The sequence below is a fragment of the Apteryx mantelli genome, chromosome 4, assembly GCF_036417845.1.
Source record: "Apteryx mantelli isolate bAptMan1 chromosome 4, bAptMan1.hap1, whole genome shotgun sequence".
NCBI classification, from domain to species: Eukaryota; Metazoa; Chordata; class Aves; order Apterygiformes; family Apterygidae; genus Apteryx; species Apteryx mantelli.
The window spans coordinates 85841928-85960393 of record NC_089981.1 but is presented as its reverse complement, the minus strand read 5'-3'; the positions used below and the strand labels follow the sequence as shown (position 1 = coordinate 85960393).

General features: G+C 45.3%; 5 protein-coding genes across 8 annotated transcripts in view; 3 read left to right on the top strand and 2 right to left on the bottom strand.

The window, feature by feature from the left end:
- MAPK1IP1L (mitogen-activated protein kinase 1 interacting protein 1 like) overlaps nt 1-11257 on the top strand; it is an 11396-nt gene extending 139 nt beyond the window's left edge. Inside the window, exons 2-4 of the mRNA XM_067295142.1 lie at nt 6804-6831; nt 7381-8094; nt 8565-11257. Coding sequence (XP_067151243.1) covers nt 6808-6831; nt 7381-8094; nt 8565-8576 — 750 coding nt within the window. The 5' untranslated portion in view covers nt 6804-6807 and the 3' untranslated portion in view covers nt 8577-11257. The remainder of the gene's footprint in view (nt 1-6803; nt 6832-7380; nt 8095-8564) is intronic.
- An 11144-nt stretch (nt 11258-22401) lies between these two features.
- Nucleotides 22402-26030, top strand: LGALS3 (galectin 3). The gene is made up of 6 exons (XM_067295660.1): nt 22402-22441; nt 23233-23254; nt 23788-24105; nt 24347-24435; nt 24546-24714; nt 25758-26030. Exons 2-6 carry the CDS (start codon nt 23237-23239, stop codon nt 25911-25913), a joined length of 750 nt encoding a protein of 249 aa, XP_067151761.1. The 5' UTR covers nt 22402-22441; nt 23233-23236; the 3' UTR covers nt 25914-26030.
- Nucleotides 26031-27200: 1170 nt separating this feature from the next.
- Nucleotides 27201-50922, bottom strand: DLGAP5 (DLG associated protein 5). Of its 2 annotated transcripts, none has more exons than XM_013953763.2 (19): nt 50861-50922; nt 48260-48510; nt 46745-46953; nt 46084-46179; nt 45516-45600; nt 42887-42988; nt 41601-41671; nt 38969-39279; nt 38436-38557; nt 38221-38350; nt 37738-37823; nt 36984-37144; nt 35267-35359; nt 33827-34052; nt 32478-32712; nt 32081-32138; nt 29949-30120; nt 29508-29557; nt 27201-28519 (listed from the first exon to the last, which is right to left on the bottom strand). In XM_013953763.2, exons 2-19 carry the CDS (start codon nt 48498-48500, stop codon nt 28397-28399), a joined length of 2571 nt encoding a protein of 856 aa, XP_013809217.2. In that variant the 5' UTR covers nt 48501-48510; nt 50861-50922; the 3' UTR covers nt 27201-28396. The 2 variants fall into 2 exon arrangements, with proteins under 2 accessions (XP_013809217.2, XP_067151760.1); XM_067295659.1 differs by lacking the exon at nt 50861-50922 and adding an exon at nt 50804-50826.
- A 5027-nt stretch (nt 50923-55949) lies between these two features.
- On the top strand, nt 55950-93889 carry FBXO34 (F-box protein 34). Of its 3 annotated transcripts, XM_067295138.1 has the most exons (4): nt 55950-56030; nt 68565-68643; nt 82091-82286; nt 91147-93889. In XM_067295138.1, exons 3-4 carry the CDS (start codon nt 82210-82212, stop codon nt 93329-93331), a joined length of 2262 nt encoding a protein of 753 aa, XP_067151239.1. In that variant the 5' UTR covers nt 55950-56030; nt 68565-68643; nt 82091-82209; the 3' UTR covers nt 93332-93889. The 3 variants fall into 3 exon arrangements, with proteins under 3 accessions (XP_067151239.1, XP_067151240.1, XP_067151241.1); XM_067295139.1 differs by lacking the exons at nt 55950-56030; nt 68565-68643; nt 82091-82286 and adding an exon at nt 82561-82705; XM_067295140.1 differs by lacking the exons at nt 55950-56030; nt 68565-68643; nt 82091-82286 and adding an exon at nt 88521-88566.
- A 4242-nt stretch (nt 93890-98131) lies between these two features.
- Nucleotides 98132-118139, bottom strand: ATG14 (autophagy related 14). The gene is made up of 10 exons (XM_067295141.1): nt 117901-118139; nt 112073-112135; nt 111904-111946; nt 111423-111504; nt 106641-106878; nt 106016-106245; nt 105442-105559; nt 104211-104301; nt 104020-104105; nt 98132-100881 (listed from the first exon to the last, which is right to left on the bottom strand). The coding sequence occupies exons 1-10, from the start codon at nt 118137-118139 to the stop codon at nt 100575-100577; spliced, it is 1497 nt and encodes a 498-aa protein (XP_067151242.1). The 3' UTR covers nt 98132-100574.
- Nucleotides 118140-118466: the final 327 nt, after the last annotated feature.

The following is a 118466-nucleotide window of genomic DNA, read 5'->3' as shown; positions in this document are numbered from 1 at the left end:
GGGGGGCTCCATCCCGGCAGCGGCGCGGGGGGCGGCTCCCGCCCCGCCGCATCCCCGGGGAGGGCGGGCGGGCGGTGCCGCCCCGCCGCGGCCCTCGGGCCCTGCCCGGCGGCGCGGGGAGGGGGCGGCCGGGGGGAAGGGGCTGCGCGGCAGCGGCGCTCGCCGGGCTCTCCTCGCCCGCGGGGTTTCGTGGCGCGGCGGGGGGCAGCTGGCTCCTGGTGGCCGCCGGGGCTTTGCGGCTGTGCGGGGCTGGGAGAACAAATGCGCCTAAAGCAGTTTCCGATTTACTCTGTGTAATGGTGGTGTTGACTGTGTCGTCACTGGGTAAAATATGGTGCTAATTTTTGTTTCTGATATATCTATAAACGGCTATCTGAACGTACGTGCATGATGTCAGTGACTGTTTAACTCAAAGATTCTTTCTGCTGGAGAAAATCTTGGGCAAGTCTGTTTCTACCGTTCATGACACACATTTATTTTATGAAATGAAGTATGTGTAAGCTTTTAAGGTAGCTGACTTGCTGAAAAAGGTAGTGCTGTGCAGTACCAAAGAACATGTTGCAGGGCGGGAGAACTGTTTAACTGACAGGTTTCATCTGTGAGAGGGAACTCATTGTTTCTAGTGGATCTCTGTGGAAAACAGTGTTGATCTGATGCTATTCAACCTTATTGTCAGTGGATATAAGAACAAAGGTTGTTGCAACTTAAAAAAAAATCTAAAAAGCTGCAATCCCAAGAACTGCGGATGATGCCAAGATGCGTGGTAAATATCAGGCCAATCCTGGAAAGCATTAAGTTCATTCAAACAAAGTGCATCTTAACAGTGCCAAATCAAGATGGAAAAGGTACAGCCTCACTCCATAGATGTGGCTGGTATCCTGAAAACCAGTTATCCTGGCAAATGAAGCTCTGTAAAGGAGTGGAAAGGTGCCTATTCTTGTTTGGCGCTGTTGAGGCCAGCACTGGAATCTGGCGTGCAATTTTGGTGCTGTTATGTTTTTAAAAGGCACGACTGGAGAGGGTGTGAAATAGTTGCCCTCAGGGTCAGTCTACCTAGTTTGTCCAAAAAAAAAATTAAACTTTTAATTGTTTAGTATGTAGCTTCTGTTGGAGGACAACATAGGTATTCTTTAAATAGCTCTTGCAGCTAGTTCAGGAAGGCTTCTGAAGATTTGATAATTGGAAGCTAAAGCTAAAAATTAGAAATAAGGCATACTTTTAAAAATGAGGATAACATGAAAATGGATTCTCTGGCTTTTGAAAGGAAGTTTAGATGCAATTATATGGAAGACGTCTTAATTATTGTGGGCTGCTATTGTGAGCTACGTGTCTTTTGCAAGACTCACAGCGTGGGAGTGGTGTGGACAGGAGAAGTCTTTGCTAGTGGAAACTCACTGCTCTCCGTTGGTTTTGTACCACAGCTGGTGGACAAGCAAGCAACCTCAGAAGTGATACATATTTCACAGTTTTGGGTCACCACACCAAACAGATGGCCCATCTCAAGTGATTAGGTCCAGTATCAGTGGGGAAGTAGCTGTGAAACTGAGTGGCCCATCATACATTGAAAACTGAAACAGATTATAATTCCTTCTGGCTTTAAATTTTGCAGCTCTTAACCATTTAAGATCTCTGTTTTGAAGAGTTATTTTTCTTGTAGTTGATAATCTAGCAAAAGCACTGACATACATCACTCTTTGTTGTCATTCTTAATTAAGTCCGTCTTGAAAATAATCTGAAAACTAAATCCTACTCCTGCCCTTCTTTCAATCAAAGCAGGCACACGAAGGGGCAAAAAGATCATCACATCTAAAATAGCTACTAATGATCTAATGACTGCTTTTTATTTCCTGTCTGTGTATCAGTTGCGTTTATCCTCCAGAGGAATAACTATGCAGGTCAGGCTAGATGATCATGTAGTGCACAAGCGCATAAACCTGGCTTCCAAGGAGGCATTAAGGATAGGGAAGGACAGCTAAAAACATATTGGTGCTTAATGACTGAAGATGGAAGCTGCAGAAATTTGCATATTTTGGAAAACACTTAGAAGCTGTCAAAGATTTGGTCTCTCTTCCATTTTATCAGTATAGCTATGTTGGTAGTTATATTTATGTGGGCAGAAATCTTGTTGTAGATGAGGTTATGCTGGTAGGGAATTAGTCATGTTACAGTGACAAAAGAACCTTTTCTCTGATAGAGGCATGCCACCCAGTGGAAATGCAGCTTATATCAGCGGAGCTGTTGCATTTGGAAAGCATTTTTCTGTTTGAAAGATGATCTTATAGACAGGAACTAAATCTGGCACATCAAATGTTCAAAAAATGTCATGCAATTCAAAAATTATGAAAGCAGTTGATACGTAGTTTTGGGTATCTTTAGCAAAAAAAAAAGTTTGAGTTCATTCTAACCTTGTTCGTTAGAGCTTGATAATGGATAAAAGCCAGGGTTGGACATGATCAGAGAAGAGGTTATAGCTTAAAAAGCATTGAACTGCTTTATTTTGGAAACTGAAAGATTTAGCCTGCTGCATGTAGCACCACACTTCCAGAAACAGGGTTTTCACAGACCTCTCTAGAAATCACCATGTATTTCAGTTGGTCTTGAATGCTGTTGGTAGAATCGGTGATTCAGTTCTGCGTAGCAGGGCTTCTCAACCTTTCTGCAGTGTGGATCCCAACAGGCTTACTTGTCTTAGCTACCTGTTATTAATTAATTCTCAGGAGTAGTTCCCAGGTATCCAGGAGTCAATGAACTCTTGTCCAAAAGTTGTACTATATATTGGTTCTGGGTAGGTGCAGTAGAAGTCTGTGCGTTAGCCCCTCTCATCGCTCTTCAGGATAATGGATGAGAAAGATTTTGCTCCTAGATGCTTTTTTTCAAAAACATTGGGCATCTTTCTCTTTCTCTCTCTTGCTTCAGCTTGACTCTTCTGGCCATATGTGTTCTCAGAGGTGGCTGAGAAATGGTGGCCCTGAACAGCTGATCTGGAGCTGGCAGGCTCTGTGCTTCTGGAAAGCAGAGGATGTTTCCAGGGGCGGAGGCCTTCAGAAAACAAAGGAAATCTTATCTTGCAGCAAAGTGGTTGGAAGCAGGACTTCAGTTTTAATGCTGCCAGTTCTGTAATCTTTCAGTTCTCTGCTGAGCTGTTTAAGCACCTGTACCCTTCTTCCACTTGCCCCTCTTCATCACTGCCACCCCTAATCTCCAGGAAAGAATAATTTGAAATAGAATTTGGATGTAGCGATATAAGGTGGCAAAAAATTCAGTTACATGAATTGGCTTTTCTCTGCACATATTAGTGCTTTCATGATGCTCTTCAAGAAGAGTGTACGGAAAGCTTAAAGAGAAAATGAAAATCCATTTATATTAACTCTGCCTTCTCTAAATAAATAAAGTCCACACACCATTGGCTGCATTGTCCTGTGATTTTTTTTTTTTAATTTTTTTTTTGATCCCCTGCATGACTGGGGGGCTTCAAAGTAGAGTTATTTGGGGGTCTTTTATCTGGCAGTATCCCTAGTGAGTCTCTGTGAGCATGTAAATGCCTGGACAATACTCGTGTGTGATATTTTTGTAGGATTTTGGTTAAAATTCTTTATATCAGTGCTTAGCAACTTGAATGGCATATGGATTTTAGATTTAAGTACAAATTAGTTCTTCTGGTGCCTTAATGCATCTAACAGTACATTAAATTTTCTTATGGAACGAAGATGGCAGTACATAGATTAAATGTTAAATGTATGTTAAAAAATGTCCTCGAAGTAGGCCATCCTGTCTGCAAGAGGATCCTTGACATGCTTGGCATTGACTCAGTTATGCCAAATGTTGCTCTAATCTGCTTGCCAAATTAAACAGGAACTAAACCTCATTACAGGCTATGCTTAGCTACACTTTTTTTCCCAATATTGTCATGCAACAGAATTGTTGCCATAATTTTCATGACGAAGAAATGTTTTGAACTTATCTGTTGACAAATATCAGGGATATTTGTCAATGTTTTGTAAGCAGGCCTGTTTAAACCGTATTATCCACCACTTTGACCTGAATTTACTACCCTGTCACTTCTGTGATGGATCATGAGATTTTCTTCCGAGCTCTCCTTTAGGTTTGTCTTTTTCATCTTTCTCTCCCTTGCAGCATATGTTTTAACTTCTTCTATGGGCTTTTTTTCAGTCTCCTGTAGATCTGTTTTTTTCAGTTAGCTTTACCCATGCCTTCTCTTCATCTCCATCTGCATAAAGAAAGGATGATTTGCTTTGCCTGTTTTGGTGTTGCTTTTTGCTAATCATTTTTTTGCATGTGAATAAACCTACATGCACGTTTATATAAAAAGGTGGGGTTTTTTATAATTGTCTCTCTATATTAATGATTCCTATATTTTGTGGTTTATCAAATAGCTTCTGTGTTTGTATAAGTGAATTGAACTACAGTGCCATTAAAAAGCACAGACTCAGCTTCTGATCAATATGGAGCATGGTTCATTTCAGAAACCGATGAACTGTTTTAACATGAGTGGTTATCTGTTGAAGAGAAATTGGGCTTTTTCTTCCTGGTAGATGCATCTCTCAAACAGCAGAGCTGTTAGTGATAGGAGCAGAAAACAGGCTTTCTTGCTCTAGTTTGGTTGCTTTCTCAACTTCAAACAAATGGCCATTGATCTGAACTGAGGAAGTACAAAGGCTCAGATATCTGTGCTTATTTGAAGGAACTACTGCTGTTACAAGCTGCTGAGGGAGCTTTAACAAGCCTTTGGTTTCGTGCATTGAGCTCTGCCGTGGCAGTAATTTTGTTTGACCTTTGGGAGTAGATACGTGTTTCTTAAAAGGCTTATCTAAGTTATAAGTACAGTTTTGGAAATTCAGTGGATTTCTGCAGGGATCAGGGCTATTCAGTGTGGTCATAAATAACTGGGTAGATGAGATAGATGTGCAATGTCTTGCTGATATGAAGCCACTCAGGAAAGTACAGATTAGGTAATAAAATAGCAGATATAATTCAACGTAGATAAATGCGATGTAATTCAGAGTAGATAAATGTAAAGTGATGCATATAAGTTCATATATAAAATGATAGGAAGGAATGAAATATTTCCACAAAAGTCAGTTCAGTAGTGATCAAAAAGCAGATCAAACATTAAGAAGTATTAGAAAGGAAATAGGGGACAAACCAGAACATAATTATGAAACTGTATAAATCAGTGGTTCTTCTGCGTCTTGAATTTTCTGTGTAGCTCTTTCTTGTCCATTCATCTTGAAAGATTTAGTAGAACTGGAAAAGCCTCAAAGAGAGGCATTGAGAATGATCAAAGGTGTGGAACAGTGTCTGCACAAGGGCCAATGAAGTAAGCTAGATCTCAGCCTGGAGAAGACGCAACTAAAAGATAAAATGTTAAAAATCTGCTGAATAATGAGCGGCATGGGCAGGTGGATAAGAATAGGTTGACTGTTTTCCTCAAATTCAAGAATGAAGAAGCATCAAATGAAACTAGTAAGATCTCGGTTTAGAGCAAAAAAGGAGGTGTTTCTTTGGTGTAGCAAATAACAGCCCTATGGAGTTCCTCGCCGAAGGATGTGGGTACAAGAGGAAAACAAGACATGTTCGTGGGAAAGAAATCGATTGAGAGTTATTAAATACACAAAGTGCCTGCAGCTTAGGAAGTCTCTGAGCTTAGAGTAGCTTGAATATTAAGGCAAGTGAATATCAGGTGCCATGTTCTTGTTCTTCTCAATTGGTCGCTGTTGATATAAGTTATCTTCCGCATCTTTAAACTATTGAGAAGGGTGGTTTTTCTGGAGTTCAGCTGGGCAGTATTTGTATTCTTGACTTACATTTTACATTTTTTTCCTCCTCTTATGTTCATATTAATTTCCTGCTGTCTCCTCTAAAATCTTCTGGCTGCATAGGGGCATCTGCACCTATTTCACTTGCTCTTGGTCATCCTTTCAAGAGTTCTTCATCTCTAGTCAGTATTCACTGTCAGTCTGCTCCTTAGTGACACTGACTGTAACTTTGGGTTGGTGACACTGCCCTTTTATGTGGCTAATAATGACTGCCAAGGCCAGTCAGTTTTCATCCTGCTGAAGCTTTGGAAAGCTCCAAGTACCATGGACGTGGTACTCGTCTTCATGAAGAGATAGCACCTGGCTCTTTGGTCCCTGTTTTGAGCATTTAAATGTTGAGTGATTAGAAATTAGGTACTCATTAATAAGATCTTAGCCACATCTACACTCAGAGTTAAGGTCAGCTAGCTGAAGTCAGTGCAAGTCAATAATGTATAAGAGTATCTACCATCTTTCATGTGCGTTAAATCCCTTGGAGAATGAAGCTTCGGCAAACTGTGACTCTTACTTCTGAAAGAGCATCTGCATATGGGGGTTTAACCATGTTTTATCTTAGGTGGATTAGCTTCACCTGCCAGCAGTCCTGAGTCCCAGTTTAGGGAAGACCTTGAATACTTCAGAGGCATCACTGCCAGAGTAGGCTGCCTCCTTGGTATGAGTATTTGAAACTTTTTTTTTGTCTTCACTTTGTGACCCACTTACATTATGTGTTGGTCCTGTCTAAGGTGAGGCAGGTAGAGGCCGAAGTTTTGCCTTTTTGTAAGACCCGTATCAAAGGGGAAGTGTTTGGGTAGTCCATATCTGTATGGGCCTGAGTCATTAAAACAATCATTGCTGAGAGGTGCCACCCGTTAGACATTTGTTATGGTCTGAATGAAACAAATGTAGAATTTGTCTTAGGAGCGCTTGCTTGAAATAATTCAGTTGTTTTCAGTGAATTTCACTTTATTTTACCTTATTTTTCAGCAAAATGTCTGGAACTGATGATTTCTCGGTAAGTAATGATTTTGCTTTCCTGAAGATCAGCTAGTTGGGTTACTTCGTTCTAAAAGTTGACACACTTTTTCAAGAAGCGGAGCTTAAAGCTGAGAGGTTATTCTCTTGCTGTTGCAGCTGTGGTGTTTTGCTTTTGGGTAGATGTAACAATCTGTGGGCTGCGTATATGAAGCTGCTAGGAGCCCTGAGGGTTAGTTTCTGCTCTGATATTAACAGAGCATAGGAGTTGTATTTCAATAGTGTCAGAATAGCTATAATGGAAACTTATAAAAATCTTTTCTCTTTGGATTTGCGCTGAAATTTCTTACAGCTACGTGTGGCAGGTCACCTTTTATCTTTGGCTTGATGACTGCAGCACGTCAGAATCTCTTCTATCCTAATGATAGAAGCGGCACAAAAATGAATGTAATCATCTTTCTGTGTAGTAACAATTAGTTTGTTTTTTTTCTCCCATTTTGGTAACGCTAACATATATGCAATGGATAAATGTGTGCAGCTAGCGAGTCCAGCAGGCAGCTTACATTCTCACTGATACTTTGTCTTCTAGTTGGCAGATGCTTTACCAGATCAGTCACCTGCTAAAACCTCTAAAGTGAGCAGTACAAAACCTGGTCAACAGCCTGGTCAGCCACCACAGGGTTGGCCAGCTTCAAATCCTTGGAACAACCCGAGCGCTCCTCCTACTGGGCCATCCGGATTGCCACCAAACACCTCTGCTTCCAGTGTGCCATTCGGACCTCCGCCAACAGGAATGTATCCTTCAATGCCCCCTGGACCGCCTGCTCCATTTCCTCCTCCTCCTACTGGACCCTCTTGCCCTCCTCCTGGTGGTCCATATCCACCCCCAACTGTGCCAGGTCCTGTCCCACCAGGGCAATATCCTCCACCAAATATGCCCTTTCCAGAGCTTCCAAGACCTTATGGTGGTCCAACAGAGCCAGCTGCACCTCCTGCTCCCGTTGGGCCATGGGGATCCATGCCCTCTGGAGCATGGGGACCAACAATGGGAGGGCAGTATCCTGCACCTAGCATGCCATATCCACCCCCAGGGCCATATTCCACTCCTACCCAGACTCCAGGGGCTGCGCCAACAGTACCATGGGGTACAGTCCCACCTGGAACATGGGGACCTTCACCACCAGGTCCATTTCCTCCACCCACAGGATCATATCCAGCTCCGGGACTATATCCTACACCCCCTAATCCTTTTCAAGTGCCATCTGGTCCTGCTGGTGCTCCATCAATGCCTGGTGGTCCCCATGTGAGTATTTAATTTGTCTCAATTTTTTCTAAAATGTCATGCATTTAAGTGTGGAAATTCAGTAGCGTAAGACCTATTAAAGCAGGTAAGGACTTCCAGCACATCTGTCTTATTTGTGTAGTCAGTGGTAGGATAGGAAATTTTCTACTTAAGTGCTTAAATATACCAGAATGATCAAGTTATATCAAGTCTGAGTGTGTCCAAACATCACACTATAGCAGCCTCCCACTAGTTTGAAAGGCGTCTCTGAAAGGCAAGAAAAAAAGGGGGGTGGAAAGGGCTTCTAGTAATTTCTGAAATAGAAAATAGAAAGTATTCTCGTCTCTGCAGTATAGAGAGTTCCCTTCTAGGGCATAGGGAGGGAATAACACATTGTAAGGATGAATTAGCTTTAATTAAGAATGTTTATAACTGTTAATTAACTGCTTTGTGTAAACCCAGTATTGACTGTGAATTATTGTCTCTTGCAGCCTTACCGTTGAATATATTCTGGGCAACAAAGTACTGTAGCGTTCCACCTTCATCCACTACTTAGAGATTTTTACAATTTTTGTTTCAGTAATGTTTGGGGCTACGAAGAACAACACTTGCCTCTTGTATGTGCATTTGAGGTATGAAGGAGCAATCTGCATAAATTTAACTTGCTCATATGCTGGCATAATTGTTTGGTTTAATAAAGTGAATTATGAAGAGCAGAAATACAACTAAAACCTGTGGTTCTTACTCTGGCAAGTATTCCGCTTGGAAAAATGGGAATTGCCAAGTAAGGATTATTTAAAAAAAAAAAAAAAAAATCAGGCCCAAGGACATACAAATTGTTAATTCTTAAATTTCCATGAATGCTTTAAGTTTTGTTGCCAGACTTGTGCTGGTCACTGAATGGATGGATAGTCATATTTTGTCTATTTTCAGGTTATTCTAAAATGTCAATAAAAAGTGTATTTCAAGATTCTTGTCAAGAAATGTAATTTTTTGAACATGCTACAGTAATTCAAACTAAAGAGAGCATGTGAACTTGAAGGTTTTCTCAGCATTTTGTACATACTCAAAACAATTGCTCAATCTGGGACTACAGCAGAGAAGATGCGCATTGAAATACTTGGTCTGACTTGTCTGCACACTGTTCGCATTCACAAACAGGCATTTATGTACAAATAAAATACCTGGATGTGCAGTTAACTTTGAATCAACAAATGTGAGTTTTATGCATGCAAATGAGGACATAATTTTGCGAGTTCTCATTCTGTGGTGGTTGGAAGTTTGGCTTGGTCTATGTAAAGAGAAACTGATTCCCACTTAAGTAAGGTACTTTCCTATTTCTAACCTGGATTCTAGTCATTGAAAATTTGACTTTGCTGCTGGGTTGTGTAAACTCAGCAAACTTTCAGAGTCCCTGGAAACTGAACTCGATCTTAAAAGATATTTAAAAAAAAATAAAAATTAATCTGTCAGTTCCCTTCCCCGCAGCCTTTGGCATTTGCATTTAGTTCTATCGGCTACAAAGATCCTTTGTATCGTCGTTATTGCCACAGTTGAGAACGAGCCGGTCTCACTGAGACTCCGTTGAATACAGTAACGTGGAGAAGTCCTCTGTTCTCAGCTAAGTGTCTGCATACCTCACTGAGTAAGTTTAATTTGGGAGTAATTGAATGTGTAGAAGCCTGTGCACTGCTATGCAGCTGTCCCTCTTCTGAAGGAGCGCTGCAGTAAGTTTTCATATTCTTGCCATATCTGTGCAAAGAGCATGTCAGGGGTTTATTGCAATGCTAGTTTAGCATTACCAAGACATACACCCATGTGTCAGTGAGGAGTTCTGGAATTCTTTGTGGTACTTCATAGCCTAGACTTTGACCATGGAAAGTTTATTTTATCCTCAGCTGAGGATATCCTAACTTAGCCTCTGTAGGTAGAATTAGAAAAAAATTTCACTTTAACATGGTAGCTCATTAGGGAATCTTTGTATCATGGAACTGTGAAAGCAAGTTAATTCTCTTCCCATATCTTATCATGGCTTCCTGCGTGCATATAACGGACTTCTTAAAACAAGTGGGGTGACCTGGTGGTGATGCTTGTCTCGACCTTTATGGCAAAGTCCTGCAATATTTTTGCAGCAGAAAGCAGTTCAGCTTAGCTGTGGCTGTTTTAATCTATTGTCATGAAAGCTAATAGCAAAGGTACTTTTTTTTTGTATTAGGAAGACAATAGCAGAGCTGAACAAAGAATACTTAACATCTCAGCTTAAATTGTAGCGTCTGTGCCCATAGCAATCAGAACCTGGAAAATGTGTAGAAGTCTTCATTAACCTTAAACAAGCTCCCCTCCTCCCAAACAACAGGCTTGGCTTAGATCTTGGCAAGACTGGTGAAAGTAAACGTGATAGACCACTGACCGCGTCTGCTCAAGTGCTTTTTGATACCTGCAGCCTTAGTTGATAAATCAGTGTAAGGGAAAAACATTTATTTCAAATGAATGGATCGTGTAGTAGCAGCACTCCAGTTTGAAATTGCACTGGTCGTTGTCTTTGCAGGGAATGGGAAGAGGTAGAAAAGGATAGAGTGAACATAGCAAATAAGGAATTTTGGAAAGGGGATTTGTAAAAGTAACTAGACTTCTAGGTTCTTCCTGAAATAGGCAGGATTTATTACTGGAATGGTTAGGCTAAAATTCAGTATATATGGGATGTTTTTTCAATGTATATTCGTATTTCTTGAGGTCATGGAAACTGTTTCATAACCCCTTTGTTTTTGTGAGCAAAGTTCTTTGCATAGCAGTGAAAAGGGTATACCTGTTAATCTATTGTGTAAAAACTCAAGTTGTCACTATATACCGTGTAGTAACTTTATCACATGTTATGTCAAGTGTGAGCAACTTCTGGCCTGAAGCTTTTGCAATGGAATTTGTACATTTCTATGCATCATTTGAGTTAAACTGCTGAGAAGTTTGTTTTGACTTGTGCTTTGAGATTGACATACCGCATTTGTTTACAATATGAAATATAAGCAATCACATCTTTAAAGTATAGATTATCACCTGCTGCTGTATTTTCTTTAGATGAAACAAATATTGCTGTATGATAGTGAGAAGCTATAAATACAGGATTTGATATTTTTTTGAAAATGCTGTCACTTTTGTATAAGATTAGACATTAAACGTATTTTCAAGACTTGTGTTTACTGTTTTTCAATTACTGCTTTTGACATGCTTGTGTAGATTTTTGCCTTGAATGAATAGTAAAAGTAGGACATCCTTGATTTGCAAAGACTGAATATAAAACCAGAATTATTCGACTGCTGTGAGTGTTTTTCCTGTTCCTTTTGTGACTTTTGCAGCCTCTGCATAAGGTGTATTAAGTATGGATGCGACCATTGCTATACCGTAGCACATTAGCCTCAGATACTACCTGTTCACACACTGCCTTGTTTGCGAAGGAAAATAAGATCTGCTCTTACTTGTATTAGAGGAGGAAAGGGGCTTATTTTTAAATGGGAAGGGGGTGGGGGAGTGTTCTGTTTTGTTCCCCCCTTCTCCCTGGGCTCTGGACAATTCCTATGCTAGGCTGATCCATGAGGATATGGTAAGTGGCCTGCAAATCAATGTTTTCATATAGTTATTCCAATTAAAAGCCTGATGGGAAAGGGTGGAAAATAGTTTGTGAGAAACTAGGCTTGACAGTGGTCTGAACTCTGAAGTATGAGCACCACTAATCTGTATATTTACTTTCTGTGTTTATTGTGGCTTGCGGAAAGATGTGCATCGAGCCGGCCAGCACTGCTCACCTCTGTTCATGCCTTCACCCTTTCGGGAAAGTAAAATTACAGTAGTGACCAGTAGAATCGGGAAACAGAAAAATCTTCATCAACTTTAAGACTTGGAAAACAAACATTTTTAGACCATGTACACAAAACACAGTTCTAAAGTCTGTTACTAGAACAGTATAATGCATGGCCAGTACTTTTTCCGGACAGTGTTTAGCTGTGGGATTGTCTGCACCTCTAGACCACCTCAAATGAATGGTCACTTGTCCTCACCAGACAGGCAGCCTTTTTCCTCTTGCAGAGGTGAAGACTTGGATGTGTTGCCCCAAGAATGTTAATGGCTTGCTACCCTGCAGACCTGAAAAGCTTTAACCGCTCTTTTTGCTCTTTTTGCTCTGACAGGTTATATTTATCTACATAATTCTTAAGGAAGTATTCAGTTTTGAAAAAAATAATCCAGAGGACTTACAAAGCCACATGTATCCTTGTGTATTACTTGGATCCATGACGTAGCCGTGTTCTGGTTGACTCTTGTGAAGGCAGAAGGCTACGCTCTCTGCAGGCAAGCTGAGGTCCTTCTCTGCAAGGCTGGGTTCGCTGACCAGCCTGCACAGAAGAGCCTCGTGGCTCTCCAAAGACCGGGGTATTGGTAGGGGTGTTGTCCTTAGTCTCTGCATAGCAAGAGGTCACAGGCATCTAAACAAGGGCAAAACTGCTCCTTTTTCATAATAGTAGCTTTCCCATTTCAGAAATGAAGCCCAAAATGCCAGTCATTACAGTACAGTTCATATTATCCGTAGATGTCAAACTGCCATTTCTTACCCAGGCAAATAATAGTTTAGTATGTGACGTGTGATCTGGCAAATCAAGATATGCTAATTTCAACTTTGAAAGTACACTTCTAATCGTAAGGTACATCCTGCAAGGTTAACTGTGGCAGTAATAAACAAGCGTGGTTAATGCTTAGCCCCCAGACATCTGGAGAAAGAGCACGAGTGGGCTCGGATCCAGAGCTGCCCTGCTGTGGGTGCGTATAGGTACTGGTGAGGCTGAGAGCGGAGCAATGGGCTTGCGTTGTGGACCCAGCCCACAAGCAGCTGATGCCTTGGTCTGTGCTACTCGTGCGTTACTACAGTTCTCGGTCTGAAGAATGGTGGCTAGATAGGAAACGAAATATTTAAACATCCATCTTGAATCCAGCTTTCCAAATTACTTTTCCAAGGTGGGTATAGCAGAGGAATTAACTATAAATCTTCCTCTGCCCTTGCAGTTCAGTTGAACTTGAGTTAACTTAGTCTAAAGATATTTAAACCACCCCCCTCACCCATTGGCACCCTCCACGTTAGGTCGCTAACAGCGGGTTAAGATTTTTCTCTTTAGGTCGCTGCAGCCTTTCTGAATAGCCCAGACACTGAGGGCAACACAAACTTAAAGCCCTGTGCTGCCTGAGGGCAGTGGGTGCTAGAAGCAGGTACTTTGTTTCGGAGGGGTGTGATAGTTCAGTTCGACACACTTGATAACAGTGGAAGCAGAAGCATGGAGACTTTGTATCTCATTGTGCAGCGGCTCATAAATTCTATCTAGATTAAGTGGAAAGGGATAGTCTGTAATAATACAAACAAGGTCAGTTATGTAGTATCACTTCTGAAAAGGCTGCGTTCTAGTTAAATGAGTCATTTAGGAGGTAAAATAGAAATACCTGAGTTTCTGTCCCCTTTCTAATAGGCTCATGGATTTAATTTCAGGTAGTAATTCTGCTGTCTTTGCAGAATCTTACCTGCTCTTGCAAGTGCATCTTTCCGTGGTAGAGATTAGGGGAGTTTCTTGTTTTGTTTTTTTTTAAATAGCAGCTAATCCTTAAATTCTTGCATCAAGCTGTGCTGTTGGCCACTGAATTTGTTTCTTGTATTGGTAATGCTGGCTCAAACAGTGCGTCTCCCTCTCTCTCTCTCTCCCCCCCAGTTATTTTTAAGCCAGATAATTGCTCTGATATAATTCCATGTAGACGGACAAAGGACTCTACTGAAGGAGGCAGAGCAAGCAGCTGCTGCTGGGAGAGATGCAAATCAGACCATGAACTGGGTTAGGAGACTACTCTTGGGTTAGTCCTGGTCAGGGGGAAGCAGCTCATCTAGAAAATGTTCCCCAGAGGAAACTACTACTCCACTGGCTATGCATCAGTCCCAGGGAGGATAAACCACTCAAAACTATTAAATGCTTTTCTGGGGGGGAGGCTGGGTGGAAGTCCAGTATCCTACTGTGCTTTCACCTGTCCCTACCTGTTTTCTAGTGACTCTTGGGTGAGAGCTGGAATTCCCAGTGTGAAATGGTGGGGAATATTTAGGTTTAAAGAGAGACCTCTCTTCCTGTTGGCATTAAGCTGCAGGGATGTCTTAGGGAACATGCTCTGAACCAAGCACCAGCAAAACTGAAAGTAGTTGCTGTAAAGCTGAACAAGGGCATGAACTGAAAAAAAAGAGATTCAGGCTGGATCTGAGGAGAAACTCCTTCACCGTGAGGGCAATCAAGCACTGGAGCGGGTTGCCTGGTGCATTTGTGCAGTCTTCATCCTTGGAGGTTTTCCAGGCCAGCCTGGGCCCTGAATGACCTGGTCTGATCTCAGAGCTGAGCCTGCCTTGAGCAGGAGGTTGGGCTAGAGCTCTCCTGAGCTCCCTTCCCACCTCAGTTATCCTGTGTTTCTAAGAAATATGGTGTCCTACATTTTATTAAAAGACAAACATGGAGTTCATCCTTTCTTAAAACTAAGCCAGAAGGTGGCAAACGACCGCAAATTCCATTTGCGACTTCTTGGGCTTACTCTGGCTAATTAATGCAGTGTTATTCTGTGGTAGGTTTATGGCTTCTGTTGGAGTTGTTAGGAGCACAGCATGTGCTATCAGGAGACTCCACTCTACTAAGCTGTTAACGGATCATGAAAAGCAAAGCTGTATTATTGTGCCTTTTCCCAAGAATGGGCCTAATCTGCATTATGTGCAAAGCTTTATGTAATGCTTTGAACAATAGAAATTGTTCAGCGTGTCTAGTTGTGGCTTTGAGCCGTGTGCTTTCTAATAGGTAATTTCTCTGAATTTTCTTCAGCTGTAGGGCGATACCCTCCGGTACAGAGAAGGTGGCAGAATATCCTATTTTAAGTTTGCTTAGAAGTGGGAAGAATTAATGCTTTAACATCCCAGTGCTTATTCTCATGGGGTGCAATACTGCATAAGGCTTGAGTTCATTGACTGTCCTCAAGGACAGGCTGGCAGAGTGGATCATCTTCGAAAGCTTTTTAAATATAGACGTTCCTGAGTCTTAGCAGCTTCTGCTTTATACTTTTGTGTTTGGATTTCAAACCTGATGCTCTCCGCGTTTTACCGCTTGGAAAGTGGAGCACCATCGCATGAGATATCTAGCATAACTTGGAGCATGGCCACTACTGGATTGGCAGGTTCATCACCGTGGCTGCCTACGTGATGCTCTTCACGATGTCCTCTTAGTGTCTGTACAGGTGATCGGGGTATACGTTTGCTAAAAAGAGCAAAAACTGCTTTCTTCGCACAAGTTTGCTCTAAACGATTCAAATTAAAGCCAAATACTGGATAAATAAGCTGGTGGCTCCTGTGTAAAAGCGAAGCCTCGTCTTCTCTAGTTTCGCTCTTGGTGTTAGGTCTGATCGTAGGCAGAGCGCTGGTTTTCGTGCCCTGTGAGCTGGTAGCTGCACGTCCACAGGCCTGATGTGGACAGCAGAGGGCACTGCTGCTGCTCTGGTAGCTCCTGAATCATCTTTTCTTGACAAATCTTTCCCGATAGAGAAGTCTGTATCCAGTTTTTATTATTTTGATGTTAAAGTTGCGCATTTGATAAATTAGGAAACAAAAATGCATTTTACCGACTTTTTTTTTTTTTTGGTGGTGGTCAGGGAGCGAGCCCGGCTGCTCTCCTGGAGCAGGCAGTGCGAGCCAGGTGTTGGGGCAGATCCTGGATGTGGCCGTGCCGTCGCGTAGTACTCTTCTTTGGTCCGGGGTGTGAGACAGCTCTGTAATTCTGCATCTTTGCTGCCCAGACTTAGACTGCATCTAGTTTGACTTCTGCAGGGTGAAGACACATATGCCACACACTAAACCCGGCTCAGATTTAAGGTTTCATGTGAGAGTTACTTCTCAGCTCCACAGAAAATCTAGTATCCGCAGCAGTGCAGGAAAGGAGCAAAGTCTGCTGACCTGCCAGCAGCTCTTGCAAAACTCTTCCTACCTCTTCTGATTTCCTGAGCTAAGGTAAAAGCCACGAAGCGCTGTAATAAAGTTCTTGTAAGCTCAGCTCTTCAGACTAGTTGGCTGTGCAGGTGCATCAGTCTGAGGTACCCTGGCTTTCTTGGCCTTCCCATCTTCCTCCTGACCCTGTGCCGTGTCGAACGGGGCCTTCGCTCTCGTTAGCAAGCAGCTTTCCCATGGCGACGGTGGCTGTCATTCCCTGCTTTGTACCCGAGCCTCGCGCAGAAAGCAGTGGCTGGCTGGAGGCAAGAAGCCCTCTGGGGCAGGCTAGCTGTGTGATCCAGAGCAAGTCCTTCACCTGCCACCTTCTTCTTGTCTAACTGCACCCAAAGAGTCGTACCCTCTTTTTGGTGCTGCTTTTGTGGTAGGGAGAAATGATTCCTGCAACAGAGCACTATTCCTTCCTGTTTTTTTGGCCGGATTAGTTTCCTGCAAGGCTGAGTTGGTGCACTGCATGTTTGCACAGAGCACGGCCAAGGAAAGCACCAGCAGCTCCTCTTTCTGATGGCAGCAAGCTCGGCCGTAACGGCACCTGCAGTTTGCACGTACGTGGTGTCTCCCCCCAGCAGGCATCTGCACAGGCGTTTGGGGATCACCGTAGGGATTTGTCATCCCATTATTTAGTAATGTTGGGACAAAGAACCTTTACTAAGGGGCCCCGGTGCAGTGTGCTGCACAGAGCTTTCCTGGTGCAGCTCAAGAGGAGCTGGGAAACATTAGGTTCAAAGCAAGGGGGGTTTCTAGGGCTTCTGTAAATCCCCATTTGTCCTGTACACAAGACTCGAATTGCTACAGGCCTCATTCCAGCCAAAGCTTGGAAAGCAACTTTGTGCTCAGATTGACACCACAAGTCCCTGCGGTTGGCATGTCAAGCGCAAATGGTTCTCGTTTGTTCTTCTTTAATCATGGAAAAGCCTCACATCGTAGCGTGCTTTGGCTTGCGCACAGCAGCCGAGTTAGCAGCTGTGCGGAGCTTTCCGGGGTGGGATCGCCGTCGGCCCAGCGCCGTGAGAGCGGGAGGGAGGCGTCTGGTCTGCGCCTCTGCGGCCGTGCTGTTTCCAGGAGGAGGGAGCTACCGATGCGGGAGTCGGGGTTTGCGCTCTGCCGGGAAGGAAAGGAAAGGAAGCTGCCGCGGGGCAAAACGAGCAAGCCAAGACTTGCTAGGACACGCGAAGACGGTGCTCGTCCCGCGAAGGGCCGGGCCCCACAGCCTCCGGGGAGGCAATAGCGTTCCAGCTGGGAAAGCCTAATGGGGTGTCGTCCGCCAGCTGGCCAGTTAATCACGAAATAATTAATCACTCAGGTCTCTTCTGCTTCTGTTGTGGCCTCTGTTTAAGTGCCCAGGGGTTAACTGGAGATGTGTATGATGTTGAGAGCCTGTTCAGCTGGGAGGCGAAAGTCGAGCTCTTTGTGTCGGTCTAGTTTTATTTAAAACGCTGCAGTATAGCTACGGGCAACCGTATAAAAGTTACTGCTTCGGTGCAAATTAAGCCCGAAGTAATTAAGCCCCAGTTTTCGTTGCAAGCTAGCGGTTCGGGTTATTCATCTGCAGGCATTTCTCTGCTACTCCCTGGTGGCGAGGACATCCTTATTCTCCCTCCGAGCCCGCCGTGCCTGCCTTCGCCGCGATGCCCTTCTCTATTGCTGCAGAGAGGTGGGGCCGCGGCAGCGGCGGTGGCGGCTCTGACTCAGCCTCCGGCACGCAGGGCTGCTCCGGAGACCGAAACCGGCCTGGCTTCTCCGGGGAGGTGCAGCAAGGCGCCCGCAATGCCTCCGTCCGGCTCCCGAGGTGGGAGGCGACGTTGCCCCGGTTCCCCTTCGCCGGCGCCGGGGGCCTTCGCAGGAGGGAGAAGAGGCGGCAGCCGAAGCCGGCGGTGGTTTGAGCGCTGCCTTGCTCGCAGAGCCGCGGCTTGCAGATTGCACCCGGTCGTCACTGCCAACCCCGCGCGTGAGTCAGGCCGGAAAAAACAGGCCTGAGAAATCCCCGTGGCTCTGCCGCGTGGTTGCGTGGCCGCACATTCGTTCTGCTCCGGGAGGGGCAGGGACCTCTGGTGCCAGCTGGTTTCCTACCCTCGGGATTCACTCAATTTACCTCCGCGAGCTTCTCTGCTGCTAGAAGGACAATTTTCATTTCTTAAGCAGAAGCCGAACATTTTATGCAGCGACAAGCTAGAGGTTTCAGTAAATGCACTCAGTAGTATAAAAGCCAAGGTTTTGAGTGCTGGGAGCCGGGGGGGGGGGGCATATTTCACTAGCGATACTCGGTTATGAACCTGGGAACCTGTGTCCTGACTCCTGGGTCTCCTGCAGGCGCTGGTAGCTGCAACTCTCCCTCCGGAGACTTGAAAAGAGCAGCGAGCGCAGCAACTACAGTTAGCTAAAAGCCAGACAGGCCTGTGCGTAAGAGATAACTCATAGCTGACAGCTCGTAGATGGGGAAGGCATCGACTCCTGCCGTCACGCAGCGTGGAGAAGAGGGTGCCAGGACCACTAGTGAAGCGCTGGTAACTCTCCCTATCAGAAACATGTGTGTCCCAAAATGCGCCGGCTGCTGCTCTGCACCCAGCCAGCAAGTCTCCTTCCTGTGGAGTCTGAAGGACCCGGTGGCTCCAGGACCTTGCTCCCAGGCTTTAACTTCTAGCCTCAGTGAATTAGTCGTTACCCACTTGTCCTCGCACTGTCGCTCCGCAGCACATCGCGTGCCGCCGGGGTGCCGCCAGGGAGGAACCCGCAGGCGCCGGCTCCTCTCTCGCGCGGCCCTGCCGCCTTCCCGCCCTGCCGTTGCCCCATTCCCAGGGCAATAAAGCCGGTTGCTCAACGCGTGTGTCGTTGCCGTTGTCCCGGCGAGGCGCAGCGCCGCGGGGCCGGGCCGGCAGCCCCACCTGCCGCGGGAACAGCAATGCGGGGACTCAGGCGGAGGGGAGCGTTTTGCCGTGCGGCGTGCGAAGGGCTCGCCGGCGAGCTGCACGGCGACCTGCTCAAAGTCATCGAACCCAAACTCGAGCGCTTTTTGCTTTTTTCTCCCCCCAGTTATCAGTGAAGCTATTTAGTTTAGCTGCCGCCTTTTAAACTGTTGCTTCTCGGACTTTACTGCCATCAACGGCAGACTGCTGACTTCAGCATTAAAACTCGTCCTTTTCTTTTTTATTGCTCTGAACAGCCTGCTCCGTCGCGGTACAGCCCGTTGAGCAAGCAGGAGGTGATTCAGCCTCGGCCTGCAGTAAAATGTGCTTGTAGGAACCGCAGCTTTTGGTGACGGCCCCCTGTTCCCGCTTCGGCGGAGCTCCTCTGCTCCGCGGCGCGAATGCCCGGGGCCGGGCGCGTTTGCTCGGCCGCCTCCGAGAGCAGCAGCAAGCGGATTTGCAGCACGGCGCCGCTATAACTGCACTCGCTTCGGGGCGTCCGGCGCGGCGGCTCCGCGGTCGTGTTCGGAGCAGCTCCGGCAAGGGCAGGAGCAGCAGCTCGTGGCTGCACAGGGAGCTGGGTCTCGCTCGAGGGTGCTGGCGGCAGCAGCAGGTCCCAGCCGGTGAATCCGCTGTCTGTACTCAGCAGTGCTGTTCAGGGATACCCCCGTTTTGGGGACTGTCAGCTTGCCGGGGGCCAAAAGTGGGCGACGTGGGCTCAGGGTGGCCGGGGCGCGTTGCAAGCCCTGCCTGCGCCTGGCGGTGCCTCGGAGCGGGCCGCACTCCCCGGCATGAACGGCCGAGCTTCTGATGGCAGGATGCGTTCAGCGGGCGGAAATACTGAGACCCGGCAGTGAGCCGTGAAGCCTGCAAACTCCTACTTTCTGCCCCGGTGGTTTTGCCTCCGGAGGTGTTGTCACCGTATTTTTAATTACTGGGGGGGAGGAAAGATGAGGCGATGTGCTTGCTCTTCCCCATGCCCATCACCGCCCCGCGGGGCTGCCGGGGGCTCCGAGCCGCCCGCTGCCCCGCTGCCGTCGGAAGCGAGGGCAAAAGGGAGACGGGTTAACGCCAGCGCGGAGCGAAGGGGTGACATCGGGGTGAAACGAAGAGCTAACGTCGGAGCCGAGCTCACCCTGGGCTGCGGACGAAACGCAGAGGGGCTGACGCTGGTCGAGCGAAGGGGCTGGGCACGGTGTTAATGTCGGAGCCGAGTGAAAAGTTGGTGTCAGAGCGAAGCGCTAAGAGCGGAGAGAGGCAAAGGGTTAATGTCAGCACCGAGTGGCACCGCAGCATTGCCGGCCCTAAGAGCTGACAGCTGAGTTAAGAGATGGGTCAATACCAGAGGTAGGTGAAGGTTTAATAGCAGAGTTAAGAGATGGGTCAATACCAGAGGTAGGTGAAGGTTTAATAGCAGAGTTAAGCGATGGGTTAACGTCAGAGTTAAGGGAAGGGTTGCTATCCGACTTGGGTTAGGGGAAGGGTTACTATCAGAGTTAGTTAAGGGAAGGGAGAATATCAGGGTTGGCTTAAGGGATGGGTTAATAGCCGAGTTAAGGGAAGGGTTACTCTCTGAGTTAGGAGATGGGTGAATATCAGAGTTAAAGGGTGAGTTGATAACAGAGTTAAGGGATGAGTGAATATCAGAGTTAAGGGAAGGGTTGATATCCGAGTTGGGTTAAGGAAGGGTGACCACCTGAGTTAAGGAAGGGGTGACCACCCGAGTTAAGGGAGAGGTGACCACCCGAGTTAAGGGAGGGGTGACCACCTGAGTTAAGGGAGAGGTGACCACCCGAGTTAAAGGAGAGGTGACCACCCGAGTTAAGGAGAGGTGACCACCTGAGTTAAGGAAGGGGTGACCACCCGAGTGAAGGGAGAGGTGACCACCCGAGTTAAGGAGAGGTGACCACCCGAGTCAAGGGAGAGGTGACCACTCGAGTTAAGGGAGAGGTGACCACCCAAGTTAAGGAGAGGTGACCACCCGAGTCAAGGGAGAGGTGACCACCCAAGTTAAGGAGAGGTGACCACCCAAGTCAAGGGAGAGGTGACCACTCGAGTTAAGGAGAGGTGACGACCCGAGTTAAGGGAGAGGTGACCACCCGAGTTAAAGGAGAGGTGACCACCCGAGTTAAGGGAGGGGTGACCACCCGAGTTAAGGGAGAGGTGACCACCCGAGTTAAGGGAGAGGTGACCACCCGAGTTAAGGAGAGGTGACCACTCGAGTTAAGGGAGAGGTGACCACCCGAGTTAAGGAGAGGTGACCACCCGAGTTAAGGAGAGGTGACCACCCGAGTTAAGGGAGGGGTGACCACCCAAGTTAAGGAGAGGTGACCACCCGAGTTAAGGGAGGGGTGACCACCTGAGTTAAGGAGAGGTGACCACCCGAGTTAAGGAGAGGTGACCACCCGAGTTAAGGGAGGGGTGACCACCCGAGTTAAAGGAGAGGTGACCACCCGAGTTAAGGGAGAGGCGACCACCCGAGTTAAGGAGAGGTGACCACCCGAGTTAAGGAGAGGTGACCACCCAAGTTAAGGAGAGGTGACCACCCGAGTTAAGGAAGGGGTGACCACCCGAGTTAAGGGAGGGGTGACCACCCGAGTTAAGGAGAGGTGACCACCCGAGTTAAGGGAGAGGTGACCACCCGAGTTAAAGGAGAGGTGACCACCCGAGTTAAGGGAGAGGCGACCACCCGAGTTAAGGAGAGGTGACCACCCAAGTTAAGGAGAGGTGACCACCCGAGTTAAGGAAGGGGTGACCACCCGAGTTAAGGGAGGGGTGACCACCCGAGTTAAGGAGAGGTGACCACCCGAGTTAAGGGAGAGGTGACCACCCGAGTTAAAGGAGAGGTGACCACCCGAGTTAAGGGAGAGGCGACCACCCGAGTTAAGGAGAGGTGACCACCCGAGTTAAGGGAGAGGCGACCACCCGAGTTAAGGAGAGGTGACCACCCGAGTTAAGGGAGGGGTGACCACCCGAGTTAAGGGAGGGGTGACCACCCGAGTTAAGGAGAGGTGACCACCCGAGTTAAGGGAGAGGCGACCACCCGAGTTAAGGAGAGGTGACCACCCGAGTTAAGGGAGGGGTGACCACCCGAGTTAAGGGAGGGGTGACCACCCGAGTTAAGGAGAGGCGACCACCCGAGTCAAGGGAGAGGCGACCACCCGAGTCAAGGGAGGCGTGACCACCCGAGGCGGGCGGTGGGTCGCTCAGAGGCAGGCGAGCGGCCGGTTTCGGAGTCAGGCGCCCGGTCGGGGCCGAGCTCCGCTGCTGCGCCGGGGCTTGGGCCGCGCCGCTCCGGGCGGGGCCACGTGCCGCCGCCGCTGCCGCCGCCGCTGCCGCCGCCCTGCCCCGCCCGCGCCGCGCCGAGCCGAGCGGAGCCGCCGCCGCCGCCGCATCCGCATCCGCAGCCGCAGCGCAGGTAAGTGGCGGCACCGCAGCGAAGCCCCGGGCCGCTCGCGGGCGGCAGCTGCCCTTCGCCGCCGCGGGCCGCTTCGGCGTCTCCGGACGGGGCTCCGCGGTCGCGTCGCTCTTGCGGCCCCGGCTTCGTTCCTAAGGGCGCCAGCGCGAGCAGCTCCAGAGCCCCGTCCGCCTTGGACCGCAGCCCGGAACAGTTTGGGAACGATGCTTGTTCCGCAGGCGCGGGGCGGCTGGCGAAGCGGGCTCATGTCCCGGCGGCCGAGCGGCGACAGGCGTCCGCGTTTGGGAGTCCGGCAGCAGCCAGCAGAAACAGGGCCGAGGGCAGGGGGCTGCTTTTGCAGGCAAATTCTGCTTTCTGTGAACATTGGAAATCCTCGCGGTGCTTTTTAGCCCTCTGGCTGGTCACGACCCCTTTCCTGGGACGTTGCCTACAGCCAATCATCCACGGGGTTGGTGCGAGCTTGGAAAACCGCTGGGAAGCAATCGGCTGACTTCACTTTTGGAGGGGGGGTCTTGCTATTGCACATCTCAACCAAGCCTTCGCAGCGCCTGTGAGCTGACTCGCTCCTGCCATTCGGTCCCGCTGCGGCCGAAGCGCCGGGAAACGCCGCGGGCGAGAGGAATCGGTGCTCGCGCGGGCGTTTGCAGCGTGACGGCCGAGCCGGCAGCTCGCGCCCCCGTTACTGTTCGGCTGTTGCCGGACCGTGGCTAGGAACTGCGTTTTTCGGAGCTGTGTTTTTCGGGTGGCGTACGTTAAAAATGACTGACTGCCCTTTGTCTTTTTATTTTTAGGAAAATGGCAGACGGTTTCTCTGTAAGTACTGATTTAAAAAAGAAACAAAACGCGGGGCCCGTTAGTGTTGTGTTGCATTAAAGTGGGGGAATTATTGCAAAAACGAGAACCGGTCTTTGCGAACCTGCAGAACTCACCCGTCTAGTTCGATCCGCATTAACCTGCCAGCCGCTTCCTGGAAACCTCAGATCAGGCACTCGGAATCATTAACCGCTCGTGCACCTTTCCGTGGCCGCACTGGGCGTGCGATGCAGGCCGCCAAGGATGGGAAGACCCTGCCCCAAAGCCCGTGGATGTTGGGGGACCAGTGGGGACTTTTGGGTCAGAGCATCCCGCCGCCGCTCTGGCATCCTGCTCCGAAATGAATCCGGAGCCACTTGAAACAGCTCTACCCCCCGTTTGTAGCTGCAAGAGCACCCGTATCCCATCCAGCTTTCGCTCCCCCGGGCTCCTCCGTCCATGCTGGTAAAGCCGGCTCCCCTTTCCTGGCCGCGCTCTTGCTCCGTACCATCTCCTTCCTAATGCTGATGCTCCGTTGCCCTCTGTCCGTGCAGCTCTCCGACGCCTTGCCCAGCGGCACCGGCCCGAACCCCAGCGCTCCCCCGGGCCAAGGCTGGCCCCCCGCCGCCGCCGCCTGGGGCAACCAGCCGCCCGGCCCCGGCGCCTTCCCGGGATACCCCGGCCCGCCGGGGACCTACCCGGGGCCGCCAGCAGCACCGGGCGCTTATCCGGGACCGGGACCGTATGCCGGAGTACCTGGAACCTTCCCTGGAGCGCCAGCAGGACTAGGGCCCTATCCTGCCCCGGCGCAGCCGCCGAGCGGCCCCGGATTTGGGCCCTCTCCTCCGCAAGGGGCACCGGCCATGCCGATGGTAACGGCTCCGTCGCGTTTCGTCTGTGCTTGGCCGCGGGAGGGATCCGGGGTCGGGCCGAACGCCTCCGCGGGCTCTCGGGGTGCTGAGGGCGGCCGGCGCGGCACCCCGTCCCTGGTGGGGCGGCTCCGCGGGGACGCGCGAGCGGCGGGCCGAGAGCTCCTGCTGTGCCCCGAGCCCTTGGCTTTTGCCACGCGTTAACGTGCTTCCCTGCTAACGACGACTCCCTGCTCTTTCCCAGAAAGTCCCCTTCGATCTGCCGCTGCAGGCAGGCCTCATGCCGCGGATGCTCATAACCATCACGGGGACGATGAACGCGAAACCGAAGAGGTACCGGGGCGCCAAGCACCCAGCGGGCGCAGCGCTGCTTTTGGCGAGCCCCGCAATCAGGGTCAGGGCTTTCGTAGTGAGAGCGGCTAAACCGTTTATTGCCTTTGCAGATTTTCCCTGGATTTCAAGAGAGGGCACGACATCGCCTTCCACTTTAATCCCCGCTTCGATGACAGTTATGGAAAAGTCATCGTCTGTAATTCAATGTTGCAGAACAACTGGGGAAAGGAGGAGAGAACAGCGCCTCGATTTCCCTTTGAAGCTGGAAAACCCTTCAAGGTAACCAAAAAACCCCCCCAAACTCCTTAACCATGCCGGAAGGGCCAACTTGTTTGGTACACAACACGGAGAGGCAGATACACGCGCACCCTTTAGCTTGTCTGAAAAATGCAGTTCCTCCACCTGCTTGTAAACCCAGCTTATTCCTGAAGCCTTCAGCCGCTCCAGTTCCTCGTTTGACCCAACGCTGTCGCTGCCCAGCATTAGGCTTTGTGTCTGCTCGCCCTGCAGGTGCTGGGCAGAAAGCTGTGTCAGCCCCAACGCTGGGCCACCAGCCTGGGACTTGGACATCTCATGGGTCCGGCAGAGCTGGGCCTCTTAGATGCGTGTCTTCTGAGAGCAGTAACTCCAAAATCCACCTGCAAGTTGTCCTGGTGACACCAACACGGTGTTAACGTGCCAGCAGCACCCGCACCACGTGCTGGCAGGGTTGTTTCATCAGGGCTGTGTAACAGGACGAGGACTAACCCTAAGGACCTTGATGCTTTCCCACATGAATCAGTTTCCACTTAGAAGGAAGATGCCTGAGATGTAATTTCTGTAATTTATGGTCTCACTATTTATTATTAAATTTTCCCCATTTATGCTGCCATGCTCCAGCAGTTGTTAAAGAGGTTTCCATAATGCATTTTTCCTCCTGCTAGGGTAAGCCATCTTCAGGTCAGTTAGGTCTCCAAAGAGCCTGCAGGGAGAGCAGCCAACAACCCTTCCCAAACTGCTTCTCCTGCAGAATGGGTTCATGCATGGTGAGAACGCAGCTCTCGCTGTGTGAAACGTAGGGTACTGCAACCCGAAAACACTGCGGCAGTCACGAGGAGAGGCTTAGCTAAATTGTCATGGAGAAAGAGTAGATGAGGGCTTCTGGGAAGGCAAAGGCCGCCAATGTTTTCGCAAAGGACAGTTGCTGTACCAGCTCATACTCCTACGCGCCACCAGGCTGGACTCGGCTGGCAGCAGCCCTTCACCAGGTGCCAAACCTGCTTGCTTCCGGTCTGATTTCCTACTACAACAAATCTAGGACTAATTTGGTGCTTTTATTTCAGGTCCAGGTCCTTTGTGAGGCGGATCATTTCAAGGTAGCGGTCAATGATGCTCACTTGCTGCAGTACAACCACCGTGAGAAGAGACTGAACGAAGTCACCAAACTCTGCATTGCTGGGGACATCTCCCTCACCAGCGTTATGCCTACCATGATATAGCTAAGGTGGTCTCATTGCTTTCATTGCTTAGTGCTGTAACACTAAGGCGGTAACAGAAGTGCCTTCTTGCATGAATACTTTTACTACATTTAATTAAAATATACTCTGAAAGTAAAATTTGTTTTCTGTAAGATGTCAAAAGACAATCTCCTGCAGCACGTTCAAAGTTCAAATAGGGAAGTCTCTGAATTTTTGCGGTAGAGAATGAGACGCTCGTTGCCAAGGGTAATGAATAAGAGCCGTTTCTGACTTGTAAGGAGAGAAGCACTTGGGAAAGCAGCCTGTGCTATACGGCTAGTGGTCCTATGAGGGGCAGAGCAGGAATCCTGAACCACACCTGGTATCAGACAGTAGTTGATATTTTTAGCCTCAATTCCTCTGCTAGGTAGAGCACTGTTATTCCCTTTCCACTGAAGGAACGGGAGTAGAGAAGGAAAGGACATGAGTTCAGTCCCTAGGGGAGCACGAGGGCAGGAGTTGCGTGCCCAGGCTGTGAAGGGGCTGTGCGTAGTTCAGAGAAGTGTCACCTCCCTGAAGTTGTCCCCTAGGAAATGCTGAAAACAGGTAAAACTATAGCAGCCTCTGATCCTGACCAGGTACTTCAGGATTGGGTTCAAAAATTGAAGAGCAAAAATCCCCTCTCTGGATCATTGCTAGGAAGTTACCGGTCTCCCTGGTTTCAAAGGCACCTTCTGCTGTCAGAGCGGCGTGGGGTGGCCCAGACCGGCATGCCCTGAACGCACTTTCCTCTCAGAATATCTGCTTTGTACAAAGTGTTATGTGCGCCCTTAAACAGGCCACAAGCCTCGTGCTTCCCTTGCCTCATCGCTTCCATGTCAGTCAGGACTGGTTTGAGGGTGGGGAGGAGGTTTACTGGCATGTTCACCTCATGAGTCAGACTGGCAATTAAAGTATGTTCCTTTCGCTGTTGATCTAGTCTCGTCTGCAAAACAAGAGCAGTGCAATAAGCCGCTGCCGAAGTTTCCAAGGATCTTTGACTCGTCTCGCCCTTTTATATAACAGTCACTCCATTTATCCTTGGGGCTGTCGCATTACAAGCAGCACAGTGTTCACGTTCCCAGTAGATGCGAAAGCCTAGACCAGCACACTGCTAACACTGGCATGCGCGTACACGTCAGATGTCAGAAATCCCTCCTTACCACTATTCATTGCACAGTGTTGAAGGCTGAAGAGAAAAAGCAAGTCAGTGAGAGCTAGTTTTTTGCAACTATCCATAAAACTGGATCTACTATTGAAGAAAGTTGATTCCAGCACAGTAACACCAAGTCAGGTCAGCTTCCTCTCTTTTATTTCAGTGTAATACGTACACAACTTTCAGGTTAAATCTTAACTCAGACAAGCTGCCCTAGCTGTAGTGGCAATGCTTTCCACTGTGAAAGGTTACAGCCTGAGGGATTTGCATTCCCTTCGCTTGGTTTACAATACAGGCTAGTGGCAAGAATGTGCATTACGCTAAGATCATCATTGCAAGAAGAAGCCCAGTCAGGTATTTCTTAAAAATATGACAGCTGAAGGTACTCCAATAGCTTATTCTTTATATTTAGTTAGTAACTTGCATGTTCCCTATACATGAATATATTAGTCCAGATAAGAGAATGTGTAAGGAATAAGATGCAAGAAGAGGCTGACAATAACATGTCAAGTGTTCAGAGAAAGAGGTTAAGAGATCTTCACCTGAAAAAAAAGAGGAGAGCAAATGGGGCTTGGTTTGAAGGTACTCAAGGACACAGGTACCTGCTGAAAACCAAAAATAAAAACAAAACAAAACCACACACACTCTATTTAATATACTGCAGGGAAAAGATTATCTGACTTTCAAATCCTTTTCCTGAAATTGTTTCCACTGTCACAGAACAAGCGGTTGTAACCACTGTGTAACAGGAAAGTATTACATGCATCAAACCTTGTCAGATCTGGGGATTAAGCACAGTTCATGCACTGAACACTAGAGCCCAAGGGCGTAACGCTACCCTGGTAACAGTGGTAGGGTACGGAAGGGCACTTTGGGGTAGGTACCAGGGCAGCTCTTACCCCCAGAAGGTGCCCTCCCATCAGAAAGAGGGCACAGGTACAGTTAACCCAGTAGCCATCTCTTAGGAAAATAATTCATGAGGTAGGAAAGGTCAGGAGAGAGAAAAGCCTGAAGATGAATAATTTTACAACTTGAAGTAGATAGGAATTACACGAAACTATAAAAAATGAAAATATTTCAGGTTGGCATCAGAGTATGCAGTCACTGGATACAGCAGTATAACCAGCAAACACACTGCTATTTCTATACAGCAGTAATCAGTGCGTAATGTCTGCACTATAAAACATTACAAAATATTTTAATAAGTTCCACTATAAAATAGTATAGATATTCACTCAGAGCATGGTTCAGGGGTAGCAGACTGTATCCCAGACATCCTTTATGTTTTTTCATTAATAGAATTTACACGTTTTGAATTTCAAGTCACTCTTCATTTTTCCCCAGAGGGAGAAAGGGGAGAAAATACAATCAGGTCACTGAATGTTTCAGCTGCTGCGAACTTCTGGGCTTTGTTCTTGACTGGAGTGAAGGGAAGCTCACCATCCATCACTGGCTGTGGGGGGAATTAAAGTGTGAAGTAAGTGTTCAAGTAACAGTTATCTGCTCTCCAAAACATAGCACTGCAAGAACACAAGATAAGCTAACAGCAAATTCCCCTTTCTCTAATGCTATCTGTATAAACACCACAGCAATAGTAATTACTGCCAGGCCACTGCTTATGCATGTTAGATGCCTTTATATTTGACAGGCCATGTAGAAATCACAGGATAAAAATAGCAGAAAATGCTTTTAACAAAGGAACAGGAGAAGCAAGCAATTCTACTGCATCTTATTCAATAATTTGGACACATCACAGTTTTAGAACAAGCAAGATTAAGGCAAAGCGCCACTTTGTCAGGCAGATCTGAAAATGTTCCTTAAACCTTCAGCAGTTTAGTAGATGAGCTTGCTTGTGTGTGACAATAGCTACCACTGTAACCCTTTTCCAAAGCAAAAGGCACAGTTCAAAGCCATACACCACCATCAGTACCAGGACAAGACTGAGGAAATTGGATACCCAAATTCTTTAAACAGTTTTGAAAGTCTTTGTACACCTGCTTTTCCCTGTTGAATCTACTTCTAGCTCTCAAAGATAAAGCTATAAAATCAAGAGATGCAACACACCTGGAAAACTCCAATAAGAAAGTGGATGTAAAAGATCAGCCAGTTCAAACAACTAGATTATGTTAGTAAATATTTACAAGAAAATCCACAAGGAATATGATTTAAAGGGTCAATCTGATAAGAATCAGACATATTCTGTGTTATAAATGTCTCAATTCATCCTACGCAACATGTGCGATAAGGAAAAACAGTCTGAACCCAGTGCAGGGAGACAGGAATTATGGCCTGTGTTTATTAGAATAAGCTGTATGAACTGGTTTGATAACATCTTCTCAGAGTTTAATTTTCTCCATGTAATGACTAATTCAGTAGGAAAGGTTAACAGTATTACAAACAAATGGATTGTTGTAGTCAAATAAACATAATGGGTAGCTTACCATATCAAAAGGATTTCTACCAGTGCACATCAAATCACTACACAAAGCATCTGAAAAATAAGAATATTTCAATATTTTAAAGAGTTAGTCTGTTGCTGCTAATGCTGGAAAAAGTTGTATAGTTTTCTGCAGTTACTGAAGAAAAACTAAACTGTCTGCATTTACTTCTAATTCAAGTCTTTTATACTAGCTTTCTACTTCACATATAGAAGGGAGACTATATGTGCCTCTGAGGGGCACTGTTTGCTAATATGCACATAATAAGTCACGCTAGCTATTGCTAGGTAGCTTGTGCTACCTACAAACACACCTAGATTAACAAAGCTACACGAATGACAGTGCTTTCAAACATTAATACCTAGAGTACCATAACACTTGAACATAAACATGAGGCCCCAGCAATACCATGTAAACTACACTAAACAGCTTTAAGATATGCACCTGGTTTAGGGTCTGGTATCTGTGGTTCTCCAGACTGAGCCAAGTTAGTCTCTGGGCAGATGTCCTTCTCTGGACTGCGCATGATAATATCTTGTCCTTGTTCTGCAGCAGACGTTTCCATCTCTTCCGTGCCATCCATTACTTTTAATTCACTGTCAGGATTTCCCAGCATCTGAAAAACAAGAATTTTAACTGTTCCTAACTCTTTGTGAGGCTAAAGATGTCAGCAGCAGCTATATTTGTTTCCCAGAGAAGGAAAAGAAAAGCATCAGTGAAATAAGAAGGACATAAGGCAGTACGTAAGACACCAGGAAGCTTTCTTATTTTCTGTTTTGTCTGCAATGAAAGAAAGTTTGTCAGCTATCGATGCAGAAGCACAGAGTTGAAAAGGTAGCCAGAACATTCAAGGGATGTGAGCTTGTAGAAACCAGCACGTCACCAGTTAGGTCAAACCAAGTCCATACATCTCATTTACAGTTTTCATGGACAACTCAGGAGAGATGGCAATTCAACACAGGACACTGTACAAAGGACAGGCAGGACAAAGCTTTGATCTATTCCATATAAACTTTTCCCAAATGCCTTCTTAAGCTTGATAATCTCTTAAAGAGAGCATGAAGGAAGTTCTTCCACCTCAAAGAATATTTTGAGCTTAACTGAAATGCTTAAAAAATACTGAGGATGGTAAGTGTTCTCCTAATGAGACTCTACCTCAAGAAAAATCTATGGGTAATACTGAATGCTAAAGATTTTCACAGTTTTCCCCAGAGAGGGTCATCCAACAAGAAACTTCTCATGTGACGGAAAAAATGAAGTAAAGGGAAAGAGCAAATCTGTTGAGTAAGATGGTTTGTATATTAGATTCTGAATAAAGATGAGCTATCAGTATAGCTGAGTTAGATGACAAAGAAGAGAATGCTATTCAGAGACATTTATGCATATAAGGCTGATACAAACTAATAAGATATCTGCCTGTTTCTAAATAGAGTAGATGAAAAGGAAAACCAATACAATAGATTTGGCAGTCAATAGTAGGAATACGGCAGCTGCTGGGACGCTAGCAGGCCCCACAAAGGCTGCTGCAGTGCCGCACAGGTCCGAGCAATAGCAAATAAAAATTAAGATGCTACATTTCTAACAGAAGGTACTAAAGGATGATTACTGAACTCCAAAACACTGGCCTTCACTGACTAACACAGTATCCTCTGAACTATGGAGGCCAGATGTTGGTTTCTAATGGCTACAAGCCCTCAAAAGTAGGCACGTCATGAAGTCCTGACATTTCAGCACAGGGATTTCTGAACTCTGGTACTTGTATTCGATACTCTTGCTATAATGTTAAACAGTGTAACAGCCCAAAGTCCACCTATGACAATATGAGGACTCAGAGACCTAGGTGCTGCTGCTGCTGCTTTCAGCCATGGTCCCCAATGCCAAAGCTTTTAAAAAAACCTGCATCAAGAAAACAGGTAGTCGACTTAAAGGAGCATTGCTTGCCCAAGCAACAAGCATCAGGCCAACAGGAGCTCCAAAAGATAGCTTCCAAAGGGCTAGAGAAGGGCCAAAAACTGCAGCGCAGGAGCCAGTCCTTATCTACATCCATTCTGCAGAGGCAAAAGCACCAGCCTGAGGAATACAGCAGATATCTTGAGGACCTGATCAGAAGTGCAAGTGTCTGGGTCTAATAAAAAGAACCGTTAAACCAGAAACCTGGATTGGGCACCCTTAACCTGAAGGGATGAGCAAGAGAGTTTGAAGCCTATTTGCTGAGAAGAGTTCAGCTCAGTGCAAGAGAGGAACTCCAGGCTGCTGGTATTTCCATGTTTGCATGTCAAGTAGGAAATTAAATTTATTTTAGAAACTTTGAACAGTACAGCCAATAAGCTCCAAGGGGGGTTTGTCTCAGCAAGTCTTCTCAGGTGTTTAGAACTGCTGCAGTAAGATGTGAAGTATTATGTAAAGACAATAGGAAGTGTTTTTGCAGTGCCGCTTGTGACATGCAGCAGCTCACACTCAAGTTTGCAAAGATAATCAAAATCTAAGACACATACCACTTAAGAGGTGAATATTTATTTTTTGTTAATAGTAGAAAGAGATATTTAAAGCACACACATGAACTACACGTGACTTACGCTAGTTCCCTCTGCTGCGCCAGCTACTGGACAATGTTCTTCTGCAACTAGGGAAATGCTGAAAGAGAAACAGAAGTGTTTTCATCACTCTTAATTAACTGTAGGTTTTGACTTAGGCCAACTGATTTCATAATTTGTTCTGCAGTTATGCTTCCTTGCTTGGCACTAGGCAGCCCTATCAGATTTTTTGGGTGAAAAATAAACTTCTACTCCAGCATTGAAATTACATTTGAGAAGTGAGGTTCTAACATTTCCTTGAAGGAAGGAAAAGAAATGAAGACTTAGCATCTTTATCCCTACCAGATTGGAAGATAACAGGCATTAATAATTCTTTCAATTAAAACTATAAAATTATTTGTAGAAAGAATTTAATTAAAAGCTGCCTTAACATGTCTACCTTTGTTCAAGAAAACCACCCGGGAGAGCTTTTCTAGTGGGAAACTGGTGCATTTTCAAATTTTGTGCTGTGTGGAAGTCTTTGAGTACTGGTGTCATTTGTTTTGCAGTTGCATCCTCAGGGTTACACAGAGCAGAAGGATTGTTCAGAAGCAAAGTTCTGTTGGATGACCTCGGAGTTGCTAGTTTTTCAGAAGTCCGCTGGGAAGATCTACGAGGTGTCTTTGAAAGCAAGCCTGAAAAGAACGTTTAATGTTTCATTATTACAGCAGTTTATAGAAGATGAAATCGGTCATTTGTTAGGGTTCTAGCTAGAAACATTGCCTAGTTTCTTCTACTATACATGTTGTATACAAACAATAACCTGAAGTCTTACCTACACTGCCAGCAAAACTGAATAAAAATGACAAGAGTAGATCAGTATTTTACAAAACTACGTTAACTCAAAATAAGCAATTTAGCAATGACTATTCCTTCAGAAAAAAACTGAAATAGTGAGATTTGCTGTTCTTATTAAGAAGTCCATACAGTGAAAGTTGTCTATTAATTTCAGTCTTTCACACTAAAAAAATGTTAATAGAATAAAAAGATATGGATACATAATTGCTTCTTATAAAAAGTTGTCTAACAGCGCTTAAAGCCAATGTTGCTTGAACCTTTTCAGCAGCTCTTTTGTATGAATGGCAAGTGTATTTAAAAAGTTGCTAGTCTTGTGATACAGAAAAAAAAAAATCTATATAAAAAAATCAAACTGAGAAATTCAAAGTCAGATTAAGAACCAGAAATGGGAGGGAAGAGGAATGACTCTCAAAGGATTACTGAAAATACTGTCTTCACATAGATTGCAATAAGATGCTAAAAATAAAATTATATTTTGAGTGTGTGCTCAAGAAAACTGTGAAACAGCTTTTCTAGCAGACTGAAATGTTACTATCTTGATGAACACAAAGACCAGCATATTTTATTTGCAGCTTTGAAGACAGTACTGCAAGAGATTAAATAAAGGACATTACCTACATTGATCTTGATGAACAGGTTGTCAGCAAAGTCTGGGAATACTCAGATTAAAACTTCATAGCTAACCACATGCTGAACAACCACGTATCAGCTGTTTTCACATTTCTGTCTAAGCTGATACATCATGTTGCCATACTCTAATTAGAACATCCAGGTAGAACAGTTTACTTGGTTCTCTGACATAGATAACCCTGACTCGAAACACTAATTCTATCCAATACTGGAGGGAAACAGTAGCATCCAGTATAAACAGCATAATTCCTTCCCCAATGAGCCTATTCAAATCTCTTCAGTAGTTTCAGGTCACAGAAATCACAAGTAAGCCTCACCCACCTGGAAAGGATTTCACAGGGCTTTCAACTCTAAAAAACCCTCCTTCAAAAACCACTTTTTCTACTTCTGGTGGCTTCTCCTGGTATGTACAATCAGCAGCTCCCTCATGCTTCATTTTATCCCTCATAGCTGCTTTTATAGCAGCAAGCCGGTTTCGGGCAGCAGTTCTTCCAGCCGCTCCCAACTTTGGTTTGGATACCCCATTTGGAACAGTCTTTTTCTGAAACTGTAAGAAAGTCTAGGTCACATCTGGAAGCTTCAGTCAGGGGCAATTACACCCAAACATCCATGCAGCTGCTGGCCATGCACAAGGACAGCAACAGGCAACAGACATGCTGGAGACAAGATCTCTGTTCATCTCCAGAATGTTTTGTACAGCCATTCAGCTATAAAGGCCAGTCTGTGATGACAACGCTAAGGAATCCTCGTGGGAAGTCTGCAGTTCAGAAATACTCAGTGAAGCTGTTTTTCTAACAACTCCAGTTAATATTCTTATTTGACAGCCCTGAGAACAGTGGGATCTAGGGACTCCTAGTGGCAGAGAGAGAAAATAACTGCAGGATGGACAGCAGTCACTCTGTGAAGTTTCTCCTGGAAACCAATTTTTCCAAAAGTGTCGTGTTTTGTACCACGTGCAGGTTCTGATATTTATGGTCAGTTGACACGGACTACATTCCACCCAGTTTCCTCTACCTAGAGTTCCTTATAAACCTTCATATCATTTTTATGATTAGCTGAGCAGTCTCCAGGAACTGGACAGGGTTTAGGTCATGCGAATATGACTGTGTTCAGTCATTAGAAATAATTATATATTCCAAGTCAAAGAGCAGATAAGAATAGCTTACATTATAGCTTATTTTGCAATGAGCAATAGCTTATTTTGGGTAGTGTTAGACCCATGCGTGCTTAGAGAATTCGATGTTTAATGCTACCTGTGGTACTAATGCCCTAATGGGGCATCGATATTAGTTTAGCACTCATTGCTTAAAACTGTCAGTCACTGTCAAATTCTTGTGCAGAGCTGCTTTTTCAGTTAAGTCAGTACCAACACTAGGGGATCATAGGAAGGTTTTTTTTTTTTTTTTTTAATATCTTAAGAGTAAATTTCTATTCTAAATATAACAGACTTGCCTTACTCAGATACTCCCAAAGGGAGTCACTGTAAATTCTTATTCCTAATTTTCCCAGCAGAAAGAGGCAGCTAACATCACAACCATCAACTGATGTAAGTGCAAGGGAGAAGGGTGCACCCTGAAAGGGATTTCACCGATTTTTTAAACATTTTCATTAACGTCTAAAGAATGCCAGATGAGTAGGTCTTTAGAAGAAATTTCTCTTTAAGGGTATCATTACTGCAATAGCTCACTATTTATTTTAGAAATCTCAACAGATTGTTGCATTTTGATGCCATATGAGACACTCTTTAGGAGTTATTTATACCTTGATAATTCCTTTGCTTGGGATATCAAGTGGTTGCCACTCATTATCTTGAAGCTTCTTCAGATTATCAAATTTTTTATTCACATCTTCAATCTATTGGAAAACCCAGAAAAGTCCAGGTTTAACATGTGAGACTTGCACCAGATTCACAATATAATAGCATTTTATAAAATCAGATGACTTAAGTTTAAGCATAAAGTTTAAGCATATTACATCATGATAAAGTTTAAGCATAGTTAAGCATTTAGGTACTTAAGTACAGAAGCAGACCAAACCACCAGCCAACAGGAACTATTAAATGTTCTCATACAGTTGTCATGAAGCTACGCGCAAACATACATAAGCTTCAGGTTAGATGACAAGATCAGACCGGTCTCATTTCTCTAGTTTAGAGGTTAATAGGGAAAGCATAGAATCACTCAACAAAATCTAACTTCTATCATTAAGGAGCTGGTTTACAACCGCCTCTTGTGCTGAACTTAGAGTCAAAAAATTGATAATGGTCATATTTAAGGAATGCAAAAAGAACACATTACATAATAGTTTTTATACCAAACAAGCACAAGTTTTCCATTACATAGGAAACACATCACAAACAACTTGTTTGCTCTTTTAAACTTCTGGCCTGAATAGCTTTTTGATGAACTCTTGGCTTGTTCGTGACATCCTGTGGACAGGGATGCAAGCTCGCTCTGCAGCATTACCTGTTCCCTGGCTGCTACTCAGTGTGACAGCCTTTTTCTCCTTCAGCTTTATAATGAAGACAGTTGTCTCATTTACTAATAAGAGCATACAAGGCTTGCTCACAACAGACCAGTCGCTGAAGTAACAAGCCCTTTACATCTTCCCCAAAACTCAGAAGATGCAAATAAACAATGAGTGCAAAAGCAGGACAAGAGTTAGCAATTCTGTTACTCCGAGTTTATCTAAGGGAAAAGATGGGGATGCTCAGGAGAAACTTTAATTGCCCGCAGCAATATCGTAAGCATAGGTAAGCCACGCTTTTCAAGTTACTGGTTCTAGCAAAGTTCCCCACAAACACCTGATGTTTCAGAAACAGATCAAACCCATCTGCTTTCTTGTAGGAATTCAAGACCTATGAATAGGACCTTAATTAACATTCAATGCATCTCTGCCTTTGTTTTAACCAGTTACAAGTTACTCTGTTGAATGCTTATGCACAAATACTATTAAGGAGAGCCTTTTTGATCATTTAGAGTATTATAATTCATTCTGAAGCCAATGGAAGCATCTACTGAGAAGAGGAGACAAAGGTTTCCCATCACCTGGCTCCTCTTTAAATGATGTTATTGCAGTTTCTGCTTTATTCTCATATGGAAGGCAGGGAACTCCTGCTTTTCAGGTGAGAGTCAGGAATATTTCCTGTCTTTTGGTCCAAGTGGACACTGACCATATCCTCACTCCAAAACAGAATGAGTTCTAGCTGCACACCATTCACTTGCACCTCCATTCCAAAGAAAACCAAGACACACAAACCACGAGAAGGCCCAAGAGATGACCTGGTCCACTAAATAGTATTCGCAGTATACCAGCTAGTACCCTCGTCTACTGGAATGTGTTAAACAAAGACCTAAATTTTTTATATAGAAAATATCAGGATCGGAATATTCAAGTGAAAAACAGTTTCAATCCATTGCATATAAATAAACCTACTTCGGACATTCTTTATTTTGTAGGTTAACATGCAATTACATACCTGAAAATTAACCATATCCCAAAATCCATCCAAGTCCGTGCACGTTGTTTCTTTTTCACCCCGTTTAAATTCGCAGTTATCCACCAGTCCTTCAAACTGTTTAAACCTTTCTGCTATGAGCAGTCTTGTCTGACCAACTGTCGTGCGAATGAGATCTTTAGCTGACAGTAAGAATAGAACAATAAAGAAAGTAAATCTTGGAATAATCCATCAATTCACAACTGATGCAAGTATTTGAAGAGTCTGCAATTTGCTTATTGCTTGAACCAACTTCAAACCTGCAATACAACACATATGGAGCATACCTATTAATTGAACCCTTCTAAACCTGCCTCTTCCAAAACAATTTACTATCTTTGTAAGCCTTTAAGATAAAACAATAATAAGTCCTCCTCATTTTCCCAGACATGAATACTTATTCTATGTTTATTTAAAAATCTTTTAGCTTGGTTAAAACTTGTGCACTTAAATACACTTAGAACTGACAACAGAATAACTAGTTTGATAGGCACTCCATTCATTTCACTGTCAGCTACCATCATGTCAAATACTATATGTAAGTTTTAGTATCAGGAGATGAAGCAAACCTTTTTTGTATTTGGGCAGATACAACTCTACACCTTATCTAACACAGCTTTTACCAAGTGCTCTAGACAATGCCATTTGGCAAACATAATCAGACAGTTGTACTTTCCTCTGTCACCTTCAGCTGCCAGGAAACCCCTTCTAGCGCCTACTGCAAGGTTGCTCTTACCATCCTCTGGAATGTCCAACTCCAATTTTCCATCCCACTGGAGGCAGTGAGACATCAGCCTCTCAGTCTCAGACTGAAGAATGTGTCTAAAAATAAAGGGACAGTGAAAAAATTTTTGGAGAATATTCTAACTGCTGTCACAGCTTGTAACTGTCAGTATTGATTACTGTCCTTTTCCTTTCAGAGAAGGTATGCTGTCTTTGAGTAGATGCCATTAAATTGCTTAAGTTCACAGGCTGGCTGAGGTGCAATTTCCATGTTACAGTTGTAGAGCTTGTTTTCCTTAGGATAAGGTGCTAGTCTCCAGAAATTTATATTCTTTACTTGCACTAACAATTCCAAAGGGAAGACAGGAACGAGTGCCTATCCAGATCACTCCTGACAGATATCAACTATTACAAGCTAATCTTTACATGATGTCTTGTTGGTCACATGAAGGACTTTAAAAAAGAGAGCAAGAAAGTGAAATAAATCAACACAAACCTGAAATAGGGCACATCATGCTCCTGCTCTCTTAAATCATCTGACTTTGTTCCAAGTGCTGATGTATCTGTAGAAACAGGGATTGTTTCCTTTGATCTCTGAATGGAAGTGTTCTCATCTAATTCACATGCTGAAAAATATAATAGAAAGATATTTGTTCAGAATCTGGCAAAAACTAAAGACACAGAAGGATAAACTAAATATGAACTTTATACCTTTTTCTGCTTTGAAACTTGTAGTGATTTGCTCTTCTTGAACGCTTTCACCAGCAAGTACAACTTGACTTTTAAAATTAGGTTCTTGTGCTTTAGTTTCTCTGGATTTTTCAGCTGTGTTACTGGAAACAAGAATATATGTTAAGACACACTGAGAAACTGGTACCAAATATGGCCAACACTACACAAAATTGCACATTTACGAGTTTTGAATTCTCTTATCTTACATTCAACGCTAGACAGTTCAAGCTATTCCTTTTAAGAGGAGTACATCAGTGTGCGCATGAGTGTATTTATATACGGCACAGTCCTTGATATATGCTATCTTGAGCTGCTCTACTTCTATGGCATAGACAGGATTATGGATTACAGCTTTCTTCGCTATTATGTCCACATTTGATTGAGCAAAGATAGCAAGCATCATGTTTCAACATCAGAACGATTTGTTACACATGGAGCCTCCTACAGATGTTTTCTGTAGCATCACAGAAAGGTTTCCTTGCATTTTAGGCCATTAGAAGAAAGAATCTTACACTGAAGTTTCTGAAAAATCCCAGAAGGCACCAGGTGTCAAAAATGCGTTTGCCCTAGAAGGAGTCATGGGTGTGACCTTGTAGGTTGCTAATCCATTTAATGGCTGAAACACAAAGTTCTGAGGTGCAAAAGAGCGTGTTCTTGGTCTCCCTGGAGAAGAATTATTTGTCAGTAAAACATTTTTCTTTTCCACTGAGGTCTGTTCCTGTTGAAGTTCTACTGATGCTGAACGTTTAGAATTGGCTACAGAATCTTCCATCACTGGATCCAGCTGAGCATTTTGATCTACTTCATGCTTAAAAGGAAATACCTAAACAGCACAAAAAAGACAAAGCAAACACTACGTTGTCAAATGACTCTGATGTCTGCTACAGGCACGGGCTGAATTCTAATATGACCGTCGGAAAGCTAGCACAAAGGGAACAATTTCTAGAAAGCAGCCTTCTACAGCAAAATACATGTACAGAAGTCTTGATTTATCAATAGGCCCAACTGGATTTGACACCTGCAAATCATTCTAGCAGCAGGGGTAGCACTTGACTGCGAGGAATGTAACAATCTGCTGTGAAGTAGCAGAACACCTGGCCTACCAAAGCAGTGATTAAAATGAAATAAATACTTTTTGTCAGTGTTGGGAACAAAGTGCTTTGGGTGATAAGCTCAAGAGCAGAGTAGCTGGCACCAAATCCAACCAGGCCTATTGAATAATCACAGTTTACACACATATTGCAAACCAAAGACCGAAGAACAAGCTAAAGCAAGCTGATAGTTGAGGAATGCAGCTCCAGACGAGGAGAGCACAAGTGCAGTTAGGACAACAGAACTTAGTTCAAAGAGGAGAGAAAGTTAACAAGTCGAGTTCACATTCCTGTGAGATGAGTGATTAGACAGTCATACAGAATGCATTTTTAAGATATCGATATTGAGATATTATTAGTTTGAATCAGCCAAAACAGCTTAAACCGTCCTTCAAGAAAATACGCATCTTCAGTGCACTGGAAATCTTGTAATACTTTAGAATATTCTTGCTTGGCATGTGAGCCTTGAATTCAAATTTTAATACACTTATTACTAGGTTATGACTGAGGTTACAACACGTGTTCATCAACTGGCAATACAAAGTAATTGCTGCCTTTGAAGAGGTATTTACCTGAGCCAAGACACAAGTGCCTGCACTTCAGCAGTTAACCTCCTGTCAGTGTTGGTGTGCACCTACACTACGGTTTAGGACAATACTAGAGAATAGTTGCAGTTTTTGAAACAGGAGTGGAAATGGGAGGTGCGGGGGAGACACTAGGTGAGAAGAAACAGTGGAATGTAAGGAACAAGAGACATTGATGCTTATTACACAGGGCTGTCAACACAAATATATACACAAGTTTTCTGGATATTTGTGTTGGAGGACTGCCATGAATTCTCATACTGCAGTCTCTAAGTTAATGTAGAAAAGGGTTGTTCGAGCAGTAACACTGGAAACCGGAATGAGTGCCTTCAATTACTGTAAATCATAGCTACCTTGCAGGATAAAATATTTCTGGCTAGATTTTTTTGGTGGTTCAAAACCTAAAAATGCATTTATTTTTCTGCTTCTAAGGTCCCATACAATTACCTGAGCATAAAAAGGATACAGAGTCTGTCCTCAAAGAGGAATGAATTGCACAAAATTTACAAACACTAGTTAAAAACAGCAAACTGTACATGCCCTTTGCTTACTAGTTTAAACATCAGACTTAAATGAGATATTTCAAGTAAGATTTTCTCTCATTTAAATCAGTCAAAACTTGAGGATCAGTAACCAAGTCATCCCTATAAGCATACCAAATCTGAAAATACATGGGAATATAAATACATACAGCTTCCTCCTAAAAACCTAACTTACTAGTGAATTTCCTATTGCTTGTATGCTTGAGCACAACTGTAGTTGAACTTTTACTCAATAGCAATTTAGTTGTGCTTAAAATTTTACTTAAAACAAGTTCCCCTGAACACAGCATTTTAAAAGCCCTTTAACAGTACAACATTCGACTAACTGATGTCAGTGAAGCTCACTGAGTCTAGCTTAATCAAACAGGTCTGTCATTTTCTGTTCATGAATTGTGTATACAAGAAACCTGATAGGTCCGTGGACGTGTATAACAACCTGCGCCCCTCGCTGCAGCAAAGATTACTCGTGCGCAGAAAGCACATGCACATTTGAACACGTTCTTCAAATCTGTGACCTTCAGCTGTTGTAACCTGTAGATTCTTGTGAACAGCTAACACCAATTTGCAAGCAGAAGCTTTGGAATTTTGTATATTTTCTTCATATAAGAAACACTGTACAACCTTCCTTTTTACCTGAACAAAAACTCAAGAACTTGCTCGTATTAATGAAGCATCTTCTGATCAAGCAGCAATGACTGATTTTAAGTATTGCCTGCATTTGGCTTTTAGAGTTTGACTGGAACCAGAGTTCTTAATCTCTAAGAGATAATAATATTAACGCGAAAACGAAAAAAAAAGCGCAGTCCAACAGCTAAATTACTCTAAACAGCATAATCTACTTTAGACGCAGCATCAACATACTACAGTTTGTTACTCATTCTTAAGTCCGTTTTACCGCTTTTCCATTTCAAACACAAAACTCCCTACCTCCATGATGTCAGGTTTGACTGCCTTCTTCTGCTTTCCTACATTTGCTGTCTTTCGTCGTGGCTGGTTTCCTAGAATGAAAGAAATTCCAGAAGGTCAAAAAGGCATCTAATTAAGGCAAAGACAGGGAGCAACTGTGAGGGTTTTTTTTGAGTGGGAGGTGGCTACAGGGCAGACACCTAATTGAAGAAGTTCATACAAAAGAAAACTTGTCCTGGGATTTAAACAGCACATTAAATGATATATAACCAAGAAAGGAAATCAGATTCACTAAGTCATTAGAAGTTGTCATATAACCACATTATGCCTGTATGAGAAGCTAAACACTTAAATATAGAGAATCATATAGCTCTATTTTAAGGTGTACATCACAGAAATTTTAAGAATAGAAAGCGTCTTACTTCCCTAAAGGCTGAAGAGATACTGTCAAACCAGTTTGAACCCAGATTTTTAAATTTCTGTATGGTGGGAAACTGGTGGATTGAAATCACTATCACAGCTGTACTTTCAAGCCTAGGGTTTTACTTTTGTCATATATAATATAAAGGATGTTGCAAAAAATTCTGGAGAATATCTTGAGGACAAGAACATATACTAAAGATTTCCCTTTCAGTAACCATTAAGTTCCCCTGTTCTGGTAAATAGAAAAACATGCACGAAAAGAAATTCATGACACAAAGAGCACAGGCTCTCATGTCTTCCAGAGACATCTGTTTCTGATCACAGCCCTATTAATCATGTGTCCTCAAACAGTGATACACCAAATTGGCAAATCTTTACTCTGTTCTGTTTCTGTTCTTTCAGGCTATAATTACCATATGGATATTGATGCTCCACACGGAGGGATTTTGTGGGGAACTGTCCAATGTTGGTTTCAACATCTTGATTTAAACATTGCAGTAGAGATTCCAGATGAGATTCTTACTGATAGAGCATCTAGTCCTTTTCTTACATGACAATTTGGCATGATTTACATGCAGTCTTTAACTGTTCCAAGCAGATAACCACACAGCAGGATGCAGTGTGCTAAGACATTTCAGAACAAGCTGACATATATCTCTACATCACAAAAGAGTGCCTGAGACGCAAGTAAAATCCTAAAGATAGAGCTGCCTTAGTATATCATCTGATAAGGAGTCTAACTGCAGCACAAACACACATACGTTGTTTCCAGTGCTTACTTATCTAGTACTAGCCAGGGTATGGTCTTTACAGCACGCTACGCTGAGTAGTTACTTATCAAGACAGAGCTACACAGGCAGAAGTACATTTACTGCCTCACTTACCCGTAGCAGCGGCAGCAGTCGTTTTCAGCATCTGTCTAGCTGCAGAGGCGGCTGCTCTGGTGATTCTTACATTTGCCGCTGTCTGGACTGCAGACTGTAACACTGTAAGCAATATTAATTTCAGAGATTTCAAAGCTTGCAGCATTCAAATAATAGCACTGAAAGTTTAGGTTTGGTAGAAATCAGAAGAGTGCATTAGCATTTATCAGTTGCATTAGTTTGCGGGAATCAATAGTGGGGGTGGCTTTTGTCAGCACAGTGCAAACAGTGCTAAACACGGACAGCCCAGCCCAGCCTTGGCATCAAGGCAGCGCTCAGACGGATCTTGACTGAAGACTGTTTTGGTTGTACAACAGTACCGCCAGGACCCTGACGAGATCACGATGCCACTGTACTAGGTGCCACGTACACAGCATAAGGAACTCTCCTCGCTATTCTCTGCAGTCTTAGGCAAAGTCAGTATTACTCCTATTTTACAGATGAAGCTTTCTAGAGTAGTAAATTGTCAGAGTTATTTGCCCAGCTGGAAATTTAAACAGAACATCTGGGTAACAAAGCGATCCTGTGGTCATAATATGAACACATTCTAAGGTCTGATTTTAATGTAATTTAATAACATATTTTTAAATTTAAGATGAATTATCCCTGACACATTTCACAAAATATGACTCAAGTTCATATGCTGTATTACCTACCTTAATAATTTTCACCTTTGTATTCTACTGCTGTTTCTAATTTTCTTCAAGAATGATGGCATTTATTGCAAAGAAAAGTTTAACAGAAGCTCCTGATTTCATACCCTCCCTTTCTATACGTACATGAAAACTAGTAGCCCCACTTGGTTATTGTTAAATGCTATTTGTGTTTTTATTGTAATTCTAGCCTCCATAGAAATGCATCTTGACAAGTTGGAAAAAAATTACTACATAAATAACTAACATTTGATTTATTCACACATTCACTTCTAACGTTTTCACCTATGATTTAAATGCATATAAACGCATATTCTTGATTCAGCAAAAACATTATCAAGTCTGGCAGATGATAATTTTTTTTGTAAATGACATGTTTTAAGTGTTATAGCAAACACTGATAATGGATCTTTTCAGTATTCACTGAAGGCATGACTGAAATTTATTTAAATAAAGGTTTGCTGCTTGCTGATTTAATTAAGTTAGCAATGTGAAAGTCATTTCACTCTAAACTGCTAAATATCTTATGTTGGCATGAGTATGCCACACAGCTTAGACATGTACATCACTGTGCTATCAGAAAGGAGTTCTGATCAAAGGTATTCTCCTCCTTTAACAAATGTGGCATGGGTTGTTGGTTTAAGAAGTGTATGGAATCATCACACAAAGCCCAGGGGTTACACAGATACAGAAGGGGCTGTTTTTAACGTGAAAACAGATGACTGTATTCATCATTTATCAAAGCAGCCAATCCCAAACGCAGTCGCATTTACCCAGTTGAGTTAGTGTGTATCAGAAATCCGGACTCCTGTCTCCTACATTATACGCTGTTGCGCTCTAGGAGTTGGCTGTTTAACCTGTTCTTTTACAAACTCTTTTCAGTGTTAAGTTACACAAGGAGTTTCATTTAGAGACCAAAAATTAATTCAGACTGAACCTTTAAAGCTTTTCTGTACTTAATTGTCATTATCCAGCAGTTTTCTTTCTGGTTACCCAACGTGCACAATCTTGATTTAAACAGTTCTTCGGCAGAACCTATCACTTTTTCACTTCTAGAATACTCTGAAGATAGATGATTAACACACAGGAATGAACACGGCAGATAAAGTCCTTCTGATTATGACTACCCTGCATAAAAGTTAAATTCTGCTCCAAGACAATGAAAACACCACATAATCTTAGGAAGCCACAACAAAGAGAAGAGCTCTAACAATACCAATTTTCACACGCTATTTTGAGACTATCAGGTTTAAAGTAGTCTCAATGGGAAATATCTCAACAAGTGACCAAGGAAAGAGAAAGATGTCAAAGCAATAATGGTGAGAGATTTGTAGGCTGAGTGCTTCTTGTGAATTAGACAATGGCTAATGCTTGACAACAGCAGCTTTGCCAGAGAGACAGAAGAAAGACTTCACTGAATGCATTTACACTTCATTCAATCAATTGCCTATTTGTCAGGCTACTCACAATGCCAAGGAAAATTCATGTTTTATTTGTATCAGTACTCCTGAAGCTTTCCAGGTAAAGATGCTCTTGTATAATAGCAGCAGCTACTACACGCGATATTCTCCTCAGAGAGAACAGACAGGAGGCTCTGCACAGCTCCAGCTGCTGGGGCAGTTAGCAATCACGCAATCCTGGCTACTGACCTTTTTTCTTTTCCCTCTCCTGGCGTGCATAACCAGTAACCAGCACTGCATAAAGCATCCTGCGAGTTCCATTTCCCAAAGCCTAAAGAGGCAACAAGTATATGCGATAGCTAGAGCCGCACATTTTATAGTCTGTCAGCTGCTGCCCTCAGTAGAAATGGGGTCATGCTAAAAATTCTTGCTTGTTCCCTGCATCCCTCCCCTGATCTGACAGCTATTGGACTCAGAAGAACAAAACATTAGAGCATCCTTTCAGACTCAGGTGTAGGGATCATTCTACATTCATACCTTTCTCTTTTTCAGCTGCTTTGTCTGTACCCATCTGTTTACGTCCTGCTTGTGTAGAGCAAGCACTATGCCCATTGGCACAAACCTACAAGAAAAGTTTGCATTTTAGGAAGTGTCGGATTTCCAAAAATAAATTAGCCTAATTTCTTTCTGATTATTCAACAGGCCTGGTCAGATTTGGTGCCAGCAACTCTGCTCTAGAGCTTCAAGCCAGAAATAATGGCATCTCAAGCAAAATACATAACTTCAGTCTCACCCCTACCTCTACTCTTAGTTGCAATCCTTGCTGACTACAGTACTTTGTATGGAAAAAGCGGTCTGGAAGATCAGTAAACTCTTCTCTACTTGTACTGACCTTATTAAAGTCTTTGTAGCTCAGTTCAGCACAACGCTCAAATCAGCACAATAAGATCTATCAGCTCGCTGAAAGCTTTACTGCCCTTTCTCACCAGAAGAGCCTGCTCAGAGAGAGCACTCAACATGCAAGCATACCACCCCCAGTTGTGGTCTGAAGGATAATTACATCCTTTTCTCCCAGTTTATTCACTGAAGTATATAGGAGACAAACCGTAGAATGCTTAGATGCAGTTGATGATGTCATTGTTTTTTCTGCTTGATTCTTGGCCTTTGATCGAGTAATCCTCCCAGAGGAAGCAGGAGCTGCCTGGAAACATTCCCAAAGAAACAAGAGTTAACATATTCCTTGTGCCCCACCCACTGTTAGAGTGGACAAGATGACTCAGGTATGAAAAGCAACATGGCCCTGCACTGCACTTGAAAGTTAAAACGGATAAAGTAAAGTAAAGAGTAATTTGAAAGACTTTCAAAGTTGGGTAAGCTAAATTGGAACAAGTTACCAGTTCTAAAAATAACTCAACTGTTTCATTTGTGGATAAACCACTATAGTTTTTGAACTGAAAACATGTATAGGACATAGACAAAAATTAACATATCACAATGCCATTTCCTCTTTTGCTCTCTTTTTTTAAATAAACCAAATTACTCCCTTAGTGACATTAAGCTGTCCCATCATTAACCAAGTCTAATGTCTTCACCTTAAATCAGATTAATATAGTATCTTCCTTACTAAACTAATATAAAATTATTTATAAAGCATTTATTGTAGAAATGCTTTAATTAATTTCACATAACACAATTTTATATATAAATAAATATGTTAACATAACATATTTCATATACTCATTTTAGGTATTCATTTAACTTATTACCTTCTCTTTTGGTTTGACTGTCACAGGATCTTGGGGTACAAGTGAAAGAAAACCAGGTGCAGTAGGTCTATATAATCCAACTTTAAATACGCCCTTTTTTGCTTTTTCTCTTTGTTCTTTAAGTTTTCTAAGTTCCTTTTCCTCTTTATAGCGTTGAAGCATTTCCTTGCGTTCAATACTCCTCTTCATGGCTGCATTTGTGAGCTGTTCTGCAGCAGGGGTGAAGATAGACATTTTAAACAATCTTGAAGATATTTTTCAGCAAACAATGATGAACAAGTCAGAAAATTGCAAAGAGCTTTTCCAAGATACAGAAGTAACATACTAAGTAAAAAAGTGTAAGACTCACTGTTTAGAGTCTGTGCTTAAAAATTTCAATTAAAGTCTTTAATACAAATGCACGTGCTCTATCAGCTTGCCAAAAACTTAAAAGCTCTGCATTGTTTTAACCCTTCTCACTGGAAGAAGGGTATTCAAAGACAAAATTCAACTTGCAAATACACCTCCCTACATCTGGATCTCAGGGATACTGTAAGTTCAGATCTATTTTACAGTGTAAAGACTGTACCTGCAAGGTTATAGTATTAAAGTTAATGTTTTAAGCATACTTAGTTATTTGTACAAGTTTCTCTATTAAAACATTTTTAACACCATTGAAAGCTGAAGTTTAGGTCAGCTTTTAGACCCTAAGGAGTAAAATCTGCCTCAAGCTGAGGAGAACAAATGAGGCAGAAGTTATGAGAAAGAATAAATCCTTGAAATGATGCCAACTTGAATTACACATCCATCAGGAAAACCTACTCTAAGTTAAAATTTATTGAAGAAAACCAAGTTGCAATTTCTATTAATTTTGTATTTGACATGATTACATAGTGATTTCATTCTTTCCTCCAGTGATTTTCTTCTTTCAAAATACTAAAGGTGAAAATATTTCTGAAGAAATTTGCTAATAGTCTGTTTAAAGATTAACTTAATTCCTTAGGCCATAAGTACCCAGACGAGCTGGAGAGGCAAAATTCAGTTTGTGCAGGTTCTGTTTTCTGGAAGGAAACAGAAGGTATCAAGAACTGCTAACCTTTAAAATACAATATGCACTAATCATTTCTAAGCATACCTTGAGCACATGACAGGTATCAGTAATATATTAGAAGAAATTATAGATCAGGATTATTCACTTCCTGAACAAAGCCATCATTTAAGACACTTTCCGTTGAATGCTAACAGCAAAATGCATTCCTCCTTTGACTGCTCCAGGCAAATCATAGCAAAGCCCCATCCACACAACTGGAGCAGTGAAGGAGGATAAAGCTGTACTGTATTAGACTTTATTTTCTTGGTTCACTTCACAGTTAGCAGAATTGGTAGTTATTGCTTTTTAAATCTTAAAACACCTCTTCAAATTAATATGTTAACCACAGTTAGGTTCCTGTGATTATATTACCAAATCTGTTTAATGAAATTTGTAACAATTATATATTAAAAAAAAAAAAAGCTTGAAAACAACCCTTTACTCACTCTGCTTTACATTGCTGTTCTCTTGAGAGCACATTTCATTTGTCTCATTTAGTTGAGAAATTCCCCTGTCTTTTGATAGCTGAATATTGACATCTGCCAATCCAAACTGTCTGCTCTTTTCAAACAACTTGTGTCTGTTCTCCTTTTGCAGCACTGATTTCCTGCGTGCAACTTTTGTTCTGAGGGTTTCCGTACTTAAGTCCTTTTTGTATCGACTGGCAAACTGGGAAGTAGCCGCCATCTTGTTTATCCTGCACAAAAATCATAATGATTAGGAAAAAAGCTGTCATGTTCCGTTTTTGCCATTTTCAATAGAGTTGGTATTTATTAACAGAGAAAGCCTTCAGTTCTTCCTTTCCGTATGTGTACCAGAGAGAACACAAATCACAATTTCAGCAATGATTCTTCATTATTTTTCCTTATTATAGATATCTAAGAGACTGGTTAGTTAAATAGCCAACAAGCCTGGCACAGAATTAGTAGGGCAAGCTTTGTCACTGCCTGGGATTGGCTGGCTAGCCTGTTTTCAACACGTGTTTTTCATGTTAAGGAGACAAGCAAGTAAATGACAAGGTTGTAGGACAATACTTGGAAGCAGCATGGCCACTGAACATTTAGTTTATAACCTATCTGATGGCAGGACATTTTTGTCATGCAGAGTACTTGGCACTGTTTCCTAACTGAGCTTCCAGGACGCAACTGCAATACAATTACGTTTACTTCACATAGGATTTCTCCCTACTTTTTTAACCTGCGGAATCAAAAGAAAAAACCTGCGGTCAAAAAACCCACCTTCTCAAGCTAAGCAAAAGACCAGAGATCTAGCTGAATCCTGAACACTAAACGCTGGGGGAGGGAAGGGAGAAAAAGAGTACCAGAATAAACATAAAGGGTACAGAAATAAATAACAATGTATTCTTAAGCTGCATATATCTATAGAAACAGCAAGGAAGGACAGAATCTGAGCTACCCCACAAGGGGATACAGACAAAGGCTTTTAGACACCACTGCTGTTGGCAGCAGCAGCTCCTTGCAGCCAACTTCAAGGCAGTATTCATGAACCAAGCACTCGCATAACACTCACAACCACCTGGAAGCGCTTGGAATAGAGACTGGAGATAATATATGATCAAGAAATACAGAAGAGCATATTTTGCTTCTTTTTTCAATATATTCAATGCTGCAGGAGGGAAAATGGTCAATGGAAATGTAAGTTATCAAATGGGAATAGAAGCAAAACTCAGCTTAAAGCACTCCAGTCAGAGACCAGATGCCTTCCACATAATTCATGTGCATGTCAGTGCCACCTGATTTGTGAATGTCAAACATCTTATATTCCATCTATTAATACATTCCAACTTTCACCAATTCATTAGTGACAGTTAGTTAATAATGACTGCAAATGATCAGACTAACTGGACTCCAATTCACAGGTCATACTTGCTCTGCTTTACATACGGGTGATAAAGGAAGGTTAATTCATGAGGAATTCCAACTATAATCTTTGGACTGATCGTAGTAGTAGTTCCCACGGTGTTATGGATATTCATTAAGAAAACAGTTAGAAAGTCATTAAGAAAACCACACTATCCGTGCCCTAGAAGCAGCAGGATTTTTGTGCCCCCCCGGAAGAAAATCTTTCCTAAAAGCAGCAACTGGCATCAAGTCCCAACACTCATCCTTGGAGGACTTGCAGGGTAAATTCCCTGTCTGGGACTCCTTAAACATGCTCTAAGCATAGCAAAGGTCTTTTCAGAGTGCTTGCACAATTTTCCAAATCATTACCTTGGAGGAAAGTAACCTAACAAATATTCACTGAATATACCCAGTTTTCTATCAGAAAAGCTTACAGAAAGCTGCATTTATCTTAAATTTTGATAAATATTTTAACACATTTACAGGATTTTTTTTTAACTTTTGAAGTGTTAAGTATGCTCCACAATATTTTCTTAGCTATTATAGTAAAAGCACACCTAAGTCCTTCTGCCCCTTATAATCCTCAAGAGCAAGCGATCTGCCTTTCACAGTAAGTAATTCTCCAGAAGAATTCAACTGAAACTTGAAGAGAAACTCAAATATAATAAGCAGAGGTAGAGGGAGTTTCCCACTTTTTTATAATATGCATCACCAACTCACACCCCAAGCCAACAAAAGTAACATTACACAAGAGATTACCCACAGTCTCTATGGGCTCATTAAAAACCAGTGACACATTCAGGACTAAAAGCTCTTTCCCTAAAGATTTTTCAGTGTTTGGCACCTTTTCTTTTCAGGTGATGGTTTCTGAGTAGCACCTTGCTCCCAGAGAGCAGTCCAGAAAATTAAATTTAAACTCGAACGAACACAAGCAAAGACTGGTAGCAGGAAAGGGACAAAGGGCTTATATAAAAGAATTGGAAATGCCTTGCATATACTAGCAAAATTGAAGTTTAAAATTTATAGGATTTATTAAAAAAAAAGGGGGGGGGAACCACTTAAGACCAGTGATGCCACAGGAACCAAAGGAATAATTCGCATACAAAGGACATTTAGGTGAAGAGTTACCATCGTAGCCAGCACAGCAACAACCCAGAGCGGTTCACAGGCTTTGGCCCTTCTCACCTTATTCTGAGGCGATTTCAGGGAATCGCTGCTGCCGACCCCCGGCGCGGATCCTCCTCCCCTCCCCCTCCCCCGGGGTCCCGCCGTTACCTGCTCCGACCCCCCCCGCCGCTCCCGCTCTCCTCAGCCACCGCCCGCCCCTCAGCGCCGCCCGCCACGGCTCACTTTCAAATCTCACCTGGCGACGCTCATTGGCCGGCCCCGGCCTGCCCGCGGGCTCTCATTGGGCCGCTCCCAGCCGACCGTTGATTGGCAACCCCGAAGTGGGTTGTTTATTGGTCACCGTCATCGCCGTGATTGATTCTCATTGGCTGCTCTGAGCAGCCCGCCCCCCTCCCGCTTGCCGCTCATTGGGTGCGCGGGGAGGGGTCCGTAGGCGGTGCGTCCTGGCCTTCCGGGGGGCGCCGCTCCCCGCTGTACGGTGGCGCGGCGGGGTCAAAAAGCCTTGGGTGGCGCTTACAGCATATTACGTATCCCCCGCTTTTAATCTTAACGCCTTATTGCACAAACGCTCGCATCCCCTATGTCCTGCTGTACCGGCATCATACCGACTCTCCGCTGTGCAGGGGTGACTTGTGACTCATGTGATTCTCATGCGCAGGAAGATTTTTTTTTGTTTTGTTTATAAAATCTGCAAAAAATTAAAATGCGAAAATGCTACTGCAAAAGCCACCACTTGGTGGCACTGCACAAATGTAGACAGCGCGTCAAAAATAAAATAAAATAAAATAAAATAAAATAAAATAAAATAAAATAAAAATAAAATAAAAAAGGCTATTGCCAAACAGGAAACTGCTAAGCACCAGGCATAATCGCAGGGGAAGGAGGAGAAGAGGGCAAGGCTGCCTCGCAGGCGGCACGCAGATGCAGGCTCTGCGCGCAGCGGTGCGCCGTGCTTCGTAACGCCGGCGCTCAAAGCAGGGGAACACGCGGTTAATTTCTAAAACGTTCGTGCGTTTTTATAAGAACATGATTACAGTGCATGAAGAAAGCAAAAAAAAAAAAAAAAAAAAAAAAGAGCTAAAAGACCATTCAACCATTCAGCATCATTCAAGATTGGCCCCGTGCATCGCAAAATGGAGAGGTCAAAGAAACATCCCCCTCCGTTTCCCTGTATCGGCCGCCGGGGGATCCGGCAAAGATTTGGAAACCTGGAAAATCCCAACTCATGCTCAGATCATTAACTTATTACATGATAATAAAAGATTAGTTTGGACCTGTTGATTGGCGGCCATTGGGGCAGATTCCCCAGTGGTATAAAAAAAGTCCAATTAAACAGCAGAGCTACAGTAGTTTGTAGAGATTCTGCCCACTTAGTCCAATGCAACGAGGTTCTGAGTGTTTGCTGCGTTTTGTTGCTCTCCTTTTCCCCCCAAATCAGTGGAATTTGAGGGCATTCAACAGTTCTACCTTAGGATATCAGGATATAGTCCGGTGATTGGGGCTGTGCTGAACCACTAGTCAGAAAAAATGAATTTGGGAGTGTCTTCTTTCCAACCAAAAATCCTTCTTTCTCACTTATTCTGTGCCCGAGTCTGAAGTATTCCTGTATATTGAAACAATACTTGTTTTCTCCTCCGAGTGCGTAGCCTGAAACATTTGCTGGGCTAATTTCCACTCGTGTGGATGCTGATACCGAATTTAGGAAGCGTGACTGCGGTGATGCCGAGGCTTTAATCTAACTAGCTCAGATAACAACGCCAGTGATAACACAGCAGGGTGGGCTTCAGTGCCAGCCAGCAACCTGAGTACCCGGCCGTGGTCTTGGCAAGCCGAGACTCTGCCGTGCATCTTCACTAGCGGTGTTACCTGAGCTGGCTAGGTTAAAGCCAGAACGGGTTTACTTAACATCCTGCAATTACACCTTCCAATAACACTATCTAGGTCACCGCAAGGGTCTGGATGTATTTGAATAATGCCCTGATTTTAAAGTATTCCGATGTCACTTTGAAATAAAACACAGCGATATTTTTTCAGCCCAGTTTATGATTGCTACTGATTTTATTGTTAAGAGGAATTAACGTATTGCCATTTAATGTAGATAAACAGGCAACATGAATATGTAAAGACATTATCCCTTACAGATGTTATACATGCCTGAAAGATTAAGTGTGTCGTTTTCATACACTCCCAATGATAATATGATATTACGCCTTTATCTTAGCCGCTGGAGCTCTGAGAACCCCTTTGAATTTATCTGTTTCTTGACAGTATAACTGTCATTACCAGATACATTTTGTGCCAAGAAGATACATTATGTGGAAATCTGCTCACTTGCTCTTCCTACTCTTCTTTTAATTCTTTCATGTGGGATATTGTTCGTTTTAAGGGTAATTCTCCCTCTCCCTGCATAAATGCACCCTACTGGAGAGCAATACAGAGCGTGTAGGGGAAACTATCCCTGAACTGTGCTCTGAAATAATTAGCATTTCTGAATATATTTTTGGTGAAATTTCAGGCGAATGGAATTGTAAAGCTGTAGCCCACAGAGTCACGTGCTTGGCACTGTCCGAGTGTTAGAGAAAAGCTGCTGTAAGCAAACGACTGTGCGTGGAGCACTGCGTGTTGCTGCAGAGGGTACAAGGTAGTCCCCCTGCCGAATTTAACCGAGAGCCTCTTGATCAAGGGCTGCGCAGCAAAACCATTACAGCGCTGTTCCCTGATTTAAAAACACAAAAATTCTAGGAGCAGAAAATAGAGGCTAAATTACTATCCTCTAACACCTAGGGAACCCAGTTACACCTTCAGTTGCATTTTCTTGCTCTGTTTTGGGGGTTTTCATTCTGAATGGTAGCACATTTTTAACAGGAGCGTGGGACAATCGCTCACCCCTACCTGGATCTCTCGGCCTCACCTGTAGGCTGGGTCCACGCAGGTGGGAGATCCGCGTTTGGACTCTCACCAGGATAAAGAGAGCATGGAGAAGACCTTCCCTTCCTTGGGTATTTGCTCTAACGTCCAGATTAGTGCATGCCAGAAACCGCATCGAATGTAATCGCTGCAGCTCGCAGTGTTGAAAAGAAAGCGGTAACCTGGCTCTGTTGTTTCAAAGAGCACTTGCAGGCTCCTAAACCCACGTGTGTAGCCCCGGGATCCCGAGCTGACAGAAACACCTAGATTTATATATATATATATATATATCCCTCTTTTTGATGTTTCCTGCAAGCAGGTCTCTGTTCACCGTGTGGGGTTTTTCACTTGCCTGTGCGAGGTGTCTAACATGCTCCAGGCTTTAAATAGAGAAGCAAGGTACCCAAGCCCAGGAATTGCCTTCCACTCTGGCAGCCTGATACCGATCAGTTAGATGCTACAGCATCGCATTTATAAGCACCCATAAACCATTTCTGAGTTGAGACCAACTTTCTGTTTTGTTTTTTTTTTTTGTGTCTAAGAATTGTTTGGAGTGGGTGCTTTAGGTAAGTTATATTTTTATCCCCTTTAGCAAAAGCAGGTGAAGAAGCTGCTTAGTACAGTGGTATTAGGCAGTATTTCATCAGTGTCAAGTAGGCTTGCAGTTGAGTTAGGCCAGGACCTTTGAGTTTTCATTTGAAAAGAGCATCCTTTTCCCTAGCTTTGACAAGACTTGCAGTAATTTTTAGTTTTTATTTTGGGTTAAAAGAGCACATATCTTTTCTCAGCATGTCTCTCTCGTGTCTCCATTGCCCAGAAGCAGTACTTCTAGTACGGAGGTTGGATGTGATTGCTGGAGTTAAGTGTTTCACAGCTAAAACAAATACACAGGAGATAAGGAATAGCCTGGTTGAGAGTGTGCAACGATGGAAAGCTTTGAGGAATATGACCATTAATGAAGATGGAAGCTATAGAAGAGCTATAGTGACTTGGTTAATCCTATGTACTCTGACAAAGTTAAACTTCTCCAGGTCGCTGATAAGATAGGACAGTTTTTCTTTATCTCGTTTTTTCAATGTTCAAGGCTACTGAAATGCAAAAGTGCCAGATGGCCATGTAAGCTAAACAATGTACCAAATCTTCCTTATATTATCACTAAATGTCCGGGGGGCGGGGGGGGGGGGGAAGGAGGGGAAAAAGGTTATTTCATCATTAGAAGTCACTCAGCAGTGAATGACATTCAGCTGTGTTTATCAACTTAAAACAAAAGATTGGGTCCGTACGGTTGCAGGGCCTTTCTCTGGTGTTACAGGGCACGTATTTCATTCGCCTTGAAGTCAGCTGGTGATATCTTGTCCTTGTGTGTGCCAGTCACTGAACTGTGATGCCACACTAACAAAAAAAAAAAAAAATCACATGTACAAAAAATCACAGCAATCCTATACTGACGTGACTGTGTAATTTTTCCTCTTGAACACAACAACGTCCTGCGTCACTGATAGCAAAATCCCTTCGTTCTCCTGCGGTTGTTACCGTCCGGAGGAGAAAACACCGGAGAGACGAGGAAGCCCAGGTTCCGCTCTCAGTCCTGTCGCTGATCTGATCTTTGACCTTTGGCAAGTCACTTCACCTCCTGTCCTCCCTCTGCCTTTGCGAGTGGTGGCCATAGCCAAGAGGGACTGGAGAGACTTTGGGAAATCCACCTCGGTCATCCGAGGCGCCGGGTTAGCGCGATCCCGGGCCTCGGCTCGTTAGCCCCGGGCTAAATATTGCGGCGCTTTTTATTAAGTTATACCGCTTTTTCGCCTCGGAAGGGTCTCGAGGTGGCCTGGCGGTGCTGCGTGAGGCGGAGCGGGCCTTCTCCCCGCCGCGCGTGGGGGTGAGCGGGCACCTCGGGGGGCCACGGGGAGCCCCGCTGCCGCTGCGGGGCCCGCGTCACCCCGGCGCCCTCCGGGCCTGCGACCGCGCTATTCCCCGCTTCCCCGAGCGTCACTCCCGCTCCCCACTGCCCCAGGGTCTCGGCGGCCCCAGCTTCTCCTCGCCGGGAGGCCCCCGCGCTGCCCTCCGCGGCCTGCGCGGCCTCCGCGGCGCGGCCGGGCCCGGCCCAGCGCCGTCGCCGTCCCGCCCCGGGCGCGGATTGGCGCGGCCGCCGCGGCCCCTCCCGCCGCCGCCGCCGCCGCCGCCGCTCGGCGCAGGGCGGGAGGGGAGGGGAGGGGGGATCCGGCCGCGCCGCGCCGCGCCGCCGAGCCCGGGCAGGCGGCTCCGCGCAGCTGCCCGCTGTTGCCGCCGCCGCCGCCAGGCCGCCGCCGCCCCGCACCGGGTAGGGCTGCTCGGGGCGCGCCGGGGCCGCGCCGGGGCCGGGCGGGGGGGGCGGCGGTTGGGCCGCGCCGGCCATGGCGGCGGTTGCGGCGGCGGCAGCGGCAGGGCCTGCTCCGCTCGCCGGGCACGCGTGGGGCGGGCGGGGGTGGGGACCGCGCTCGCCGCCCCGCGGGACCCGGGTTTCTCGTGGGCCGCGGAAGCGGCTCGGGCGGCCGGGGCGGCCGCCGAGAGCCGCCTGGGCCGCGCTTCGCGTCTGCTCGGCGTAGTTGGACGTTGGGGTTGTCCGGCGCCCTCGGGGGGAAGCGAGCGGGAGGGGGGAAAAAAAAACAACAAAAAAAGAAATCGTGGAGGCAGGAGGTTGTTCTGGAAGTCCAGAGTCCAAACCCGTAATGGCCTGGCGCTGGTTAATGTTGTTACTGCTGGACGCGGCGGCAGCACAACGGCTGCTTGACTACCAGAAAAGAGAGGAAAAAACCAAAAACCGAACCCAACTCTAGCTCTCCGCTCGTTTCGAGCAATTCGGGCAGGCTTCAGCAGCGCAGCCCTGACGCTTGAACTCTTGCTTGCGTCCGAGCGACTCGCTCTTCGGCGACCAGGAGGTTTCCCCGTGCAACCCCGCTTCGGTTGTGCCCAGGTTGCGTTTTTTGCCCTTGAAATCCCAACTGGAAAACCTTTCCCGGCATTTCGATTCCATTTTTCTTTTTTTTTTTTTTTAATTAATTAATTAATTAATTTTTTACTTAAATAGATGGCTAATCCCTTGCTGCAGGGGATGGGGGCGTTCTGCACGCGGGGGTTTGGGCGCTGCGGGGAGGGGAAGGGAGCGCCTGGCATCGCCTTCCCGCGCGCCGCCCGGCCCGACTCAAAGAGCCCCATTGACTCGCCTCGAAGGTAACGTGCCCAGCTCCCCTTTTGGGCGGTAAAACCATAAATTCGCTCTAGCACGGGGCCTTGGAGGGGAAGAAGTGGAATGTCAAGGAGCCGCCCGCTAACAAAGACGGCGCCTGTTGATTGCGCGGCGCCTATCGAAATCTGCCCTCTAAATGACAAAGTCCCTTTTTAATAGGTGTGAAAGCTTGTGGGATTTGATTTAATACCAGTGTCTTAAAATCTTCTCGTGAGCTCCATGTGACTAAGTTGTTTCTTTCATATTTAATTGGAGAGCCGGGCAAAGGTTGAAGAGAAAGCCTTATGTTTCGCCAGACGCTCTTTAAAACTCTCTTTATTTTTATTTTTTTCCCCCCTCCGTTTAGATCAGGATCGTGCGTGTACGTGAATGCCTCGTCAAGCTGCAAGTAATTTTCCCGCGGGTGCATGAAGCATCTTTGCGCGTCCCTTAAAACGGGGCGCTCGTCCCGCAGCACGCGGCAGCCGCGTGCCCCGGCGTTTCGCCGGCGACACCCTGGCCAGCGAGGGTGCACGTTCGCAGAGACGGGGCCCCTTGGTCAAACGGGCGCAGCTTGGATACCTGCTTCCAGGGAAGATAACAGCTGTTCTTGTAGCCGGTAGCTCAGTCTGTAAGGAAAAAAAGTAGGATCGGGCCTAAGCCTCCGATTAAAAGATGCTTAAGCTTTGGAAGCGTGCGTAGCTCTTGTTCCTGCCTGTTGCTTTTCTTGGCTTTTGCGGGGACTTTTTGGTCAGCGGGCTTCTTGCTAGGCGTTCCTCTCCTTAGCGTTAAAGCTTTTGAAGGAGATCTTAGCGTAGGGAGAGCTGCTGATTAGAAACCAACTCCGCAGTGTTGTAAGCTGTGGAGAGGGCACAGGAATGTTGGCTTGGTATGTGTGGTGGTTTAGGTTTTTTTTTTTTTGTTTTTTCTTTTGTGCCCTATTTTAATGAGTCTGTTTCTTTAAGCTATTTTGACTCTATTAACTTATTAAGTAAAGTTAGCATGTATTGAAGTTAGCGTGACAGGCTTTAAAATTTGTTTTTAGCGTGTGAATGTTGCCCCGTAAAACAAAATAAGGCTGCCCTTAGTGCAGATTCTGGGCGAAGATGTGCAATTAGTATGTGTTTATTTCCTAATTAATTTTCCTTTTTTCCCCCCTGTCGTGGGTGGGGAGTATCTACTGTATCGCTTGTTAATCCTACTGTCTCGATCTTATGCCTGTAGCAGACCTGGAGGTGTATTTGCCAGCGCAGGCATGGTAGGTAGTTTTAATCTAGTTATTTTGGGCAGCAGGACTGGCTTTGGTGTAGGGTGGGCTTCCGTGGCTTGCATCCGTGGTGCTCATTTGGGCAGCTAGGTCATGGTAAAAATCTAGGTTTCTGCAGTGTCATTGCACCGCGTATCTGAGCTAGATGGACTAAATATAGTTCAAGTCTGCCCAAATGTGTTGCAGCTCCGTTGCAGTACAGTGATAATAACAGTGTTTATGTAGATCCCTTTCCCGTACATCTGAGGTTCAGTCGTCTCTTCCGTAGGAGCCCCATGGCTACTTAATACTGCTTTAAGAGTAAAAACGCACTGCAGAGGTACACATACATGGCTGTTAAGAAAATGTCTTTTTTTTTTTTTACTCATTCAGAAATGGTTGCTTGGTATCTTGGGGTGCAGAAAATAGTGCTCTTTTTCGCAGGGTTAAAAAAAGAAATCCTGCTTTAGAAGCTGCAGTGCCTGCAGTTCAGAGCAAAGTAATGCATTTGGGTACTGCTGAAGCTGAATTTCTGCCAGTTAAAAATCTTGCTGCCCTAATATGCCACTCTGTACAGTGCTGGGAAGCTAATGTGCAATGTTCTCCTGGCTTGCAGCAAAACAACTAATGATTAAAAATTCAGCAGATGTTGTGGTTCACTTAACTACTTGTTCTTGCATCATTCAGGTCATATCACACAATTAACGTTGCTAATGTTCAATCTAGCTTTTTTGGTTCTAAGAATGGAAATTATCTGAACTACCATGGGATTTATAGAACTGTTTTGGCAGGAACTGGGCTATGCAAAGTAAATTATTCAGAGCTGTTTTCATCCTTTCCCTAACTTGGAGAATCTCCTTTTTATTTCTCGGATATTATTTGTTCATGCCAGGCTTTCATTTCTGCAGCCTTTCTCGCTCTGATTTCTAAGTGATTTCTTTTGATTGCTTTGAGATGAATGAGATTTCCCCAGCTGGGGGGGGGGGGAAGCATGATAGGTACAAAGTTTTGCATTCTTACTTGAACGCAGTATTTCATTTGGCCACAGAAGTATTTTTTTTTATGACAAGCCTCGCTTTGTTTCGGGCAGGATTTTTGGTGCTTTCGGTCCATTTACTTTTAACGTTGCAGAATTTTGGTAAATAACTCTTCAATCCACTGTGTCCCTTGGTTTGTAAACACTTAGCGACTTACCCTTTCTCTTGCCCTGCTATGTTCCTTTAAATACTTGGCAGTTTGGGGTTCTTTTGGAGCTCATGGAGGTTCTGGAAGCCTTTCCTGGGCTGCGTGGAGCTACGAAACAAGCTTGATGTGTCAAGTCTTGTCGCTTGTTTTTTCACTTTCTTTACCACCTTCTTTTTTTCCCCCCCTGTTTGGAAGCTGGTGCCTCCGCTGCAAAACAAGAAGCCGATGTTCTCCTTCGCCTTGACTGCACTAACTGTGTTTTTGCTTGACCTTCCTGCACTTTCTTGAGACTTGTCTGCTCATGCTCCAAGTACGAGGTTGGTCGTTGCTAGGTGGACGCCCCATGATGCGGTGGTTGCGTGTCGCCGTACATCTTTAAGGACTCGTACTGGTATAAGCACGATAGAAATACCGAGGTTAAGGAAGACCTACAACCGAGAAAGGTTGCTGGGTCCTTCTCAACGTCTTTGAGAGTAATCGGCTCTCCTGGGGCAGCGGTGGGCTTGTGCGCTTCGAGAAGGTAAATTCAGGACATAGAACGAGGTTGAGTATCTTGGTCAAGGGCATGGATGATCCAGCCATCGTTCTGTGCGGTGCTACGGACGAGCTGTTACGGGGCTTAGGAGAAGGCCGCGTCTTTTAAGCGTGAAGTAAGTGGCAGATCAATAATAAGAACGGAAAAGCTGGATTTGTGCATTGACCCTACGCTATATGATAGCTGCGCCTGTGGACCTGGTTTTGGAGGAGTAATGGGCGGAAACTGGGGACTTCGAGTTTAAGTGCGTTCTTGAAACTTGCAGTTTGGGTGACTTCTCATACGCGTTCTGCCGATTAGCACATCCAGAAGATTTATTTTTAGTCGAGGCAGACATTTTTCTTTGAAGAAACCTGTCCGGGCTATGAACAGTAACGTACTTTGAGAGAACTTGTTTCAGCTGAATTGTTGGTAGATAGTCAATCGATTTCAAAAAATGAAGTCTTAAGTATGCAACCCCTCCCTGCCTTTAGTATCCTGCCTAGAATGATGGAAAAGAAATATCCAGATTGTTTTTGACTTGTTCTTAATACCGTATATGCATTATCGGATGCCGTACTTGAAGAATTGATATTCAGCATAATGTTTTATCTCTGATTGCAAAAATAACTTCATACCCAGCTAATTCTGCCTGCTGGAAGAATAAGAGGGAGACTAACTTCACCGCTTTATTTGGGACCTGCTTATTGCTTATGTGCTAATTACTATGTATGAACTTGGAGAATTAGCATATTTTTTTGGCAAACCTTAACGGCAGCCATTTAATTCAGAATTTTTTTAACTTCAGACTTTCCCAACATCTCTAAGCTACTTCTAGCTTGTTTTGTGATTCGTGCTTCAGTATTTTAGAAGCTTTGATTTAGCAAAGTTCAGTAGGGTTTTTTGTTTTTTTTTTTTTTTTCCCCTCCTTGCAATGACTTACATAATTAAACAGAAACTTGCTGCCTTTTCCAGTAACTTTTAGCCTGGAACCTAACTGCAGAAATTCCTACTGTCATTCAAATAAAGAAGTGCGGAAAACAGATTTCTCTTAAAATGAATGCTAACACGGTCAAATTAAAACCTAGGTTCCAGTTGCTCTTTGCTATGTGGGAAGAAAGCAGGCAGTATTTTGGGTGTAAATGGTTTTAAAGGAGTAACCTTGGGGAAACTGGGGCATGTCAGGTCTGGCTGTGATTCTGCTGAAAGCTTCAGGAGCATCTAGTCTCATGATGTGAACTCCAAAGAGCTGGGTTATAAAGTCATCATTAAAGATAGCTACTAAATGTTCTCTCTTACCAAAAGGCTGTTTCTGACACATTTTTCAACTTCTCAAGGTGCCTAGCGGTGCCTGTTCCCCTTGGTTTGCTTTTGTTCTTGTGACCTCCTCCTTTTACCGCTTTTCCAGCTGCTAATCAAGGGAGGGCTATAATCTGTAAAACATTAAAATGTTTGGAATTTTGTAGTAAAAAACACTGTCCACTTTACTGGAATGCTGTTACGCAGTGGCTAACCTTCTTTGGGATGCAATAGCCTGGATCCATTTAAATTTTAATTATTCCCGGCATCGTGTGTTAGCCTGCTTTCTGTCTTAGCACCGTTTCTGTTTTGCGTTGTGAAATTTGCGGTCCTAGGTCCTTCTCCCTCCTTCCTCCTCCCCTTTATTTTGTCGATCACTTAAGAATGCAGTTTCTTCCTTGGGATGAACTAGGTTATGCTGCTCGGCTCTTTAATGCCTCCCTCTAACTGGCAGCATGCCAGGCGTAAAATCTTGCTCATAAGTCACTCTAGAGATTTCTTTGTACACGCTCTTATTTGTTTTTGCTTGCATGCTGAAAACACTGACTTTTTTTTTTAAGTTTAGACCATGTGTAGTCATGTTTGTGCGAGTGCGTGTAGACTTGGGTGTTGCCACTCTCCTGCCCAGCAAGCAACTTAAGACCTTCCCGGGCATTTTATTCCTTCCAAAATTTCTCATAGCATTGAAGGCAATTGGGAAGGCAGCTTTCCCTGTGCATTTAGGTAGGTGAAATAATTCTCTGTTGCGTCTAAACTTCAAAGACTAGCATGTGGCCAGCGCCTGTGGTTTGGCTTTCTGCAACATGCTGTGCTCGAGGCTGCATTTAAAGGAGTTTGGACGCTGGGGGTTCAAGCAGGACACGGTATGTATGAAGCAATGGTTGCTAGCGTTGAAGCGGGGTGTGTGTTCCCCGGGTCGGATGCCGCCTGATGGCCTCCCGGAGGTTACCCGCTCTTCCCTTTTGATTTATAAAGCTCTTAATCGAGGTCTGGGTCGTGGGCTTGGCCTCCCCTGAGCCTTTATTGCAAGATGCAAAACCCCTCTTTGTCATGAGGCCTTTGCCGTGGCGTCGGGGCTGCGGTGTTAACCTATTTGCATCTTCCAGCAGGCACTGTTTGTGCTTCCTCCCCCCCTGCTCCGGAGGTGCGAGAAGCGCCCTGCAAGCACGTAGGCAAAGCCGCTGCTTGCCCCGCTCCCAAACCGGCCTTCTCCGGGGTGCCTGCCAGGAGCGCACGCCTGAGTATCGCTGCCCACCCTGCTGCGGTGAATTAGAAATGCAAATGCGGTGAATTAAAAGAGGTAAAGTGTGCTCGTTCATGCAGCTGAAATATAAGTAAATCTGCTGCCACTTTTGAAATTCCGGCTGTCGGGGAATTACTGATCACAACCACCATGTTTCTCTTCGAGTGCTTCTGAATTTTTCTCAGGTGCGGTAGGACTGCAGATGTAGTCCTGGTAAAATGTGTCGTGACTTGGGTTGAATAGGACTCGGCAGATGTTGCAGACGTGGTTTTGATACGAGTTACTGGGAATTCTCTTTTAATGCTGAATTACAGCATATCCATTAAACTGGAGCTCAGAGCGGTTCACCTAGCGCTAGGCTCTCACCACTCATGATGCCGTGGGGGTCACGGGCAGCAGACTAAACCAGTTTTCCTGATGATTGCTATGTCGTGCTTTAACAGCTTATGTGACTGTTAAAACAGTGTCCACTGATACGGGAGCTCTTGGCTTCAGGGTGAATGGTAGGATGAATAGGAGTAGTTAACATGCCTGTGTAACGCCTGGCTCCGCAGAATTGTGCATGCTCCTCCTATGCCGAAAGGTGGGTGTTTTTTTTTTTCCCCCGTTTTCTTTTGTATCCCAAGATACAGTCATCGAGGAAAGTTAATTTTATGAAACTAGTACAGCTCGGTCCCTGGACTGAACGGGTCAGAAGAAGGGAAGGCGCTGCAGAATGCCCTGCTGAAATGGCATGTTTGTTCGGGGGGAAGCATTTTTAAGAACTTGGAAAGAGAACTTAACTGGGAAGAAAGTCACAGAGGTTAATCCGAGTGTGAGGCTGTTGCATCCCTGGGGGAGCTACACAAAGCAAGCTCAGTGATGCTGCTAGTGTCTGGTTTTCCTTCAGAGGTGGGGGAATTGCCTGCCGCCCCACTTGGGTTACAGCAGAGTAAAGCAGAAAAGAGTCAGTTTTCATCAGGTGGCTGTCCAGGAAGAAGAAAGAAAAGCTAGAAGATTGGATAGAGAAGTCTATCAGGCTGCTTTGCATTTGAAAAAGCTTAGAGATTAAAAAAAAAAATAAGTAAAGGTAGAAGTCAGTGATCACAGCTGCAGAGACTTTGCTGGGGGTGTCAGTGAGGCAAAGCCTGCTGGGGGAGGTCGTGGCTTTAATTAGAGCAACTGGAGCAGCTTGGGGGAAGGACTGATGAGCTTTGCAGCCTAAGTAACTCTCAACGTATCTTCCCGGAGTCGCAGTTTGGAAGCGGGTGTTTATTCCGAGTTGCAGTTTGGCTTGGAGTCTGTCCAGGTATAAGCCTCGGTTATGGAAATAGCCATATATACCGCTGTACAAGCAGAAGGCACAGCTCTTCAAGGGGAGGTGGGGTGCAAATTGCTTAGATAAAACCAGCCAGCATTCGCAAAGCCGGGTCCCTAAAGCTAGACAGGGTGCCAGTGTAAGGTAAGACCGGTGTGTCATCAGTTTAACGTGTTTAGTTCTCAGTGATCAGGCCCAGGAGGACTTAGTAAGAGATGCTTTAAGTTTCAGTAGAAGCTAATAGAAAGAGGAGTGCTCCCCGCCCCCCCCCCAAAAAAAAAAAAAAACAAAAAACCTGTTATGCTTGTGCTGGAGTGGCTAAATGCAGGCAGGCTAACCTTAATATATGCATGCGTGTGGGTACCTGAGAAAACATCCCGTTAAATAAAGCAGTGACTTTCTTCTGATGCTGAGAATACCTTCCGCGGTCTCCCAGCCGGGGCCAAGCCAGACTTGTTAGCAGCTTGCAAGTGACAGCTCTGCTTTGCTTTGTAGGTATTTTAAGTGATGAGGGTAGCAGAGCTGGAGGGAGATGTGATAACGTCTGTGCTTTTTTCATTGGGGGGGAGGAGGAGGAGGAGGAGATGGGACTAATTGCATACCTTCCCGTTCCAGCTCCTGAATTATCGCTGGAGCGGCCCCGCAGTCTGCTCTGATAGCAGATAAGCGGTGTGGCTTGCAGCACTTGAAACAAAACTTAAGTGCCCTTTCCTCTTTCCCTGGAGTGAAGCTAATTTCATTATGTGAATGTCAGCCAGGATGAGGTTTCTTGCAAGCGTCGTGATGCTTCTCTGGGCTCTGTGCATGTTAGCAGTGTGTCCCTGGTGCATCCGGCAAAAATATGCTAAAATACTGTATTCCCTTACTTAGCAGCTTCTGTTGAAGGTTCTTCAAGTGATTTGCTAGGTGAAGATGTGTTTAGCTTTGACGTGAAGTGCTGCAAACACAATGTCCCAAAGGGTTTAGATAAAACCGGTTAGTGTTAAGACTGTGTTTGTTTTCCATAGAGCTGTATGTTAATTAGGTTCTCTGTCTGCGTTAGGCCCTGCATAGGTAATTAAAACAACCCAAATAGACCTCCGCCACCGAGTCTGCTGCTTGAGAGCAGACGTCGCCGTGGTTAATGTGGCCACGTCGAGGAGCTTGCACTTGAATTGCGCAAATTTTGGTTCTGTAGCATGGAAACGGCCTTAGATGCAACAGATGATGCAAACGAGAACTGTTGGGCACAACTTCAGAGAGGATTTCTGTCAATCTCTGAAAGGGAACAAAAGTGCGTTTGTGCGTCAGTCTGAGTCCTGGTAAAATATTGTTCTTGGAGCTGCTGTTTCTGAAAGATGATGATTTTGAGGTAGCTGCATAAGCCTGGGAGAGAGCACCACGGACAAGTGCCTGGATTTTGCGTAGTCCGGTAGTGACAAATACTTAAACTCTTGTCAGGATAACTTTTTCTTGGACGGGCATGGAAGTGTTGGATCATTCTCACATATGCCTAAGAATATGCCTGACTCTGCAGTCAAGTCAGGGTGATGGGAGGACGGGAATGCATTCAGACAGATGTTTGATGATGAGCAGAGTGTTTTGGGAAAGAAAATGAAATAATGTGGGTTTTTTTTCTTTTTTCTTTTTTTTTTCCCATGTTGGTAGTTTTAGTCAGTTTGGGCTTGGTTGCATTGGTTGCAACGTGACCAGTAGGGTTGGTCATGTAGAACAGCTCAGTATGGGTCCAACTGCAGCATTAAGCTCCTAGAATAACTTCAGGTGAAGTGACGGTGAATTCCAGAGAATTAAAGACTGTGAGGTCCCCTATCAAGTCTTGTATTTATCGAATGGCTTTAAGACAGATCCAAACATGCTTTGCAAACTGACTTGTGCATGGCGCAGTGGAGCAGATACAGGCTTTGATGAAAAACAATGTGGGTTCTCTTTAATTTAAAAAGTGATCTAGTTTGTTGAGGATATATTTATTTCTTTTATGGGAGAAAAAATATTATCTAGAGCCAGGGGGTGTCTGACCTGTGGCCAGCTTGGACAGTTGACCCAGCTGTTTCCTGCAGTATTTTTGGGAGGAGATTGCTCTGAGGGCAGCAGAGGCAGAAGGGGACTCACCTGTGTGGGGGAGGCTCAGCTGAGTAGTGAGGAGGGGTCTCCAAAGTACAGCTCCTTCCTGCTGCGGGGGTAAGCTCTTCAGCGCGTACGCCTACAGCGAAGGTAAACGCTGCTTAAAGCAACACCTGGACATCTTTCATGCTGAGACGGGCTGGCGGCTGATAAAATAGTGTCTTTCATAGAAGTCTCAAAGGAGCCACAAAGCTAGATTCTGCTTTGTTAGCTGCTAGACAATTATGGTGTGATTGCGTTACCTTTCTCCATTAAAAAAAGCTAATCCTGCTGCTCAGAGGGGTGTGTTTGCCTTCCCAGCACTGTGCTTGACTTTGGAATCGCGCCGGTGCCCCTGTAAGTGAATAAGGCAGTCGTGGCCTTCCCTGTGCTCCACATCTCCTCTTGTTTACCAACTTCCACTGGCAGCAGTCCTGCCGTGGGTCTTCTCTGGCCTTTCTCTAGGTCTCAGTGGTTGAAGTCACCCCTCGGTACTTCCGTCCTCTCCCTCTTGTGCTTGGCTCGGGTATCTGGTTGCCCCTGGGCTGCACAGGTAGGAAGCAACGTGTGGTTGATTGAATGGGGAGACGTGACTGGTGTCTGCGGCTTTCTGCATTTGGGTGTTTGCGAGCTGGGACGGGGGTCCTGGGGCTCCTCGCGTGCTTCAACACATGGTACTTCATTACAGTCCATCTTGACTATAGGAGAGGAATTGGAGGCAAAGTATCTAGTACTGTTTTTTTTGGGGTGCAAAATTTTAATGAGTGCCTGGGGGGCCACAGTCCCCTAAATTGTGTGGTGTCATATAGATGTGAGCGAGCTCCCCTTCTTACAGAGGCTGTATTGAAACCCCTGTGCTGGATAGCGTCTCATCCTTTTTCAGAGGGAGCAGAGAAAGCTCGTTCCGCTTTATGTGAATATACTGTTCCACTTTAATGTGAATATACTGGATAGTTAATAAGAGACCTGTGCCCTGAATATCTTACTCAGCCTGTGTTACGTTGCAGGAACTCCACGGAGGTGGAACATACGGGCTTTATTTTGATATGAAAACCACTTGGCTTCAGGTTGCCCCCAGAATCTCGGCTCCTGCAGCCCTACAGGGTTGTGACTGGGTAACTGCTGGGTGTTGAAGGGCAGATGACGGGGGACAGCCGGGGAGGCTCAGAGGTGGCGTCGGTTTGTGGAACTTGCAGTTCAGGAGCCTGCGTGCCGGGAGTGCTGCGCCTCTGGTCTGTCGCTTCCTTCTATCGTTTACAAAATTGAAAAGCGAAGAGCTTTAAATTTTGTCTTCTCTGCAGTTGTGGTCCCTAGTAGCCATTAGTTGTAGTGCGATCTGGCGTTGGAGCTGCCTGCGGTGGCTAATTGTATAAGCTGAGTCTTGCTCACGCCGACGGGAGCGAACCAGCGAAGGTGGTTGTACCAGTCATCTAGAAACTGGTGTAGCTCAGGTCTGAATCAAGCCCAGGCTCTTCAGGCTCAAACAGGTTGTGGAATTTATTTTTACAACACCACGGGGGTGTGTGGCAGGGCAGAGACAAATCAACAGCGGTTCCCAGCCCCGAGGCTTGTGTTCGGCGTTAGATAATGCCGCCTGGGATAATTATAACCGAGGACCTGGGCGGAGGGGTGAGGAGAGGGTGAGGGTTGCGTCCGTGCGGTGCATGCCAAGTGTTCCTTGCCGTGCCTACCGCTCGGCGAGGGCACAGTTAAGAAATCGTGGGTGCGTCTGAGGTTACAGCGAGGATGGAGGTCAGCTTCGCAGGAGGAAGTGCCGCTGAGTTGTAGACACCGGGTGCTGGATTAAGAGGAGAAAGCGGAAGAAGGTGAACTGAAACCAGTCAAGCGTAAGGGGAGCGGCTGGGTTAACAGGGAGGCCGAGGAGGCGTAAGCAATGGGCCCCTGGGCGTTGGTGTGAATGGAGGGACAAGCAAAGAAAGGGGTTGAGCGTGGCTACTGAGAGCTCCCTGGCCTCTCCTCTCCGCTATCCCTGCAGCCCGGAGTCCTGTGATGCCAACGTAGCTTCTTCCTAGCTGTCCAGTGGGACTTCCTGCGGCAGGGCAGCCGCCTCCGGCTGCAGTCGGGGAGTCTTTCCAGGTGGTCACCCCTTGCTGAAGACTGCCTTGAATTGGGGTTGTTCAGCACGTCCAGCCTTAACAGAGCAAGACTTGGCCATGTATTTTGGCACATGCTGGGAGGAATGGTGGGACGTACCTGTCTGTCCTCACCTGGCTTAGTCCGTGTGTAGGTAGGTCAGCCCAGGGAGCTGCTTTTGCCCCAGCTCACCATGGGTGCTCGGAGAGGTGGGAGCAGCGTGAGCGCATTCTCTGCTCCTTCCCGTGTGTCTCAAGCTCACAAGGGCTTGCCACAAAGCAAGCTGTGGTAGTTCTGTGCCATTCTGGCCTACTTCAGGTTTTTATGGAGCAACCCGTCTAGGCCATAGGAAAGGTGATGCTCCTCTTAGTGAGATGCTGCCTAAGGTGTGCCTGGCAGTTGGTGTCATTGATGGTGATGATTCAGTTTTGGGCAGATGAGATGTGGGGTTCTGCCTCTTCATGGGTACCAGGCTGTCTTTCGAACAGGTCCAAGTAGCAATGTACCGATAGCTTTCCATGTGTACCCCTTCCTAATGGGATAAAAGAGCTGTGCTCCTTGCTCTTTTATGTGTTAGACCGGTAAATCTCTTTGGTTTTAAGAGCTGGTTAGTGGTTTTAACACCATTAACTTGTAACTAATTTCCTTTTTTCTTCCCTTTTGCTCTTTAGAAATGCCCGTCTCGTGAGTGTGCAAGAAACCTACAGAACTGTAATGTCTAACCCTACATGGAATAACAACTCTTGGAAGGTACCACCCTTTTTTAACTAATACATAACTTTGTTATAGGATGGGTTAATAATGCACTGATTTCTGCTTCATGTGCAAAGCTTGAAGTTGAAGTGCCATGTCGTATGTAATGCCATGTTTTCCGAAAGGGTGACAGCCTTGTGACACTCCAGTTGCTGATTTCCAGAAAATCTGTGTGTAGCCCAGCACGCGAGTGGGGTGCCAAGGGGGCCATCCCTGCTTCCCTGGGAACGGTCTCTCTCGGCAGTTCTGGTGCTGCCTCAGGAACACGTTCGTTTCTATTCGGAGAGCTGAACTAAGCTTTCTTTGCACTTAGTGGCCATGTCTGGAAACGTACGGCCCTTTTTTTTAGTGATTCATCGTGACTTGTCCGTTTGTCTTAAGTTAACGAGCTTCTGGATCGTCTTTCTTGACAAAAGGCTTCTAGGCGTATTTATGAGGAATATCACGATAGGCTGCGGTTGCGCTTCAACGCTTAGACTGAAATATGTCTTAACTGCTTGTGCTGCATTAACCAGCTTTCAGGTGTTGGCTTGCTCCGCTGCCTGATCCTGCAGTGATGCCATAATACTGAATTTTGGACTGCCCTGTGCATTGCTATGGCAACAGACTGATGTCACAGACTCAAGGACATGACTTCAGTGTACGATCATGCAGAGGCACGATCAGGTTTGTGAAGGAGAAAGCTGACTAATGCACGTCGCAAAAGCGAGCGAGGGAAACGCGGGTTACAGCTGACCAAGCAAGGTGTTTCGGTAGGAGACTTGCCCTCTCAGAGAGGCAGAGGTGGATCTGCTCACGGCTTTAAGGCAGGACCCTTCTGCGTGCTGAGCTTCCCTTTACAGTGGATAAGCAGACATCTTGCAGGTATCCTGTATCTTTTAAACAGGTGGTGTTCTGGGGTGGGGAAACTTGCTCTTTGGCTTCAGACCTTTGAAACGTCGCTTCTTTAGTATTATTATTTTTTTAAAAACTCAGTAGTCTTGTGGGCATACTGAGAACCCTTCTACTGGCTTAATGTTGTTCAAACCATTTAATTGGTTTTCCAAAGCTTTTATTTTATCCATAACATTGGAAGGTGAAAGGGGAGCTCTGCATCTGCATTATGGTCACATTTTCCTATATCCTATTAGCAGATTCCAAGATTGTTTAATGTGCTCTCCACCCATTTCGTTTGGCTGCAACCTTTGCTCCCATGAAAACAAGGCTGATTGTTCCGAATTGCTGTGTGTATGTGCTTTGGCACGGCATGAAGGTACCTATAATAACACAAGCATTGTCTGGAGAGAGGAAAAAAAAAGGCAGTTTGCAGCAATAACTACAAATAAAAGGGTGCAGTACTGGGGCAAGACAGACAGTGGTAGTTTTCCCACCCGTCATGTACAACAGATTCTCAGTGTGGTCACCCCTCGGCGTGAGCTGCATGACAGTGATATGGGCTTTAGTGCAGCCTGTGAATATTGGGAATAAGGCACTGAAGTATTTGCATGCTGTTCCAAGTTTCTCTTTCCTGGACACGGTTCCGCTGCTCATATCTAGGGATGGGGAGGCTGAATGACTTTTGGACAATGGCGGATTTTATTTGCATGCTGTGAGCAGTTTAACAAGTGCATGTGCTAAATGAAGCGTTGCCACTTCCAGTTAGCAGCTGACGCACCCTTCAAAAAAAAAAAAAGAAAAAAAAGGTGCCTTTAGGTTTAACAGTGGGGTTTTGAGGGGTGACATTGTGCCGTGTGTTTGAGCGGACAGTCGGTTGCACCATGACTGAATGTTAACTCGAAATGCTGCAGGATTCAGCAAATAACCAACCAAAGCTCCTTCGGGCTGAAGTAATTTTCACTCGTCTCCGCACACGGTGGAATAAAGCCTGCTTAAGTGCAAAGTTCGGAAGTAACGCAATTGTTTTAAATGGTTAGTGTCCCAGGACTTGAGGATATTGAACAAAAACTGGCGCTTCTTGCAGAAGTTTGGTTTTCTCCCCAGACAGGAAGCCGTAGACTATTAAAAAAGAGGCAGGGAGGGAGGCTAGTGACCCTCTCACTAAATCAGGAGGCTTGAATTTGGTGCCGGGTCTGAAGCTGAAAGGGCTGGAAGCGCTGCAAGATTTAGTGATTCCCTTGCTCTGCAGCGAGCAGCCAAGATGATGGGGAAGGACTGTCAAGAAGCCAGTCCCGCTAAAAAGAGCGGCTTTGTGGTACGGTCGAGGAAATCCGGAGAACCTGAGAAAAGCAACAGCTGGTTTTGGAGGTGGTGAAGAAGTTTGCTCTCGGCGTAGTTTGCTCTTGCAGCGGAGCCGGTGGAGGGAACTGGATACCAAGCCGGAGTCGGCACACCCAGTGTTTAGCACAGGCATCCTGTAAAGACGCTTCTTGGTACCGTGATGTGTTTCTCTGTGACAAATCCCTTGCAGGGCGACATCTCACCGAGGCAGAAGTGAATAACATCAGCACCTGTGGGTTCGCACAAAGATACGTGTAAAAAAAAAAAAAACCAAACCCCCCCCCACAAATTGGGAAGTGTTTGATGCTTTTCCTTAACAGCAGTAAAAAAGGCAGTTTTAATGGATGTATAAAGTGATACTCGTTGAGGGATGCCATTCTCCGAGAAGGAAACGATGACCGAAAATGCGTTAAAAAGAGGGAGGGGTTGCTCGCAGGGTGTGCCCATGAATTGCGATGACTGGAAGTGTGATAACGCAGCTGGCCGATCGTCTGTACCAAAGTACGAAGCGCGGTGACTTTCCAGGTTGTCGAAACTTGCATCCCCCAAAACCCCCTGCTTTGCTCTTACTAACAGGTTAATGCGCGGTAATTGGCTGTGAAAAAACCTGGGGGAATTTTCCCTCGCTATGATGCACAGCCTCTCTGCTGTCTGTTTGGCAACTGCTCCTTTCGATGATTAAAACCTGGCTTATTTATTTTTTTAACCCACTATTCTTCTTTCCTCTGTTTATTTTTTTGCATCTCGCTACTTCTCGGGGAGCAGTTGATTGCTCTTCCGGCTAATGTGCAAAACCCAAGATAATGTAAGGTTAGGAAATGGAAACTGCAGATGGGTATCTCTACTTCTAAAAAAAACCCCAACAACTACAAACCTAGATGATTATGTGAGGCTTTTTAACATGCATTGCTGCTGCATTTCTAAAAATAATTTGGTTTTCCATACAGGACTGGGAAAAAGCGAGACTTTTAAAAGTTCGCTTTGGCTTTCTAAGATACCGTGGCGCTTGCCCCTCTCAAATTCATAATCACGCTGCTGTGGCCGCCTATCTTTTAGGAAGCAGTTGTAATTACCCCCAGATCGCAGGAGTCGCTCGGCACCGGCGTCGCTCTGCTCTCGGCGCATAGTTTCGTCGCTCTGTAGTGTTTTGAGAGGCTGCGGGGTGGGATGTGGCTGCAGCGAGTTTCCAGATTCCTAACAGTGCGAGGGACTGTTTTTAATAGTGATGATAAAAACAGTTATTCCCAGTTGGAGGTTAGTCAGTGGTACAATTATCGGAGCTATGAAATAGTGCAGAGATGGCTCCGGGTGGAAAAACGAAGGCCTGAAGCTCGTTTTCTTGAGGGAGCTGTTTGAAACCATTTCCTGCAAGCTTGTAGGATATTAGCAAGCGATGTTAGACGGTGAGAGATCAGGCCGGGGCGGCTTGATTATTGCTTTAGCAATTTAGCTTTCGGGCCGGCAGATTTGAGCTGGCTTTCAGGAGAGAGCTTTCGCAGCAGTCTGTTGCTGCAAGCCGGGATGCCGAGCAGGAGCGCCGGAGGTGGCAGCTTTAGGTTGTTCTGCCCTTGTACAGCCTGCGCACGCTGCCTCTCCCTTGGGAAGGCTAAAAGTGCGCAGAGTATTTTCACGGTCAGGTAACAGTCCCCAGCTTGAAATCTAGATCATTTAAACCATCCTTCGTAAGAAGCAGTTTGGGGTACTCTGTGCTCTGCTTAGCTTCCTGCAGCTTGGGTTTTTTTTCATTTGTATTTTCACTGCTTTGCCCCAGAGGGGGAAACCTTGAAAAGAGGCTATTGATCGTGCTGGGGATTGGTTATTGAGTTAGATAGTAATATGTGTATTTTCCTTAACCGTCTTGCTTATAAAGCTGTTCTTCCATTTCTAAAAGTCATGTGAAAGAAAAATAGATCTGATTTTTTTTTTCCAGACTTTTCTAAAAGTTGATGCTTCTAAAATGGTGACCTATAAGGAATCTAAATAGTGACCTGTAAGGAATTACAATAGAAGAATTTTTGGTGTAGAGGTGTTCTTGTGGGGTCCAGGTTACTAAATTTTGGAGGTTAAATGGGAAGGATTTTGAGCAAAACTTCTCACAGTGAACAAAGTACTTGAGCACGCAGAAGCCAGACTTTATTGAAATTTAAATGCTGCTTTTTCAGCCTTTGCTTTTTTCTTTAAAGAATGAGTGACAGCAAAACTTGTGCTATGGTTGGAACTTCTGAAAATTTCACTGTGTTAGTTGCTAGGCCTAGCTTTAACTACAGAACTCTTAAAAAAAAAAAAATTACTGACTGCTTTGTTTCAAGTAACTTTTAGAGTTATTAATGGAAAAATATCTTTAGATCTTTTTCTGGCTACATTTTAAAAGATCCCCAGGTTCAAAATTAGCTTAGATTTTACAACGTTCTTTTGAAACACTCGTGCCAAAAGATACTGCTTTTAATGTTGGTCTCTGCTGCCGTTTACCAGCCAAAAAAACCAACCTTATCTGCAGCCGAGTTTGTTCGGCAGAAGATGTTCTGTGCATGTTCTTCTTCTAAAAAATGTGGATAAAAACAAGCAGAGGCTTTGGCTGGGAAAGTATTTAGCAGATACTATCGCCCGCCTTCCGTCTTCATCCAAAGCAGTTTAGCCTTAAGATGTCACTGGTCATCCGCCTGTGCTTTTGAGTATCCCAGACCCTTTTCCGATCTCCTGTGTTTCTTCAAGTCGTGGAGCGGCTTAGCGGCAAGAAATGGTAACAGTAATGTGGAGGTATTTTCCTTATTTTCCCTACAGATCCGTGGTTTCTCAGGTTACTATGAGTTGAGGCACTTTGAATGCGTAAGTGAAACGCAGTACAAAGGCTGTTTCGGGGAGAGGTGGGGTAGGATTAACTATTAAAAATATGGCGAAACCTCTATTTCTGAAATTTGGGCCGTCTTCTATTTCTGACCTATTACTTATACGTGGATGCAGGTGTTGAATGCAGTATTGCAGGTTGCTGCTGAAACTGCATAGCTGGGAAGTGCGCCCGCCCAGGCTTCTTCAGTAGTTAGTGCTGGTTTTGTACAGCCCTTCTAAGCTTTAAAGCATATGTTTTGTATCATATGACCAGCTGTACATCTGAACCAATTTACATATCAGTAAAGCATTTTCATTCCTGTCTAATGGCTGCATAGACCATGTTAGAAGGTGACACTAAATAATGCATTTTTTGCTTAGGTAGGCAGTAGCCTCTTCTTTGTATTTTAGTAAGATAGCAATGGGAAGAACAGTGAATCCAAAACTAGTGGTGGTTTTGTTTTGTTTTGTTTTAAGCTGTTCATCATGAATCTCTGCTGTTCGAGGAGCTAATGGGCTGCTTCCTTTAGAATTAGCTAGATCTATTTTTTTTTTTTGTCCTCAGCAGGAGTAGTCATGCCTTGGTTTGTAAAACATTATAGGCAAAGTAGTCAGACCTTCCTATTTTGTGTTATCTGTCCCAAAGTTAGGTAACCATAGTATAACGGTCTTCCTAAGTTTTTAGAGTGTAAACTTTTTGTAAGCTGCTGACATATAGGTTTGAAATTTCAGAGTCTGGCTGTTGCACATGATTCTTGAAAGATGAGGGATAGTTTTTATTATGCAAGCATGAAGTTGGGGCATTGGCAGTCTTGTAACGTAAGCAAAACTTTGAAAAGATTTAAGATTTCATGACAAATCATGGGAAATATTGGTGCACAACATTGTGAAAGACACTAGTATGTGAAAAGAGGGTGGATCAGGTGTATAATAGAAAAATCTGGGCATGTTGAATTACAGAAATACTATTAACTCTCGGCACAGTTGCTTTTAAAAGCTTTTTGCCTGACTGTTTTCATCTTTTTAATCTAGTATTTGTGTTGCTGTAGCAAAGCTTCCAATTGTTGAATTTGGTTTTGGAGACCCTTAGGAAAAACTGGACGCCTTTGAGATGCGTGGTGAAGATTGTAGCCTCCCAACTCTGTGATGTGTTGGCTTAACAAATCCACGCGGACAAAATTGTCTATCTTATTTTTGCGTCCTTGTTTTGGTGGGATAATATTCAAGTGGTATGTGACAGAGAAATCATGACATTACTTTTTGGTTAAAGGGCAAGATCCTATAGAAATCAATGATACTCTACTCTGCTGAGCTATTTAGGGCTGGACCTGTGATTGGAGTATATGGGGCAATCTGTGCGTGAAGGCAGAACTGTCATCCCTAAGGCTGGGCTTGCATAAAGCAGCTACAGCTGTATTTAATTCAGTGAATTAAATATCAAAGCTGATGACCTAGCGTTAAGCACTAAATTTACCTGCTGTGGCACTCTCCTTATTAACAAAGTCCTAAAATAGGAAGAAGGAACTGGATTAGATAGGATTAGAAGTCAGCTGTGGATTTGGTCTTCTACTTGAGAAGCAATTTGACATCCGTAGGAAAGGTGTACAGGAGCAATTATTCTTATGTGCTGTACGCCGTGGTGCAGGGAGACTTCTTGCTTATATAGTGTCGAGTAGGAGATTCTTGGTTGGTAGGTGTGCCGTGCTGCTGGATCCCTAACAAGCTCTTGCTGGCTGACTAGTGAGCAATTCCCGTCAGCCAGACCGTGCGATGGTCAATTTATTAGCTGGAGCAGCAAGAATGAATCTCCCAACATGTGCCAAAATGAGTCAAGTGGACCTCTCCAGCCAGGAGCCCTAACATCCAAAAGCAAAATAGGGTGATGAAATTATTGTTGACAGTCTTAATCTGCCACGTCACTGTTCTGGTAATGAGAATCTCCTTGAGCAAACTAATGTTGCGTTCTTGAAAAAGATAGGGTTCCTCCTTTTTCTGATTTTTAACTGCCTGTGTTTCTCTAAAGCAGGGTGGGTTGGCTCTCTATCGGTATGCAGGTTGATCTCGTTTTCATCTAGACTGTCTGGATTTGTGCATCTCTGGTGTTTGTCCTAAAACTCCAATTTAATGTCACTTGTGCATCCTGCTGCGGCTTCTGACGTTCTTTGCACGTACGGGAGCAATCCAGTGAGACTTCTGCCTTGCAAAACGAGGGCACATAGTCTCCAGAGCTCCCAGAGTACTTATCTACTATTTCTGGAACCAGTTCTGTTGCTTCTATAATAGGAAGGCTTCTGGAAGCTTTCTCTTTCCCCTTGCCCCGAGAAAGTAGCCTTGCAGCTGAGCTTCCGTTAGTGCAGAATCTGCATAGCAAAACCAATCGAGTTTTAGATGCTAAATAATTCAGACGTGGCTCATAGATCATGTGGCCTTAAATGCAAAGTGCTGCAGTGAGTGTCTTCACCCATACCTAGAAACCCAGGAAAGCAGCAGCTGTAGCCCGGCTGAGTGGTGTTCAGCCACCTCCGATTTATCATTCTGGGCACGTGATAGATCACGCAGTGACAGCGAGCGCCAAAGTAGGTGGTAGCTTTCTAGAAAGTGAAGTAATGTGTGGTCCGTGCACGTTTGTCACCAGCGCTGCAGCAGCACTGGCAAATATCCGATGCGCTGTTTTTGTTTCCCACTTGGATAAAGCAGAACAAATCTACCGAGCCAGCTCTTAGCTCCCTCGCAGTTGAGCAACAGATGATGTTCTTAACCAAATTGCGCAAGACAGCTGAAACCTTTCAGGAATTGTTGAACAAGGGAAACATTTTGTGATTAATTCCCATATTAAAAGACGGGGTTAACAAGGTGCAGCAGAGCTTATCTTTTCTTTTTCCCTTTTGAGTTTTTTTTTTTTTTTTTGAAGGGGAGGGGGACTTCTTAAATCATTCCAACACTAACCATACGTAAAGGAGAAAAGACACAAGAGCTACAAATTTTAAACCTCTTGTTCTTTATTGACGTGATCTTGGAAGGGAAGACAGGTTCTCCCTGTGGTGCTTCATTAGAATAGGTGTTTCATAAGCAAGCAGTGCTGTTTGACGGCAGTGAGCAGTCAAATGTCGTTTGTGAACCCCACGTGCTCGTTCCCTTCTTCCGAAACGCCACGTGTTGTGCGCTCGGAAGCGTTTATTTTCCATCGCCTTGGAAGAATCTGAAAAATGCTTTGTGGCAGATGTCTTTTCTGGCACGACTAAAGGTGAGGGTTCAGGATGGTAGGAGCCGATCTGAGCTGGAGCTGCAGCAGACCTTGTCTGCTACCTGTTGTGCCAGGCCGGTGTCTGCCGGGTCCTGTGGTGGATGGGGTCTGGGAGCCCTCCTCTTCTGGACTGGGTTTCTCCCAGTTCAGCTCCTTGAACTGGTTCAGATGAGAAGATCAGACTAGTATTGGTGCTGATACAAGGGATGGAGTGAGAGCGTTGGATGGCAGAGGGGGGTGAGACCCCACCGCCATACGAGTTATAACTGCTGACCCAGCTGTGGGGCCGCACAGTGATTCTGAACCCACACACCCTCCATGCTGCCCTGGAGCTCCAAGCTTGAATTTATGTAGAGATCTCCAGTGTCTTCCAGACTTCAGTTAAGTAACTACTTACTCTATTACTGTATTATCTGGGGAGCGGGACACAGATGAGAGCTCGAGGGAGCTTCCAGGAGGACCGGAGTGAATTTGATTGGGAAACGAACTGGAGGAGACAGTGCCAAGATCAGCTGCATGCTGCTTGGTCTGCTTAGATTCCCACCAACGAGAAGACCCGGCGGCAGCAGGCTTTATGGCGTCAATGGGCATGGGAAGCTGTGCCCTCATTTCAGCTGGAGCCCATGTGGCAGCAATCGTTACTGCTTTTGGGTTAGGTAGTGCGAGATGTGCACGAAGTTAGACCTGTTGAACATCAGAGAGGAGGTTCATCAGAGAGGACCACGTGGTGGTTGGCAAGGACTAGCGTTCTTCCGTGGCAGCCGTGTTTAGGGTGGCTCCTTTCAACTTTCTGGTTAGAAGTTAAAAAGCTGCTCTGCAAAGCTTGACGTGACTTAAAGACTCTAGCCTGATTGTAGGTATTAATTCTTACATGTCTTAGTGGTTTTAAGGTGGATACAGTTTCTCTACTAGATACCTAGTTTCATGTGAGGGTTTGTTACCAGCTGCAGGTGGATGGAAATCTAAAGGTAAACTCGCTCTAAAACTCTTTGTAAGACAGTTTTAGTTAAAACATGCTTGTTTTCTCTTATTTTGCTTCAAACTCTTTTGCTAAACAAAGAAGTAAAATGTAGCTGATGAACCGAGTGTGGAAAAGTAGTTCTTCACAGTGTTTAAAACGTGGATATTAGCCTGCCTTTCTCTGAACTGTTTTTTTGTGTGGTTTTCCTCCAAGTTTCCTTGCTCTTTTTGGGTCCTCGCTGTGGCGTGTTTTTGTTTTTGAACTTGGAACGAGCCAGTCTGTGAAATGAGCTGCTTGAATAAGCTGAAAGGAAAAAATCATTCTTTCTGCACCTGCTGGAACAGCCTTTCAGTTGAACTCTCGTTCCAAGCGCGTAGCTCCTAGCTGCCGCTGGCTCAGTGGCTTAACTTTTCTCGGACTTTGACAACGGACGCATACTGCTCAGATACTTAGAGTAGATTTAAACAGGTAGTAAAATTAGGAGCTGGAATGCATTGCAGTAACCTCAGGTTGAGTCAACTTTAAAAAGAAAGTATGATTTAAAAAAAAATGTTTTAAGAAAAATAAATAGAAATTTGAGTCCGTCTTGCAAAAACTCAAATCCTTGCTATGTTTGCCTAGAATGCGAAAAAGTTGAGCTGCTAGGGCTGCTGCAGCCTGTTTGGTATATGCACACGATACTGTTCTGAACTGCATCTATCTATAGGTCTCTAATTAAGAGATGGAGTGCGTGGACCAGCTGTATGATCTCATGTCTAATCCGGTCTGGCAGCTTCTGGGGCTTGCTAGTTATCATGAAACGTGAAGCTGAGACTAGATAAAGCGGGCAGTGGCTTTCTGCTGAAGCCTGCCTCTCTTGGGAGAGTCTAATGCTTTGATAAGGGCTCCAGGTGGGGTTTTGGGGGAGGTGGGGAGGGCTTAGGGATGGCTAGGCTGGAAAACGGTGGAATTGCCTGTCTGGTGGAACATGCTTTCAGAGATGGGGATAATGTAACAACCCAAAGTGGAGCTGGGTGGGGAGAATGGACATGCAACTCTATTCTTGCAAGAAAACAAACCAACCAGCCAACCCACAGAGATCTCTATTATAAGGCCTCAGCACTGGTTATTGCTTGAAAGATTAAATATCCATCGTAGTGAATATTTTTTGGTATCAAGTCTTCTATCTGAGTTCCCTTTTGAAATACTTGCCGTTGCTTTCTTCTGTGTCCTGAGCGTGTCGATGGTCTTTGCCTGGCTGACACAGTGCTATGGCCCTTGCAGAGCCAGAGAGCACCCTAGAGCTAGCCTGTGGGTCAGGTGCGTGATTGCAAGGGGACCCTTTGGGTTTGGACACTCTTGGTTTAGACCCTTGCACCTTATTTGTTAATATTTGGCACTAAAGGCAGTAACTCGGAATGAAAATGCGACTGGCAGGGGCTATATTGCTTTTGCCAACAGTGTGACTTCTGTTTGGAACCGGACCCTAGGGCATTACCTCCTGGCTGAAAAAAGCAAATTTTCTGCCAGGGTGAGCCCATCCTTTGAGCTGTTTTTTATACAAGTTAATGCTGCTACTGTTTAAAACAGACGTGTTCATTGCAAAAAAAAAAAAAACCAAAAACCTTTAGTTACCACCACACCTAAAGCTTCCCGAGGCTGTAGTGCATTGCTCCATAGGTGAAGAGACCTTTCCCCTCCTCCCACGTGAGCCAATTTTTCCTTAACTGCAGCAGCAGCTCAAAAATGATGGTAAGATGGGGAGTTTTGTGGGACTGCTCAGTGAGCTGCCGTCCGTTTCTTAGCGAACATGATGCTTCACACTGCCAACATCTGACTCCTTCCCACATCTTGTGCATAGAGGCATATGCTTGGGTGTGGTTGCTAAAAAGAAAAACAACCCGATTGGCCTTTTGGTTTCCTCTTCTGTTTTGCTTATTTGCGCATCCGTATTTCGGTTCTCAAGCTGCACTCGGCTCTGCAAAGCTAACCCCACGGCTGATGTACCTTGTGATAAGCAACGACCCCGGTTGAGGAGGACGCAGGGGCTGTAAAAAGGCAGTAAGTATCTCTGTGCTAGCTTAGATGCTGGGGTTTAGGCTCACAAGCCCAGCTTTTTGCTACTTGCCTGGTAGGAATTTGCCGGTAGCTTGCTGCCCCTAATAGGCTATTTTAGCTCTTTTCTGTGTACCAGCAGCGAGAGGAGGGGAAGCAGCACGCTTTGCACAGAGCTGCGGCGTGATCTGGGCTGCGGCGCCCGTGGGAACTCGCCTGCGCCCACTTTGTCGGCTTCTGCTTTCGTCTGGTAGGTGTTGGTCCCCTCGCGGACGTGCGGCAGGCTGTGATGTGACGGCGCGGCCGCCTCTGCGTGGGTTGGCGTTATGCCTGCCTCGGCCTGAACAAGTTATCCTGGTGGCTTCGCTTCTCGAGCTTGCTTTTTCCTGAAAATGAGATCTTTTCGATTTCAATTTTTTGTCAGGCTTTTTATCACTTACTTTTTTTTCCTTTATGCTCGGCGAAGGAGTAGGACTAGGGCAAAGCGTCTAGTGTTGCTCACCGGGAGTATATAGTGACTTTTGCATTTCTCTTACTGCTTGCTTACTGCTACTGTACTTAAAGGGGAAGAGTTTTAGCTAGTAAAAAAAGTGACCAGCCGCCTTAAAAATGGTGTGGTTGCATTTGTTTGGGTGTGGATATAATCGTGTTTCTGTGATACGGTTCCTGCTGAGTCTGAAACGCTGGTGTCAGTACAGCTAGAAGCCAGACAAAAGCTTGGATAAAAGTCAGAGTTTCAGTGCTTCTCTTACTGACGGCTCATGAGCGAGTAATGATTTTTGGTTTAACTTTTAGTTTTCATACAACACTAGGCGTATGCTTTCCCTGTGCATTGCTGTTTGTGAATGTCTGGTTTGCATCGTGTTTGTGGATGTATATTTTACAGCGCCCAAAACTTCAGAAGTTTTGGTCGATGTTGCTGATTTTGTTGCCCCTGTTTCACCCTTGCAGGTGGGCTTGTTAGAGGCCGTGGTTAATGTAGTGAAGACGGTGTTTAACTAGAAAGCGTTGATTGCTGCTGCTGTTGACGATGGCAATCTAAGGCCTTGCTTTTGTGAATCTGTGGAGTAGAGGGCACGCTATCGTCCTCCAGCTTTGCCCGCGTAACGCCTCGGTCTTCTCGGTCCAACACATTTCTGTGTTGTGTAGAGTTCAGCACATATTTCGTGAAGCTTGGAATGTGTTTATATAATATTTTATATATTATTTCAGGCTCCTGCTTACTCAAACGTAGGCAAACGGTTAACCTCTCCTTCACCGCCGCTCGAGAAACCGTGAAATGGCTATAGCTGCCCTATCAAGTCAGCTGGGTCTAAACTGCCTTCTGCTTCTCCTCCTGGAAAGTCAGTCACCCTGAAAGCCGTTTCGCAGGGAGCGTGGCTGCCGAGCCGGAGTGGACTTCCCAGGCCAGGAGAAGCGCTTAGCGGCAATGTCGCCTGGCCCTCAGGGGAGGAAGCAAACCACCTTTAAAGCTGCCTGCCGGCAACTCGAGCTCGGCCGACTGAGTCCTTCCCGGGCGCTTCCGCCGTGTCGCTTTTTCCGCTTACGTTCCAGCTCGAAGGCCGCTGTTCTCTCGCTGTCCAAGCGCGTTGATTCGGTGGTAACAGCGTCTCCCCCAAGGACAAGGCGTCGAAGGCGGCACCCTTGCGCGCGCGGGAGAGATACGGCGGGACGGCCTTGTTTTGGTGAACTCCGCCGCCTTATCTGCGCGTGATGCAAAGGCCGGGCGGCTCTGGCCGTGCTCGGGGGCGGCCCGCTGCCCCGCTCGCTTCGCGTCCTTTCCGAAGCCCGGCGCGCCGCTCCGATTAGAGCCGACGTGACTCCCGGGCGGCGTCACGGCTTGCCGCTGCCGGCGGTCCGCCCCGGGAACGCGGCGCCGGGCTCGCGAGCCGGCGGGAGACCTCGCGCGCGCCGTCAGCCGTCAGCGCGGCTCTGGGAGGCGCAGGCCTCCGCCGGGGCGCTTGCGTAAGGGCTGCGGCCGCGTATAAGGCACGGCGTCGTATGTGCCGAAACTCCAGTCGTGATACCGGCACGAGGGCGGTACGTTCTTCTCATTTATATTCTCTGCACGCTGTATATATATTATATATATATTTCCCTCTTGTCCTCAAATCAGCACTGTCGTCTCACGCGATCCCCTTGTTTCCCTCTCGTCCCTTCAGTTCCCAGGCGGCAGAGCCACGGCGACGCTCCGGGGCACGGCGAGCCGATGAGGGCGCCTCGGGCCCGCGGCGGGATGGACTGGCAGTGACGGCGTGCCTTAGCCGGAGCGGCGGTGAGGATGAGGAGTTCCTGCAGAGCTGGCCTCCACAGGGAACCGCTCAGCGCCGCAGCGTCTCCCTTCCTCCAAGTCAAACGGTATGAGCGGACCGGCCGGGGCCGGCGCTGGTTAAATCTCTAGCGCCGAGCGCTCCTTCGCCCTGCTTTGCTGCTGCGTGGTGTGCCGCTCGCGTATTTGGACCGAAGTCTTGCTTTTGGCTAGTCTTTGTTTCGAAGTGAAATGTTGTAATGGCTTAAGGGCAGAAATGTTCTTTGACATTTTTATTTGATAATGACAACTACAGATTCGCTACAGCTGGTACAGTGCTTGGAGAAGCCTTTGATTTATTTTTTTATTTTTTTTTCTTTTTAGCAACAGCTGTAAATTAATTTGGGAATATGGCTTTGAAGTAAAACTGAACTGGAGAGCGGCTTGCCATAGCAGGCTTTAACATATGCAGTCAGCTTAAAGCAAGCGAAGTGCTGGCAATCGTTGTAGCAGTCTGCCTTGCTATGGAGTAAGTAATTAGATTAGCTTAAGCTCATATTCTGTATTGCTTGCTCTCCTGCGCCTCTTCTTAATAAGAAATGCACGATTGATTTGGAGCCCTTGTGCTTATGTGACAATTAAGCGAACGCCTCTCACTGCATCTCGTTATAGGAACACCGCACAGAACAACTTGTCCTTATGCAAATGCAAGAACATGCCAGTTTGAGTTCAGGCTACTCAAATAAAATAAAATTTTTTTCTTTCTTTTTTTTTTTCCCTTTTTCTGAGATTAAGATTCTTAAGCTTCCTCAGTCTGGAGGATGAGAGCCAACTTTCTGGTTTCCCAAAGCTGTGTGGGTTTAAAGCAGACGTTAACCTTTGCTCTCTGTGGTTGGGTAGGCAGCGCATACTCGCGCCGTTGGTCTGATAGTGATTCAGCGCTGGAAAAGACCTCCTGGGTCACCCAGCCCCTTGCTTTCCCAGGCGGTATCTCGCATAATCCGGTTTTGTAAACTCAGAAGTCTAGCCTAAAATCAGCTACGTTTTGCCCCTCTCCTGCCCTAGATCAAGCTGTTACTGAACGTGGCAGATCTAACTGTATGGTTAGAAACTTCCTCTGAATCCTAGGCTGAGCGTTGGTGCCAGCTTGTATTCCTTGGAGCCTGTGCTTATGTTGCCGTTTTGTTAGGAAGGGCTTCGTCTCTGTGGTTTACCCTTTTGCTGTACTCTGCAAACAGCAGTTGTATTCCCTCTGCCACGGTTTTGCTGCGCTAAACCACCCCAGCGTTTTCCAGTAGCGTCGTAAATACTGACTGTCATCATCGTTCCCAGCCTGGGCGCATCTCCTCCGAGCCGTGACCAGAGCTGCGTGCCAAGCTCCAGGGGAGATCTTGCAGGAGGGGTTTGCTGCGGTGCCGGTAGCGCCTTATCATAGGATTGCCTCCGTTCGCCTCTGCGTCGCGGAGGTGTCGGGAGCTAATCTGCCCTTCCTAGGTGCCTCCAAAACTTCTTGGTATTCAGCCTCACCATCTGCACTTTAAAATACTGTCCCGTTTCTGTTACTTGGTGTTTTGTTCCTCCTCTGCATTGGTGATGCCTTTCCTTTCTAGCAGTGCAGCTGCAGCATTTGTGCTGCGGTCGTTCTTAACTTCTGAAGTCCACGCGAGTAAGACGTCGTACGTGTCCTTTGTCTGGAAAGATCATTTTCTTCGAGAACCCTCAGGTTGGTCTGGCATATTGAACTCTCCCCTCTCCCCTCTTCTCTCTGTGTCTTTGTAATCCTCTTTGCTTGCAAAATGCCTTTTATATTCCAGTCAGGCTAGCAGGCCCGTAGAGGCTGAGCTCTCACCCTTCTTTTCCTCCCTTGCAGTGTCACCTTCAATATGTGCGACACGTTTGCCTAAGCCATTAAAATATGGTTGCCTCTCAGGAGGTTTAAAATTCCTGCTTCTTGGCCTGTAATTTATGAATCTAATCTATTTTGGATTCTGAAATTAAAATGAGCCTCTCCTTCCAGTTTTCATGAAGCTTCTTGAGGTCCCCTTGGCTTCTCTTGGTCACTTCCACATTCTTGTTCAGATTAACCCCTGGCCTTTTGCCCTTGTGATCAACCTTAGCACCCCTCTTCAAAACCAAAGCAAACTCAAAAATTGAGTATTTCGGGGTCTGCCTAGAGTAGTCCTGATCTCTGCCCTGACCTTGCTTACAGCCCTCTTTGTCCCCCTGTCCTTTCTCACAAACTGACGAACCTTTTACTGTTTCTTTATATTTAATATCTTTACAGGGACTAACACTTCACCGGTTCTCACGCGTATTCCTAGGCTTTTTGATCTCTAAGATAAAACTTTCCAGGTGATTTGAAACCTGTGTGTGCTTCCTATACCCTTTGCAAGGTAGTGACATGTTCAGTTGGAGTTTCTTCTGCTCTGGGTTGGGATGGCATCTGTGTAATGGAAATGCCTTTTGACTCCTGGAGAATGCCTCCCGGGTCAAGCTGTCTGCGGTGAAATCCTCTGTACCTCAGTCCAGCTGACTTCATGAACTCCTTTAGGTCTTGAGTTTTGAAAGAACAAACTGACGATTTGCCTTCAGACTTGTTTTTGCTTATTCTTTCTTTTTAACTGTGAGTCTCCTCATAATAGCGCAATCCAAGGTTAGTTTCTGCAGCCTTTCATACGTTCTCATGTACGTACAAAGACGAAGACTAAATAGCGTCGCTTCATGCTGGTTCGTTAACTGTTTAATGAAGAAATGTGTTGGCTGTGGTGTCCAAGAAGATCTTGGCCCTGTGGCCATTAACAAATTAGAGAATGAATGTTAAGTCAAGGAAGGTAACGTTTCTGGAAGGAAATACATCACTGTTTCTGTAATATCGGGAATCTCTGTCTCTGTAGCTCTGATCAGCTCTGAGCAGAAGCCCTATAAACCCACCACTTTTTTTTTTTTTTTTTTGCTATCCTTCTCCTCAATGTTTCCTTGAGCAGATTTATACACGTGATTCCCTCTCATCCCTTAGTCTGCTGCACCCCAGGCATGCAGGCTGTCCCAGCATTTGAGCAAAGTGTTTTTGGAGCAGCTTGTAACCCTGAATACCCAATTTTTCTGTTGATGTTCTTCCCCTCTGTGTTATTTCATCCCTGCGTCATCCATAGTATGATTGGGAAGGAGGGGACGTGGGTTGGAGCTTTCTCAGGCTGAACAAAGAATTGTTTCTACGTCATCCGCTTCACAGTACGCGCTCTTGTACAGAAGCCTGGCAAAGGGATGCCACTTTGCCTAGGTGACCCTAGAAAATAGCTGAGGCAGCTGTGGTTTATGCTGCGGGGCGCACGGGTGTGCGTTTACTTAAAATGGGTTTAAAGCACGTTAATGGGTGGGAGCCCTCAAACGTGAGCGCGGGGTCATCTAATCTGTGCATAAAGCTTGGCTGTGCAATCTGTCACCGAAAACTCTCAGCTCGGTGAAGGTCTTAGGATCTCGGCATGACTTTTAGCTCCTGTGTAGCTGTATTAGCGTGTCATTCCCCCCACGTCCCCCCAGGTCAGGTTACTTGAACGTCCGACGTGGTAGGGCAGGCTGTGGGGGATCCAACATTAACCTTTAGGCACCTACATTGCATTTTGGCTCCTAGGCTCTTCTTCCACATCTGGCCTTTACCCCAGGTGAAGGGACACAGCTTCTCCCAGCCACTCTTTCCCCCCGCGGTCACTTGACCAAACTGGTGGCCCATGCATATCGGGTTTGCTCCCGGTCCCTCCCTGCGGAGCCCGCTAGGAGAGCGCTGCTTCAGCAGTCACGGGCCTTCGGCTTCACCTGCGCGGTCTGCCGCAGCGCGCATCCCCCCTGCTCCCCGCTGGATGCATGGAAGTTGCAGGCGCTGGGGGGGCCAGAAGCGGTTGCTTTAGTACAAAGTCAGCGTTGCAGGGGAGCGGCGTTTCTAAAAGTCGGATTCCTCCGCAGCTCAGAAGCGAACCACCCTTCGGTCTGGAGCTTCTCCAAGCTTGGACGCTTGCCACGCACCGGAGCAAACTCCGGTGAGCAGCAGCGCGCCGTCCACCCTGGCTGCTCGGCCGGGACTTTCCCACCCGGCAGAATCCCGGGAATGCCTTTGAAGCAACGCTGGGGCTGCCTCGCCTTGCCCCGCCAGTGCACAGGGCTGGAAACGGCCCCGGAGAGCAGGCCCAAAGGACCCCCCGAGTCCTGCCAGAAACAACAAGCGGCTGACCGTAGTTAACTGTTGCACAGTACTCTGATTTCCATAAATGCCCCTATCCCTTACAGAGGAGCTCAGTTTTCTAAGTGGAGAAATGGATGCCAGGGAAGAGAAGCGCCTTGCCAGAGGTGATGTGTGGTGCGGGTTTTTATTATTGTTGTTTTTTCTTTCTTTTGGCTTACGCCTTTTGCTAGCAAGTCCGGAGGGTCTGCGCAGCGCCGTAGCTGGCGCCGCGCGTGCAGGCAGCAGCGCTAGCAGCTTTCGCAGGCTGGAGCTGGTGTTTACAAAAAGAAATCCACAGGAGACCTCGGGGTTTTGATTGAAAGTTTGGTCTTAAGCAAACCCTGCCGGTGCTTTGCCCGGAAAACTTGCAGTGTGGATGTGCTGTCCAAGTTTAGGGTGCTTTTCTGTTTGTGTGTGTGTGCGTGTGTTCTTGCTGGCCAGAGGAAATCTCTGCGTTTCACAGGGCATTGTGGGAATCGCTGCCCGAGGTGCAGGATGGGACATGTAGGCGATCGCTGGAGCCTAGGAAAAGTAGTAAAAACTGCATCTTTTCTGCCAGTTTTTCCTCTCCAGCATTAGGGATTTCCACTAAAGCAAATATATTATGTTTAGGCTGTTCTGATTTTAAAGATATGTAAATGCAAAAGGATGCGGAAAGGTTCTGGTCAACTCGGGACTGCAGTTTAGGGGCTTTTCCTTTGGTAGGGAAAAGAGGTGTGTGTGCACGCCTCTAAATGCATATATTTCTCTATCTGTCCCCTGTAGTAACTATCTTGATAAAACCATAGCGTGGGGGGGAAAAAGAAAAAAAAAGCCACAGCTGCAACTCGTGCAAACAGCGAGCTCATTCCAGAAGTTTAAGTATCCTGTTTTTCCTGTGTGCCCAAGACACGGCTGATTAGTACTGGGAAACCCGTCCCTTTTGTTTCACTGGCTGAAGGGTGGAATAACTGTTTAAAAGACAGCCCTGGGAGTTGTTTCCCTGCCAGTGATTCCTGGCAGAATTGTCTCTTATCAGCAATTCAGAACTGCACTTTTGGGATTGAAAGCTGCCTGCGCTTACTCTGTGAACTTCTAAAAAGTCAGTGTCTCTAAAGATAAAATTAGATAGCTTGATAACGTAAAGGGTGGAGGAAAGCAAACAGAATTATTCTGGTGTTACGTATCACAGGGAATTATCACTGACTTCACCTTTTTTTTTTTTTTTAACTATTTTTAGTGTTTTTAAATATTTAAAACCTTGCTGCAGCTGCCACAGTTCTCGGCTTGCCAGCGCTGAAGCGTCGCAGAAGGAAGGTAGACTGCGGGTGGGGACTGGGCTCTGGTTCACGTTCAGAGCAATTCCTGTTCTAATTCTAGCAGCTAGAGATGAAATCCGCCGCTGATGCGGTGCAGGGGGGAAGCTGAGTTATCTGTCTAAAATTTTTTACTTGTTAATGTTCACAGCAAAGTGTGTGTCGGGGCAGGGGGGAGCTTATTTTTCCGAGCAATACTTTCAGGTAAGGTCCATTGCTAAAATCCCTTTCAAAAAGGAGTTCTCCTTCCCACTGCCCAAAAATTTGGAGACAGGTAGCACTGTGATGCAGTTGGTCAGAGGGAATTAGCAATGTTCCTTTGTAGCTGTCTGAAGCCATTAAATGGAGGTTTTCTTTAATTCTGGGTCCGTTAAAATGGTGCACTGAACTGAATGCTGAATTCAAATGAGGCAATTATTCTGGCAGTAAAACTTCTGACTAAGGCATAATTTTGTTATGTAAATTATAACTTTTCAACCTTAAATGGTATTGTTGGCTTAGCCAGAGACTAACCGAAACACAGGAGGAAATATAACCTTAAATGAGAAATCCGTAATAGGTGAGGCATAACTTTACCCTTTGTCTTTCTCCAGGGACCAGAAATAGCTTTGAGCAGCTGAACCAACTTTGCTGGCTGAACATGTCCTCTAAGCATGTTGGAGCAACCAGTTTAGTCCTGTTCTTATTCGTATAATACCTGGTCTCACCTTCATCTGCGGTCCCTCTTAATGAAGGGTGTTGAACCGATTGTCCTGCCGGATTCCTGAAAATCGCTTGAAGAAAGCCTTTTAAAAACATATGCAGCTCGTCTTTCAAGCACCCCGGCGAGAAAACTCGCAGATGAAATTTGATCTTCCGTTCCTAGCTTGTGGGGTTTCAGTACGTGAAGTCGTGTATTTAATTGTATTCTCCTCTTCTCCCCAGGACAGTGTGGTGAGCAGCCATCGGAGCTTTTCGCTCTGTAGTCTGGGAAGCCAAAAAGCTCCTCTCCACAAGGCCCTTGTGGATGGAGAAGGGAGGACTGCAGGCGCCGTCCCCTGCAGCGGCTTGTTGCAGTGACTCGCCTGCTTCTCTTCTGCGTTGGTCTCTTGCCCGAGCATATTGGTGGCCTGACCCTGATGAGCTAGAAAGTGTAACTGAGATGAGGCAGATCCTCTAGAAAATTAGGCTGAAGCAAACCACAGCAGCCTCCTCGTCCTGTTCTGTTATTCATCTATTTCAGCATCCTAAGGTCTGTTTTATCAGATCATTGCAGTCTTAAGTCGCAACTCGGAAGGAAAGCAAAATAGCTCAGTTGCATTTTGGAAAGCAGACTAAAGCAGGAGGTGACCCAATTCCAACAAGAGCTGGAATTAACACACGCATGGAGAGAGAATTAACCCAGGGACTAGGTAGGCATATCTGCAGCCATGGGAGCTGTCTTATTGCCTCTGTAGATGGAGTGAAGATGGCTGTAGCACTCTGGTTGTGAAGAACGAGGTGATGCCCTCCATACAAAATGAGGAGGGGAGAGAACACAGCATCATTTGCTCTCTCTGCCTTCTGGCCTTCAAAGCACTGCACAGGACTGAGGGAAACCCCTAGGTTTTATGCACACTTGTGGAAAGGTGAATTAAGGCCTTCATTTTGATGTACTTCCCCCAAACCTCTCTGCTCAGACTTGTTGCCCATCCTCTCACCATTTAGCACCAGGGCCAGAAGGAGGAACCAAACCTTCAAGGGAAGGCAACAGTGAAGTAAACCATCTGCTCTAGTGCAAGAGGCTTCCTCTGCCTGGACAGGCTTGGATGATACCTGGCTGAGTTGTTGCCTTTGCGTACCAGTGTGTATTACGTCAGTGTTGAAAATGGAGCATCTTACTTTTGCAGCCTTCCTTCTGCTGCCTGTGGTGTCTCTGGCTCAGCTCTCCTTCCTGCCATGGGTTGCTCTGACCCTAAACCCCGAGTCTCCTCAGTCCTGGCTAAAAGGTGGAGAGGTCTACTGAAAAGCCAGCTGATCTGTAAGCTGTACACAGGGTTGCTCATACGGCGTTTCCGCATCTGCCACCAGCGACTTCCCTCTTGCAGCCATCCCGCGCTCGTCCGAGGGCTGGGTGAGCGGGTGTCAGCCCCGGCGTTACCCGTGTAGGCATCTCTTGGGAGCTGTGTGTCCCGGTCCCACCGCGGTGTGGTGGGAAAGAGTCTGATTGGACTCTTGGCTACGTCCTTCTAGGTAAAGACTTATCTTCTGTGTTAACTGCAGATATTATAACTATAAACCTGTCTGACTTTATAGACACGATGGTTTGACATTTTGAATTAAAAGCAGTTTTTAGACTAGAAATACAAAAAGCAACAAAACTGTTTTGGTGAGGGCTGTAAGGGGAAACCCTGTTCAGTGCCTGTGTGTGTCGGTATCTGTGTCGTTAGGATGAATGTGGCATTAAACTTGCTGTTTTTAAACTAATGAGCGTGGATTATCCCAGTTTCAGAAAGGAGGCTTTTTATCGTAGCAATTCAAAGATTACCATGGAAACGTAATCTATAGATAGTTCCGTAATATGCTTATGTGATAGTCCTGGGAGAAGAGCCTGAAGTCTCCTGATAATTGGATCCTATGTGGCAGCACCTTGAGCTTTTGCATTTTCAAGCTTTTAGTTGAAAATGACTCCCAAGATAAGGATTCCTCCAGGAAAGGAGGAATTGAGTGCCTGCGACCACTGTGCAAGTGCCGTTACTGCTATAGTGTCAGTGGTGTCCAAGTGTCTCCTTCATAGCTGTTAAATCCTTAAGCGTAAAAATACTTACTTGAAAGCGGTTCTCTTCAGCCACAGTTGATGCTTCTGTTGCTTTTTTTTTTTTTTCCCCTTTTTCCAGCTATCTTATATAACACAGTTACCCTTACGGGAAAGTACACCAACTTTGCCATCATATTAAAGGATAGATTTCATTTTGGGAGGTATTAGGAGATTGGATATCTTATGGGATCGCTGTTGATCAATATGATTACAATTGCTAACTTCCCTTTTCAGTTTTATCCACTCTTTGTGTGCTGAAAAGAGTTTATATAGCTGGTAGCTACTGTCAGGATAAGTCCTTTGACCCACATGGGCCTTACAGCTGGATTAAGAAGTGAATGGACCAAAGGATTGTTCTAACTCTAGAATGAATTAGTAGCTATAATTACACAATGGATATAACTTAAAGTTTTTTCCTTGGAACTCCATGGAAACAGGTTTCTCTAATGGGAAGATCTCTGCCATCCTTAAGGCTGTAATTGTATTGCAAGACGTGAGTAGAAGTCCTCCAGGGTGAATGCTGCAGCCTGGTTGCTGCTTTTCCTTTTTCCCGTGGCTCCTTTTGAGGTGTGGGCTGCTTGACACAGAGTGGGAGGTACGATGGTGCCTACTCTGGGCCTTGTTCTCTAATTCCAGGCAGGCATATTTTGCGACTATAATTTCTTCCCTTTCTGTTCTTCTAGGGTTTCTGGTATGCACTTAAAGCCATATCTCAAGTTACAGAAGAAAGAGCGATCTCCAGAAATAAGCCAGGATTCCCTGAGAGGTCCACCTATGAGCCATCAAAGAGCAACGCAAGAAGAAAAATATACTAACAACCGCACAAAACTGAGCGTTTTCCCCAAACCCTCCCTCGTGACTCCATCTCGAAAGCTTTTGGGAATTATTTATCCGAATACTATGTGCAATATGAATGGGAAAGCTCCAGCAGATGGTCCGAGTGCAAGGGAAAAGAAGAACGCCCTGTCTGCAACGATCCACCAGGGAGAAGAAGGGGAAGGTCCTCTGGATGTCTGGGCTGTAGTGAAGCCTGGCAATACCAAGGAGAAGATCGCTTTCTTTGCAGCCCAGCAGTGCAGCAGCAGCAGCCGGTTAGGCTCCATGAAAATCAAAAGCACGTGGGATATCGACGGAAGAGCAGCTAAACGAAGGAAAAAATCGGTAGATCTTAAAAAAGCCAAGATTCAGTTAGAAAGAATGAGGGAGGCGAACGCGAGGTGCTCTCCGCCGGAGCCGTTTGCCTGCGGCATTGAGCACTGCTCTGTGCATTGCGTTAACGACAACGGCGAGGGCGTGTTCCCGGGCCGATCGCTCTCCGTCATAGAGATGGTGGCGTTTCTGGAGCAGCGAGCAAGTGCTTTACTGGTGGACTGCGCTAAAACCTGCCCCTCCGCCTCTACCACGAGGCCGAGCGCTCAGCCGAAAGGTGCGCTTCCCGCTTCAGACCCCTTCTCTTCGGTGGGGGCCTGCGAAGTCCATCCTGAGAAAGGAACTTGTGGCAGTAGCGAGCAGCAGCAGAGCGAGCCCGTGCGCGTGCTGGACATGGTGGCCAAGCTGGAGTCGGAGTGCCTGCGGCGCCAGAGCGAGCGCGAAGCCGGGAGCCTCTCGCGGAACAACAGCTTCCGCAGAAACGTCGGCCGGGTGCTGCTGGCCAACGGCACCCAGGCCGAGAGCGAGGTGGGGAAGGCGTCTTCTGAAGCCCTTGGTCAGGGCGAAAGTTTGGAAGACGCCGGGGTAGCAGAGGCTGGGTACAGAGCAAAGTGTGGCCCTTTGGGTGACACTGAGCTATGGGAAGGTGCTGCCTCTGCTCGGCAGCCTTTTCCTTCTGGGCTGGATACTCACATGGGGAATGGGAATTCGGGACTCGCTCATGCAGTGTTGGCAATAACCGCTGGCAGGAGCGATTCTGAAATGCGAATCGAGCCTCCCCTATCTCTCCCATCTGCGTGTCTGGCCGCTGCCACATTGCCACCGGGTTCCTTGCAGAGCCAGAACGCGACTGTTGATTGTGCATCGAATGAGCCTGTGATTCTTCCCAAGCAGCACCTGCATCCTGCTAGGAAGGAGTCCTTATGCATCAGTATATCAGTCACCAAGACTGAGAAAGGGTGCAGGAAAGATAAGCTTTTGAACTCCAGTTCTGGTGAAGATCCACTCCCGGGGAGGTTGTTTTTTCTCCAGTCCGACCAGCCTGCTGCTCAAGAGCAACAGCCACTAAGGGAAAGTACCCAAGAAAAGCCAGGAGAAGTAGCCCAAAATGAGGATGCTCTGGAATCTGAGAAATCATGTGTCAGAAACAGTGTCTCTGCAGAGCCGTTTGCTCTTTCTGTTCCTCCCACAGAAAGTGCTTTGCAAGTACTTGATGCTTCCTGCTTAAAAAGGCAGGTCTCGCATGACTTTTTGGAGACCAGGTTTAAGATTCAGCAGCTTTTGGAGCCTCAGCAGTATATGGCCTTCCTGCCTCACCACATCATAGTGAAGATCTTTGGATTGCTTCCTACCAGGAGTCTGGTTGCTCTAAAATGTACTTGCTACTACTTCAAATTTATCATTGAATACTACAACATCAGGCCAGCAGATTCCCGCTGGGTCCGCGATCCCCGCTACAGAGAGGATCCTTGCAAACAGTGCAAGAAGAAGTACGTGAAAGGGGATGTATCGCTGTGCCGGTGGCATCCTAAACCGTACTGTCAAGCTTTACCGTACGGGCCGGGGTATTGGATGTGCTGTCATAGGTCTCAGAAGGGCATCCCCGGCTGTAAGCTAGGTCTTCATGACAATCATTGGGTTCCTGCCTGCCACAGCTTTAACCGCGCTATTCATAAGAAAACCCGAGGAGTGGGAGCTGAAGCGGAAGAGGAATACTAGTGCACATACACTTTTCCTGCAAGATTGTTTGGGGTAGGAGGAAATTCTCATGCCTTGTGCTGTTTACAGTGTATATAATTGTCGTGTTTTTCACAGGGCTATGAAACTGCACATACTTAAACACAAGAGCCTTTACCTTTTAGATTAAAGATAGCTTTTAGTCCATCTATGTAAATAACACTATAAAAACTAATTGTACATACAGAGTCTACAGCTGGCTGAGCAATGTAATCACTACAATGCAGCTATGATAGTGTTGCGGCTATAGTTGTGTGTGTTTTTAAGTGTCTTGTTTCAAAAATCTGTATATCCTGTATAATATATGAATGTTTCTGAGAAGAAACTCTAAATAGGTAAAGGTCAACTTGTTTAAAGAATCTTCAAACAATTTAACTGGACAACCTTAAAATTAGACTAGAACAGATACATTATAGTAGTGCAGCAGTGGATAAAAAGAGAGGAATATTATTGTATAGTCAGAATATAAAAAGTTCTTGTCTTCCTTATCCATGTTGTCTGGTTATTTTTTTTTTTTACTGTAATAAAATGTGCATTCTAGATCTGCCTTATCTGACTTTCTTGTAAAACATTTTTTGCCCCAAAATAAAAATACTATAAAACGAGGCATAAATTTGGTGCCGTGATGTAGTTCAATCTTGCAGTATGCTTCCCCTAGAAATCTAGCCCTTATATTAAAAAGATGACTCAGAAAAATTCCTGCTGTAACACTCACAAATTCCAGCTTTTCCTTTCCCTCCCGTTAGCCTCGAGTACAGCAGAGACTAGACGAAGCCTCGCGTGGTCCTGAACGCCGGTGCTCGGCTTGCTGCTGGCGATGCGCAAGGCTTGCAAAAACTGGGATTGTCTGGTTTCGGTCTCACTTCTCAACCGTAGCGTGATTTTTGCGTAAACCTGCCCAAAGTATCGAGTCCCACTTGAGGTTGCTCAAGGATGGGGCTGGTGTCTGGTGGGATGAAAGCTGAGTTACCTTGGCTCCATGACCAACACTTGCCTGTTTTACTTGCCTGAAGTTTTGCTGTCTTCTGTATGTGGAATTTCTTCTTTGCAAGAGGGATCGTCGCACCGCTTCATCGCGCTCTGCCTACAGCCTCTGGCGTCTGGTTTCTGATGTGCAGGTCAGTGCTTTCAAAGGGGAGTTGCGAATGTTCGCGTCAGAAGTGCAGGTGAATGGTAATTCCTGCAACTCTAAAGGGAGCTGAGAGCTCGGAAACGTTCTCCTCTCCTCCAGCGCTGTGCTCCAGACTTTAGCCTCTGGTTACAGCCCGCCTTGTGCCTGGCAAGCATGGTTCTGGAGTCTGGAAACATACCCCGGACAGAAGAGCAGCCGCATTACGTTCCTGTGATCGGAGTAGCTGGAGCAGCAGCTGCTTTTGCAGAGCAGAAGAGCCGAGTGAGGGGAGGCAGTTGTGCTTCCGCAGTATTTGGGCTGGACGTGGCGCCACGGCTGTTTCGATGCCCCTTCTCAGAGCAAGGATGGGCTCCTGTAGATCACTGCGGCTGGAGCAAATGCAGTCTCTGACCTCGTGCGAGAAGAGCTGGTGCCACCTTCCCATGGGGTTCACCCCAGGCTCTTGGCTGACGTGCAAGCTTGAAGGCAGCTTGGGGGAAGTGGTGAGCCCTCTTCCGTGGAGGAGAAGGCCCAGGGTGCGGATGGGACAGCCATGCTGCCGGCTCTTCCTGTTTTCTAACCTCGGGTGCAAGATCAGCAACGTGAGGAGGAGTGAGGAAAGCTGCTGACTGCTGTGGCCGGTCTGAAGCACCCACGTCCCTGTGCTTCACCTAAAAAGAGGGTGGGTTTGCATGGAGTAAGTCACTTTTTGTTTTAAAGCAGTTGTGAGGACAGAGTGCTTTTGAAGATGCATGCTTGTATTCTCCCCCTTAACAACGCAGTTCTGGGGGAGAAAGAAAAAACGAGCCGTTGACTGCCCCGGATTGGATTTTTGGTAAAATCGCTATGTTTAGTCTAGATTTAAAAGGCTGCTTTTCTCGGTCCCTGCTGTAGCTCCCGCCTGCCATCCTGGGCGCCAGGCACCACTCCCTGGGGCTGCTCAGCCACCTCTGCAATGCAGCAGACATGATGACAACCGGGAGGAATGGAATTAGAAATCTGGGAGGAGGGTGCGGCTGCCTCGGAATCAGCCACGACGAGGGAGAAGAAAAGCAGGATCCCTCATTAACTCGCGACTTCATTCCCTAACGGGGCGCAGGGCTTCGCCGCGATGGGCTGCCCGGTGGGGTGATGCGAGCCGCGGCTGTGCAGGGAAGAGCCGCACACCGACTTGCTGTAGAAGTTGTCTTGCCAAAGCCATCAGGATCAAAAGCCTTCAGCTGCATTTCAATTAAGGAAGAGGGGGAAGAAGCTGCTTTCCTGCCCCCCACCCAAGACTCTGGAAAACTTGAGATAAACCACTCCGCGCTGACAGCACTAAGGAAAGTCCCTGCGAGGCTGAAATAGAAGCGGCCGAGGAAAATATTTTGTAACTAGATAAGGGGCTAGTGAGGTCATTTTTTTTGGAACAGGGTGTGAGATTCTGGTCACCTTTGCTGAATAAGGCTACCAGAGGGGAAAAATGAGACTTAAAATATCACTGGGATCTTTTTGTTCTTTAGAGAGGCAAAGACAGCCTAAATAGCAAGAGGTTGATTGCTCTCTGCCTAAACAGCCTGTGCCTCCCCGCCCCCAGCTGTACTGTGGGATGTTTTATATATCACTTATTATGCAATTAACAGCAACTACCCCTGTTTGCATATCATTAGTGTTAAAAAGTGGTTTACAGAACAGTCTTTTGCATCCAGAATTGGTCTGTTTTGAATGTAGCCATACTGAGCTCTCTGCAATGTCTTTTTTTTTTTTTTTAAGCACCAAATTCAAGTGCAGATTTGTTTCTTCAAAAGCTTGTTTAGGGAGAAGCCAAGGTTAATGACCATACACTTAAAGAAGGCTATATATATATATATATATATATATATATATATATAAAAAAAAAATGGTCAGAGTTGGATTTTGGGAATTCAGCTTTCAGTAGAAATGAGAAATAAAGCTGGGGCTGTGTGCTTGAATTCCCTGCCTGGGAGGGGCTGGAGCTTGGACTGCATTTCCAGATATGTCCGTGAAGAAACTGTAGTAACGTTTCCCTTGTTCATAAGCTTCCAGTTTTCATTAAACTCTCGGGGCTTCTGTCACGAACACCAGTGAAAAAGGCACCCGTGCTGGGCCAAGTGCTCCGTCAGTCCCACCTTTACTGCAGCATCTCCTCCCGGTCCTTGCCCCTCTGCTCCCTCGGGAGAGAGGCTACTAAATGCTTTCTCTGATTTCAGCTCCTTCTTACTGATCCCAATCCGTTTTCTGCAGCGTCCTCCCCGCTGCCAGCCTCCAGCCCTGTCCCGTTTCACACAAAGCCCTGCACAGATTTGCTGCAAAACTGCACGGAAGTGTCTGAGCTTCCCCTTGAATCGTACTTCTTGCAAGGTGAAAAAGGAGCTGAAACCTCACCCTGGGCTGTTTCTCTTCCCCGTCCTGCATTTGGCAGCTCTGTGCTCGAACCCTGCAGTAGGGACGGGTCTCGGGGCACGGCCGCAGCCCAGCGGTGGCACTGGAGGAAGCCGCCTGCCGATGGCACTTCCCAAGCAGGAGCAAACCAAGCAATCCCCTCGCAGCCCCACAGGCGCACGCTGAGCCGGGCGAGCGGGGAGCCAGCTTTGCTCCGGGTGACCAGACTACGGCGTCAGTGGTGGAGGCAGCAGAACACCTCAGCTCTGCGTGCTGGGGGAAGGCCAGGCTGCTGCTGCCGCCGCTCTTCTGAGCGCAGAGCACGGCAATCAGGCTGTCAGTCCCCCATCAGGGAGCTGGCACAAAAAATCTAAGTGGAACCAGTTTTTCATTCATCTTTCAGCTGCCAGTAAGCCTTGGTCTGCTAAGGCCACCCAGCTCTAGTGGGCAGAGCCTGGGTTTTGCCAACAAACAGCGATCTTTCCCTTGCTCAGACACAGAATATTTCACTTCAGTAGTTACCTGCCTCATACAACAGCACACGCTCACGTCCTTTTGAAATGACCTTGTAAACAGGAGTGTGTTCCCTGGCATGCAAAAGCAATTCACATTCATTAACTGCATCTGGCAACATAAGAAAAAGTCGCCTAACAGTGTCCAAAGCTAGCCGCCTACATGAGAAATTTGTCAACTTACATATAGGTACGTGTGTGTGTCAATGCAGGTATTTTATGTAACAGCTTTTAAAATCAGTATTGCATATTTCACCACTTCATGATCTCCCTGCAAGTTAACCATGACAGCGCTGGACGCCTGTGACACTTTGAAGGCTGGAAACTCTTCGGTACTTTCCCCAGCAGGTTTAAAAAACAAGCCACACAGAAGTAACAATTATAAATATACAACTTTAAAAAATTTCTGTTAAAGATTTATTGCAATAATACAATAAAATTTAGAAAAAAAAAAACATTTGTGTTTAGTTACATCTAGTTCGGAAGTTGCAGAGAGAGAGGCCCAGAGTTTTTGCAGGTGACTAGCAACCGTTAGCTATCCCAGCTGAGACCCTTCAAAGGCACCTGATTTTCAACAGAGGGATGGGCTCTCAAAATCAGGCCCTTCCTTGGCAGCTCAGATTTGCCACACCAGATCACTGGTCACGGACAAAAGTCACGGCCTAAGTTGAAATTCCTGCATTCATGCTACGCAAATTGTTTTGTAAACTCTCAGCTGGCTGTCTTCAAATATTTATAATTACGGAAGTTCTTTCCCTCCCTCCCTCCCCCAAAAAACAACCTATAAAACTAATCCTGTCAATTGCACTCAAGTTTTGGACACACACGTTTTTTTTCCCCCTTAGCTACACATGTGCAAAAACACTTTAAAAAAAACACAACCTGTATTCTGTTACAAAAACACTTCTTGAAAGGACCTATCCCAATGCATTTTAACACCTTTGCAATGCCTTTGCGCACTTTCAGAATATTACATGGTTGCAAATAAATTATTTGGAAAACATGATGGTTATGAAGTTAATATGGCTTAAAAAGGTGTTTGTTATTTTTGTAAAGTAAGAAAATGATAGCGTACAAAGCTGAATTGTGGCCTGGCCTCTAGGGGTTTTAAGTAGCACAAAGGCGGCAACGAAAGAGTGACTGAAATGTGCTTAAAAGAAAAAAAAAAAAAAAATTAGATGGTGGAGTCCAGTGCAAAATAAACGGGGAACCAAAAAGGGTTGTAAGATGCTAAGAGCCCAATATACAGTACTCATGAATACGTGCTGGTTGCTCAGAACTGCAAAGAATCCGATAGCTGCAACTAAGTAAAGTGCCGTTAACTGAACAGTAACCAAAGCCTACAGCCCCCGTCCCTGGAGAGAGCCCTCGCGGCTCGGGGCCGGGGGGGCTTAGTCCCGGTTCAGACTACAGTAGTCGAGGAGTCTTGGCTATTCTCTTAACTGTCTTGTTTCCCAGAACAAACCTAACTATAGGTTTTAGACCAAAACAGTTGTAGGACTGAGGATGTCTTCATGTAACAACGTACGTGCTGTTAGTGTGGAGTTAAGGGTCTTTGGCTTAAAAAAAGAAAAGAAAAAGGAAAGGAAAAAACCTACTGACACCAAATCCCCATGCCCAAGGCCAAAGAGAAGGAGCTGCCGGACGAGGCTGGGGGGCCGGGAGACGCAGTATTTTACCGGCACCCTGCCGTACACAAGCATTAGTAGGCAAATTGCTTTTTCAACCACTCCTCAGTGGAGACCGGAGGCAGCACTGATGGGCCCTGAAGGGAGCACACGTCTCCTTTTGCCGGCCAGAGCAACACCACGGCAAACCGCTGCACACTGAACAAGGCGGCAGGGTAAGCTGGGCCCAGAGCCCGTATCTGAAACGCGCACGAGGACGCTGCCTGGCACCAGCGATGTGCTCGTGCATCGCTCGCTGCAGCCTCCCAGCGCTCCACGTTAGGAGCTGTGTCGCCACTGGAAAACTACAGGGAAGAGAGGCAGAAATCTTCCATCTCGGAGGGAGGGGAGGATGCTTTTACATTAGTTTACCCCATGGAGAAGTAAAATGTTTCAACGATAAAATGTAAACCATACATTGGAAGCCTCACTGAGCAAACCCATCTTTAAGTAATACATACCGAAAGGCAGAGGAAGTGGAGGAGCGCTTGCTAATGAACGCATCTGTCAGCATCACACCTCCCGCGGTTTTACAAGCAAGCCAACTGCGCTGTGAGCGTTTCTGCAGTGAAATGAAATCAACTTCTTGGCATTAGGTAAACGAGAAAAAAAAAAAAACACCATAAACATAAAATAGAATAGGGTTTAAAATGCCTGTAGTGTGGAGAACGAGTGACTTCATTAAACTAGCTTGAAATGAGGTTTTATAACATTAAAAAGTGGCAACGTGGTGTTCTAACTGACGGATATTATTGCAACAACGCAATCCTTCTGTATCGGCGTCCAATGCGGGTCTAGCTAAGAGAACGTCCAGTGTTTCTTTGGTGTATGATATTAAGAGTAAAGAGCCTGTGTGTGCTTTGGACAGCACAACATGAAACTTCTAGACTACCGATCAGCGGAAACAGCATGAAACAAACCAGTTTTCTACTGCAGAACTGGGTAAAGATCCACAACCAAATTAAAACAAGAGCAATTTGTTGCGTGAATTCCTGTCCATGCTGATTCTTTGTATTAAAAATATGGCAACGGAGATTAGAAAACATGTTAAAAATGCATAATTTTCATGTCCTGAATGAAAAAAATTTAGAAATATGCATTTTTGCATTATGCAAGACAGATTTAAAACACACACAAACAAAACCCTGTAAGGAGTTAAGAAAATGTGAACTCCATTTGCCACTGTCCAGACTGAATATTGAGCAGCCTTCTTCCTGTACTCATTCTGATCCAGATACTCCCAAAATCTGTTTCTTCTTAGGAAGGTAAAGCTGGAGGCTGCTGGGTCCTTTTTCTTCGATACTCAACAATGCAGACAGAACCAAGACACAAAGTGCCGTCAGAGAATCAGTCAGAAGTATGTAGCTAACTAATTTACAAAATGGTACCGTCACAGTCATCTTGGGTAAATAAAAAGGTTTTTCTGGTTTACAAAATTAAAGTCTGACCTTTTCTTTGTTCCAGGCACTACTTAACTGAATAGGTAAGGTTTACTACAGTATTGTCAGGGAGGGATTCCTTCCACAAACCCTACTATCCTTTTCCCATGCTCATTAACGATGTCCAGTGTACGCCTTAAACCACGAGGTCACCGACGCAGCAGCAGAGGAGATCATTCCACCAGCGCTGCTGCTGGCGATGGGCTGAGACACCTGTGTACTCTGACTCTGTAGCATCTCCGCCTGCTGCGAGGGGATATCGCAGAACCTGGGGCTTGGCAGATTCTCCCAGTCTGTGCCTAGATCTGTCTCTTCATCACTGACGTGCTCATCTCCGCTCTCATCTGTTTCACCGGTGGCACTGGGATCCACAAACTCCATGGAGTCTTCAAGATCAGCACTAATTTCAAAAGGCCCAGACCTGCGAACACGGACACAACGCTGTCAGTCCTTCCGCTACAATGCGGGAGAGGGAACGTCACTTCACTGGTACGAGTCCCAGGCATGCCAAAGCAGCCTGGTGTGTGTGTCGTGCCTATAGTGATTAAAACCTCTGTGTTTATCAGTTGGCAAGGAGAAATGCACTGGCTGCAGCGATAACTCTATTACGACAATGGTAAAATGAAAACAGTTGGCCCAGGGAGCGATAGCTGGGTTCCAATCCATTGAGCAGGAACGGCAGAAGAGCTGTGTTACTTTGGCAGTGGACAGTCAGACACACACAAGCTACTGATAATAACTCACAGTTCCACTAGTGGAAATCTCAGCTTGATGTAGAACAGCTTTTATCTTTAAAACGAGCTCTGGCCATGCCGAGACGGCTGCAGCTCTGTCAGCAAGGGGAAGGGTGCGGTTCCCAACTTACAGAGCTGGGTTGGCAGAATCCACTAGCGGAGACTACCCACGGCAGCACTTCCCTGCAAGCAGGATCAGGCAAACCTGCTAGTGGCACCCACCTTCAGCCAGCACGTGGTCAGCTACTGCGTGCCCTTGTTTTACCTCTCTGCAAGGTGCAGCAAGATGTCTGCAGGCAGACACGTTTCCGCTGTGGGTTTCACAGCTCTCTGCCAATGAGGGAAGAACATGTGCACACAGGGATGCGGGGTCCCCCTTCAGCGGGGAGGGGAGGTAGGTTGCAGCTAGGGCTTTCTGCCCTTGACACTGCAGGCTGCCAAGTGCCAGGACATGGAGAACTGAAAGCACTTAAGTGCAAAGAAAAGAAACTCTTGTTTTTACTGGGAGGGTGGTCAAACACTGGAAAAGGTTGCCCAATGAGGTTGTGGAGTCTCCATCACTTGAGATATTCAAAACTTGCCAGGGCACGATCCTGAATAACCTGCTTTGAGAGGGGAGTTGGACTAAACGAGCTCCAGAGGCCCCTGCCAACCTCAGCTGTTCTGTGACTGTGCGAGTTCTCTGCTGCCGCTGCCTGGCAGGAGAAGCGATTGCATCCTGCCCGGTCCCACGGCCCTGCACTAGAATACAGGCACCTTGGAGGCAAAATCTAAAAGGTCTTCACTGAGCATCTGCAAACAGTTTCAGCGGTCCATAACCCACAATCAGAGAAAGGCAGATTTTCACAGGGTCAGTGAAAGGTTCATCTCCTACAGCAAGCAGAGTCTCTGTCAAATTTTATTCCAAAGCACAAAGCTCCTACAGATCCTCAGTGAAACAGGAGCAAGAATTTAACGTGGATAAAAAGTTCGGAGAAGCAGCCTGAAGCAGCCATTTAGGATAGAAAATTTTAATCCGAACAATAAAAGTTTGGTAATATTACATGTATCTGAAAACAGGAGCTTATAAAGGAAACTATCAGGCAATTACAAACCTGGATACCTAAAGCAAAATAAAGACAGCTGGTTGCTGCAAACTTTAATTTCTCAACTGCCTGCAAAGGTAAACACTCCTCTTTCATAATATAAAAACGAATGGGAGCGCTGCCTTCTGGCAAAGCATTTTGCTTAACAAGGCCACATCAGAAGAGAGTCATCAGGTTTAAGGCCAGAAAGGACCATCAGATCATCTGCTGTGACCTCCTACATAACAAAGGATATTAAATTCCACCCAGTTCCCCCTGTCCTGAGCCCAGTAACTTCTGCCTGATGAAAGCATCCATTCCAGAAACTCATTGAGCCTTGACTGGGAGACATCAGGAAATGGAGGATCTCCACCTTCATTCTTGCAGATAATTAATCTGTGTTAAAAGCATGTGCCTCATTTCAATTTAGCTCAGACTCTTTGCCTCCAATGGTGTTTACGCTCTTCTCTGCAAGACTAAGATGCCATTCAGTAGCCTGCATTTCCTCCCCATGAAGGTGTGGAAATCAAGTCATCTCTCACTCTCATCTCTGATGAGCTAAAAGAGTTTTAAAAAGATCAAATTATTTCCCTCCCTGGCAGGTATTTTCTCCAGTGATGTTTTTACTCTTTCCTGTAACCTCTTCTTTTGCTATGTGGACCCTGTTGATGCATGTGAAACTTGGTAACAGTCACACAGAGAAGTGAGTCCACCGTGGCACTTGGATCCTTTACAGTAACTACTTTCTACAACACAGCTCTTCATTCACCAGGTATTTCCTGCAATTCCCTTGTTTTCAGACAAGCAGCAGCAAGCACCTCTTTTTCCAAACTGAGCTAGGTTAGATGGATTTGCCTCCCCTTGCCTTTGGTTCAAACCAGCTGGGATATAACCAAAGGACACAACATAAGTTCTGAGAGACATGAATTCAGTTCATCTTAGCGGCACTGCAGGTTTTTAAATAAAAGCAAGAACTGTACATTAGAACAAGGTCAAAAAGTAAATGTCAGAACATGTGTGTGTTTGAGGAGGATAAAGCAGTCGTCAGATTAAACTAATATTTGTAGACTGTCCCAGGCACAAGTGACTTGTGACCGGACGATCCCAAGAGGAAATCAATGCTGTTAGCTTTTTCATACTTAAGTTGTAAAAAAGGGAAGAATATTAGACCTGGTGCATGCAGCCTGCAGTAACGGATGTTCTTTACATTGCCTACTAAATTAACAGAAAGGTTGTCTTTAATCTTAATTTACATAAAAATTAGTATTATTTGAAGAGCGGACTTTGGTCTACGGGGCTCACTGATTGGAGGTATTTTGTGAAAGCCTTACCCAGTGTTTGTTTTAGGGTTTATACTACTGGATGCTCTTAGATATTTATATATTGGCAAGATGTGATTACAGTCGTATCTGGAGCACAAAGAGACTGCCTGGGACGTGTGTTGCTGTCACGCAGAGGAAAGGAGTTCCTGCTTCTGGGCACAGAGCAAACATCAAGTCCATAAAGTTAGTCACAAATTCTCCAGCTGAGCCTGCCATATGCAAAAGTACAGTGTGCAGAGATCTCTGAAATCTAATTTCCTACTAAGATCCCCCCATTTTCTGCCCTCGCCTGTCTTCTTGCAACCACCCTGATTTCTGATGTGCTGAAGAGGACTCATCCATAGGTGCAGCAAAAGGGGAGAATTTCCCTCATAAATAACATGGCAAATGCATAACTCCAAAAGCAATTCAGTCACAGGTGCATCGATACTGCTCTTACCTGCCCAAGTTCTCAGTGTCTGGGCTGACCAGGTACATGAGGTTCCTGAGCGTATGCAGTGGGTGCAACAGATCTAAATTTACATGCTAAGGGGAAGGCAAGAAAAACATCACCAGTTACTGGAGGAAACCTGCAGTCATAGTTGATATTTTAAAAGCTATTTAAAGAAACCAAACGTGCATTCATCCTACCTGAGAGAAACAAAGGTGAAGGATATTAGCATTCAGCTTCTTCACTGCCCGCGTGAACCTGTGTCTGCTGAGATTCTCTCCACAGAACTCGCTGTTGAAAGACCGCAGGCACACACACACGCGTGCACATACGCACACACGCACACACACACAGCAAAACATTATGGAAATACACTGACTGAAGACATCAGCATTCTGTACCCTGGCTTCTTAACATATCATGGAGTAAACATTCTCGTAGTGAGCACTTGTTTAAATTGTACAGCCAGTTTTAGAGTGCTCAGGAGATCAGTGTTTTTCACCTTGCGAGATTGTTAGCATTTCCCCAACAAGCCCTGCTCGCCCTGGTCTCATTGGTTTCTACAGGGCAAGCAATGTGAACAGCATGCAGACTCAGAAAGGTCTGTTGCAGCCAAACTATTTTGGCTCTCCTTTTAAATCTCAGTTCATATTCTGTTCCAAATCCTTTCCTTCTGAAAAGACTGAGCACCCAAATCATAAGATAAAAAACTACAGTGATCCCGCACAACTTTTGTGCCCTCGCTTGGGCACCACTGTTCTAAGCCCTTGAAGAATCTCAGCAGCAGAGCTGAGACCCCTGAACGACTGACCAAGTCCGCAGCTTCCCCAATACTTCTCTACAGATCCCATCTGCTCTATACAGACATTAAAAATCTAATTTTTTTCATCACAACTGGAGTTTACACGATACACTCCCAGACGCCTGGCAGCCAGCTATGTTCCCCATTGGTGTTCTACCCCAAAGAGAATTACGTTGCTGTCATATTATAAAGCCTTGTTCTACAGCTCTTAATGATTTCTGTTAGCTCATATATGTAGTGGAGCTATTCAAGATGACTAAGAGTTGCTGAACTGGTCTGGGATTTTGTAATGCACAGTAGGGTCTCATAAAATGAAAAGTGCTATTCACGCACTGTCATATCTCATTCCCAATTTGAGGAGGCTGAATACGTCTATTAATAAGTTGTCATTCTGAATGATGGTGGTTGCTCTAGGCTCTCAGGAGGTAAAAAGGAGGAAGGGACTATTAACTGTGATCTAAAACTCTACTAGCCCTCCCCCCAAAGTTAAACAGCACGGAAAGCCATGAGCCATCAACCATTACCATAAAAGCTGTTCCAAGTAACGACATGCTCACAAAACCAAATCAAATCAAGATCAGTCAAAACTGGTCCCTGATTCATCTTCTTAGAGGCTTGCAATTACTTGCCTGTTACAGAGCTTCTTCGGAAGATTTACATCAAGTATGAGAGACAAAGTGTTAACGAGCTGAGTTGCATAGCACAATGCAGCACTGATGGTATAAGCAGGGTTATTATGTTCCATATCTAAAAGAAATAAAAGCATCACGAAAGTCTCATTTTGTATGAAGCCTCAGTGGGAGTGTTAATGTGTTACTGAAGTCTACTCTGGAAAATGTCATTTGTCAGTATTGAAAACTGCCTGAATCCAGTAATCATTTACAGTTAAGTCTGTCAGAAGCCAGTAGAAAATAGTAATTCTTGGAATTCCTGTTAAATCTATGGCATGTGAACCATGTCAAAGCTGTGAATAATTGACTTTATTTCTCTATTACATTATTGCCCCAATGAGCATTTCCTGCAAATGAGGTTTTCAATGAACTGATCCCTTTCTTGGCATTTCTTTATTTCTAACTCAGGTTCATCCAGCTAAGAACAAACGGATTGAGCTACCAGTCCTCAGTGCCTTCTGCTGGCATCCAAGGCCACAAGTCCTATGCCTTCTGGAATATCCCGGATGCCTAATGAGACCTTGCTTCTTACCTGGTCCTTGTGTAGTTTTCTTCTCTTCCACCCAGTTGTAATATGCTGAATAGTCTCCATTATTAGGAAGGGTTATCCAAGGCCCTGTGATACCGATGCTGGTGTCCCCGTTATGGTCATCACACACCCATCTTCCAGAGAGATAAGTGGTTCTCCTGGCTTCCGCGAGCTTGCTCACAGTGCTAGAGGTCATAGCATTGTCACTCTCAGAAGACACATCTGCAGGATCTCTGTAGCATCCAAAGAATAACAGAGGGTTTTTAAAAAAGTTTTTAAAATATAATCAGCAATGTACTCGGCTGGACTTCACAGAGAATGAAATGCTTGTACAAACACTCCTGCAAAACTTGTTATCAAAACTATTTTACTTTGTTCTGGGATTAATTACCTATTTTGAGAGAGCTTAATGTTGGGCACATGCCTCAGATCTCTCAGGGGGGGAGATACTAGTACCACCAGATCCTTCTGTTCTGGATCTCTGTCTTTGGGAAGGATTCCTTTGGGAAACACCTCCTCCTCTCCATAGATGCTAAGGGAGCCAGAGTACCTAGCTTAGACTTGTGTGACTCACTTGTGGGTGTCTAAAGCTAAGCAAAATGAGTCCAAAAGGATAAGCCTTCTGTACCTCATGCTTGTCTTTACTTCTTCAATGGGAAATATGACTGATGTTAGCTCCAGGATGTGTGTCCGGCGAAGATTTGCCAGATGTTCATGCTGGGTTTTCAAGTCATAGGTTTTTTTCTCTACCAAGTCTCCCAACCTGCGGTTATGCCTCTGGATCTTCTCTTTCTTCTCCTGATGCCGCTGAGCCCTGCGATAATGCTTCTGGTTCTCCTCTTTAATTCTCAGAAGCCCCTCTGCGTCTGTGAAAACAGCAGCAGACGTTAGCCTTGAAAAGGGAGCTGTGATGTACTTGTGGTAAGCTTGAGAAAAGCTTTATTAACATTTACAGAAAACAAGATCTACAGAAGCTTAATGAAAGACCCTGCTTCACTATTAAGAGTTTCCAACTGCTAAGCGATACAACTTTTTAAACTTTTCTGAAGATCTACAAAGAGACTGAAATTGGGATTAGTTTTTCCATATTTCTATGCAGCTGTTTTTGGATTTGAAGCAGAAAAGCCCAGATTTCATAGTTTAATTAAACTTCTGGGGTAATCATCATGACAGAAATAGCTTGAATGTACACGTCTGCGTGGTCTTGGCCAAAAAGGCATGCACTGCTTGCAGCCAAAATCAATGCAGATAGCATCTCGATTCACAATTCCTGGCACCACTGCTTCTTTTAGTGTATGTTACTTGAGCTTTGCAGTCATGTATGTGCTCTTAAAGCACTTGGATCCCAACAGCGCACCTTCTTATTACCCCGAGGGAATACCGACCACCTCCCTTCCCAGTCACAAAATGACAAATGCACTCCTGCACCGAAAGTCTGACTGACAGCAACTGCCTGAATTTACTCCACGCATTAGGCACACTAAGGCTTGGAAAAATACCCTTCAAGAGCACCTGCTGATTTGCCTATTAAATGAGTTACTGCAGTAAAGCTTCCACAAACATAGGGTACTGGACAGAGTGGGTGAACCATCTCTCTCTTTCAAAAGCACAGAAAAATAATTCTTGTACACTGTCTCCAAACACATGTCTAGAAATCTTTAGGTACTCTAGCTTGAATGGGAGTCCTGATCTACTAGTCACCCAGTTTCAGTTTTTATGACTGAACAGAAACAGTATTAGTCAGGTTCCATTACACCAAGACAGACTATTCACTTTCCTGTAATCAAGAAGTGGGATAACCGTCCCTTGCACTGAAGGGAAGCACTAAGCCCGGACATTGTTTTACTGATAAATTTTGATTGCAAGGCATATGTGAGACCAGAGCTGCAATAAGGATGCTCCATGGCATTTGCTGCTGAAAGAAGCTACATTTTATATTATTAAAAAGAAAACCAAGAAAACATCTAAGGAATGACTGCTGCCCTAACCAACACATTTAGACAGCCGGATTTCACAAAATGAGAGCACAAAATATAAAGGCTACATCTGAAGAATGGGAACCAAGAGTGATTCCCATCCCCAGGTGCGTGCCCAGCCGCGTTCAGCCAGCTAGCCCTGGTTTTCACTGGCAGAGGTGGAACTGCACAGCACTCTGGCTTGTCCCTGGTCCGGAAATGTGGGAGACCAGGACTGTGGGGTACCCTGCAGCGTGCACCTACCGCCACAGACACAAAGGGCATTTTCTCTGAACATGAGAAATTGTTCCCACTGCTCTATCTGCTCTGTTGTGGCCCATTAAAATGAATAATTGCATCCATATATCCCAAACTCTCCCTTTGCACAAAGAATAATAGACAAAGATGTAGAAAAACGTCAATTTGTTCAATTTTCACACTCATGCTGCACTTGGATGGCTTTTATTTTCTGCTGAGTGCAACTCCCTTCTCTGCAGGGCCAACAGCAATGAAAAGCAGGGGAGAACACTCCAAACATGCTGCTGCCTTGATTAAAAATTTGTCCCCAGAAATATTTCAGGTACCACTATGTCCCACACATTTACATTGCCTGATAAACGCAAGCACATGCACACTCCTTTGTGCCCACTACAGAGCTATGCCAGATATTTGCAGAATTGTCTCCCTGAGTTGTTTTCTGCAGAGAGAAGGCAATCACACACATTTTAAAACCTTATTTTAAGAAGCACCAATTATTGAGGTATCCAAGAGGGTCAAATGCATAAGCAGGAGCCCAATATTCTAGAAATGTTTTTATTTCAGAAAACTAAATTGTGCCATATTCAAAAGAAAAGAAACAACCTATTTATATTTTCTAATGTGGTCTCTTTTCTAAGAGAAACACGTTGGATTCCTGATCCACTGTCTACTTGTTGCAAGAGTTCATTTAAGGTCTATCTGCAAGAGCAGTTTTTGGGTAACTGAGCTAATGAGATGACAGTCTGGTGAGGCAATAGCTATGTCAATTCATGAGTTAAATCTAAGCAGGTTCTTTGTGAATCAGATGATTAGTAAAAGCAGCTGCAGATTAAAAGCATTTGTGTATTAATACATTTCACAGAATAACAGAAATGTATAGGAACTCCCCTTCCCTTCCCTGCAGAAGCTCAAATATATCTTTATCATTCACAATACACTTGTCCAGCCCTTTAGCAGCCTACAGTGAGGGAACTGCACAACATCACTACACAGCTGGTCCCATCATTTTTCCTCTGTCAGAGCTGGATTTGGGGAAAAGGTGATTAAATTCCTCACTCAAAGTCACCCTGATTTCCTCTTGTCCTTTCTTCACTGACTAAAGAGAACAGGCAATTATTATCCCCTTCATAATAATCTTTTACCTACTGAAAAGCTGCTTTTCCTCAGCTTCCTCTTTTCTAAACCAAACATCAATTTTCTTAATCATTCCCTGTTTTTTATTCCTAATATTTTCTTCTGGACTTTCTCCAGCTGACTTATGTCTTTCTTAAATTGCTCAAACTGGACTACAGACTCTACTGAAGCATCAGCAATGCCAGGCACAGCAGGATAAGTGCTTCTATCTTAGATGCAAGGCTTGTGTTAGTATAACTCAGAATGAGCTCTGAACCTTTCTGCAGCACTGTTAGATTGATAATTTACATTTCATTTGTGACTTCTCAGATCCTTTCCTGTCAAATCTTACCTGCTTTCCCCACTTTGTGTTTATATATGTTTCTCTTTCCTAAACACTCTGCACCTGAACTTTGTTGCTTTTAGATGATTCTGTCAATTTATCTGCATGATTCTGAATTCGATCCTGTTTTCCACAGAAATCATATCATCATCCACTTTGGCTTCAACCATTCCACTTTCTATTCCACCACGCAAGCTATTCTGGAAAATACCGAACAAAGCTGGGCCAAGGACAAGTTCCTGCTGAGCTCCACCTGTCTCACCTCTTCAGTTTGACAAGTATCACCGCTCTTTGAATGCAGCCTTTCTAGACATTTGTGTCAACCCTGCAGTGATTACATCCACAGCATATTTCTTTGCTTGCCTGTGAAGCAGTTTTGGGGAGTCTCCAAAGGCAATGTATGTTGCACCTTCTGCTTCCTCCTTCGCTAGAGCACTTGACCCCCTAGAGAAGGGGATTGATTTGACAAGACCTATTCTTAACAAAGAGTGACATCTATTTTTTAATTACCTTATCTTCTAGGTACCTGCAAGGGAATCGGAGGTTTATATTAGGATGACTGAGCCATCGGTTTAAGGTTCTCCCTTCCTCCACCCTTTGAAAAGAGATGCTGTTTTCACTGTTTCCCGGGATAGCCTCTCTCCTTCATGAGATCAAGTGTTCCACAGACTGCTTCAGGTTGCTCCTTAAGTACTCTAAGGTTAATCTCATGAGGCCCTGCTTACATAATCAAAATAATATTTAACTGGCTGTTTTCTTTCCTTGGCCTGCAGTCCTCTCATCATGTAAAATTTAATCTGGTTAAGCACCTGATCACATTTTCTTTGTGTGAAGATGAAGCAAAGAAAGCACTGGGTATTTCCGACTTCCCTGCATTAACTATTATTTGCTGTCTTTCCTGTTAACTAGCAGGTTCACCCACTCCTTCGTCTTGCTCTTATTATGTATTTCTTATTGTTACTATCCATGTTCCTCATTAATTGAAAGTCACTTTGCACCTCAACGTTTTTGACGTTATAGCTGCAAGCTTGTGCTATTCCTTTATAAACATTCTCAGTCATATGCCTGTGCTTCCGCTTTCTGTACGGCTCCTCCTGAATTTCAAGTCATTAAAATGCTCCTGATTCAGTCAATATGTGCCTTAATATGCTTCCTATCTTTCCTTTGTGTGCAGATTGTAAGGAGTGCTGCATATTCTCTTCTGAAAGATGACACTACAAATCTCTCGTGTGCGTAAAATATTTAATGAGTTTCAAAACTGAAGCTGCTGAGTGATAGCAACTCACCAGCCTATGTCGTATTTCAATGAGAGTCTTGCTGGAGCAGGGTTTTAAGGTTTCTAAAAAGGTGTGGGTTAAAATTCATCAGTTACATGAAATTCATATTAGTTGCAGAGCTATTTACTCCTCTTTATCGAAAGGAAGTGATCAGAAACACCACATTGAAGAAAACCAACTGCAGAAACAAAGCTGAAGTCATAGGCTGCTAAGCATTGCATTTACTTTTTAAGCTGTTGCAAAATGATCTTCATTCAGCTGAATAATAGATATACTGTTTGTTAATTAGAACCCAAGCATAAAATGACTCAAATCACTCACTGATTTGCCTGCAAACTGATTTAAGAAATGACAGTTTGGAAATTCACCATTTTTAAAACTAACATTCAAATTCACATCAATTGATATTTCACTCTTCAAGGCACAGAGGTTTTACATATCACAGAAACACAGGCATTACTCACGTCTTGTCATTTCATCATTTTCTTTGCAAATGGTCTGTTTCAGCTGCTCAATCCTCATCTTGCACGACATTATTTTCCATCTCTGAAAAAGAATGCTCAGCAATTCTAGGGTACAAACGATTTCAAACACAGTGACGAATGATTAACAGCAAAGCCAGGAGCTATAGTGCAGGATGTTCTTAACTGGATCAGACCAATAAATAAATATTTCATATACTACTCTGTGCATAGATGAATGCCACAAATAAACTGAATGCTTACTACAAAGTCAGTTAATATAAAAGGTTATTGAAAAAACACCTAATAAGTGAAACATACTGGTGGTTTGGAGCACTCTGCTTGTAGAACCCAATTTCAGTTTTGCTTACAATAGGCTTTTTGGTAAATCAATGCAATGCCCCCAAGGTAAAATGTAACTTTAATCTATGAGATCTAGGAATTCAGAGAGTTCAAAAACTTTGGAGCACTTTGAATAACTCACCAGCTGATCAGTTATCTCCTTCCCTTCCATGGCCTTCAAAACACTAGAGGAGGAAACATAACTGAAAGTTATCTGTCTGGATTACATATATGTCCAAGAGCAGTGCATTAGAATGTTTTATTTTTTTGAGAATTCTTATAGTTTATTTTCATTTATTGACTCAACTTACTGTTTTTGGAATTCTCTCTGTTTGGTTTTAAGATGCATCAGCCTTTCTTTCTTGTCTGAAAACCTGCAAGAGATTAAATGTTTGCACTGATTATTTTGTACAATGCTACATTGTAAGTTATCTAAAACAGTAAAAAGACTGAAGCTTGTGGGATTCTCTAAATCTCAAAAATTTGTCTTAATCTTTGGAAGTAACAGTTAAATGTATAAAACCCTTGCAGAATTCTAGAGCATCTCCCTCTCGCCAGAATAGCAACAAAACCTCTAAACTGAGGAAATACCAGCTTGTTGCATTATCAAAACTTGTTGACATTATCCTTAACTACTTGCTATTTCTAAAAATTTATAGCTTAGCAATACCAGTATTTCATGGTGTTAAGTAAAACATATACTAAAAAAACCTTTAGTCACTGGAGATATTAACAGTACTGTGTCAGTGTGCTGCACAGTCTGAATTTTGCCATTTCACAGGCTCTGCCGGTATTAATTGAATCCATTCTGGCACTGAGAAATGCAGGTTTTCATACACTATACCCTGCATTTTCTCCCTTCTAACCTGGCAGCGTCTGGCACTTTATTTGGTATTGGTTCCAAACTGGACAATAATCTTTCAATATTTTTACATGACACCCAAATCTTGCTTATAACAGAAACAGCAATAATTTGTACTGTCTGCTACTTATTTCTACTAGGCACTTGTAGCCATCACAGATCCATGACCCAAATGCAGTCCTGCTTCACTGGATGTCTGGGGTATGGGAACTGCAAAGAACTGAGCAGAAGGGAAATTTTTTAGATTCATCATCGTGTGTTGCCATCCTTTGAATATGGAACAGCCGTGCTCTGCTCACCTCCATGTTCCAGAATGCATGGAGAAACACACTTAAAGAAGATAGCGTACAAACAACATACGTACGCACAATGTAGCACACAATTACAACGAAGCATAAAGCCACAAAGCTAACTGTAAGAGGTAAATAGCAAGAGAGACGGCCAAGAGCGTTAGACAGTATAAAAAACCAGCGGATGTACTTTGTGTTCTGACAGGATATGGCTTCTCAACTTTCCTTCATGCCTACCATGTTACAATACCATCCTGACCCACACCTCAGAAGCGTGTCTAGGGGTAAGTCCATGTATGGAAAAAGAATTCATTATATGTCCCTCTGGAATATGTAGAATTTACATTTTCATCTTAGCAGAGGTCTAACATTTCACATACAACCAAGTCCTTTATTTCACAGATAATTAAGCTTTTCTTTGGAAAGAATTATACAGTAAGCCTTGACAGTATGGCATCTGGTGCTTCTCTCTCTGCTCAACTCTCTGGGTTTAATTTCAGGTAAAACTCAAAAATGCTTCATTTCTTTCCCTGAAGTGCTGAAATCTGAAAGCTTGGAGACTAACTTTGGGTTTACAAAGTGTAATCATCCTTCCAGATGACAACAGCATTAAAATGACATCAAAACTTCTGGTTGCTGCCTTCTTGGTCAACCAAAAATATCTGCTTTCCTTCTGGAACATAACACAATACCAGGTAGGAAAGCCAGAGGCAACGCGTGAGCCTGAGGAATGTGGTGCAACTGGAGCCCAGCTGCTCAGCCCAGCACATTCATTCTTCCCGTGTGTCCTCACTCCACCAGTCATCATGGAAATTACACAAAGTGCGCTGTACGAGACTCGTGTTTACCACAGAGTAATGCACGCCTACTGTACCTCTGACCTTCGGCTACAACCAAAAATAACTTGGCCAAGAAACACAACGCTCAGCAGTCACACAAGGAGAGCTGTGGTAATTTGGCAATTCTTGTTTTCAAAGCTGGATTAATAGGCATGGAGTCTGACTAAACCCAATTACCCAAATCGTGTCCATCACATTATGGAAAAGTTGACTGATGTGTCCAGTCTTTGGGACTAAATTAAGTTCTTACCAGTGAGGGAAAATAAAAATATTTGTGAAAGCCTGCAAAAACTACAACTCGCCATACACTTCAGCAACTATGCCAAACAGCCCCTACAAACTTCTTCAGCAGGTTTCTCTGAGCAAACATTTCCATTTCTTTATATAGCTCTAGTTTTAATTGCATTGCATCATGTAACTAATTTTTCTCTATGTATCTACAGCCTTTCAGTTTAGCAAGAAACAAACATGTCTTTGAATGAACTATTATGGATATTTCCCTAAAATGTAAACTGAGAGAAGTAGAGAATTTAGTATCTCAAATTATCCCTTAAATATTTCTTTATCCTCAATCCTATCACATTAACCTTAGATTTTCTGTGGTCACCTGGCTTATTCCCTGGCACGTTCATAATTAGAGAGAAGTAACCAGGAAGAAGCACTTCCTAATCTACAGAAACTGATTAATGCTGAAGGAGCTGAGGACAGAAATAGCTGAATCCATTACTGTATCTATTGGCTATAGTAAAACCCCATGCTACAAAAAGTCCCTGTTCCTAATCATAAGCCATCGTATCAAGAAGCTGGCCCGAATCTGAACAGACAACATACCACTAATGAAAAGAATGGTGGTGATTACTTTACTGGAGGACTTCCGGAATACTCATGCTTAATTGTAGCTGTATTTCAATAATTAATCTTAACAGCTCCTCCGTCTCTCCCCTTCTCCCCCTCACAGATATGGGGTGTGATTTTTGTCAGACATGTGCCTAACTTCAATCTTACTGTAGTTTTTATAACAATTAGCATGTAAAACAGTCCACTGAAAAGAAATCTGAAATAATTCTTACTGCTTGAACATATGTTTATCTTCTTAGAAAGAAAAATCACAAGAAGATTCTAAAAATAAAACACCACTGGATACAATGGGTTACGCTCTCTTTCTTATCACAAGAGACAGATAACCCCCCCCCCCCCCAAACCTGTAACACATCAAAAAGACAAGCGGTAGGCACAGGTGTCCCTATACACTTCCCCATTCTGAAGCTAAATTTCTCACACCATGCTTACGACCCATGTACACAGAAAAGCCCTTGCCATGATCCTGTTGGCTTTGGGCAGTACTAACCATTATGCTGATAAAAAATTAACCTAGCTACTACTAAAAGGCATAAAGTAAAACAAATAATGATGACAGGAAACACAATCTGAAATCTAGCCAGTTTACAGCACCTGTCCCTGAATGACTTTGCCATGGTGCTTGGTCACATTTTAAAAGAATTTCTCCACCTCTATGCTCACATTGCAAGAAAGGTTCATAGAAACTCACTAGTCGCCTACAATGGGGAAAAAACTAAAATTGACCTCAGAAATGCATCAAGATGCCCAAATTTCTCTCTCACCCCAATGTCAGTCATTGCAAGTATTAACTATACAATGCAGATAAAACATGTCAAGCAAAGTTTCAAAAATAAGTCATCCCATTATCTTCGAAGAACACCTACAAGAAATCCAAGATTTATGCAGCTTTGTCCGTGCACTGTGCTTTCCTGCTGCAAACAAGCACATTTATGTTAACACTATTTAATTCATGAACATGAAGTTGCTATATGGTGGCTCTGTTTTCAAAGAACTGTACTGCTTGCTTGGGAAAGCTTTGAGTAGCGGGAGAAACAAAGCCTGGAGAAATTTCGAGAACAGGGAGGCTCCCAGAATGGAGGCTGGTAGAAGAACAGAATAGTGGAGTGATCCTCATAGATGGCAACCACAACATCCGGAGACCCAAAAAAGAGAAAGAAAAAAAAAAAAAAAAAAGAAGCGAAGGAAACTCCACACTTCCTGCAGTTAAGAAACACAGCTTAAATGTCCTGTACATTTTCAAGCCCAAGATGAACGGGGCAGTTAAAGCACCTTAGTAGGATCAAGTGAAAACAGTAACACGGAAAAGCTGAACTCAGCTCACATGAAAAGATAAGAGAGATTTTCAACAAGCTGTTACCTCTGGTACCTTGGCTAAGACCACATCTTTATGGTTGCTTTTTCTAATGGGTAGAGAAACTTCTTAAGGGTTGGTTAATACAGAATGACAGCGGTTCCACTATAATGAAGACTACAACTGAATTTCCATAATTAAGCCTGATGTGTGGCCAAAATCTTAATGTTAAGAAAAGAGCAGGCAAAAATATTTGGGTTCACGTTCCAAATTCTAAAAAAACATTTTTTTCATGGAACCTGCAGTTAATCCCAAGGCATCTTACACAAACACAAGTTTTCCATTTAGACAGACTAAAATACAGTTTGTGGTTCTGTGACACAGTCCTTCATGTAAAAAAAGAAAATCCATGAAGTGGCAGACTAAGGCCTCAGTTTTGCAAGCTGACTCATACTGGCTGACCCTGTATGCCCACTCAAAGACCCGCTGACTTTAATGAAATTCAGCAAGGCTTTAGGGCCCACTCACACGAATTAGTTTACAGATCACAACATGAGTGGATGTTCTGTGTTTTGGTTATGCTTAAAAAAATTCAAACTTATTTAAATGTGAGACCACACATCACTGTCCAGTCATACAGATTCTGTTGCACACACACCCAAAGAAAAAGTTCATGGTACAAAAATGCCTTCAGTAACTTAGCAAGTAATTGCCTGAATCCGTTGCAGAGAACCAGAGCAGTAAGAAAGGAACAGTTGTTTCCTTGGCTATTCTTATATTTGGCACAAGGATGCTAAGTGTGTTTGCTGTAAGGACCCTAACATACAACACACTGTTTACCACCTTCAAACAAAATAGTTTGAGAAATCACTCTCAACAGCTGTTAATGAAGCTACAGATAAAGGACCATAAACACGGCACAGATATATCAGCCAAAAATTAGAGCTATTCTTGAGACAGCGCTGCGAATCTCAGATGGACATGCTGTAAAGGCGAGTCAGCCTCACAGCTGAAAATGAGCTCCAGAGCGGTGATCAGCATCTGAATCACATAATGAGAACATTTGTTTATTGACATAATCCTTATTTAGCAGCCCTCCCGTGGAGCTAAGTCTTTGCAAAAAGGAGCAAGAAGGTGTGTGATTAACTGAAGTGGAATATTTCCATAATTCTAAAAAGGGCGCACTGTCAGGACGATTTATATGGATAGAAAAGAAAGGTGTCACTTTCTCACATACTTTCCTGATTTTAATGACTTAGAAGACTACTGGTTCACCACAGGCTGCTGAAAACAGATGTGCTTTTCAAGTATTCTACTGTATGGCTTTTTTTGTTTTGTTTTTTTTTGCCCCTAACCGTCTGAAGCTGTCCCCAGTTTGCTGATTACACCAAAACAAACCAGTCTGCTGACGACCGCACTTGATTAGGTGAGAGACGGGGGACTGCAGGATCCAGACCGTTTTTTTTTTCTTTTGTTATTATTATTTTAAGTAACATGTTTTTATCCCTCACCGGGTGAGTCAGAGCTATGCTAATGAAGACTGCATGTGATCTCCAACCTGTCTCTGACCTCCTTGTAGCGACCTGGAGCAGCGCAAAGCCCTGGATCTGCCTAGGGCAGGAGGATGAGCTTGAAGAATCGCGCCTATTGCCTATGCGTTACCTAGATGTGTATTTTTAGGCTATTTTTCTACTTTCGCTGCCTGCTCCGGTGAGGCTGGGCAGCCCGGCCGGCTCCCGCACTCAAGCAAAGCGGCAACTCGGCAAACTCCGGGGCCCTCCGCAGCCCTCGCCCCGCCCGCCCCCACGCGTGTTGCCGGGCCGCACCGGCCCCGCGGCCGGCTCTGAGGGGAAGGGGGGGGAGGGGCAGCCCAACGGCCGCCGCCAACGGCCGCGTGACCCCCGCCCCCCTCGCGGCGCTGCGCTGCGCGCGGCTGGGGGGGGGGGTGAGGGAGGGGGGAGCGGCGCGCGGGGGGAGGGGCGCGTCCCCTCGGTACCTCTCGGAGTCGCGGCCGTCGAAGAAGACGAAGTCGCCGCTCTGGACGCACTTGGCGCAGGTGAGGCGGCGGCGCGTGGTGTTGCAGAGCGGGCACCGCTCCACCGCCACGTACAGCCCCTCGGCGTCCTCCTCCGCTCCCCGCAGCGGCAGCGCCGCGGCCCCAGCAGCCCCGGCCGCGGCACCGGCGCCGCCGCCCTGCCCGCCGGGCTGCGGCCGGCAGCCGCTGGGAGACGCCATGATGGGCTCGGCGCGCCGCGGGTCACGTGGGACTCTGTTTTCCAGCAGGGGCATTGTGGGTAGCGGCGCCCGGCCGCCGCCGCCGCTGGGGAGGCCGCGGCCGCCCTGAGGGCCGCGCCGCCACCCGCGCCCGGCCTCGGCCCCCCCCTCCCCCGCCCGCCGAGGGGCCGCGCCCGGCCCCGTCCTGCCCCCGGCGCCGGGGAAGGCCTGGCAGCGCCTTACCGGCTGGCAGCAGGGGGGCCCTGGGCACGGGGGAAGCCCTCCCCCCCCCCCGAAAAAAGCAGCGCAAATAGCGCTTATTTTTAAAGCCTTTGTTATTTGCTCTTC

What these genes read in the sequence shown, in the direction of transcription:
- LGALS3 (XM_067295660.1), top strand. An exon ending in ATGAACGCGAAACCGAAGAG is followed by an intron (nt 24,436 to 24,545) that starts GTACCGGGGCGC and finishes TTGCCTTTGCAG; the next exon opens with ATTTTCCCTGGATTTCAAGA. An exon ending in AAGCTGGAAAACCCTTCAAG is followed by an intron (nt 24,715 to 25,757) that starts GTAACCAAAAAA and finishes CTTTTATTTCAG; the next exon opens with GTCCAGGTCCTTTGTGAGGC.
- DLGAP5 (XM_013953763.2), bottom strand. Translation starts at nt 48,500, where the DNA reads ATGGCGGCTACTTCCCAGTTTGCCAGTCGATACAAAAAGGACTTAAGT. An exon ending in GACTGCTGCCGCTGCTACGG is followed by an intron (nt 41,672 to 42,886) that starts GTAAGTGAGGCA and finishes CTTTCATTCTAG; the next exon opens with GAAACCAGCCACGACGAAAG. An exon ending in AAGTTTCAAAGCAGAAAAAG is followed by an intron (nt 38,351 to 38,435) that starts GTATAAAGTTCA and finishes TATATTTTTCAG; the next exon opens with CATGTGAATTAGATGAGAAC.
- FBXO34 (XM_067295138.1), top strand. Translation starts at nt 82,210, where the DNA reads ATGAGGAGTTCCTGCAGAGCTGGCCTCCACAGGGAACCGCTCAGCGCC. An exon ending in CCCTTCCTCCAAGTCAAACG is followed by an intron (nt 82,287 to 91,146) that starts GTATGAGCGGAC and finishes CTGTTCTTCTAG; the next exon opens with GGTTTCTGGTATGCACTTAA.
- ATG14 (XM_067295141.1), bottom strand. Translation starts at nt 118,139, where the DNA reads ATGGCGTCTCCCAGCGGCTGCCGGCCGCAGCCCGGCGGGCAGGGCGGC. An exon ending in GACGGCCGCGACTCCGAGAG is followed by an intron (nt 112,136 to 117,900) that starts GTACCGAGGGGA and finishes AATCTCTTGCAG; the next exon opens with GTTTTCAGACAAGAAAGAAA. An exon ending in GACACTGAGAACTTGGGCAG is followed by an intron (nt 100,882 to 104,019) that starts GTAAGAGCAGTA and finishes CCGTGTTCGCAG; the next exon opens with GTCTGGGCCTTTTGAAATTA.